The 144179-nt window shown below is 41.2% G+C and overlaps 6 protein-coding genes across 8 annotated transcripts; 3 read left to right on the top strand and 3 right to left on the bottom strand.

Annotated features, from left to right (window-relative positions):
- Nucleotides 1-11464: 11464 nt before the first annotated feature.
- On the top strand, nucleotides 11465-15210 carry LOC144705428 (AMP-dependent synthetase and ligase family protein). The gene is made up of 6 exons (XM_078578093.1): nucleotides 11465-12575; nucleotides 12648-12837; nucleotides 13866-14011; nucleotides 14088-14155; nucleotides 14598-14700; nucleotides 14876-15210. Exons 1-6 carry the CDS (start codon nucleotides 11583-11585, stop codon nucleotides 14999-15001), a joined length of 1626 nt encoding a protein of 541 aa, XP_078434219.1. The 5' UTR covers nucleotides 11465-11582; the 3' UTR covers nucleotides 15002-15210.
- A 40081-nt stretch (nucleotides 15211-55291) lies between these two features.
- Nucleotides 55292-78839, top strand: LOC144705465 (Rubisco methyltransferase family protein). 2 transcript variants are annotated; one of them, XM_078578158.1, is made up of 13 exons: nucleotides 55292-55716; nucleotides 55787-55862; nucleotides 56504-56709; nucleotides 57109-57195; nucleotides 57269-57361; nucleotides 76858-77012; nucleotides 77133-77217; nucleotides 77296-77382; nucleotides 77452-77571; nucleotides 77936-78037; nucleotides 78122-78291; nucleotides 78585-78654; nucleotides 78742-78839. In XM_078578158.1, exons 1-11 carry the CDS (start codon nucleotides 55366-55368, stop codon nucleotides 78287-78289), a joined length of 1530 nt encoding a protein of 509 aa, XP_078434284.1. In that variant the 5' UTR covers nucleotides 55292-55365; the 3' UTR covers nucleotides 78290-78291; nucleotides 78585-78654; nucleotides 78742-78839. The 2 variants fall into 2 exon arrangements, with proteins under 2 accessions (XP_078434284.1, XP_078434283.1); XM_078578157.1 differs by having other exon boundaries at nucleotides 78585-78663.
- LOC144705466 (Remorin family protein) lies at nucleotides 78779-82852 on the bottom strand. The gene is made up of 3 exons (XM_078578159.1): nucleotides 82350-82852; nucleotides 81458-81539; nucleotides 78779-79135 (listed from the first exon to the last, which is right to left on the bottom strand). The coding sequence occupies exons 1-3, from the start codon at nucleotides 82850-82852 to the stop codon at nucleotides 78929-78931; spliced, it is 792 nt and encodes a 263-aa protein (XP_078434285.1). The 3' UTR covers nucleotides 78779-78928.
- A 405-nt stretch (nucleotides 82853-83257) lies between these two features.
- Nucleotides 83258-88027, top strand: EMB2421 (FAD/NAD(P)-binding oxidoreductase family protein). Of its 2 annotated transcripts, none has more exons than XM_078578155.1 (11): nucleotides 83258-83411; nucleotides 84275-84357; nucleotides 84501-84636; nucleotides 84695-85194; nucleotides 85280-85327; nucleotides 85434-85608; nucleotides 85708-85820; nucleotides 85889-85985; nucleotides 86063-86282; nucleotides 86355-86499; nucleotides 87108-88027. In XM_078578155.1, the coding sequence occupies exons 1-11, from the start codon at nucleotides 83258-83260 to the stop codon at nucleotides 87489-87491; spliced, it is 2055 nt and encodes a 684-aa protein (XP_078434281.1). In that variant the 3' UTR covers nucleotides 87492-88027. The 2 variants fall into 2 exon arrangements, with proteins under 2 accessions (XP_078434281.1, XP_078434282.1); XM_078578156.1 differs by having other exon boundaries at nucleotides 83353-83411; nucleotides 84455-84636.
- LOC144705467 (uncharacterized) lies at nucleotides 87486-89874 on the bottom strand. The gene is made up of 5 exons (XM_078578160.1): nucleotides 89462-89874; nucleotides 89092-89248; nucleotides 88897-88947; nucleotides 88536-88628; nucleotides 87486-87631 (listed from the first exon to the last, which is right to left on the bottom strand). The coding sequence occupies exons 1-5, from the start codon at nucleotides 89857-89859 to the stop codon at nucleotides 87566-87568; spliced, it is 765 nt and encodes a 254-aa protein (XP_078434286.1). The 5' UTR covers nucleotides 89860-89874; the 3' UTR covers nucleotides 87486-87565.
- Nucleotides 89875-114322: 24448 nt separating this feature from the next.
- On the bottom strand, nucleotides 114323-130029 carry LOC144706121 (DEAD/DEAH box RNA helicase family protein). Its single transcript, XM_078579023.1, has 20 exons — nucleotides 128668-130029; nucleotides 128444-128563; nucleotides 128309-128362; nucleotides 127591-127703; nucleotides 127147-127359; nucleotides 127007-127085; nucleotides 116899-116952; nucleotides 116714-116788; nucleotides 116568-116621; nucleotides 116414-116458; nucleotides 116214-116308; nucleotides 116004-116133; nucleotides 115813-115911; nucleotides 115684-115739; nucleotides 115506-115608; nucleotides 115161-115289; nucleotides 114922-115100; nucleotides 114814-114844; nucleotides 114619-114734; nucleotides 114323-114532 (listed from the first exon to the last, which is right to left on the bottom strand). Exons 1-20 carry the CDS (start codon nucleotides 129727-129729, stop codon nucleotides 114445-114447), a joined length of 2895 nt encoding a protein of 964 aa, XP_078435149.1. The 5' UTR covers nucleotides 129730-130029; the 3' UTR covers nucleotides 114323-114444.
- Between the last annotated feature and the right edge of the window lie 14150 nt (nucleotides 130030-144179).

The raw sequence follows: 144179 nt of genomic DNA, 5'->3' as shown, positions 1-144179 counted from the left end.
GGCCATTGGATCATTTTCTCTCCATTGCACACGTCTAAAAAATGGCATTTTCTTATTGGCTGACCTTTTTTCCTTATTTTCTCTGCCCTCCGATCACATTCTGATACGTCGGTGCGCGCTTCCTTAGGCCACAATAATTGCATAATTAGTGCTGCATTTAAATGGATGAGAAAATGCCACATCGTCGTGTCGTGTTCGCTTGAATAAATAAACAAAAGAGGTAAGCTTACTGATATTCAACGCACATGTTTTTTTAGTTTCACTTAAAATAAAAATGTGCAGAATCGATTTCTGTGTGCAATCAATGCACACAGCTAATTGATTCCGCGTGTATTCATTACACAGAATATTCCCATTTGCATAAATGCATGTGGAGATCCATTCTCCGCGTGCATTTATTGCACGAAAAAACAAAAAATTACAAAGCATACCTTTTCCTTGTTGCCAGCGCCAGTTGTGCATTTCAAAGTAATGATTTGCTCATTATGGCATTGCACATTACGATGCCATAATGAGCCAATGATGCACTCGTTTAACGCATCTAATCATTCTCCCGAATTTCATGCAAATGACGTGGATGCCACCAAATTTGTACAACTATTATTTAAGATACTAAATAAATTATAAAAAATATTCTTAAATTCTAAAAATTATTTATTGGCTATATAATGGTCAGAAAATCATAAAAAAATGCGGAAAGATTGTAGAAAATTTACTAAAACTATTAACAACCTCTTGCCAACTGTTTTACGCTGTACGAAAATAATTCTTCAATGCATTGAGGTTAAATGTCATGAAAAAGTACTAAAAATGTAAAAAACTTTAAAATCATAATTCATGTCATTAATGTCCATTCGTGTATGATAACAGGCAAATATGGCTCATAAAACACATATATGTAATCTAATATTCATCAATTGAACACTATAATTTGGAAGTTATCAGGGACAAGAAAAAAAAGTAGTCGTGGGAATGTCGTTCAAGTGCGAGTGCAAAACGATGATCAATCCCTCCTTTTTTATTCAGCTTCTTCTTCTCGGCCAGACTTCTTCATCGGGCTTCTTCACTGATGATCTTTTTCTTTGGTTGTTTCAACGACGAACCTTCAGTCGTAATCACTCTATTTGGGGAAGATCTATGTGGGGACCCACTCAGTAGAAGAAGTAAAAGAAAGAAAACACAATAACTCAAATTTGACTTTTCCAAAGGACAATTTGTCCTCTCCATTAAGGCATACCCCCCTTTACATAGGTGGATGCCTTTATGGATTGTTAGGGGAATGATTCAAGTGACAGACCTGCCCCCAATGGGCCAATTTAAACAATTATGTCATAAAATAAAAAAGGCCTAACAGGTGGGCCCTTTAAAATTCCTTGCACATAAAGAAATGTCTAAAATAAACTACATAAGTTATCCGATCGATCGTCAAGCCTAGTACTTTAAGGTCATGTTCTTCGTGTTGGCTTGGGCGTCACATTGCAGTTGATGGCGGGTTTGAATACGAGCTTCTCGATGGTCCTTGATAACACCCTAAATTTGGTTTTTAGTTCAAGCAATTAGCACAATTTTATGCATTTAAAGAGTTATAATAAGGTTGTTATCATATATTACATGTTAAATAATTTTTCCCAGGGAATTCTGTTTTTTCCCTAATTTTAATGTAATTTTATGAATTTTATAGAATTCGTTTAAGCATGGAATAATTTTATTTTAACAAAGATGGCAGATTTAAAATTTAATTTTAATGTTAATTAATGGAAGGAAGAATTACTGATTTTTCTAGAATTTTCTAGGATTTTATTGGATCTTTTGGGAATTTATTCGACGAAGAAATGGATTTTTAAATGGGAAAAAGGTATATTTATAAGGAAAATATGAGTTCTAAAGCAAATTCTAAAATAAGAGGGGTTTTTCATACATTATTGTTGTAATAATGCCCTTAAAAAGAACTCTCGGTCGTTTGTGCAGGCATAAAGATACAATTAAAATAGTTTATGAAAAATAGCAATTAAGCAGGATTTTTTTAATGGTTTTCAGGAAAATTAGAGAAGAGAGAGAGAGCAAAAAGGATATATACATAAATATTTATGAGCCGTGTCAATTTGCTCTTGCGTATTTTAATAAGGGAAATTTTGCAAAATTCTAGGCCATTCTCTCTCTAGTAGGTTAGTTCACCTCCCGTGTTGCGCATATAAAGTGCACGCACAAGAGGTGACGTGGCACTTTGTGACTGGTTTGAAATATGAAGGCGCACAGTTAAGTGCAAATCGATGTATATTTTGTCTATTTTGTATTGTTCTTTCTTTATTTTTCTTCCAGGACCTGGGTTACTTGGCGCGCCAAGAATGAACCCGCCATTTTAAGTTCAAAATGCATCAACCAATCAAAAAATGACATGACATTGTGAGTAAAAGAAAATTTAAATTAAAATTGATCCGACGACTATGATTGGTCAATTTTCCTTTGTTATTAACTTTTGATCCTAAAGTCTGATTGATGTGATTGTTTATGGATTTGCTCATCTCAACCTCCTCTTTCCATCTGTACAGTTTGATTATTCAATCAAGCATACATTGATGGATGAAAATGAATTACTAAATGAGGGTAAAATGGTAAGTTTTACCATATAGCCTATGTAAAATGGAGGTGGCTCTATCACAGCTGCAAGACAGAGAACAGCTTCGTCTTGGATAAACTCTATTAGGTGCTTTCTATTTCATTGTATTTGATTTTTAGTGTGATCTGTATTGTTTGTTAGTAAATTTTGTGATTGTTCTTCTTGACATTGGTCTGCATTTCTAAATCGTTTGGCTGGAGCGGAATGTACAAGCCCATTCTAGGATTGAGAAATTATGAAATTGATCTAGCTATTCCATTTGCACATTAAGAAAAAAATATTAAAAGTTTAATTTCTAGGAGATATTAGATTGCCTTTATGATCTTATAGTTAGTAAATTTGAGTACCAAATCCCCCAAAAAACTAAATTCAAATAATATTTTTTTCTTATCCTCTCTAATTGACCCCTTTGATCCTTTTATTAGATCAAAGAAGTCAATCTAGAGTTCCTCACTTTTTCTATTCTTCCCATCTCTTCTATGCCCCTTTCTAATTATTCATCTAATTAGGGTGATTTGATCTTCATTGAAGATGAATTAACTCTAATTAGGGTCCAATTATTCAAGTAGATCACTAGTTGAATTCCTTACTAGCTTCCCTTGGACGATACCTATACTTATCACTATACATCTCAAGTTAGGGTTTTATAAATTTTATTGTATAAGCTAAAACTAACAATGACAAGGGATTAAAAAATTCTTAAATTCACCCCTATTTTTTGGATTATCAGTCCTCCATCATCCTCCTGGGGTGGGCAGAACTCGACTCCGATGAGTTAGAGCCGAAGATATCGTCCAATGCTTAGATGAACTCTGGTCGTAGTTGTTTAATATCTGCTTCTGAAATCCACGTTTGGTCTGACCATGGTCGACCTTGTCAACAAGCCAAGATCTTGCCTTCCCATCACTCCCCTGCAGCATTAATTACCTCCTACAGTACCGACTCAATATGCTCATGCCTCAAAGGGGTCAGGATAGGGGGAGATGTATTGTGTCGCTCATTCTCTTCACTACTAAGGCTCGAGGGGCTGTGAGGCTCGATGATAGGTGACATAGGTTGGTATTGGACTAGATCGTTAATGTTGAAGTTAAATAGATCCCCCATTAAGAGGGAATGCCCACGACGTAGGTGTTCATTCTCCAAAAGATAGTGCCAATAACTTACATATTGGATCTACCCTCTCAATCTACCATGCATCCAGTCTTCCATGCATCCCTACTTAAAAAAGCAGTTGGACCTCACCATCAGAATATTCAGCCCCTACCCTCTTGTCTAACTGATGAATATGAATGACAGGTGTATCCTGAAGACATCGTTAAAGTGTGTCGCACACCTTATGGAACAGAAGTCTTGTTCAAATAGACTAACCTTCTAGGCACTAAAGCCTCTTGGGAACAAATCCATCGTTTTTGCAAAACATATACAGAGGAAATGGCCGAGGAATGGAAAAATTAGATGAGGGTATTGATAACTTGCAAATTATAATGTTAAATTGATGTATATTACATTATATTTGTGTGTTTTAATGGCCATGTTTGCATGTTATCATATATAAATGGATATAAATGACTTATTATGGTTTCTATTTTAATATTTTTTACATGCTATTTAACCTCATTTCTTTGAAGATTTTTTTTTACAGGGCTTAAAATACTTGGCTAAAGGTTGGTAAGGGTTTTACTAATGTTTCAGAATTTTTCCATATTTTTTTTACAATTTTCTGACCAGTATTTAGCCAAGAAATTATTTTAAGAATTAAAAGAATATATTTTATTATTTATTCAATATTTTAAAATATGATATTTATTCAATTTATGGCTTCCACGTCATTCACCCAAAAATTTGGGTGAATGATTGGAAGTGCCATAATGAGCCAATGATTTTTGAAAGAAATACATGCAGGCTACGTGGCGTGGTCTGCGAGGAAAAAGGTATGTTTTTGTTTTTTTCTTATTAATTTTTTGTGTAATAAATGCGCGCGGAGAATAAATCTCTGTGTGTATTTATGACATCTGATTATTCCTTGTATGCTCAGTTTGGTAGCCACGTGCATTGATTGCACGAGACCACCGACACACGTGTATTAATAAAAAAGAAAGAAAAGGGCTTTCCGCTGTATTTAATACACGCTGCAATCAATTCGGCGCATGCATTGAATGCACGCAAAAATTGACTCTGTGTGTTATTAATTCTAATGAAAAAGTAGTTTTTGTCTTTTATGTTTTTCAAAAAAAACAGGGCGACGTGGCGTTTTCTTAACCATTCAAACGCAGCATTCATTTCGCAATAATTGAGAACTTTGAAAGCGCACAAAAATGTGGCAGCGCACAACCTGAGGGCAGAGAAAACAAGGAAAAAGTCCTCGACAAATTAGAAAATGCCATTTTTATCTACTTGGAGGAGAGATAAAATTAATGCAACGGCTAGGATTAATTCCCAATAAAATGACGATATCTTGAGATCTAGTCGTCTGATTGAGCTGAAATTTTGAGGTCACATTCGTCTTTTCTCCCTCTACGATCCATACGGTTGGATTTTTAAATAGAAGTCAGGAAGAAGGCAAAATTTACTTTTTGAAACTCTCCCCAAGGATTTGGCCAGATACTGATTCATCATTGAAAGTTGTAAGTTTTTAATTTGTATTTTGAACTTCTTCTTGAAATATTCTAAAACGCCATGGCATGGGCGAAATGTGCATGCCCTTTGAAGTTGATTTGAAATAAAATTAGCATTGCATTTTGATTTTGATTCGAGATCTGATTTTTAATCTTTAGTTCTACATTGATTTGGATCCATTCTGCATTTTTAGATCTTTAGCTTAGGGTCGAATTTCACTTTTTCCCATAATTCTTCTACTTTCTCTCTCTAGGTTAGATCTCCTATTTTCTCTCTCTAGATTTCAATATTGATTATTTATAAATTCAATTAAACATCTAAAGTACCTAAATCTAAAATTTCATTGAAAACATCGTCCATCTTCAAGTCCAATTTGAAAACCCCATTTTGTGCTTATTTATTCCTAATTTTAAATAAATAAAAATTGTCTTATAAAAATTATTTTGATTGGGAAATTGGTAATCCGAATTGAGCTGATAAAATAATCAATATTATCCTATCCAAAGTGTCTTGACTGAAAATAATAAAATCAAAATTAAGTTTCTATTTACTTTTGATTAATTATAAATATAATTAAACATAATTAAAGGTCTATTAAATGCAAAATTAATTCATTCTTGAACTAATTGATTTGAAATTGGATAAAAATTATTGCTTAGTGCCTCCTTGTGGTTCGACCCCTTCTTACTCTATATATATTATTTAGTGATTAAGGTTTATTATAAAATTTATTGCGTAAGTCTAAAAGCCCAAACAACAACATAATTACACATCAATTTTAGGCTTATCAGGTATAGTCGATTGCACTTCTGCTGTTGAAATATAGGAAATGTATGGATTCGTCTAGGCTAGGTAAAGCCTATGGATATGTAACCCATTTTTATCCAAGTCTTATCCCGAAATATCTTATCAAGCTCTCTAGGGCTCGTAGTCTTACTTGGGCCGTACCAAGGCTTTTATTTGTTTCATGGATTCCTACGGGGGTGTGTGCATTTGTCAAAGATAAAGAGAATTATAGCTTAAGTATTGTTCATTAGATCCAAATATTTGTCTATGCATCAAATGTGATCTATTTGCAATCTTTCTGCATTAAATTGCATTCTGGAATAAATTAATTGAAGCAGCAGGTGTGATGCATAAGGAGATGCTAGAGGTCTGTACACGATAGTGAGCGAAAAAAGGATGCATAAGGAGATTCTGTGTAATTGGTGTAGGAGATGTAGATGCAGCATACATTCTTCTCTTTAGCAGCACCAAATGATAACAGACTTAGTGACAGAGACACTTATCACGCACCAGTCAAATCAAAGATACAAGGCAAGCGAAGGATGGAGAAAAGATAGGAAAGAAAGGCACTAGTTAGGACTCAGAGAAGGAAAAACTCTCATAATGTCTTTTCAGGCATTACAACTCTACTTAACTTACATTATTGGGTCCTTTAGGAACCCAATCCAATACTACGACAATCAAAACAGTAATAAAAATTTTCATAATGGAACATGATAGAATGGAAATGCATAATGGAACATGATTCTCGACTCTTAACTAGCGTCCAATATAGTCCAATATAGTCCAATTTGAATGGTTCACTATTAACTTACATTATGGAATTATTTAACTGAAGCAGAAGGCGTGATGCATAAAGAGACGCTAGAGGGCTTTACATGCTTGTGAAAAAAATGTGGTCAGTGAAATGAAAAAATAATGTTTACATAGTAGACATTTATCTCCATTTATCAGCTCACTAATGTGTTTGCTTCTTATCTTAATATTTAAGACTCATCTATTTATGCATGTTAAAGTATGATTTATAACTTAGTTGTCTTGGACAACTCAAACATAAGCTTCCTAAGGCTTCCATTGGAGAAAATTCATAGGCTTGGGTTCCACAGATAAGTACATCTTTAGATTGGGAATTGTTCCATTTATATCCATTTGATTTTAAATTTCCAATTGCTTCTTTACTTTTCAATCAAATAACATTTTTCAATACATAATAATTAAATTTTCCCAATTATTAAGTAAAATACACCGATGATCTTATATATTTTAAGGTTTTTGTCCATTCCATTGCCCCAATCACTACTCATCAAATTCATTATAATATATTGTTTACATTATTGAACTTAGGATTCTTAGTTTTCTGATATACATTATAGAACTTAGCATGAAAAATTGAAGCTTTGTTTGGCTTGTGTCGACTATGCCAGAAACTATTTTTAAATTTTAAATTATTCCATCATTTACATTTAAAATTTTTACATTCCTTTGTTTAAAAATAAAATTATTCAGTTCACATTAATAGATATTATAATCATTGTTCCATGTGACTAGAATGACACATGTTATTTTTTGATTTGAAGTCCTCCATTGTAATTAAAAAGTGTTGATTGCTTTAGATCTCACATTTTAAATCTCGTATCTGATACTAGTCATGCCAAAGGAGGTGAATACAAAATTAATTTATATCTCATAATTAACTCCTATTAATGGGCAGCTTATTCAAAAATTTTATAGTCATCAGTCATTACGATGTGTTACTGTTGATAATATTAATCACACTTACATGATGATTCACAAATATTCTGGTTTAGATGTTAGCTACCTGGAAATAAACCTATCAAACCATTTGGTTTAGATATCGGTCACTTGGTATGTACAAGGTATGAATCTCTCATGAACTAATCTAGAGTTGGTCTCATCCTTGATGAGTCTCATATGTATTTTTTTGTGATTAAGAACATGATGTAACTGCTTACAAACCATAATTATGGATAACTTGTTATCACAATAAAAATGTCTTGTATAAGCCTTCATAAGTTTCATATCTTCCAAGACCCTTTTGATATTAGCATATCCCTAATATTAATATTGAATTTAGCTAAGGTTGTATGCTCATGTCAAGCTCCTTGAGAAACTAGTCCAGCCTCATGATCTCATTTTGACCTCAAAATAATTGATTTTCAGGATATGGAAAGGCTAAATAAGAGATTCAAAAAAATGACTCACTTTTACTAACCCTTTTGGAATCCGTTTCAACAATGTCAAGTTGCTGAATGCTCACTGTTACTTACCCTGTTGGAATTTATTTCAAGGATTTCAAGTTGCTGAATGGTCTAGTTGTGAGGAATATCAGTAGAGAGAGCAGGTAAATTATGGTGCACATGATAACTGGGGAATTTTTTGCTGAAATAAACATCAAGAATTTGATAAAAAGCATGGGTGAATGATCAGAATTTGTAGATGTCAAAAGACTACTGCGGTAAAATTTAATGAAAAATATACATTTCAATCTAGTTACCTTCTGGTTGATCAATAAGGGAGTAGGGTACACATGCCATAGTGAAGGACACCTGAGATCTCATCTTGCATAGCTTGGATCATCATGATGGATCAATGATTGTATGTGTAGGTGCCATAACAGTGGTATATGATCACTTTGCTCCTTGGATCATCCTTTGTGGAGGTGGAATGGCTCGAGAAAGACCAGCAGCTCTCCCTATGGCTCAAGGACCTGGACAACAAGGTAAGTAAGTGAAACGGGATACCAATAGCCCAAACGACATGGGATCATCATGAAAATAGAAAAGATTCTTTAATCCGAAGTCAGTGAAACTATTAATTATAGTAACAGGACTAGTATTAATGCAAGTGATTTTTTATGTAGTCAATTGTAATTATATATATATTTGAGGGATTTTGAAGGACAAAAAATTAATTAATAATAATTAGAACAACTGAGTTGCAGTCAACCCTGAAATCTCCCCAGTGTACTCTAGGTCATTGGAGTTAACCGGATTCCTGTAATGTGCGAGAAAAAATCACACAGTCGTATAGGATTCTGATTCAGACCGTTTGACACAAAAAAAATTCACATAAGATTTTTTTGGTGGGGGCATGCCACTAGAGGCTTTGACAACACAATTTTCTATGGCTTTGGGAGGATAAAAATGGAGCTAGGAGATGAATTTTTTTTATTGGTTAGTGGTGTTGTAAAGTTTGACGTCGAGTATATCTTCTGGAATGATAGTCTAACAAGTTGAGGAAATCATGGTTGAATCTTAAATATAAGGATCACACGAACCTATAGGTCTATACCTTAAAAGGTGATCGATGCTTTTCTCCTTGGTTTTTTACTAGCTTTCTAACAATCTTAAAATTTCACTCTCAATGTGCAAGAATGGATAAAGTGATAATTATTTGCTAAATCAATCTGTCAACATGGCTGGGAATTTTTTTCAAAGATGGGATAAAATACGGGGAAGAAAAACTTAAATAGGGTACCCTTGCTCCTAGTTTCGTTATCTTGCGTTGGAGGGCAAAGGTCGCTTCATATGCAGTCCAGATTCTCTTCTTACTTCATATGAATTTAATCAACGACTACCAATTCCAAATGTGAAGACACCTTCATAAATATCACCCTTTGACTTCATCGTTGGCTTTGGTCTATGGGCTTGGGCTGTTTCTTTCCTCCGCATGTGAATCCAGATTTAAATATTTAATTTACCAAAGTCTCATATCTTAACTAAACTCCAAGAAACTTTAAAAATTAACCTAATCGACCTAAAGGAGTCAAATAGGGTTAGTCTAGCAAATCAATAAATGTGAAAAATTGGGACTTGAGTAGATGTTTCATGATTGTCCTATCCTAACCATAAATGATGAATAACATGTATGCATAAAAAATATCACTGATTCAATCGAACCTAATAGAACACAATTATACATATTTATTTGATGTCAATAATTTCCATAAAATGGTTCCTCCTAGAATACACAGTGTGGCTCGTCAACTCACGAGTTAATGACTTGACCTGTTTATAAAATTAAATCAGTCTGTAATTAATCATCAACTATATTTTTGAGACTTTTCTCTTAGGTTTGACATCAAATTATTTTTCATCATTAGGGTTTTGACCAAAATTTTATAATCCCAATTGTAGCTTCTAGTAATAATCAACCATAACTGATGTTTCATTGTATGATTTTCCCTTGTTAGGCATAGTATGATTTTCAGAGAATAATAAAATTTCCATCTAACTGGCCATTGTAGAGATGACTAATGATAGTTTTCCATTTGGTAATATTTATACAAACAGATAAACAACATTGCAACAAATGAAGACCTACATTTGTTGAAATAAAGAAATAATAGATATCCCACTCTGAACCCGAAGTCGGCAGGAAATGTGATTTAAAATATAAAGGCATGCCAAATTTGACCAAACGGCATATTTTGACTGGGTGTGGAGTAGCTTTCAACGTATTTATTTGTGATGTGGAGTGGCTGTGGACAAAATTTTTTAATAAGCCATACTTTCCTATTTGACCACAATTCAATTGGGTGAGAAATTGCCAACTCATTAACAAAATAAATAAAAAACCCTTGAATTTTCAGTGAGTGGCGACATCTTCTGATTGGGCCCTGATGACATAGTGGATATAGAGCATCATCTGCACTATCCAGCAGTCGTCCATCTATCTCTTTATCTGTCTATCTATTCATCTACGTACATATCAAACTATCTTCTCCCTATAATCACTCACTCTCTACACTCTCACCTCTAACGTATATCACTCTCTCGTTCCAACTCTCTCCTCTATATCTGTCTCTCTCTCTCTCTATATATATATTTATATATGTATATATGTATATATGTATATATGTATATATGTATATGTATATATGTATATATGTATATATGTATATGTATATATGTATATATGTATATGTATATATGTACTCTCACCTCAAACGTACATCACTCCCCACAAAAAATCGATATCTCTCGTTCCAATTCTCTCTCTCTCTACTCTGACCAGTCACTTCTAACGTGACATCACTCTCCACAAATAATCGATCTCTCTCGTTCCAACTCTATCTCTCTATATACTCTCCCCTCTAACGTCGATCACTCTCTACATCATCCACATCTCTCTTTCCACCTCTATCTCTCTCTTTTTCCTTATCACCTCTGACGTCCATCTCTGTCTGTACACTATTTATATCTCTCGGTCCACCTCTATCTCTGTACACGATATTTACATATAGTGTTCCAACTCTCTCTCTCTCTACAATTATCGACAAAACCCGTCCCAAAACCCGTCCCATCCTCAGAAGTCCCGCGTGCGTTTGGACTGCATTTTTTCTTTTTGGATCTGAAAAGCCCCCCTCCCCCATCGTCAGAGTTACGTGAGCAATTGCGCCAGCGAAAAATCCGATTCCCAGACCAAGAAACTTCTCCCGTAAAGGGTCTACAAAGCCTGCAACCCGTATCTTCATTCTTCCTCGGGCATCGCGGGCGACCCACTTGCTCTCTTCTCCATTCCAAGGCGACAGAAGAGCTCCATGGCCCCCGTCGACCCGAAGAACGGCTTCTGCGCGGCCACCGGCGTCTTCCACAGCCTTCGTCCTCCCCTCGAGCTTCCTCCCTTAACCAAACCCCACTCCGTCACTTCCCACATCTTCTCCGCTCTCTCTTCCAACCCACCACCGCCGTCGAAGCCCGCGATAATCAACGCCTCCAAAGACAACGCCTCGATCTCCTACGGCGAGCTCTTCTCCTTCGTCGGCCGCCTCGCCGGCAACCTCCGCTCTCGCCTCGGCCTCTCCAAAGGCGACGTCGCCTTCATCCTCTCCCCACCATCTCTCGACGTCCCCGTCCTCTACCTCGCGCTTCTCTCCATCGGCGTTATCGTCACCCCCTCCAACCCCGCGTCCACGCCGGAGGAGATCGCTCGCCAGTTCGAGCTCGTCAGGCCCGCCATCGCCTTCACAACCGCGGAAGAAGCCCGCAAGCTCCCCCGAACCGCGGCCTACGTCCTCCTCGGCTCGACCCAGTTTCGATCCTTCCTCGAGACGAGCGTGGGAAGAGAACCCACGTCGTCCGACCCGGAGATTTACCCGTCCGACACCGCCGCGTCTCTCTTCACGTCGGGCACGACCGGCGGAGTCAAGGCCGCCGTCCTCTCTCACTTGAACTTCATCGCCATTCTCGCTTCGGACAACGACGGCGAGGTCGCCCCCTCGCACGTCTCCTTCTTCACCGTGCCGATCTTCCATGTCTTCGGGCTGACGATGCTTCTGAGAGTGATAGCGGCGGGCGACACGATGGTGTTTCTCGAGCGGCTGGACTTCGTCTCGATGCTCAGAGCTATTGAGAAGCACCGCGTGACGGGCATGCCCGTTTCTCCTCCGCTTATCGTGGCCATGCTCAAGTCCGAAGTCGCGGAAAGATTCGATCTTTCTTCTCTGGTGAAAGTGGGTTGTGGGGGCGCGCCCCTCGGCAAGGAAGTGGCCGAGAGATTCGCCAAGAGATACCCCCATGTACAGATTATTCAGGTAATCTGGGTTGATTAAGCTTAATTTGAGGTTGGTAAGCTTGCTTGATTATCTTTGAGTTTTTTTGGATAGGGGTATGGGTTGACAGAGTCGACGGGGCCTGCAGCGGCGACGTTGGGGCCGGAGGAGAGTCTGGTTTATGGGTCGACGGGGCGACTTGGATTTAGTTTGGAGGCTAGAATTGTTGATCCAGGCAGCGGCCAGTCTCTTCCTCCGGGTCAGAGAGGAGAGCTGTGGTTGCGTGGCCCGAGTATCATGTCAGGTTGGTTTTTTTTATCTTTCTCTCGTTTATTAAGTTGATATACTTCGTTCGGATCCATTACAATGAGACGGATTATAGAATCCACTTTGCAGTTCTTCAACTTAGTTTTATGAATGGTTATCTTTAGAATGGCCTCCGTGATTTGATGTATGAGATGGGTTCCTGGTTCATTTCCTGCTTCCTTTTTGTTTGAAAGGTGGGTTTTATCTTTTTATCCCTTATTAAGTAGATATACTTTATTAGGATCAATTACAATGAGATGGATTATAGACTTTGCAGTTTACCAACTTCGATTTGGCCGCCATGATTCGATGTATGGGATGTGTTCCTGCTTCATTTCCTCCTTTCTTTTGAAAGGTGGATTTTTTGAAAGGTGGCTTTTAGCTGTCCCTCGCTTACTAAGTAGATATACTTCAGTAGGATCATTCAAAAATAGATGGGCAATAGAATGCAGTTTGCAGTTCTTCAACTTTGATTTGGGTTCCTGGTTCCTTTCCTGCTTCCTTTTTTTAAAGGCAGTTCCTGCTTCATTCGGGCATTGAAGTCTTTTTTTGCTTAAAACGATATCTTTGGATTTTTAATTGATATGGGAGGTATCAGGGTTTTGATTATATGGCTCTCTTGTTCGACTCAAGTGAGGACAGGGCTTCTTTTGCCATTTTTATTTTTTATAAAAGAGTTTTTGCGTAATTAGTTTTGAAAAAAAAAACTTACAGCTGATTTGCAATTGGTGGAGTCGGTTTTACACGCCTAAGTTTTGTCAGTGGCGAGCGTTTAAGCCCTTGTTTTTAAATATCTTTGAAATTTTGAATGGATATGGAAGGTATCTGAGCTTCAATTATATTGTCTCTTGTTTGATATTTCTTCTCATTCTGACTTAAGATTGGGTTTCTTTTGCGTTTTTCTATTATTTTTCTTCTGAAAGAGATCTTGCATAATTAGCTTTTGGAAAAGAACAGCATTCAGCTGATTTGCAAATGGTGGACTATGGTTTACATGGCTAAGTTCTTCGCCTTCCTTTTCTGTAGGTTATCTTGGCGATGGCGAGGCCACTGCATCTACAATTACTTCAGAGGGTTGGTTGAAGACTGGGGATCTTTGCTACTTTGATGAAAATGGGTTTCTTTTTATTGTTGGTCGCTTAAAGGAGCTCATAAAATACAAGGCTTACCAGGTAATAAATTTTCTATTTTGTTAAATGATCATGTTCGTTTTCTATGTACAATTGTCCATCTGCGTCTGCCTTCCAGGTTCCTCCAGCTGAATTAGAACGCATACTTCTCTCGCATCCCCAGATAGCAGATGCAGCAGTGATTCCGTAAGTGTTTGCCCTTTCCATTTGGGCATACATGCAAGTAATCACATTTAACAAATCCCTGTATAGTTCTTTATATTGTAGGTTCTTCCTCCGTTTTATTCTTTTCATTAAGTACGACAAATGGGCACAATTCTTTGGTATTCCCCCCTGAAAATACTATTTATATTTGAAAATGGACCTTCTGCCAACGGTAAACGGAGGGACCAGGTTGGCACCACTCGTAATATATTTGAATGGGTTTTCTGAACGACAATCTTTCATCAAACCGAAAGAATTAGCTTCCAGTGAACTATTTTAAGCACATGGCTAATCTAAGAAGTTATTTAGTGAGTTGAAGTATGCATGTTGGTAAATGACATCATCGTACTTAAATTATCTCGCTTTCTGGAGGCAAGATTCTCGAAAGTGTGTTGTTTACTTCTATAAAAATGTGATATTACAGGTATCCTGATGAAGAAGCAGGTGAAATTCCAATGGCTTACATCGTCAGAAAACCTTCAGACAATATCAGCGCCGAAGAAGTCATGGATTTCGTAGCTAAAAAGGTAATTTTCTCTGAATCATTAATCATCTAACTTAGCGGTAACTAACCTTCTTTAATAATTGTGTAGTCTACTGATCACTGGTGTGTAATATAACCCCTGGATGTTGTCTTGATGTGCTGGGAATTTCAAGTCATATTTTCCAGCTAAGAGTGTGGCCATGTTCTTGTTAATGTAGGTGTCACCTTACAAGAAGATTAGACGTGTTGCATTCATCAAATCCATACCCAAGTCGGCGGCGGGGAAAATATTAAGGAGAGAGCTGATCGACCTTGCATGTTCAGCCCCCATTTCCAAGCTTTGAAGGCTAACATGGAATTGAAAAGCTTTTGCTGTCAGGCTGTCTCAGTCTCTCCCTCTTCCTCCCATTCATTGTTGGAACTCATGTCATGCCCAACAGTTTTACTTCCAACATCTCACACTAAGAGTGCAGATTTCAAACAATCCCTGCAAACTCCCATTTCATGTGCTGAAAGAGCCGTTCTTTTGTAGTTTTTCAACAACCACAGGAAATGGCCCAGCATTGGAAAAATGAGAGGAGGGTATAATTGATTGCACTTAACTTCTGCTGTTGAAATATAGGAAATGTATAGATTCATCTAGGCTATGTAAAGCTAATGGATATGTAAGTCGTTTTTATCCAAGTCTTCTCCTGGAATATCTTGTCAAGCTCTCAAGGGCTCGTAGTCTTACTAGGGCCGAACTAAGTCTATTGCATTTATTCTTACAGGGGTACATGCATTTGTCATATATAAAATAAATTATATTAAAGTCTATTTCATTACGTTTGATGCTCGAGGGCTTTACATGCTAGTCCACAAAAAAAATGATCCAAAAGGAGATTTTGAACAATTAGTGTAGCAGATGTAGACAGAAATGTAGACGCAGCAGACAGTCTTCTATCAAGCAACACCAAACAATAGCAGACTTAGTGCCAGACACACTTCTCAGACACCAGTCTATCAAAGATTCAGGGCAAGAGAAGGGTGGAGAAAAGAGAGGGAAGAAAGACACTGTTCAGGATTTACAAAAGGAAAGACTCACATAATGCCTTTTAGGGCATTACCTCTCTATTTAACTTACATAATTGGTTCATTTAGGCACATGACACAATATTACAAGAGTCAATGTGTAACTTTAATAAGAAAACAGTCATATGGGAGGGAATGGAATGGAAATGCATAATGGAGCATGATTCTTGACTCTTAACAAGGATCAATCGTTGTCCAATTTGAATGATTCAGTATTAACTTACATTCTGAAATTATTTAGCTGAACCAGCAGGTGTGATGCATAAGGAGATGCTAGAAGCTTTAAATGCTAGTGAACAAAAAATGGACACTGAAATGTAAATTAATAGTTACATAATAAATCTTGATCTCCATGAGTCAGCTCATTAATGTGTTTCCTTCTTATCTTAATATTTGTCATTTTCCTTTTAAAACTGGTCCTTTTTTCATGCATGTTGAAGTGTGATTTATGCCTCTGACAGTTTTATATCTTAGTTGTCTAGGACAACTCAAGCATAAGATTCCTGAGGCTTCCATTGGAGAAAATTGTAAGGTTTGGGTTCCACGAATAATTACATCATTACATCGGGAATTTTTTCAGTTGCATCCATTTTAATTTTCAGCATTCAATTACTTCTCTATTTTTTAATTAAAATGATCTATTGAAAAATGTTAAAACATTTTTCAATAAATAATAATTCAACTCGCCCAATTATTAAGTAAAACCTACAATAATCTTATATAGTTATGGTCATTTGTCCATTCCATTGCTCCAAGGACTACTCATAAATTTGTGATAATATATCATTTACACTATAAAACTCACTATTATTTGTTTCCTGATGTATATCTAGCATGAAAACTGAAGCTGTGTTTGGTTTGTGTTGACTACGCCAGCAACTATTTTTAAATTTATAATATGCCATCATTTACATTTAAAATGTTTACATTCCTTAGTTTAAAAATAAAATCGTTCAGTTCACATTTCTTGAGATTATAATCATTATTCCATCTGACTAGAATGACACATTATTTTTTGATGTGGAGTCCTTCATTGGAATTGAAAATAGTCGATTGCTTTAGATATCATATTTAAATCTCGTAACTGATGCTAATGGTGCCAAAAGTGGTGAATACACAATTAATTTATATCTCATAACTAAATTCTATTAATGGGCATCTTAATTAAAAATTTTATAGACATCAATCATTAAGATGAGTTACGATGATTCACAAATGTTCTGGTTTTGATGTTAACTCCATGGAGATAAACCTGCCGAATCCTTTGGTTTATATATCAGTCACTAGGTATGTACAAGGAATGAATCTCACATGAGCTAATCTAGAGTTGGTCTCATCCTTGATGAGTTTCATATGTTTTTTGTTATGATTATGAACATGATGAAAGTGATTACTAACCATATTTATGGATAACTTGTTATCACAATAAAATGTCTTATATAAACCTTCATAAGTTTCATATCTTCCAAAAGATTTTTGATCTCACCATATCCCTAATATTAATAGACTTTGATTTTAGCTAAGGACGTATGCCCATGTCGAGCTCCATGTGCAACTAGTCCAGCCACATGATCTCATTTGACCTCAAAATAATTGATTTTTAGGATATGGAAAAGCTAAATAAGAGATTCTAAAAAATGACTCACGGTTACAAACCCTGTTGGAATCTGTTTCAAAAATGTCAAGTTGCTGAATGCTTAATGTTAGTAACCCTGTTGGAATTTATTTCAATGATGTCAAGTTGCTGATTGGTCCGGCTGTGAGGAATATCAGTAGAGAGAACAGTTAAATCATGGTGCACTTGATAACTGGGGAATTTTTTGCTGAAATAAACATCAAGAATTTGATAAAAATCATGAGTAAATGCTCAGACTTTGTAGATGTCAAAAGACTGCTGGGGTAAAATTTAATGCAAAGTATACATTTAAATCTAGTTACCTTCTAGTAGATCAATAAGGGAGTAGGGTACACATGCCATAGTGAAGGACACCTGAGATCTCATCTTGCATAGCTTGGATCATCATGATGGATCGATGATTGTATGTGTAGGTGCCATAACAGTGGTATATGATCACTTTGCTCCTTGGATCATTCTCCGTGGAGGTGGAATGGCTCAAGAAAGACCAGCAGCTCTCTCTATGCCTCAAGGACCTGGACAACAAGGTAGGTAGTTCAAACGGGATACTGATAACCCAAACAACAGGGGATTGACAATAAATATTTTATTGAGAATTGACCATTAATCCCCTTAACATCAATAATCCCTAATGTGCACTTCTCAACAATGGAAATGATCATAATGCCCTTACCTAATGCTAGTCAACTAGTTCAACACTTAAACTCTTCAACTTGACCTGATTAAAATGCAATTATAGTGGATGTTGTAATCATAATTCAGGTACTATTATTGTACACATCATTTGATCATGACATCTTATGTACATATCAATTATAGCACTTCTAAATCTTCAATGTGCGACTCCTAACTATGCACCAAATACTCAATATATTCAATATATTATATGAACTCAAAATCCCAAGATAATATTTTGAGTTCCATTCCATCAATGTTTTTAATTCTAATTATTATGAGATACAAAGTGATATCACTTGAATATGTCAGTATGTATCTTAATTGATAATTCTAATGACTCAGGTCAGTGGAAATTTTTCAAAATCCATACTTAAGGCTAATGAATATTATGTGGTGCTCAAGTCACTCGCACTTCCATGTTATTTAAAGTTCACTGAAATAAATATTTATTTGTTAGTATTCTAGTGTGATGTTTGTAATGAAGTCCCTAAGAATGTGTAGTGAATTAATGAATTATTATGACGTCATACTATTGTGATATCTAGTTTCTAAACATATATTCTAAACATTCATATGGTATGGATATTTGAGATGGGCATCAAACCATGCAAAAATAATAACACCAATTGATCCTAGTTATACAATAAATATGGTTGATCCTATGGCCATTATTATAGAGACACAAAGGACAGTCTGTGGGTGATTCTTTAGGAATTGACTTCCCCAAATTACTCTGTAAAAACATCTCTATTGTATTATAGCTAAACACCAATCGGTTCTTTCATTTCACAATCCCATAACTGATCATATGACCTGACATACAGAAAGATGATTGAGTGATTGAGATGGGATTGCTCCCCCTTGGTATTTGTGGAGATTTCCAAGATGAAGAAGATGCATTAAATTCATGGCTAGGGCAGTGGAGAAAACTGAGGAATTCTCCAATGATCACACTTATGTATCAGTGCTAACTAGGATGATGGATTAGGGATTGGGAGATAACCATACCCTGATTCATCTGGAAGTTTCAAATTGATGGAGAATACATATATGGAAACCATGACATTAAAGGTTCCATGAAGATATTTCAATCACTACTTTATTACTTGTAGGACACAAGGTGTAGTATGGCACCCCACAGCCTGAAAATTAAAACTATGATTGGTTCAAATGAATCCTTAATAAGTAAAAATCTATGTTGATATGGCTAATTAAGAAGGTTAATCAATAAATGTTATTGGCCCATTAAAAAATTAAAGTTATTGATGGATATAGACATATGATTGATGCATGTTGCTAGATATACTTACGTTATAAGGATTTTTTCCAAAATGTTTTCAAAAAGTAAAAATAAGGGGGCACTCATTTTAGGTGTGTTAGAAAGTAGTTGTTATGGCATATTATAAGCCCACTAGCCCCTTAGACCACTAAGTGTTACCTCTCTTTCTCTTACTCCGACATGGTATAAGTCACCCATCCTCTCTCTCTCAGCTCTATATATGGGCATGTATCCCTTCCTTTCTAATTGATGTAATACAGCGGACGTCGGGATCGAACGGCTTGTGTTACACCACAGGGAGGGTGATGACAGACATGTCATGTAGTGGAGATGTGTGGACGTAATGCGATTGATGATGATGCAATGATGAAATCATTGCGAAGTACAAATCTGGCATCTACGGAAACCAACGACCCCTAGGCTGCAGTAAGTGCAACCTGGGAATGCCACTTGGCTCCCGATGATCCGTACGTCAGGTTGAAGGCCCAGGGTGCAAGCTCGGCTACTGGTGCTTTTGTGCACACCTTCGACGGTCTCAACCAAGTATGTACCGAATGAAATCCCAATCCTCAGAATGTGAATGCTATCTATCACTAATCTAACCTCAACAGTGGAGAAAATGTTCGAAGGTACTGAAATAAATAATATAACGCCGAGAGGGAATTGATGGGCGTACCAGAAATGGTAGGGCCGGGGGTGTCTGATTCGACAGTTGTGGAAGGCAAGCAACACGTAGGCACAATGACGGTGCATGTAGGTGTTGTGGCGCAAGTAGGCGCGGTGGTGCAAGTAGGCGTAGCGGCTCCAGTACGTGTGGCGGCTCAAGTAGGCGGCTATGCATGGATGATGGGGGACCATCTAGCCATCGACACGGATCACCAACCTCATCCAGCAGCACAAGCCGATGCCCGCGACCCATCCTTTAAGTATTCTGCTTAACGACACGTCAACGAGCATCTTTTATTTTCTCATTTATTTTGAATGTAATTTCTTTTCGAATTATGGACAGGCCTATCTGTGTTCTGGGTCTTGTCCTTTTGAACCGTTCATCATTTAGTTGTTTTGGGAAGGCCGCTCGCCAAGAGACAATTCCTTCCCGTTATGGCCGATTGGACATGCATTTGACCCTATATAAAAGTCGGCATGCCCAAGACGACACTTGGGAGTTGAATTTGAATTTTAAAGGTTTCTTCATTTTTGGCTCCACCTTTCCTCCCTTTGGGAGATTTTATCGCTTTCCTATAGTAGATCATGGAGTACGTCTGCTCCGCGTCCAAGTCACGTCAAATCTCCATGGAGGAATCATCGCCGACCCCCCCCCTGGACATTGTGGAAGCCGTTCTTCAAGAAACCCATTCTTGGGTTGTTTTGGGTTCAAGAAAGCTCCAAGAATCCTCTTCTTTGAGTCATTCCTGTGACTCAAGCGACACCGCTGCCGCCGCTGCCATTGACGTCACCACCGTCGCTGCTGCTGCCGTCGCTTTCTTGAAGCCGTTCTTCCAGAAACCCTCTTCTTGGGTTATTTGATTCCAAGAACATGCCAAGAAAGAAACTTCTTGGCCAGATCTTGTGAGTTTCGTTGCTGCCGCCGCCGCCACCACCATCGCCGCCGCTGTAGCCGTCACCGCCGCCGTCACCACTTTCTTGAAGCCAGTCTTCAAGAAACCCTCTTCTTGGGTTGTTTGAGTCCAAGAATGTGCCAAGAAAGCAACTTCTTGGCCAGATCTTGTGAGTTACCTCGTTGTCGCCACCACCACCGCTGCCATTATCGTCACCGTCGTCAACTCTCCGAACGGTGGTCTTCACCCCCAGGTTCTACCTCTTCCCCTACGTTCATAGTTCATTTACTTTTTACAGTATTGTTGAGGTGCTTTACTGTTGCCTATGTGAGAGATATTAGAAGATAGCCATCATTTGTGAGAGATATGATTTTCTTCTTGGTAAGTCGCTAGTCAACTACCGTGAAGGATTAGACGCCATTGGGTAATTAACTTTACCCCTCATTTTCGAGGCAACTAATTGGTCCAAAGGGACATTGAGAAGTCCAATTGTGATCCAATCAAACTTTGTCAACTTAATTGATCGTATGAACTGAACAGTCTTTTCTCATACTTGTCATTGAATTTAAAATATTGCATCACATTATTCTCGCATCATTATGGACACCCATTCACTCGTGTGTTGTAACACGAGCCGTCCGATCCCGACGTTCATCGTGTTACATCAATGGAGATGGGCATGGTGACGATGAGTTCGATGGCAGTAGTCGCGACTAGCATAGATCCAGATGGCCGAGAAATCTGCAGCCAGTTGTCGGCCAACAGCTGCGAAGGGCCGCTGTAGTGGTCGCTAGGGCTGGTGCGGCCGTAGCAGGCTACGGCGACCGCTAGAACTGCTTTGGAGGCCACACCGGGCTATGAGGGCCGCTAGGGTTGCGCCCACCACAAGCTGTTGCGGCGCTTGTGGGCTATTGCAACGGTCGTAGCTACGACGGCTTCGACGGTTTTGACGACCATAGGATGCTCTGGCGGTTGCAGGCTGCTGTATTGGTTGTGGACAGCTGCATCGGCTGCTGGTTGCTACGGCGACCACAGATAGCTACATTGGCTGAGGCAGCTGCGACGGCCGCGGGCGGCTTTGTTGGTCGCGGCGACTACGACGGCCGCGGGCAGGTGCTGCGACCGCTAGTTTTCAGGGTGGCTACGCGGCTGCTGGTTGTCGTGACAGCTGCGGCAGCCATGGGTTGCCACTACGGCCTACGGCGACGGGCAGCGGCTTGCGGCCATAGGCTGCGGCCGCGGGCGAGGCTTGCAATCGCGGGCTGCAACTACAATTGCAGCCGTGGTTGCGGCAGCGACGGTGGCTGCGGTAGGTGGCTCTAGCCGTTGTTGCGGTTGTGGCCGTGACTGTTGGCTAGATGGCCACGTTGGTTCAGCAGTCGTTCAGCGGCCCTCATGCCACCTCTCAACAGCGAGTTGGTGGCCATCCAACCACCCCTCGACGGCCATCAAGCTACCATCCAACCGCCTTTTGAAGGCAATCAAGTCACCCCTTGGCGGCCCTCCAACCACCGCTCTTCAGCGACCCTCTAGCCGCCGCTCTTTGATGGCACTCCAGCCGCCCCTCGCCGACCCTCAAGCCACCGCTCGGTGGTCCTCTAGCCACCTCTCAGCAGCCCTCATGCTACCCTTGGCAGACCTCTAGCCATCCATCATAATCTTTTCGGCCATCGTGCTCCGCACATCCTACATTGCCTACTACTACATCCCAATATGGGCGTGTGTGTCGTTCATATATGCTCCAGCTTGCACAGAAGTGTTAGAAAGTAGGTGGTATGGCCTATTATAGGCCCGCTAGTGATGGTGGACGTCATCGGGGTGTCATTCAGTCGGCACCAAATATGATGGTTCGGTACCAATATAGAATAATGGTATCCAACGTCGACAGTGTCGTCATCCAATGGATGTAACCCTAAGTGGGTTATGTAACTACGACGTGATGAATAGATGTTTTATGTGTCGTACATGCAGGATCCGACTTGAGGGAGGCACCGAGATCCGAATAGGGACCGAAATCAACGGGTGACGGCGACAGTGGCCTCTCGAATGATGGAGGACCATCGGGACGATGGCACGAAGGGACGCCAGTAACCACGTCGAGCGGCTCGAGTCGACGCGCGCCATCCGGGGTTCAAGTACCCCGCGTAAGAACTTCTATTTTTACTTATGTTCATTTCATGTTTGTTGTATTTTCAGTATTTTCGGATTTGTGGATTGGGCCAGTGTTGTTGGGCCCCGTCCTCATCGTTTTCCTTTTTTACTCTTTATGTTTGTCTTTTGAATTGTAAGGAAAGGCCGAACCACATCTCATGATGGTTCGTCCCCTCCCACGTTCACTTGGCACCCATCCTCACTATATAAGGGGATGGCATGCCCAAGGGACCTTTCGAGTCATTTGTTGAAAAGTTCAAACTTGTGTCTCCCCATAACATAGAGAGTAGTGTAGGAGGTCTGGCTAGCCTCACCCACGTCGAGATCACTCCGTGGTGTAGAGCCCGCATCCCCCACATCGAGATCACTCTGTGGGCGACGTGTCCAAGCGTTCCGTCGAGATCACTCCGGAACGATTAAAGAATTCCAAGAAGTCGCCGCCGTCAAGAGCTGAAGAATCCTTCGTCGAGATCACTCCGAAGGTGCCTGGGGTTCAAGAATCGTCGCCGACGCTCCTCCGACCTGGGATACTCCGTTTCACCGTAGGAACCCTACCAGAACTATCAAGAACTCCTCTTCTTGGAGGATTCTTGGCAGTTAAGGATCAAGAACCCTCATCTTGGTCCCAAGATCCACTCCTCCAGAGCTCACCTTCGCCCTACTTCCTGTACCTCCTTCTCCTTCGTCGCCCTCGCCCTTGCCGCCCCCGCCCATCCGTTCCCCTTGATTCCTCCCTATCGCCCTCATCCCTTCAACCTCCACCGTCTCTCCCTGCCGCCTGCGTCCCTTCCACCTCCACCGTCTCTCCCTACCGCCCGCATCCTTTCCACCTCCGCCGTTTCGCCCTGCCGCCCACGCCCTTCCGCCCATCGACTCCTCCTTGCCACCCACGCCCTCGCCGGCCACTCCTCCACGCCTACACTCTGCCGCCACCCTCGACCCACCGTGTCTGCACACCGGGTCCTTCCCTCGCGCCGCTGTGCCCTAGCGCCCAGCTGCGAGCGCTGTCTCTTTCCCGCGCCCCGTGCCCTTCGCACGATCATCTACGCACACCCGCGCTCGCGTGCCCGTGCTCCCGCGAGCCGTGACCGAGTGTCCCGCGCCCTCACGCCCTCGCCTGTGCACCCGGCGCTCGCGCGCCTGCACCCACGCAACCTGCGCCCGTGCGCGCACGGCCGCGCGCAGCCCTCACACACCTGCCAGCGTGCACACTTCACGCGTGCGGGCACCCGTCAGCATCGCACGCCTGCCTGCCTGCGCGCACTGAGCGCCCGCCTGCCGCGCGCATCATGTGCCCGCCTGCCTTCGCGCACCCCGCGCCCGTCGGTCTGCGCGCGCCGTATGCACCCCTGCCCGCCTTGTGCCGATGAACACGGGATCCGTCCCCGTCCGGGCTGTCTTCTTCAACGACGCCGAACCGGACCCGCCTTCCCTAGCCAGCTTACCCCATCTCAAGCAGGGCATAATCGATGCCGTGGACTATCGACCAATCACGTACCAGTCGTCTCCCCTCCATTTTTACCAGTATTATTACGTTCTGCAGTCCTGTCCTCCACTATCACGTCCGCTGCCACCTATTCGCTACTTAACGGATAGGTTAGCCACTGTGTCGAGTACAGGATTTCTTGTGGTTGATAGGGTAATCATTGTCGTGAACGCTGAACACCCCAGGGCCGTCAAAAGCCCCTCATCGCGTAGCCGTCTAGTCGGTCTCGCGGGTCATTGGGAGTTTGATCTTAGGATCATTCTCCTCTCACTGACCGGCGTGGCTTGCTCCCCTTATCCGTTGATACTTCCACTGCTCATTCACCATTTTCATTCATTAACTTGCATTTCCTCAAGACTGTTCATCATATCCTTGTGACGTAATACGAGCCGACCGATCCCGGCAGGTTGTATTACATCATCGAACCTCGTTGGAGCAACTTAGGCATCTACGGCCGAACGGAATCTATCCGTAGGGCTCTCACGTAATGGACAGTCTCATCTATAAAGGTAAGATACTCAAATGTTCTAGTTTCTCTCAATACCTCTCTCACCTACCTAGCCCGAGCGCAGTGGAGTCAACTCAAAATTATATTACGACAGATAAGTAAACGAGCGTCGGGAGGGGACATCGTACCTCGTCAACGGGCTCATGGTGCATAATTGGATGACAATAGGCGGCAGTCGAAGCGGGTGTGGCGGAGTGGAGCTGGAGAGCGAACGGCGGCTCAACAGGTGGTTATGATGCCGGAGAAATATTAAAGGTCAGAGGAACCCAGGAGATGAGCAACGCAATGATCACGGCTCCAGCCAGCCACCAGTCTTAGTGGCGCATCCAGAGGTAGCGCACTTTCAACGAAGATGGCAGATAAGGCGAGCGCTGGCAACAGGACGTTTCACCCTCGAGGCAGAACTCCCACTTGATGACGTGATGATTTCACACAGCACCCGGGAGCCTTAGACGCAAGGGGTAATGGTTTCCCATGATGTGCGAGTCGGGTGAACTGATGCCAGCCCCCTGTGGAATTAAGTCAAGAACCTAGCAGAACGAGGCCCACGTCAGGATCTCCTATGTCAAAGTGCTGCTCCACGTCCACTCCAGGGGCTGGGCGTGGGATGTTCCACTTGGGTGGCAAACAGCTGATTCTCGGTCAGTAGTGTGATCGAGAGGCCACACCGATGACTCCAACTACACCAAGGGGGAGATGAACTTGATATTTATATCCACCTTAACCCTATACGGGAAAGAGCATGAACAACAAGGGGTGGGAGGGAACATGTGGGATGTGGCGAGGTAGGGGAAACAATCGGGGAACGGTCAGTAGGATCAGAGTTCCCCTATTCCTTTCTCTCTTGGTCGTTATCAGAGTTCCCAATGCGTCCTGATACCCTCAATTCACGATCATCCTAACGGCCCATCGTCAAGGGAACAGGGGCCGCAATTCTCCGTGGGTTCCCTGTCCCAACAGCAGTGAGCTACTGATTTGGTGGTCGCACCCTCGTCAGCCCAGCTGGTTCTCCTTGATGCACACACGCAACAAGCCCGATTGGGCACCCCTTTCACAATCTCTGGCAAAGAATCATGTTCTTAGGATCTTCATCCAGAATTGAGGAATGGGAAGATCTCCGATCGTTCGGTGTGGACTATTGACGTCGTGAATGATCCTGGCCTATGTCGAATGGAAATTGCTCACCGAAATCGTAGTAACTACACGCCTGTGAACTAGAGAATTGACTCAATCTGGTGGCTGATGCGTCCCTACTTCCAATCCTCCTCGTTCTCCTTCAGCTCCCCTTCCTTTCTGCTTTCACTTCTCTGTAGAAGGGGGAGACCAGAAAAAAAATCAATGATTTTCTTTCTTCTTCGTGGTCTGCCTTGTTGACCCCCAAACGGGTCAACAAGGGGGGAGAATAGGTCAATTAGTGGGGGGGAGCCTTATATAAATGGGCTCCCCCATTACAAAATGAAAGGAAATGAAAACATAAAAAGGAAACGAGTGGGAGGTAAAGACTAGGGGCCCCTCCCCGTGACGGCGATGATAGACGTACAGGGCACGCCGCATACGTGACAAAAACACAGCGATGAGAATGGGAAAACACAAAACACAAGAGAAGAATGATGAAAAACAAAACATTATAATCAAGCATCTTTCACCCAGCTTTTGATGACAGTGGCCGGCGGCACGGACGACGTCATCGGTGATCCTTGATGGCGTGCACCATCAACTAGCCCCTTAGCCCACTAAGTTTTACCTCTCTTACTCTTAGTCCTGATGGAAATATATGTGGTGGGCAAACAAATCACATATTCCACATCTCGTTCTAAATTCATTAATACCATATATTCATTATAATGCACGTGTGATGCTTATAACGAAGTCCATGAATACATGATCGGACTTTGTGAATTATGATGAGATCGTGATACAGAGATCACTAATCTGTAAGCATGTGTTCTAAACATTCCTATTTGACGGATACACGAGAAGGACATCAAAGTATCCAGATAGAATAGCACTATCTAGCCTCACTCATATGATGAGTATGGCCGTTCCCGTAGCCATTAGTGTGGAGACACTAAGGATAGATATTGGGTGCTCTTTAGTGGAAAGAGTTCACTGAATTGATCCGTACGAATCCCTGAATGGTATTATACCAAACTATCAATCAGGTTGATTCACGTTACGGTTGTGTAAGTGGTCCTTAAACCTGAGACACCAAAGACGTTTTGTGGACGGATGATTTGATAAGCCTGAAATTGGTGTGTTAATTATGTCATTGTTTGGGGTTTTATACTTATGCAATAAAATTTATAATGACCCTCAATCACTAAATACTATGTAAAGAGCAAGCAAGGGGTCGAAGAACAAGGAGGCACTAAGCAATAATTATTATTTAAATTTAAATCAATTAATGCAAGAATGAATTAATTTTACACTTAATAAACCTTAATTATGTTTATAATTAATCAAAATTAAGTAGAAACTTGATAACATGCAAAAAAGAGCGAATTAAATGCGAGTTTCATCATATTTTTGGGCTTCCAATGCTTAAAGACATTAATTTTTAATGCATGTTATCATGATTTTTGATTGAAAGAATTATAATCGTAAATTTCAAGTAAACAACACTGTGCAATAATAATTCGGTCAATTTATACATTTTAAAATTTTTAAAATGATGTTATAATCAAATAAATGTTTTAATTGACCTATTTCTATAAATAAAAATAAATTAACCATAAAATTTAGTTTAGAAGTTAAGAAAAAAAATTTCCCCATTAATAATTTTTTTATAATTTTTCAATATTTTTTAGATTAAAAGTATTTTTTGTGCCATCGAATACCATTATAGGAGTGGCTCTGTAGGCGAGTCCCTTTGGGATTAAAACTCAACATAGCTTAGAGAATTTCAATGCTCACTTCTTCTTCCTTTTTTAGTCTGAAATTCTTTCTCCTATCCAATTGTTCTTCCTGCATGGGAGTAGCCTATAACCAATGGTGAAGGTTAAGGGTATTATCACTCCAATTCTATTTGTGACCATGTACAAGAACCAAAAAAAAAAGAGTGAAATAAGCTGCACTACGACATACTCAATAAGTGGCGTCAGCCGAAAATAAGTGCTCTGCACAAAAGTCGTTAGTAGTGAGAAATTAAGTACTTTGTACACAATAAGTGGCTTAAACCACATACGTCGATAAGCCCGATCTATTTTTACATAAGTCTTGCACACGGACACTAGATAGAAGGAGTCTAGTTTAAACCCTAAATACAAACACCAAAGGATAAGGGCGAAAAATCATGCAAAAAAGAAGAGTTGTTCTATTTTGTTTTACTCTTTACGCATGGAGATTCAATGACTATTAATGAGAAAAAAGAGGACCCTTTATGAGCTACTTAATCTTTTTCTTATAAGGTATGTTCTTTATAACAACAATTCACATGGCACTTGAAGGGGAAACTTAAACTACCCAATATTATGATACATCGAGGGAAATTTGGACTTATCTCACCATTGATACCTCAGTTATTGCTAAGGGACTAGCAATAGGTAAAGTGGTAAGCAATGATAACATTTACTTTTGGGCTTTAATGCTTAAAGACATTAATTTTTAATACATGTTATCATGATTTTTGGTTAATAGAATAATTTTCTTAAACTTCAAGTAAACAACACTGTGGACAAATAATTAGGTCAATTTATACATTTTAAACATTTTTAAAATGATGTCATAATAAAATAAAGGTTTTAATTCACCTATTTCTATAAATAAAAAGAAATTAACAATAAAATTTATTTTAGAAGTTAACAAAACATTTTTTCCCCATTAATATATGTTTTTTATGATTTGTTTCAATATTTTTTAGATTAATAGTAATTGTTTATTGAAACTGGCCCTTATTGGGCCAGTCTAAGCATTAATTGGGCGCCAAATGTGCAGGAAAAGCACCAAGATATGTTGGGCAGGAATTTTGCAGATATGTTGCCACATTGTTTCATCAAATTTAACCCAAATTTGTGGAAAATTGGGTGTTAGTTGTGCGGAATCAGCCCATATTGATTCTCTGATAATCCCCGGTACTTCTAGGCTTATTTTGAATGCATTTTCCAATTGAATTGGTGTTCAATTTTCCCAATTTCATAGTTTGTTCATGTTCGCCATTTTTTCCTAAATTCTGATTTTATGTTAATTCTTGAATTTCTATTACTTTCAAATTGTTTAAGCTTTAGTCGTCCTAATTAAATAGTTTTGAATCAAAATTGATCATGAATCCATTCATATTTGATTCAATTACCTCAATTGGCAAATCGTGTTCACAATTTGCCAATATATGGTAGCTTTTAAATTCAAAAACAAAAAAAACTTCTAAGTTTGATCCGTTGACTTGGGATTTACCCTGCTTAAGAACTAATTAGCGCGGGATTCTATAGCTGAATTGATCTTAACTGACCATTCCGTGTGACCTTTAGATCATTCCGAGTCAACAAGGCGTAGTTACTGATAACACCAAAAATTCGGTCTTTATTTCATGCTATTAGCACAATTTTATGCAGTTAATGAGCTTCAAATAGGGTTGTTATCGTAGATTTACATAAAAATACTATTTTCAAGTGATTTCTGATTTTCCCTAATTTTCTGTTAATTCTATGAATTTTAAGGGATTTATTTGAGCTTGAAATAATTACTTTTGAATGAAAATGGCAAGTTTAATATTTAATTTCAAGATTTATCAGTACGGGATGAATCAAGAAATTTTCTAGAATTTTTTAGGACTTTTAAGGATTTTTTAGGATTTTTCTGAGATTTATTTAAAGAAGAAATGCATTTTTTAAAAGAAAAAAAGATATATTTATAAGAAAAAAGAGTATTCACATTATTTTCAAACTTTGAAGGGCCTTTTTGTAAAGTTTTGTTGCAATGATACCCTCAAAACAGCTCTTGGTCGTGGTTGCAGGCGTAAAGATATGATTTAAAATGTTATAGGGTTTTATTGCAATTATTTAATATTTTTTAATGTTTTTAGGAGAAACCAGAGGAGAGAGAATGCGCAAGGGGCATATACACAATTACTTTTGGGTGGCGTCCAGCAGCAATTCCAGGCTTTTTAAGGAATTTCCTGCAAAAAGGAGAATTCAAAATGCTCCAGCCAATGAGAGAGCGACACGTCATGGTGTGTTAAAAAAAGAAAGAAATAAATAAATAAATTTAAATCCAATGGATTAAATTGGTTTAAAATTCATTTATTAATAACTTTTGATCCTGAAGTCCGATTGAGATGATTTTTTTTATGGATCTGTTCATCTTGATCCCCTCTTTCTATCTTTATGTTGGATCATTCAGATCCAGCCTTCATTGATAGATAAACTTTAATTACTAAACGGGGGTAAAATAGTGATTTTTACCATGTAACCTAAGTATAAAAGCTAAATTTCGAGAGGGGGAGCTCATTCTTGATGGTGCTCTATCATAGCTGCAAGACAGAGAGGAGCTCCAGCTTGGATCAACCTATTTGGTACTTTTTCCTTCATTTTATTTGAATTTTTTGGTGTATTTTGGATGTTGTTAGTTGAGTCTCGTAATCGTTCTTCTTAATTTCGGTCTGAACTTCTAAATCGCTTGGCTTGAGCGGCAAGTACAAGCCCTGACTAGGATTGAGAGGAGAAATTGAGGGATTTACCTGGCTATTCAAGTGCATTTCAAGAAAACTATAAAAAAACATAAAAGGGGCAACTTTCTAGGAGATTGAATTTCCCATTCCATTATTCAATAGAGTAGTTGTTCTTGAATTATCAAATCTACAGAATCAACCAAAACACATCGAAATATTCTTCTTAATCTCTCTAATTGACTTCTTTGATCCTTTCAATTGTATCAATTAATTCAATTTAGAGCCCCTTATTTCTTCTACTTCTCTCATCTATTCTACCCCCCTTTCCAAATTTCTCATCTAATTAGGGTGATTTGATCTCTGTTGAAGATTAAATTAACCCCAATTAGGTTCAAATTATTCAAGAAGAATATCAATTGGATTCCTTACTAGCTTCCCTTGGACGACACTCGTACTTATCACTACACATCTTTAGTAGAGTTTTTATAAATTTTATTGTATAAGCTAAAATTGACAACGGTTAAAAATTGCATAAAATTTACCCCTATTTTTGGCTTATCAGTTACAATTTGTGAGCTAGGGGCATTTTTACAAATTCAAAATTGCTTAGGATAAAACTGCAAAACGCATAAATCAATTTTTAGGATTCCTAATCCGTGAGAAACAGTTATCTATGTCAATGTCGGACGTCGTTGATGGCGTCGTTTGATGGGTAAATTTGCTAAGTGAATGTAACTATGTGATGCAATAAAACCTAGGAGAATGTACGTGCAGACCTCGACTTGTGGTGATTCACTGAACTCCAAACTGCGAAGCGGACGTTTGGTGACGATGAAGGTGACCTTCTGACTCTCGTCAAAACGGCGATGGCGAGTACGGCGTTGAATGGAATAATTCCTTAGGGGCTCGGATGTATCAGACAGGCTCAGCCCGTACCTAGAAAGATGCTCAACACATAGTTTTGTGATAATTTTCTCTCACCTTTTCTATCCCGAGCGCAGTGGAGTGCAGTCAAAAATATACTGAAAGACGTAACTAAATTAATGAGAAAGGAGAATGGCGTACCTCGTTGGTTATAGTGCTCTTTGTTGATGTCATTGTCGATGCACAGGCTGGCGCAGGCAGGTCGGTAGAGAAGGGCGGAGGGTACACAATAAAGCTCAACAGCAGGCGTCGTGAAGAGTTGCCAGAAATGAGTCCGACGTAGCTCGATATGCGGCAAAGCACTGCACTGGAGCAGAAGGGAGTGAAGAAGACCAGGTAAGGAGAGCAACGTCGCAAAGGCACGATATTGTTAGTAGGGAGGCGATGCTACTTGGCCGCGCGGTTGGTACGAATCATGGGGGATACCCCTGCACTATCAAGTGGTGCGACGTTGCATTCGGTAGCAAGATTGTGTGGTTCAGCAGTGCAATGGAGCAGCAAGGTGGTGCAGCTCGGTTATGTAACCAGCGTGGTGGGCTAAGCAGCTATTGGCGCAGCTGAGATGATTAGCGTGGCTGCTCGAATGGGTCATGCAGCTGCATGACTCAGTTGGGCGGTCAGCACGGTGGCGGCAAGCACGTCCGCCTGGTCGGGTTGTGCACTACAATGCTTGATTGGTGTGGTCGGGTAGTCGACAACGGGATTCGTGCAGTGAATCATCCGTAAAGAGCATGACCGGCACAGTTGCGATGGCCGCTAAGAATCATCTGTAGTTGGGCAACAGCATGCCCACAGAGTTGGTCGTTCATGACTAGATGATGGTGGAGTCTGTCCGTGATTCATTTATGAAAGAATGCCCAAAACGCGCATTAACCCTGGTGCATGTACTCCACAACGTCCAAAGTTTGAACAACACTATGCCGACATGCAAAGAGCGATTGAACCCAAGGGGAAGCGATGTCGTGGTAGTCAGGGGGGGGGGGGGGGGTTGTTCCACCAACCACTTCTTAATGCTCTCTGAACATCCTATGATAGGATCAGCTGGAAAACGACAATGGTTGTGGGGATTTTTGCGGTGACGAACCACTGGGCAAAATCGCCTGACACCCGTGCATCTGAGGTGGATGATAGGGTTGCACGGGATTGCAATGTCCATTCGATCTTCCCCTTTTGCCAAGTTCTTCTTCTCCCTCTCCTTCCTCTCTTCTTGAGACGAGACCTGGTTCTGGGAACAAGAAACCACAACAAACAACAACCAAATCTGGGGAACAACATGAGGCCATCATGGCCTTATATAGGGCCATGATGGGCCCCTTACAAAGGGTCCAACAAGGGGAGTCCAATAAGAGACCCCCTTCATAAAAAATAATTAAAGGACATAAGGAATGAAACGACGTGAAAGACAAAAATGAGGACAAAAACCAATACGGACAAAAACAAAAACACAATGATACGAACGCACACGTGCTCTACCCAGAGTATTGGAACCCAGGCGTCTTCACAGATGCTTTGGTGTGTTTGTCGGGCTGGACACGGACCATGCTGATGTTATGGAAGACGGCTTTGATGACGTGTTGTTGATGATGCTTGGGCGCACACCATCAATCCTCCCAGGATCGGAAGAACTCAGCTCTGACAAGTTGGTGGTGGCATAGGGCAATGGCTAAAGGAGATCCGGCCACAGGCTTCATAGATCGTCCTCCATGATTCAGGAGTCGTCTGCACTTGTGCATCCCTGCCAGCACACCAAAAACCTTCGTGATACCTCATCCCCTGCATAGCTAATTACCTTTGCAGTATATAATTGACTGACTCGTACTAATCAGGTGAAATAATCGGGGAAGTGGTCGCGACAAAGTCACTCACACTGAAGGGGTCTAGGAAGGCTGGGTCGGAGGGGGGAGAAGGGGCTCGGTACAGAGTCAAGTCTGCCACATTAAACATGGAGCTGATCCCCCATGTAGAAGGGATTTTGATGACGTAGGCGTTATCACCCACTCTTTGGAGGATCGAGAACGGGCCGGCGCTATGAGCATGTAGCTTAGTTGCCGTTTTGGGAGAATATCTCTCCGGTCTAAGTCTCACCATCACACGGTCTCCACATCGAACACTCGGGGTCGGCGATGCAAGTTGGCAGCCTGCTTGTACAATGCATTCTGACTCGTGATTCTATCATGAATATGCTTATGCAACGAAGAACATGCTGTGAGAATGCAAGACTGTCCTCAGAAACCCTAACATGAGGATCTACAAGTGCTAAGTCGAGGGGTAGACGAGGAGACTCGCCCTAAGCGATCTTGAAAGGACTCAACCCGGTGGTTCGATTCACCGAGGAGTTGTAAGCAAACTCAGCACGAGGAATGATCAAGTCCCACATCGTGAGGTGTTTGCCTACTAGGGACCGAGGTAGGTTACCCAAGCTACGATTGACTACCTCCATTTGACCATCAGTCTGAGGGCGGTAAGCGGTTGAGAACTTGAGTTTTGTCCCGAGGAGACTCCACAAGGTCTTCCAGAAGTAACTCGTGAAGCGAACATCTCGGTCGGAGACAATCAAAGTGGGCAATCCGTGTAGACGCACAATTTCTCGGAAGAATAATTATGCGACCTGAATTGCGTTGGATGTCTTTGCGCAAGGCACGAAGTGCACCATATTCGAGAACCTATCAATGATGACCATGATAGAGTCATGACGTCATATGGTTCGGGGAACCCTAGGACGAAGTCCTTACTGATGTTGTCCCACGGTCGCGTGGGCACCGATAGCCGGGTGTATAACTTGGTGCTCTTCTTGACCTGTTTGGCCAAGGCACATACGCGGCACTAGGCGACTATGTTGCCAACGTCGCGCTTCAAGCTCGGCCAGTAGAATTGATATTCTACTGCGGCTATGGTCTTGTAGCGGCCAAAATGGCCACTTAGACCTCAAGCGTGACATTCCCAAGTCAGGAAGTCACGTAGTGACGTGCGTGGTATGCACAACTTGCTTTGGTAGAACAGGTATCCGTTGATGATAACGTAGTCCCTGAGCTCACGGAACGGTCCTCGCTGGATCTGCGAGACGATAGGCCCAAAGTCAAGGCAGCTAGTATACCTATATCAAATCTGCTCAAATCCTATGACCTTTACCTTCATGACATTAAGCACATGTGCTCGTCGGCTGAGTGCGTCGGCGATGAAGTTATCTTTTCCTTTCTTGTGCTTGATGATGAAGGTAAAATCCTGTAAGTACTCGATCCACCTCACGTGGCGGTCACTCAAATTCTGCTGTGAATGAAGGTACTTGAATGCCTCGTGATCCGAGAAAAGTACAAACTCATTCGAGAGGAGATAGTGCCTCCAATGCTTCAATGCCTAAACGACGACGTAGAACTCCTTGTCGTAGGTTGAGTAGCAGAGTCTCGCGTCATTCAGCTTCTCAGTGAAGAATTCTACGGGGTGCCCTTCCTTGGTGGGCACACTGCCAATTCCGATGCCAAAAGCGTCACATGTGACCTCGAAGACTTTCCCAAAGTCAGGTAGGCAAAGGATGGGCACTTGAGTCATCATCAGCTTCACTCGCTGGAAAGCTTGGTCTTCTGCTTGTGTCCACGTGAACAGCTCTACCTTCAAGCAGTCAGTGATGGGAGCCGTGACAGAACTAAAGTTCAATATAAATCACCGGTAGAATGCGGCAAGTCCGATGAAACTGCATACGTCATGGAAGTTAGCTTGTGGAGGCCATGACGTGATGGCTCAGACCTTCTCTGGGTTGGCGCCAATGCCCCTAGGCTAATACGATAAATTCTAGGAACGTAACTTCTGGGGTAAGGAAGCTATATTTCTTTGGATGGGTGTATAATTGTTCTTGTTTGAGAACCATGCAGACCTGTCAAAGATGCTCGAGATGATCATCTCATGTGCAGCTATATATGAGGATATCGTCGAAGCAGATGGAAAAAAACTTGCCAATGAACGCGTAGAGTACTTCATTCATAAGCCGCCGGAAAGGTACTCGGCACATTGGAGAGGCCAAAGGGCATGACTCTCCACTCATACAACCCGTCTCTAATCTTAAAGGTGGTCAGCCATTTGTCTTCAAGATGAATCCAAACCTGATAGTATCCACTACGTAGATCTATCTTCGAGAAGATAGTGGATCTGACCATCATGTCGAAGAGGTCATGTAAGGGGGGAATGGGAAAACAATTTGTGACCGTTATCTTGTTGATGGCTTGACGGTCACAGCACATGTGCCACATGCCATCCTTCTTTAGGGCCAAAAGTGTGGCACCGCACACAGGCTGAGGCTCTCTTGGATGAGGCCTTTCCCGAGTAGTTCGTGGACCTGTCATAGTAGTTCTTCGTCCTTTTGTGGCTCCATTTGGTAATGGGGCAGATTCGGCAATGATGCTCCCGAAACAAGGTCAATCACGTGTTGTATGTGACGCATGGACAGTAATTTTCCGGGTAACTCATCCAGGCATATGTCATTAAACTCTGATATGAGGAACTCGACTTCAGGTGGTCGAAGAACTACGAGTGTATCTGAAGAAGCATCGAGAGTGATGATGAGGCACACTGGCGTGTCGTCAATCTCGCATCCCAAATTTTGGGCGAACAAGGTGCCGCGTACGACCACTAACCCTACTGGGTTGGTCGGGACCATCTTGTGTGCCGGCTTCATGGTATACGGGTACCATGTGACCCTCCATCCCTGGTACATGAACAAACACGTGTTCATCCTTTCGACTAGAGTGACGTCGTGGTAATATAGCCAAGGATGGCCTAAGATGATGCTTCCTACTTTCAACAAGTATGTCATAGAGGACGCTCTCATCGTCAAAGCTCACCTTCAATACGACGGACATTGACATTTCACCGGTAAGGATGAAACGTCAATCCACGACATGTCGTAGGGAGTCAGGTGGGGTATGGCCGCCAACCCTAGTCGGGCGACCATCGTATCAGAGATGGCGTTGGTGCAACTCCCACTATCTACGATCAACTTACATAACTTGTCATTGATCTTGACATAGGTATAGAAGATCGAAGTGTGAAGGGTCGCATCGGCCAACGGGTTTGACTGTTGCACTACAAGTGAAGGTCGAGTAAGTGGGGCGGCACGATGTGGTGGTCATGTTCCACTAGTGCCGAGGTGATCTATAGCGATATTGGCAACCTAACGGCCAGTGGGTTGGGGAGGCGGTGGTGGAGTCAGTCTTGGGTCGGTAAATCTGAATGTACCCAACTCGTCCATCAAGTTCTTCGTAGTCTTGTGCAAACTCCTCGTCTACACGATAGTCGTTATTGTGTAGGGCTCCATCTCGCCCATCTAGTTGGAGTCGACGACTCCAACGTCAATCAATAGTGTCGATGATGGGCACTGACTAGCTCGGCGCCCTCTCCCTTGGCACTTAATGCACGTGGTATGTGTTTGGCTCACTGAGTAGTACTACGGGCCATGGTATTGGTCGTGACTGCTCGAGCAGGTGGTGCTGATCCCACTAAAGTGACCGGGGTGTTTCCTTGCCCTCCAGAATTCAGTGAAGTTTGAGTAGACGCAGACGGAGAGGATCGGGTGGGTGTGGCCCACTGTGGTGCTGGAGTAGTGTTTTTAAAGGTCTCCTTGCTAGGATGCTCTAGGTGCCCCACGATATGATAGGCTTTGTCAACCCTAGCATGGTTGCACTTAAGCACCTCGTTGCGCAAGGTCAGATGAAGCCCGTGAGCAAACAGGCCAATGATGATTTGCAGGTCCTCCACAATCCGGCACCGCATCCGACACTCCTCGAAAGCTTCTATGTATTCCGTCACAGATTGTCGTCCGTGTTGTAGGTCGAGCCATGAAAGGAATAACATCATCTGGCACTGTCGTCGTACGTACTTGCTCCACAGCTTCAGTGCCATGAAAAGAATAACATCATTTGGCACTTCTTGCGGGTCCTTGTTGCTCAGCTACAACGAGCTTGTTCTCCTAGAAAATCTTGGCCTGTCCGCCAAGTCTCGTCTCTACATAATCGACGCACAAGCCGTCGTCCATGCGATACCATCAAAAATAGGAGTTCATACTCAACTCCCAGACGATGAACTCCTTTGGCTTCCTCGACCCTTCGAAGACGGTGATGTCAGCTCCTACGTTCTTCTAGATCCTGGATGGATGCTCCTCTTGTCGGTGCTCGTAGTCATCCGAGCATCGCTCGGGTACCGGGTATCCTCCATATCGCGGTTCAATGTGTCATCTGGGTGGGGTTAGGTAGCATTCGTGGTCAACCCATTGTCGTGGTTGACCATCGTACGGAGCGCGGTGATCAGGTATCACACGCAGTGATTATCGAGGAACCTCATCAAGTTCGCCGTACCATCGACCATAGGGTCAGATGTAATCGTCTTGGCGGGCCGGTAGATCAGCCTCGTACCCACGATGATAGTCGTCTCGTGGGTATCATCCATCTTGGACAAACGTCATGTGGGTCACGAGTAGTATATCGATCGAGACGTCCGTCCCAGCGCATCTCGTCCTGCCACCTATTGTTGGGGTACTCGTCATCTTCAACGGTCGCTCTAGCTGATGCGCGACCCTAGGTGGGTCACGGGCTTGTTCTGGCGCCACGGACGTGGGCATGATGACGGGTACCAGGGGCACCGCGGGTCGTGCTAGCAGTTGCTCCACGCGATCAACGACGGCCGTCAGGGTGCGGCAGTATGCTTCGCACTCCTCGTTCGGTTCCTCCTAGGGTCAAGATTGCTGATGCATCCTCCCTCGTCCACGTCCTGCTCCTCGGCCACGTGTGAAGGGAGCCCCGGGTGTAGGCTCGTCCACGAGATAGGATAATATTCCAAATCAATTGATTCAAGAATAAATTAATTTTGCATTAAATAGACCTTAATTATGTTTAATTATGTTTAATTATGTTTATAAATAATCAAAATTAAGTAGAAACTTAATTTTGATTTTAATATTTTCAATCAAGATTCTTTGGATAGGATATTATTGATTATTTTATCAGATCAATTCGGATTTCCAACTTTCAATTCAAGCTGATTTACCAAAACACCTTTTGTGCATTCAAATTTGGGAATTAACAAGCAGGAAAGGGAATTTTCAAATTGGACTTGAAGATGGACGATTTTTTTATGAAATTTTAGATTTACATATTTTAGATGTTTAATTGAATTTCCCAATAATCAGTTTTGAAATCTAGAGAGAGAAAATAGGTGATCTAACCAAGAGATAGAAAGTAGAAGAATTTGGGGAAAAAGTGAAATTCAATCCTAATCTAAAGAAATAAAAATGCAGAATGGATCCAAATCAATGTAGAACTAAATATTAAAAATCAGATATTGAGTCAAAATCAAAATACAATGCTAATTTCATTTCAAATACTCCTCAAGGGCATGTACATTTTTCACATGCCATGGCGTTTTAGAATCTTAAAGAAGTTCAAAAAGCAATTGGAAACTTACAACTTTCAATGATGAATCAGGATCCATTGACTTCCAAAGCAACTCCAGTGTCCTTCCTAGCCAAATCCTTGGGGAGAGCTTCAAAAAGTGAATTTTGCCTTCTTCCTGACCTCTATTTAAAAATCCAGCCATATGGATCCTAGAGGAAAAAGACAAACATGCACACAAAATTTCAGCTCAATCAGATGGCTAGATATCAAGATATCGTCCTTTTATGGGGATTAATCGTAGCTGTTGGATTAATTTTATCTCTCCTACAAGTAGATAGAAGTGGCATTTTCTGCTTCGTCGATGCCTTTTTCTTTGTTTTCTCTACCCTCGGGTCGTGCGCTGCCACATTTTTGTGCGCTTCCAAAGGTCGCAATCATTGGAGAATGACGCTGCATTTGAATGGAGGAGAATACGCCACGTCGGCCTATTTTTTTAAGTAATAAAAGACAAAAACTGCTTTTCGTAAGAATATTGCACGCAGTTTTTGATTGATGCATGCATTTAATGCACGCGGTGAATCAATTACTACGTATATTAAATATAACAAATTCTTTATACATGCACGTGCTGTCGGTGGCCGCGTGCATTAAATGCACCCGGCTAACTGACTCCACGTGCATTGAATATAAAGAATATTCTTATTTCATAAATGCACACAGAGATCAATTCTCTGCGTGCCTTTATTGCACAAAAAATTTAATTAAAAAAAACATAACGTACCTTTTTCCTCGCCGACCGTGCCACGTAGTCCGCGTGCATTTTCTTTGAAAATATGACTTGCTCATTATGGCTTCACACTTTGCAATGCCATAATGAGCCAATAAAGCACTCATAAAAGGCATCCAATCATTCACCCAAATTTTTGGGGGAATGACGTGGATGCCACAAAATTCAATAAAAATTCATTTAAAAAATCTTAAATAATTCTTAAAATATATTATTTTACTTCTAAAATTCATTTCTTGGCTAAGTAATGTTCAGAAAATTATAAAAAAATATGGAAAAAAATTCTAGAAAATTAGTAAAACCCTTGCCAACCTTTAGCCAAGTATTTTAATCCCTGTAAAAAATATTTCTTCAATGCAATGAGCTTAAATACCATAGAAAAATACTAAAAAATTAGAAACAATAATAAAATCAAAGTGTAAGTCATTTATATCCATTTATATATGATTAGATACAAATAAGGCCATTATAACACATAAATATAATGTAATATAAATCAATTTAACATTATAATTTGCAAGTTGTCACGGTTTTACTATGACTATGGCCAACGAGTCTCTAATCATGGGATTCTAGATGGTCTTAGTTCGGGTACATCAAGAAGTACACGAAGATGATTGAGTTGTCAAGATGGGATCGTCCACCCTCGGTATAAGAGGTGACCACTCAAGGAAGATGATGCAATGAAGTCCTTGGCCAAGGGAGTGAAATATCGGGAGAAGAGTTCTCGGATGATTTCCAAATGCATCAGTATTAGCTCGGATGACCAATTAGGGTTTGACAGTTGACCATACCCTAAGTCATCCAAGGAGCGTCAAGTGGATGTGGGATTATGCGTACATGGTAATCGATGACGAACAGTTTCCATGAGTGAATCAATACATACTCCTTTGTATCTTCTAGAACACGAGGTGTAGCTTGGCATCCCACATGTTGGAGACTCGACCTATCGATTGGGTTAAATAGATCCGACATTAATTAATATCTATGATGATATAGTTAATTAATTTAGAAGGCCAATAAAGGTTATTGGGTCACTAGAGTCGTTAACTAGACTGATATATGGGCCTATAGGGTCACACGCAAATGGTCTTTTGGACGACGTAACAATGACGGTGGAGGTAGAATGGGGCTCGTCAAGGAGAAGGAGGAGATTTGATGTGCCGAGGATTGCGTGGATACATCTAGAGGCTGCACACATGAGCAGCTCGACTCGTCTCACTCTGGGATCAAAGAAATCATGGATGCGATCCGTGCAAAGGTACACTTCGTTCATGTTTTTAATGATGCCATTTTGATTTTGTTCAATTCTTCCGCTGTGGAATGATTCCATTTATTCATCCTTGTCAAGGCCTCTATAATCCAACAAGTCCCACATGGGATAAATCACCCATCCTCTTTCTCTCAGCTCTATATATGGGCATGTATCCCTTCCTTTCTAAACAACCCAATATAATCCCGCTTCTCCTTTCCACAAGGTGCCCATGTCAGCTAGAACTAGGCATCATTTTTTATTCTTCTCAAAACACTCCATCTATTTAGTGAGAAGATACACTAGAACATCGAGGAGAGTTGAACTTCTAGAGGAGAGCCACATTGCATCGATGACATAGATACATCTAGAGCTCACACATGCGAACTGCTTGAATATATTCTCCCTAGGATCAAGTCAATAGTTGAAATTTTTTAAAATAAGGCGGTAAGATCACAATTCATGTTTTAGCTAAATTGTTTTTTATTTAAATTCATTTACTATATTTTCATATTTGAATGATCAATCAAGCCCTAGTAAAACCCAATAGTGGTGTTCGAGAAAGGTTCCCTAGGCCTCTAATTGAAATCAAAACTAAAAGAGCTCAAAATTTTATTTTGGGCATCTTTTGGACATTTACTGGCATTAGAGGCAGCTTACGGCAAACATAGCACTGGAACTAGTGCTCATAATTGCCCCTTTCACAAGCATATTGTGATTCCCTAAGAGCATATTCTGATTCCATGGTGTGCAACTACGTACAGCTATAGGATGGTTCATGGCAGTTGTGTGTTTGGCAAGCTATTGAGCATGTGCAAGGCACATGCGCATGCACTAGTGACTTCTAAGTGTCCATGAATTAGGTCAAACCTAGTCTAGATTCATTGGCTACCTGTCATGCCTGAGTATTGGCTAGGTGTTGGGCCCCTAACTAGGCGGCATTCCCTGCCCAAAGGCCTGCGTGCTTATTGGGAGGGCGTGTTCGCCCTAGACTCACAATCTGTAATGATTGGGTCCTATTTAGTGCTACGACGCACTAAGGGTGGTGACGCCCAACCTGATCTTTGAGGCCATCTCACGAGGAGATTAAGGCAGTGGTGCATAGTGATTGCCAAGGCGGCATGGGGGCATGGCATCCCTAGGGATAGTGTCAAGCGCATTGCCGCCTACTTGAGGCGCCGAATGGGGCGGCATTGCATAGTCTACATGCGTTAGGCGTCAGCGCTAATGCTGGTCGCGTGTGTGATTGATAACACCCTAAATTCGGTCTTTATTTCATGCTATTATCCTAATTTTATGCATTTAAAGAGTTTAAAATAAGGTCGGTATCATATATTTACATATATTTAATGTTTCCAAGTGATTTCTGATTTTTCCCTAATTTTCTGTTAATGTTATGAATTTTCTAGGATTTATTTATGCTTGAAATAATAATTTTTAAATGAAAATGGCATGTTTAAAATTTAATTTTGATGTTAATTAATGTGGGGACAAATAACTGAATCTTCTAGAATTTTTTGGAATTTTATTAGAATTGTAGGGAATTTTCTAGGAAGAAAAGAATTTTTAACTAGGAAAATTATATATTTATTTGGAAAATAGGAGTATTTAAGCAATCTCAAAAGTAAAAGGAGTTTTTCATAATGTTTCGTTGCAATTATGCCCTTAAAACAGTTCTGGGTCGTGGCTGTAAGCAGTTAAAATAGTTACAAGGTTTTATTGCAATTAATCAGTAATTTTTTAATGGTTTTTATGAGAAAAAGGAGGAGAGAGAAAGCAAAAAGGATATATACACAAATATTTTTTGAACGGAGTACATTTGTATTTTACCATTTTATCAGGGACTTTATTGCAAAAATCCAGGCCACTTTCTCTCTAGGAGGTAAGCTCACCCCACGTGTTGTGCATGCAAAGTGTATGCAGAGGAGGTGGTGTGGCGTCGTTTGAATGGTTTAAATTATGAAGCGCGTACGAGTACGTGCAAATCGCCTCGTATCATGTTGTTTTTATTGTTTTTTTCTTTATTTTTTATTCTAGGATCATGGGTATGTGACGCTCAGATATTTTACCTGAAAAAAGGATTCAAATTGCACCAATGAATCCGCATTCGACACATCATGGCGTGTGGAAGAATTAAATTAAATCCAATGGCTAAAATTGATTTAAATTCATTTATTAATAACTTTGGATCCTGAAGTCCGATTGAGATGATTTGTTTATGTATTTGCTCATCTTCACCTCCTCTTTCTATCTGTACGGTTGGATGATTCGGATCATGCCTACATTGATAGATAAAAATTAATTACTAAATGGGGGTAAAATGGAAATTTCACCAGGTAACCTAAGTATAAAAGCTGAATTTCGAGAGGGGGAGCTCATTCTTGATGGTGCTCTATCACAAATGCAAGACAAAGAGGAGCTCCAGCTTGGATCAACCTGTTTGGTGCCTTTTTCTTCTTTGTGTTTGAATTTTTGGTGTATTTGGATGATATTTTAGTTAAATTCCTTCATCGTTCTTCTTGAACTTGGTTTGAACTTCTAAACCGCTAGGCTTGAGCAAAATGTACAAGCCCTTACTAAGATTGAGAGGAGAGATTGAGAGATTTACCAAGCTATTCCAACTACACATTAGAAAAAACTATTGAAAAATATTTAATTTTTAGAAGATGACATTATTTCCTTTTACTATCTACTAGTATAGTTATTTCTGAATTATCAAACCTTCAAAACCAAACAAATCACAATCAAATTTCCTTCTGAATCCCTCTAATTGACTACTTTGATCCTTTAAATTGGATCAAATCAATTTAGAGCCCATATTTCTTCTATTCCTCTTATCTCTCCTACCTCCTTTTCTACATTCACCATTTAATTAGGGTGATTTGATCTTCATTGAATATCAAATTAACTTTAATTAGTATCAAATTATTCAAGTAGACCATCAATTGAATTAACTTACTTGCTTCCCTTGGAAGATACTTATCACTACACATCTTAAGTAGGGTTTTTATAAATTTTATTGTATAAGCTAAAATTGACAATGATAAGGGATTATAAAATTGTAAAATTTACCCCTATTTTTGGCTTATCAGTGATTTTTAAGGCAGGGGTGGCGTGTGTGATTGCCACATCCATGGGCGCGTAGTGCCCGGCCCGGGGGCACATGTGTAGCGGCAGGGCTGGCACGCTGCCGCGCGGAGCGGTAGGTCTTGAGGTGCAGAGGCAACACTACCTTGGTGCAAGGCATCTCGTTTCATTACTTTGGTATCATCCCTGGTTTTACCCCATGTAATGATCACGACTACGATGTAACCTTTCATGATATCAATGTAATGACCCTATTCCTCAATGGGGATGCGTCCCCTCCCTTTCCTCTAACCCCTTCTATGCAATCTTAAGTTATTGCAAACGACTTCCTCTCTAGGAGGCTGCTCAGTGTTCTGCTCCAAGCACTAAGGTCAGCACGCGCCATATTTGAGCGATTGACATAGCTCAGGATTTGAATGCGTGACACTAGGCTATAGATGGGTAAAACTGTTCTTCTTTGAGCAGGTTGGTTGACCAGTTGGGTTGAGTGATTAGATTGTGTCCATCCAAAACAACTCTATCGACCATATATGTATCTGATCGAATCAATTAATATGATCAGGTTTGATATGATCAGATAGGATCAATAAATAGACACACATGGGAAAAATGTTATAACTCCTATGTTATTGAAGTTATTAAAAGAAAATACAAAAATGTATTGGGTATTGTGCGAGATTTTTAAAATATAGGAAAGAAGTATTACTCAAGTAATATCTCCAAAGGATTTGCAAATGAATCTACAAGTCACCAATCATTGAGGGTTTTAGGACCTTGATTAAAATAAAAAACTTAAAATGATTTGTAGAGAAAGACTTGAACATAATTAAAATGACATCAACAAAATAATAAATTGAATCAATTGGGCACAAATTACATCATTGGTTTTTTGTATCCTCAAGGGAGATATGTTGATCTGCTCGTGTGTGTAGCATCTAGATGTATCCACACAATCCTTGGCATGGCAAATCTTTTCCTTTACTTTGATGAGCTCCGTTCATGCTCTATCATTGTTACATCACAATCCTCGACATTGAGAATGTCGAGGAGCTATGCAGAGAACAGAGAAGAAGGGGAAGAGCCCTAAAAAATTCTACCTTGGGTGAATTTTTTTCAGGGACTTGACCCATTTTATATTAAGTGCATATTTTTTCATAAAAACCCCAAAATACTATTTGTGTGTGACCCTCTAGGCCCATGTATCAATTTATTGGCCCAGTTAGCTTATTGATATTCTAAATTAGTTAAATATATCATCATTTAGATTAATTAATTTTGAATCCATTTAACTCAATTGATAGGACGAGTCTCCTGATTGAGGGTCCCCAAGCGGCACCTTGTGCTCTAGAAGATACAAAGCAGTGTATCCACTCACTCATGGAACCTTTCTGTCATCAATTATGATGACATTATAGTTGCTCATCCACTTGAAACTCTTATGAAGTTTTAGGGTATGGTCAACCATGAAACCCCAATAGGTCATCTAAGTTAGTATTTATGCTTTTGAAAATCATTAGAGAACTCTTCTCTAATGTTTCATTGTCTTGGCTAAGGACTTCATCAGACCCTCTCCCTTGAGTTGTGTCATCAGATACTGAGGGCAGATGATCCCATCTTGATCACTCAATCCTCTTCTTGAACTTATTGTTACACCCAAACTTATACTGTTTAGAATTCCATTATTAAAAATTCATAGATCATAGTCAAAGTAATAATTTTTCCACAAGACATCTTTGGTGTCTTAGGTTTACAAACCCACTTACATTCATGGGATTGAAGGTTTGGCATAATACCATTCAAGGATTCTTATGGATCATTTTAGTGAACTCATTCCACCAGATAGCATCCACTATATATTTTCAATGTATCCACACTAATAGCCATGGACCAACCATACTCATCATATGTTTGAAAGTAGATACTGTTATTATATCTGAACACTTTAGTTTCCTTCTTGAGTATCTTTAAAATATGAATATTTAGAACACATGCTTACAGATTTGTGATCTCTGTATTATGAGCTCATATTAATTCACTAAGTACAATCATGTATTTTTAGACTTAATTATGAGCATCACACATGGACTAAAAAGAATGCATTCTATAATGAATATGGAATGAGATATGGAATGTGTTATTGGCTTGACAACCATAAATATTCCATCACTTAGCCTAGGTTACATGAAATAGTACACAAAATAACTACCATAAGAAATATAAAATCCTTTGACCATGGGGGTTCTCTATAATTTACGTCCCATCCCTTTAGCTGATTTAGTTCTTAATTCAAGATCCTTTTAGTAAGGTTTCTTTGCTACTGGGATAACTATATTATAAAGGACATATTCCATGAATGAACCAGACATGAGATTTCTTTGTCATCCATCTTGACTTACGAATAAGTGTCTAAATAGAGAATCAAACCCAAATCCTAGACTTAAAAATCAATCAGAGCATCCTCTATGTCACATGATTCTTCTTAATATCTATGTATTTATAGCTTTTTGATATACCTCATCATATTACGTATCTAATTATACAAATTATAAATAATTATTTCAAGGCAAAGAAATAGTATAAGATTCTGAATAACTTGGAAAAATATATTAATTTATTGAGTTAAATAAATTAAACCAAATTTTATTTGAGGTTAATAAAATATTAAAAATTAATTACGGACTTAATATAATAATTTAAATTTTATATTATTTTAATATTCAATAAAATATAATAAAGAATTTCTTTTTTCTTGAAATTTTATGCAGGATTATCATGCTTTATTTAGCAAGAAATTTTTAGATTTATATATTATGCATCATATTACATTTGTTAATTGTTTTCAAATAAGTAATGTGATTGTATGATGTACATGTGTCACTTGTGGGACCAAATGTAAGTGTGACTAAGTTTAGGCAACTAATATAAGTGTGACTAAGTTTTGATTAGATCGTGTGTTGACTATATGAGATAATTAACCATACACATACAAAAACATATACTACACACGTGCATATTTTGATGTCTTTGTTTAAGGGTTATATTAATATATGAGATTATACCATGTGTACCTTGGATACCATAGTATAATCTGTCTCGTAGTGCCAAACTGACAAACTCGAGCATGGTCTTCCTTAGTTATATTCTTAGGATCCAGATATCTTTAAGTTTGGTTAGTGGAGTCTACTCCACGCCAACTTATTCACAAGGAGCATCAAAGAACTAGTATATGCGACATGATTGGGATACAGGACAGTGCAGTTTGGTAGATGTATACTATATGATTACACACAAATCGATTTATGTCCCACATCAAAGGTAATGCCCAGACCAAAAACAGTGGTCTGCGGGAATGTATTCCAGACCATATGAGTGTTTGAGATGGAAAATGGATTAGATATTGCAATGGAATTCAAGTCCCTTGAAATGGATGCTCAACAATGTGTATTATTATTGGGTGGAGGGTTATACTCCATATTGTAGTTCCTATGATTAGATATTGCAATGTGAGTATGGGTTTTACTGACTGATAAATTTTAGTGGGAGAAAAGTTTTTGATGAACGTAGGAGATGCTAGAATTTTGTATTCATAAGAAATATCCATTTAGTATTCATAAAGAATATCCCATGAAGCTAAATATGTCTTCAAGCAACCTGATAAGTGGCATAGTAGATGCCAACCATTTGAACAACATGAGTGATTTTAGTGGGGAAGTTACATTGATTGTATTTTATTTTTTAATTCATGGAATCCACATTTATTCCTGTTCCCTTCAAGGAATCAAATAAAAATAAAAAAATTATGTATTCTCTACAGAACTTTATTACTCAATAATATTGTCATTTTAGTTATTTTTCCAGGCGTAGATCCAATCGCCTCATATTTTTCACTAGTTTTACATTCTTAATTATCCAATTATATCATATTTTCATGATTATATGCATAATATTTATGTTATGGGTATAAGTTTTCTCCACATTGTATAAAATTAGGAAAACACTTACCTAGTATGCAATTCATATGTTCCCTAGTTCATCATATTAATTTTAAGGTTCTGACTTGTCTTTCTTTATAAATGAATATAGTAAAAGTTAACTTCAACATTTTCATCGGTCACTATGAGTATACAAAAATAATTTTTCTAATGAATTAATTATGACGACATTTATTAAGATGAAAGAAGAGTCATTATAAATCATCAATAATAATATAGAGAATGAATTTTGAAGCTCATAAGTCTATCCTTAGATTAAATATGAATGGAGTAGGATAAAAATGTGTTTGGAAATATAATTTTTAAGGTTTAATATTAGCCATTATGATATAAAATGAATAAGGTAATTTCTAAGATAGTGAACGAGTTTTCTAAGGCCATAACACATCATAAGGTTAAATGAATCATAATAATATTTTATAATTTTAAGAAAATTATCCTGTATATTGAAATAGTGGATATAATGTAGAATATTTCTAAATTAAAAATAGTTATCATAGGAAGAGACGTAAAATTTCACATTAGATCAGACATGGAACAACTAAATGACTTATTCATTTTCATGTGAGATAAATCACCTCAATAAAAAAGCAGATGAAAAAGGATCCATTTTTTGGAAATAGTATTTTTAAATTTTGAATCATATTTTAGATAAACTAAATGATACAATATATTTCAGATAAAATATGAAATGGGTGTCATGTTTTTCATGTCATGTATTATGGATGTAGTGAAAATATAATGCCTAAATTTCTTTAATTAAAAAGATCAGAGATAAAGCCTAATTTCCAAATTAAAATGGTCAGCTCTCAAAAAAATATTTTCAGATCCTCTAACCAGCTACGTGAAGAACCAAATAATGGATTTTAACACTTATAAAGATGATGCCGAAGATGCAATCGATGCGGATGTGGTTGCTCAAGGTTACTAATTTTCCACAAATGCAGACATCATGCTAGGTAATGTTGTGGCCTGTGCTAAAGTCCTTGTGACAGCAATCCATGTGTCAAACCAACACCAATGAGATTATTTGATGATTTTTATGTACTCAACATGGTAAAATTCTTTGCAATTTTCCTACTAGATGTGTTGGAACAACATTTGCAATTTGTTGCAAGCTGTGAGTAAAAAAAATGCACCTGACCTAGTGAAAATAAATATCTTCGTAAAAAAATGAAAACTAAATTAAGGGTTTCATGGGATGAGTGGGAACTAATTGAGGACTTCTTCTGAATCCAAAATTTATATTATAGTGCAGCACATGTTATGTATTTGAAAGATATTACCATAAAAACCATTACCATCTTGGTTCTAGGGTTGATCAGGCACCAAGATTGCATATTCGCATGAATGAATGGGTGAACTATTTTCTCAGCTATAAGAAAATTTACATCTACACAAATTCTATCCATTTGGAATACATATTGATAATATGAAGATGAAAATTGACACGTACACAAAAATTCCTGTTTCCCTTAGAGAATGAGGCAGTAATTATTGATGTCACAGGGGGGAATCTCTTCATTCAAGTGTCAAAAATGATGTTATGGCTTTTCTCATACATCTACTCCGAAGTATTGTGAATGACAAAGAATAGTTTTTGTACTTATGAAAAATGATGAGATCGATGATTGGGCTAATTAATTTCTAGAGGAAGGTGTGTCTAGTTCTTTCTCTTCATTTTTATTTTTATTTTCCTTTATTTTCTCATTGAAGTAAGGAAAAGCATTGGGGCTGCTGCATACAATTCTCATACAATGTGGGCTACATCTTTGATGAATTAAAATTGATGCATGAAATCCTAACATTTAAGCTAATTTTTGGCATCATATTGTTGATGTTATCATCATTTTAAGGTGAACTTATAATTCACGCATTAATTGGACCATTTTTAAAAAAACTACACCTTTTATTATGATTCTTGCATTATTTAGAGGCTCAATAATTCTCATTCAAAATATATTTTAACATTATCATATTTAATGGGTTTCATTCTTCTCTCTAGTTGGTTATTGTATATTTTTCAAGTCTGGAGTCAAATTGAAATAACAAAATAAAAGAGAGAAGAATACGGAAAAAAGGTGGTTCTTGCAAAAGCATCAGCATCTAGGCCAGCTGGGAGCAATAGTGCCCAAGTCAGTCATAGGCCTTTGAGCATAGTGCACTCAAGGCTGCCTATAATTTTGAAATGTCGGTGTGCAAGTAACAGAGGCGTGCAAGGCAGGATCAACAGTAGAAGGGGCCCATCAAGCCCCAGATAAACCCACATAGAAGTCCCACACAACAGAGGGCCCAATCAAGAGATCTCATCCACGCATGTGTGTAAGGGAGATAGTAATTTAATTCAAAGTGCATTATTGAATGGTATGTATATAGCATAATTTGTTTCTGATTTTTCCAATATGGAATTGTTAACTAATGTTGTCTTTACGCTCCATGTCAGGTCAGGCTGAAAAGTGGAGAGAAGGATCACAGCACAACAAGATGTGGTCTCAACCAAAAAAAGGAAGAAAGTAATGACGGGCTGTGAGCTGACTCAACCAGAAGTCCAGATCATAATGGATGAAATTATATATTGTGATTTCATATTGACCCTCTGATCTTCATAAGGATGGTCTGATTTATATCTGATATTTATTTTATATTATTTCTTCTTGTAAGCTATTTATTGTTTGCAGCATCTGATGAGGACAATGTGGTTCCATGATGAATGAATCCATTGGAAGGGTGGTTGAGGGGGCTGTTGATGTGACCCAGGGGTTAGCCAAAACTCGGTGAGGTCCATGGATGTGACTTAATTACAACCGTTGGATCTTTTGTGAAGGATATCAAATGGCTAGGGGTAAATCTGATATTATACACCTTATCTGGTTCAGGGCTGGTAGACGCAATCCAAATGCCACAGAGACCCCAAAGCTGAAACCCCTCCATTTAAATTAGCCATATTCTATCACTATAATCAACCACTAACCATATTATAATATAAATAATAATCCCTTAATTATTCCTATTAGCCCTTACCATATTATAATATAAATACTGATCCCTTAATTACTCCTATTAACCCTTACCATATTATAATATACATATTGATCCTTTAATTACTCCTATTAGCCCTTACCATATTATAATATAAATACTCATCCCTTAATCTTCTCTTATCCTCTTTGTAAATGTCTAATAAATTAAACATTTTAAAAAAAATTTAACTATATTCTCTCCTTTGTAATTCTTATGCTCCTATCATAGATCTATAATATACCTCACCCAATTACTTTATAATTAATTTATCTCTTTCTTACTATGATTAGTATTATTATCATTTCTTAATATGACTATTATTATTATAATTAAATAATCCCCAGAAACGGCGCCAGTTTATAATTCCAAATTTACGGGTTTTTTGTTGTTATGATTCAGACTTAACCAAAAATGTTTATGAAAATGTTCCACTTAAATACTCTACAAGTAAGGGGTTGATCCACAGAGAGGCAGAAATTTAATTTCAGAATTTTTCTCAAGCTTGGAGTGAAGGATGAGAGTTTAAAAGTGAGAAATATAATTTCTGAGATTTTTTATAGATTTTTAGTCAATTTATATAAATTCCTATGATCTAGATTGAATAAATACAAAGAAAAATACTAAAAATATATTAGACTGATTTTTATAATTTAATTAACATTATAAATGAAAAATATACATTTTTTGAATTTTCTTGAATTTAATAAACACAAAAAAACTAGAACTATCAAAACCGAGAGGTAAATATTTTTTAAAATTTTTGTAAATGTTAAAAACACTAAAATTTGATTATATTAATTTTAGTGATTTTTTAATTTTTTTTGGAATTTTAAAATACAGAAAATAAGGAAAATACCTTTTTTGGCGATCGCCGGCAGTGGTGGCGGAGGAGCAACGGCAATTGCGGCACAACAGCGGCGGCGGCGGACCAGATGAGCAGGCGGTCCTTTTGTGGCCCCTGTAGGGATGGCCTTTGTGGGTCAACCCGCTATGGTTCAGCCCAATTCGGCTAAGTTGAGACTTAGCCGAATGGGCGAAGCCCTATTGGACTTGACCCAATATGGTTAGGACTTAGTCAATTTGACTAAGTCCTCCACTCTCCACTTTTTTTGCTCTAAATGATGGAATTTAAACACAATTGTTTTCTGAAATTTGAAAGTAAGAATGAAGGAGGATCTAGAGAGATACTGGAATATATTTTAGAGGGAGAAAGAAAAAGTTTTAGAGAGATAAAATGACTGAAATGAAGAGATATAGAGAGAAAATGAAGAGAGAGTGTAGAAGAAGTTTGAGATGGAATTGGAAGGTGAAAATGAAGGATAATTTTCGTGAAATTTCAAGAGGATGAACTAGGGATATGTATTAAGATATAGAGAGAGAATGAAAATTTTTTAGAAAGAGAAATTAGGGAAAATTGAATGTTTAGAGGGAGAAAATGATGGATTTTAAGGGTAAATGGATGATAATATGAAAATGGAAATCTATGTTTCTAGAACCTCAATGCAACCCTGGTGAGCCCTCAATGCTTCCTCTCAAGTCTGGATCCTTATATTTCACCAGGATCAGGCATTTTTCAGAGCAAACAAGAGATGAGATTGAATGACAACTTCAACAAACTTACATTAAGCAAGTTAAACAACCTGGATCCTGAAATATGTCTTTTACTTCTGGCCAGCCACTTGCTAGAGCATGTCCAAAATGAGGGGAAATGAGGGAGGAAAAGAGTATTTATACATTTTAAGAATTACTAAAATACCCCTATTGGCATTTTCTATTATCTTTTCTTGCCATTTCACCTCTTTTTCTCCATTGATTGAGAGCTTTGCCTTCTAACTTCCAGCTTGTTTCTTTTTAAGGTGTTTGAAGGCCCAATAGGTAGGTCAGATTGTGGCCCAACCCCTCTGATCTCTCTTTTAAAAGCCCACAACACCATTTCATCATTTCAGCCCATTTTTATAATCACTAAGCTCCCAAAAATTCTCCAATTTCCTAAGAACTGTATCTTCTAATTCCTGTAAATTTCTGCACATTTGGAAATATAAAATACTCATTAGTAATTAAACTGATCGACTTCATAGATGTCAATGAATTTAGTGGAAAAATAATTATAATGTGCAAATGTTGGAATTTCTAGCTAATGCATAAATTTTGATTAATTCAAATAATAAAATGATAAATTATAAATTAACAATACCAAAAACATCTAAAATGTATGGAAATATATGTGCATTTATCACGTTATCATATATCTATGCTATACCTCACCCAATAAATTTATAATTAAATAATCTCTATCTTACTTTGATTAGTAGTATTATCATTTCTTCTTCTCCATCCTTCCTCTTATCTTCCACATAAAATAGATACACCATCCACAAACTTCCGAAGTTTGAATATTCAGTTGGTCACTATATTTATCCCTTCTGTCTTAAATATAACCTACTATTAATTAAAATAAATAATCACATCAAAAACATCTTCTACTAAGAATAGTATCTTAACTAATATCAATTTAGATTATTACTCATATTTATTAATTATGAAAAAAAAATCATCTTATTACTCATCTTATCATCTTATTTTCCCTAAACCTAACTCAGTGAATATATCATTTTTTAAAGGCCAGTCCCTGTGAAGATAACCTCACTCCTACAATACATTATTTGGGTAAATTTCTCTATGTGAAATTTTATTTGATTTAGGTGAATTAAATTTACAATGACATTAAAAGTAACACCCTAGTTTGACTCTGTCAATCTAGTAGAGGAATTGGGCATGTACATTTGTGACACGTTTCAGGACAACACACAATATACTTGGTGGAGATGAGTCTGTGCACATAAGTTCCCTTATATCGCATCAGTTGCACAAGAGATTCTTGGTGGTCTGAGAGCAGAGTGACCAATTTGAGTATTTATTTTCTGCAAGATGTGGAGCTACCACATTCAAATTAGTGCAAGTCACTACAAGTAGCATTGTTATTTTGGTCACCATGAAAATATATCTATGAGGCATCAAGTATGATTATGTGGAAGAGGAATCAAATGGAGACACATGGATCAGTAATCAAATTCTAGTAACGTACATATTATTTTGCTCATACACTGTGTGGAGATTCTTCTTCTATTGCATCACGTTTAATGAACAATCGCTTGTGAAGAATAAGCACTTGAGGAAAATTGAAGGTCAATAAACACACTAGTAGTAAAATTAATGAACTTGTGGTTGTTTTAGGTCATCAAAATATTATGAAAACATTAATTGAATGAACTGTCTCATAACTTTATGATCAAATGTACATACTTTTAAAATCTATTTTAGACTCATAGAGCACTATAATTATCACTCTTTCCTAATCACATGTATCCTAAAAATCTATAAGAAACAACCAAATATAAATATTCCAAACATTGAAATACAATTCATAGGGTTCAACATTTTTCTCCAAATTCCCATGATATTGTGAATAAAAGCATGGCATTTTTAAATGACGTCACTAATTCGTCATCCATCAACACGGAGATGTCCATGAGTTAGCAATCTACGTCTTTAGACAACATTTTACAGGGCATTAACCACTGCCATCATCATAATCATCATCATCATCGTCATCATCACTGTCATAGGCCGAAGACGTCAATGGATGAAGGCTGTCCATGAGCCCATCCCTTACTTGAGTTAGCAATCTACGTCTTTAGACAACATTGTACATGGCATTAAGCACTGCTATCACCATCATCATCATCATCATCATCATTGTTGTTGTCATTGGCCGACGACGTCAACGGATGAAGGCTGCCCATGAGTCGATCCCTAACTTGAGTTAGAAATCTAGTCTTTAGAAGACATTGTACAAGGCATTAAATACATCCATCATCATCATCATCATCGCTGTCATATGCCGACGACGTCAACGGATGAAGGCTGCCCATGAGCCCATCCCTAACTTAAGTTAGCAATCTACGTATTTAGACAACATTGTACAAGGCATTAATCACTTACATCATCATCATCATCGTCACTATCATATGCCAACGATGTCAACGGATGAAGGCTGTCCATGAGCCCATCTCTAACTTGTTCATAGTAGATTAGATTTTTCCATCAAGAACAACTAGGCATCCCATAAAAATGGAGGACATGCCACGTGGACAGGAGTGGGCCCACCACCCGGATTCGTTTTGGGCCTTCTTATCTTTGCCGTTGCTCCTCTCCGCTCGCATTCTAAAGGAAAACGACTGCGCTTAGATACTCTTCCCGCTGAACTGCGCTCCGATTTCGCTCTCCGCTGCTTCGACAATGGAAATTACTGCAATTCATCGCCCCATTCCCTCCCCTTCGCATCGAATTCTCGCTCCCTTCTCCTCTCTCGCCTCAGTTTCCAGCCTCAGAATCCCAACAAGGCCTTCCCGAAGAAGTTTGCGAAGTTTCCGGCCCTCTTGCGGTGGAGCGGAGACTTTGGTTTCTGGGGATCAGAGAGAGGAGAAGAAATCGTCTTCTAGCGCCAAGAAGAAGGACGAAGGGGTCGATTTGAAGTCTTGGCTGGACAGCCAGGGATTGCCCCCTTGCAAGATTGTGCTCAATGAAAGGGCTTCCAGAGATGGCAAGCACCGCTCCATCCATTACGTTGCCGCGAGCGAAGATCTTCAGGTGGGTGAACTCGACCCGCGGTCTTGTTGTTTAAAGTTTTATCTGGGTAATTGAAACAGCCGTCTTTCAGCCTGGCGATGTGGCTTTCTCTGTGCCGAGTTCTTTGGTGGTTACATTGGAGAGAGTTCTCGGGGATGAGACTGTGGGTAAGGCCACTATGTGCATCTCGTGACCTATTTATTGTCCGAAAATTTATATTTTACGTATGAATATTTCATTGGAGTGCCGATCAAAATGTGCGTGCTTTAGACAATTTGATCCCGGTTTTTCAATTATCTGATTATTTCAAGAAGCTTACTGCGCATTCGCTGTTCTTTTTGGGTGACTTGAAAACTTGTTTATTTTCATGCGTTTGCCTCGCCATGCTCTCATGTATTGGATCCGTGGTCAAAGAATGTACCATACCGCACGCGTAAAATTTGTTCTTAAAGCTGTTCTTAATCCATTAACATCCTCTTTTGAATGACTCTGGCATGGGATCTGGGCCTGAAATGGGTCTAGGCTCTTTTAACACTGTCTTACTTCTATTGGAAGTTTACATTCCAAATGATTTTAAATAAATCCTACACCACAAGCACAACAGTTTGAGTATGACGCTTTTTCTTTGCCGTTTTAGTATAGATGATGAATTTCTAGTTTTGCGTTTTTTTTCTTAGATAGAGCAGGTAAAGGCTTGTCTACGTTTCTTCTCTTTGTCGACCACAATTAGGTTGCATTTTACACCTTTGTTCATCATTTTTATTTTCTTCGATATTTGACATCAGAAATGCTATTTTTATTTACACAGCGGAACTACTGACGACAAACAAGCTGTCAGAATTAGCCTGCCTAGCATTGTATCTCATGTATGAAAAAAAGCAAGGAAAGAAATCTTTTTGGTACCCATTTATTAGAGAACTTGATCGTCAACGAGGACGGGGTCAACTTGCCGTAGAATCGCCTCTTATATGGACAGAGAGCGAACTTTCTTACCTGACTGGGAGTCCTACAAAGGTAGCCGCGCAAAATAAACCAGTCTATTTCAGTGATGATATAAACTATAACGAACCATTTTTCTCGTTTATTGGCATATTTAAACATTTGTTTACAATAAGCGCTCCAGCGTAATGTGCTTTGTAATCTTGGGTTCGTCTTATAGAAATGATGAGATTTCTGAGTTATTAAGGAAATATAATTATGGACTTTGAATGTAATTTCTTTTTTAATTGAAGAAAATTTTGAATGCAATTTCTAGTCGCAAATTCTTGAATACAGGTTATAACAGTGTTGGATTTCGAGTCACACATATTCTTACCCACTTTTCTTATTTGTTTGCTTTTGAACCCTGTTCTTGTAGCATATTTGGAGTTTCTAAGAGTCTTTGATGTTGTCATTTTTGTGTAAATACTTCAGGCTGAAGTTCTTGCTAGAGAAGAAGGAATAAAGAGGGAGTATAATGAGCTTGATACCGTGTGGTTCATGGCTGGATCCTTGTTTCAGGTCATCTTTCACTCTTGGAGGAAGAGCAACGCAAAATATTTGTTCTTACTAATCCTGATCTTTTGCTTTTCAGCAATACCCTTTCGACATCCCTACTGAGGCCTTCACGTTTGAGATTTTCAAGCAGGCCTTTGTTGCAGTGCAATCTTGTGTTGTTCATCTCCAGGTAAGCCCTTGATATTTTTCTTATTTTTATGTGGTTAACATTGAAATAATTTGCTCTAGGCTTGAGTAGAAATAATAGACATCCTCATTGCCTACATAAACAGCGAGATAGAGAGGGAGAGCCCAATGAGTGCACAGGTCATAAGTTCCGAGCTTGTAACATAAGGATGCATCTGTGTACTAGGCAGCGCTTTTGTCAACTGATCCGCCAGTTAATTTGTTAATAGATTTGCTTTGTGCGGGATCAGCTGTATGTGAATTTTCTCACACATGAAGTGACTATCCACCACTGTGTGCTTTCTTTGATTGTGAAAGATTGTCTTATCGGGGATAGGAATGGCTGCCTGATTATCACGTAAAGAGATATTGGGTTTCAGGATGAAAGCAAAGCTCAAGAAGGAAGTGTCGAAACCATGTAAGCTCACTTGTAGTGTTACCCATAGAACCTCAGTCCAATTCTGCACCTGAATCGACTGACGAATTATTGTTTGTTGGTCTTCTATGAGATAATTCCTGCCAAGGAGAAAATAATATCCACATAGACTCTGCCCATCAGCATTGATTGTGTAGGATCTGCTTCCCTCCAGTGTCTCTTTTGGATTAAGGTATATGAAAAAGAAGTCACGCTTTGATTCCCTTAAGTGACTTGTTTAAAGACCAGTCTTATATCTAGTGGACAAATGACCTATTTAAGTTTCTGTTATGATAGCAAAGAGGTCATACCAAACAAATAAAGTTATGAAATAGAAAGAAAGAGATAGCGGCCATTGCAGATGAAGGGTAGTGGCATGTGACAATTAAAGAAATGAGTAACTAACTTCCTGACACGAAGGATAACTAAAGAGGCAGAGAGTAGGAATAAGGCATCGGGGAAATTGGGCTTTCATGAGGACACTGTCGGGGAGAAAGGCTACATTCAGAAAGGCCTTTGTGAACGGCAAACCTGTAAGTGGACAGATCTACAGTGATTGAGGAAGCTAGAATGTATTCGTTGACCTTGGTGGGCGTCATCAATTATGCAAGCAATAAATTCGTACTTCAAGCATTTTCTTGATTTCGGGAGCATACCAATTTCTTATTCCAATATGGGCCACTTTTAACATGTGGATCACGTACAAATAAAGGACATAAACAAGAAATAAAGAGGGAATCCACGCTGAACTAAAAATATGAGGCCTCTCGTACAAAGAGGAAAAATGGAAGGAGTTGGATTAATATATAGCCTTGGATCTTGATACGATCCCTGTCATATCCCTGGTCAAACATTATATCATGTTCTTGGTACGCCAGATAAATATCATAACTCCAAGTGAGTTGAGGAAGTATAAAAAGTCTGTTTCTTGGGCTTTGCTTCAAAATATCAGAAAATGCACTTTCTGGTTGTCTGTATGAGATGTGCGGGGAGCAGGTGGGAGCTGACTGACCAGACTTGTGGCAAACACGATGTTTGATTGGGAGAGCATCAAATAATTGTTTTCGCCCACTTATTTGTTTGTCCAATGGCCAGCATCTAACAAACCAGCATTCTTCAATAGATCTAAGTCATACTACTTTTGGTGGACCGAGAATCTTAATGCACAGAAAATACCACAGATGACCAAGGTCCTCTTTGGCCATCTTTTTTCCAGTGAAAGGCCTTCAACAGAGAAAAACCACTCTTATCATCAGTTGTCAATGTTAGACAGCCTTTATTTTTCTTCTTTTCTTTTCTTTTGTTTTTCTCTTCTTAATGTATTAATGGGCCACATGATATAAGTGGCCCATTTCGTTTAAGTGATGTGGGGCCCACCTTCTCACTCTGTATGGCCTTTTAAAGGCCAATCCCGTTCAATAGAATTAAGTGTGTTTTTGGCCAAAACCCTAGCCGACAGAGCTTCAGGGCAGAGAGCAGCTGGAGAGGAGAGAGGGCTGATGCAAGTTTGACATGGTATCAGAGCAAGCCTGGTGAGCACATTGCGCCTCCCTTCTCTCCAGTAGAAACCTTCCTCTCTGTTCCACTTTCTCTCTCTTGCTAGAGGATTCACTGTTTGTGAAGAGGCATTTCGAAATCTGGAATGGAAGACCAGAACAAGATCTCTACCACTGTGGCCATCACAGATCGAGACAGGGTCACGATTGTGCTCCCTGATATCAATATAAAGTTCAATGGGCTTAATGCATATCAATGGCGTAAGCTGGTGGAGTTATCTTTGGAGGCTAGGTTCCTTGGAGACCTCCTTGTGGAGGATCCAATAACCCCTGGAGATCCAAGGTATAAAGTGTGGAAGTCAGAGGAGTCCCTTATCCATCAATGGCTTCTTGGAACTATAGCCTCTGATATGGTAGACGATTATCTTTATGTGGAATCTGTTAAGCAGATGTGGGAAGAAATTATCAAGAGCTGTCCTAAGCAGCGGATGGATTGGAGACTTTATGAACTCAATGCACAGGCCATTCATGCAAAGCAAGGGGAAGCAACCATCATGGCTTATGCTAGCAGATTGAAGGGAATTTGGAGAGAAATCGACCACTATTGGCCAGTTGAGAATCCCCAGTCCAAGGAAAGAAAATACACCCTCAAGCAGAGACTCTTTACCTTTCTCATGGGTCTTAATAAAGAATATGAAAGTGTCCGAAGTCAGATCCTTCATCGTGAACAGCTTCCAGACCTTGATGAGGCAGTCGGAATGCTTTTAGACGAAGAGAAGAGACTGAAGCTTACTCCAGATGCACCTTGGGCAGGTGGCACATCTGGAGCATTCTCCACTGAGAAGCATGATTCCAGGGCTATCCATGGTGAACCAACTGGAATATCTCAGTATGCTGGAAACTCAGTCCAGAAACAGATGCAAAAGGGAGACACCGGGGACACTCTTTTTTGTGTTTATTGCAAGAAGCAAAATCACACTAAAAAGACTTGCTGGAAATTAGCCAACAAGGACCATCAGCAGCAGCAGCAGCCTCAACAGTACAGGAAAGCATATGTAACGACCTCAGACACTCAAGAAATGGGAGAGATCCCCTTGGGAAAGAATCAAGTGGATGAAGCACAATAAGACACAGGGGAAAGTGTTCGTGCACCGAAGGCTGAGGTGAATCGCCTTAAGGGATTATTGGGCTCTACATCCTTGGCTCATTCAGGTAAAACTTTGGCATTGTTGGGATTGACTTCTTTCCTAAATCCTAGTGAAAGCACCTGGGTTCTAGATACTGGGGCAACTGATCATATGACCCCAGATCGGAATCAGTTTGCTTCGTACCTACCAGTCAATGAGCCCCACATGGTAATAACAGCTGGTGGAGGAATTTTGACTGTTGCTGGGATTGGAAGTATAAACCTCAATATTGGTGTACTCAAGAGGGTGTTACACGTACCTGGCCTCAGGGCGAGACTGATTTCATTGCAGAAGTTAGTTGATGACAGTGGATGGAGGTTTGTTCTTGATAATAATGGGTGTTTTCTCTGTGACAAGGTAACCGGGAGGAGGACTTCATCGTGTAGAAGGGAAGATGGCTTGCTGCTCCTCGAGGGCTCCCCCGTCACCTGTCTCACCTCCATTAAGCTTCCTCAGGCTGTGGATCGGGTCCTACTGCTGCATAAGCGAATGGGCCATCCCTCTTTTGAGTTACTAAAACTATGTTTGCCCTCTGTTTTTGAAGGAGTTGATATTAGTACTCTGTTTTGTGATGTTTGCCAACTGGCTAAGCACCGAAGGATATCTTACAAAAGTTTAAATGAAAGGAGTTCAACTCCATTTGATTGCATTCACAGCGACGTGTGGGGCCCATGCCCAGTAACCAGTCTCTCTGGGCATAAATGGTTTGTGATTTTTGTGGATGACTACTCCAGGTTAACCTGGCTATATTTGTTGAAGTCGAAGGCAGAAGTATCGTCTGTGATTGTTCAATTTTGTGAACTAATTAATAATCAATTCAGTGCGATGATTAAACGACTCCGATCGGATAATGCTAGGGAGTACTTCAATGTGACAGTTAATACCTACTGTGACCAGAGAGGTATTCTTCATGAATCTTCATGTGTCAACACCCTGCAACAGAATGGGCTAGCCGAAAGGAGAATCGGACATATACTTGCAACAGCTAGGTCTCTACTCTTTCAGGCAAATATGCCCAAGTCATACTGGGGAGAGGGAGTATCAACTGCAATCTATCTCATTAATAGAACTCCGACAAAGGTAATTGGATACAAGAGCCCTATTGACCTTATGTTCTCAATCTATCCACACGTGACATTGAGGGCTGGGTTGATGTCCAGGATATTTGGGTGTGTTGTGTATGTTCACATGTATGCAGGAAAGCTTGATCCGAGGGCGACCAAGTGTGTGTTTATTGGGCACTCTAATACTCAAAAGGATTATAGGTGCTATCACCCTGGGTCCAGAAGATTTTTTGTTACAGCAGATCTGACATTTAATGAAAAGCAGATGTTCTTTGCCCATGAGAAGGACACAGGAGAAACTTCTGTGATAATGCAGCAAGACTTCCAGTTCCTAACTCTACCGACGGGAATTCTAAGTGTGGGAGAGGCCATTCCACATGAAATTGGTCAACCGGAGTCAGAGGGTCCAAGATGTGATGAAATGTTGCCACTGGCCTCTGAACAGATGATGGAGATTCAGGAGACATTCAAAGAACCGATTGTGCCCAGTGAAGGAGAAGCCAACGATGTTCCAGTAGGTGATGAAGAACAACGTATTGAACAACCTAAGGAGATTTCTGGAACTGATCCAGTTATTGATCAGGAAGAGGAAGACCTGGGATGGTCAATTGCATTGAGAAAGGGTACGAGGAGCTGTTGAAACAAACCCAGATATCCATTGGAGAATTATGTCTCTTACGCCAGACTGAGCCCACAATACCAAGCATTCTTATGTGCTCTCAGAGGAATATCTGTTCCCAGAAATGTTGAAGAGGCTCTAAAAAGTAGAGTGGAAGACTGCCATGGATGAGGAGATGGAGGCATTAAAGAAAAATCATACTTGGGACTTAACTTTCTTACCTCCAGGAAGAAAAGTTATTGGGTGTAGGTGGATATATACACCAAAGTTCAATGCTGATGGGACTCTAGAGAGATACAAGGCAAGGTTGGTTGCCAAGGGTTATACTCAATCATATGGCATCGATTACTTCGAAACTTTTGCACCTGTAGCCAAGTTCAATACTGTCAGAATCTTGATTGCTCTAGCTGCAAAGTTGGGATGGAATTTGCTCCAGTTTGATGTTAAAAATGCTTTTCTGCAAGGTGATTTAGAGGAGGAAGTGTATATGACTACTCCTGGATACCAACTAGCAGATAGACCAAATGTGGTGTGTAAATTGCGGAAGGCACTTTATGGCGTGAAACAGTCGCCAAGGGCCTGGTTTGGAAAATTCTCCACAGTCATGAGAAGTTTGGGATATCAGCAGAGTAACGGTGATCATACATTGTTTATCAAGCACAATCCCTCTGGCTCTATGGCAATTCTTAGTGTCTATGTGGATGATATAATCTTCACAGGAAACAATGAGGAATAAATTCAACAACTTAGCCAGCAACTTTCTGAGAAGTTTGATATTAAAGCATTGGGGGCCTTGACATATTTCCTGGGTATTGAGGTTGCATACTCAAAAAGAGGAATTTTCATTTCACAGCATAAGTACATTCTGGGTCTACTCCATGAGACAGGAAAACTTGACAGCAGACTGCTGGGAACACCAGTTGACATCAATGTTAAACTGGGTAAGGAGAACGATAGTCCTTCAGTGAATAAAGACTCGTTTCAGAGGTTGATCGGGAAACTCATCTATCTAAATCATACCCGGCCAGATATTTCGTATGCTGTTAGTACTTTGAGCCAGTTTATGAATAATCCATGTGAAGCTCACCTCCAGGCAGCAAACAGAGTATTGCAGTACCTTAAAACTACAGTGGGACTAGGTATATTGTTCACAAGAGATGAAGATGTGTCAGTAAAGATTTATTCTGATGCTGACTTTGCTGGTTCAATAACAGACGGAAGATCCACCTCTGGCTATTGTACTTTTATTGGGAACAGTTTGGTGACATGGCGAAGTAAGAAGCAGAAGGTAGTTGCTCTCTCAAGTGCAGAAGCAGAGTTCAGAGCCTTAGCACATGGTGTACGTGAAGCACTTTGGATCAAAGGCATCATGGAAGACCTTAGTTTATTCTCCCAAGGGGATATTAAACTGTGCTGTGATAATCAATCAGCCATTGCAATTGCTCAGAATCCAGTTCAGCATGATAGGACGAAGCACATTGAGATTGATCGGCATTTCATTAAAGGAAAAATTGATGGAGGAGTTATCACACTCCAGTATGTGAGGTCATTGGAGCAAGTTGCTGACATCTTCCCCAAAGGCCTTCCTGGTCCCCAATTCCAGAGACTCATCTCCAAGTTGGGCATGATCAACATTCACGCCCAACTTGCGGGGGGGTGTTAGACAGCCTTTATTTTTCTTCTTTTCTTTTCTTTTGTTTTTCTCTTCTTAATGTACTAATGGGCCACATGATATAAGTGGCCCATTTCGTTTAAGTGATGTGGGGCCACCTTCTCACTCTGTATGGCCTTTTAAAGGCCAATCCCGTTCAATAGAATTAAGTGTGTTTTTGGCCAAAACCCTAGCCGACAGAGCTTCAGGGCAGAGAGCAGCTGGAGAGGAGCGCTGATGCAAGTTTGACAGTCAAGACTATATTATCAACGTAAAGAGCCACAATAATATATCAAAATGATGCATGCGTGTAGAATACTGAATAATTTGAAGTGCGAAGAAGAAACTTGAATTCAAGACTAATACTAACTCAGGGCGATGATACGTTCCCGCGTCGGGGATGGATTGATAGTCAATTTTACTGCCAAAAGCTGAATGAAATATGAGAGATATTCCAAGTAGCAGTAACACGAGTAGGGGAAGAGGAACAAGGGTAGAGAGAGAGAGAAGAGGTAGAGGAGTTCCCAGGGTTTAGAGAGGAGAGAAACGAGAATGATCGCCGGAGAGTACTCGAGGCTCAGCCGGAGTGAGAGGGCGTCAACCTATGAACAACAGAGAAGAGGGTCACGACCAAGAAGATAGGAAGGGAGGATGAGATGGGAGAGAGAGGAAGCTTACTGTGTGATTTCCTGCCTTGGTTGCCTCGGACGAGGCCCTTAAACAGGAGTTGATATGGGTTGGGCCTGATCTTGCATAATGGGCTTGGCTCGGGCCTTCCTCTGAACGTAATCCCGCTGCTGGATCATATCAATACTCCCTCCTATCTTGACCAGCTTGTCCTCAAGCTGGAAGAAAGGAAACTGAGCATGAAGGGCGGAGGCAAGATCCCATGATGTTTCCGAGGCAGGCAATCCCTCCCAATGGGTAAGTACTTGGCAGCCCTCCGCGTAGGGACGGAAGGCAGTAATCTTGGAGGGAACAACATGCCATGTGTGGTCTTCGGTGAGATGGGGAGGAAGAGGTTGAGAAGGTATGTTGTTGGGGGCGGCTCGCTTGAGGTGGGACACATGGAAGACAGGGTGAATCCGGGCATCCGTTAGGAGGTCGAGGTGGTTGGCGTCAGAAATGAGGCGCTTGAGGATGGGGTAGGGCCCAAAGTAGCGTGGAGAGAGCTTTTCAAAAGGCCGCTTGGCCAGTGACTGGAGGCGGAGGGCCGAAGTTTGAAATAGACAAGATCGCCAATCTGGTATTCCACGGGGCCGCGGTGCTTGTCGGCTTGGGCTGTCATGGTGGCCTTGGTGCGATCCAAGTGCTGACGAATGAGGTCCAAGTGGGCGTCTGGGATGCGGAGGAGGTGATCTACCTCATCCAGCGAGGAAGGCGACGAACCGTAGTGGAGGAGGGTAGGGGTTGGCCTCCTATAGACAGCTTCAAAAGGAGTCACTTTGATAGTAGAATGGTGCGAGGTGTTGTAGCTGAACGTGGCCAATGTAAACAATGACTCCAGCGGCGTGGTTGATCCCTTCCAAAACAGCAGAGGTAATTCTCAAGGCTGCAGTTGACAACTTCCGTTTGGCCTTCTGTCTCGAGGTGGTAGGCAGAGCTGTGGCAGAGTTGGGTGCCTTGGAGGGCGTGTAACTCCTGTCAGAATCCGCTCATGAAGACACTGCCGCAATCAGAAATAATGGTGGTAGGGGTTCCATGCAGCTTGATGACCTCCCGAGTGAATCTGTCGGCCACCTCCTTGGCCGAAATGGGATGACGAAGGCTGAGGAAGTGGACGTACTTGCTGAGTTGATCCACCACCACCAAGATTGTGTCGAAGCCGTTGAACTTGGGGAGACCTTAGACAAAATCCATAGAAATATTTTTCCAAATACGCACCGGCGTGGGAAGAGGTTGTAGAAGCCCTGCAGGAGCAAGATGGGATGCCCTGCTCTGTTGGCAAATGTGACATCCATTGACATTTTTTGGTGTCGTGTTTCAAGGCCTGCCAAAAAAATTGCTGGAGGATGCGCTTGTAAGTCTTGAGGAAGCCGTCGCGTCTGCCCACTGGCGTGGTGTGGAATTCTTGCAGGATGAGCGGAACAAAAGCGGAGGACTTGGGGACCACCCTGCCATCGTATAAGCAATGTATCATTAGAGATGGAGAAGTGAGGCGGGGATGCCTGGCCTGCTTTGATGGTGCTGAGAATGGCTGAGAGCTTGGGGTCCTTGGACACTTCGCGACAAATTGCTGGCAGGTCACCCCAATGAGACCACGAAATAGCCCCGAGTGCAAAGTCGTCGTGTGGGGGAACACAGGAAAGAGCGTCCACGGCCACATTTGAGTGACCAGCCTTGTACTGGATGGAGAACCGGTAGGTCAAGAGCTTCGAGAGCCACTTGTTGTTCTAAGAGATGCTTGAGGCTCTATTGATCAGTGCGGATGACGAAAGGCTGAAAGAGCAAGTAGTCGCCATTTGCGGATGGCGAGGATGATGGCCATAAGCTCCTGCTCGTAGGCTGATTGAGCATGAGCGGTGGGGGGAAAGGCTTGACTGAAGTAAGCGACGGGCCGGTTGTGCTGCATTAACACGGTGCCCATGCTTGTACCCGATGCATCTGTTTCCAACACAAACTCAGTTGAAAAGTCAAGTAGAATAAGAACCGGAGCAGTGGAGAGAGCTTGCTTCAGGTGCTCGAAGGCAGTTTGAGCATTGGAAGAGCACGCGAACATGCCTTCCTTGAGGAGGCACATCAGGGGCCAAGCAATTGAGGCAAACCCGGCCACCAATTGCTGTAGTACCCGGCCAGCCCAAGGAAACCACGAATGTCCCATAAGATAAGTGGTGTCGACTTCTCTTAGATCCCTGTCCGTGGCAACGCCCGCAGCAGAAACCCAATTCCCCAAGTACTCGAGTTGTGGTTGGAGGAAGAAACACTTCTTTGCATTGACGTAGAGGGCATGAGCCTCTAAAAGATGCATGACTTGTGAAAGATGGTCCGCGTGCTCGTCCCGGCTGCGGCTGTAGATCAAAATGTCATAAAAGAAAACCTGGACAAACCTCCGGAGCAACGGCTGGAAGACAAGGTTCATCGATGCTTGGTAAGTGGCTGGGGCTTTGGAGAGCTCAAGTGTCATGACCACGTATTCATAGTGCCCAAGTGTCATGACCACGTATTCATAGTGCCCAAGATGCGTTCTGAAGGCGGTCTTGTCGATGTCGGGTCATGCATTCGAATCTGGTGATACATGGATTTGAGGTCCAACTTGGAAAAATGAGACATACTATGCAATTCCTCGAGTAGCTCATCGACCACCGGAATGGGAAATCTGTTGGGGACAGTGATCTTATTCAGAGTGCGATAATCAATGCAGAATCGCCAGCCATTGTCCTTCTTAGGAACCAAGAGCGCCGGGCTCGAATAGGAGCTGTGCGAAGCCCGGATAAGACCCGCCTCAAGCTGCTCCCGAACCAGCCTCTCCAGCTCGTTTTTCTGACAATGAGACTAGCAGTAAGGACGAGAATTGACCGATCCCGTAACTGGCAGGAGAGTGATTTGGTGATCCAGTGTGCGTCGTGGAGGGAGCCCCCGGGGATGGTGGAAAACCGGAGGGAAGCGTTGCTCCATGAGTGCATGCACGTCGGTCGACGCGGGAGAGGACAGCGCAGAGCTTGAGGGCAAGATGTACATGATGTTCAATGTGCTTGGAGCTCAGTCAGTCCGGTGGCGTGCTCCATGGGAGCGACTCTTGTCGCGGTCGCCAACCAAGGTGTGCCATACCCCGTCGACCTGAACTTTTAGGAGGACGAGGTCCCAGTGCGCTTGGGTCCAACCCAGGGTGCAACCAGGGATACCCGAGGATGGCATTGGTACTGAGGTCGGCCACTGGCAGGAGGGTGACGACTGCCGTGTACCCTTGGAGATCCACCGGGGCGTCAGCGACCTGGGCATCCCTGTGTGTGTTGTTGCCATACCAGACCTGATAGGGCGGCGCTCTAATAAAGGTGAACCCTAGCTGGTGCGCGAGATGCTGGCAAATAAAATTGGCTGTTGCGCCCATGTCGATGAAGACCCGCACTTTCTGCCTTCGGATGGCCCCCTGGATCTAAAGGGCATGGGGCGAGGAGAGCCCTAAGGCGGCCAATGACTCCACTTGCACTGTATTGAGCTGGGCGTCTTCGGCCGGTTCGGCATCCTCGGGGTACGACCCACCAAGATCGGCGAGAGGAACTCAGGGTCCTCTGGGTGATACATGACAATGTGGATGCGGAGGTCCTTGCGGCAGCCGTGGTCCGGGGTGAACTGCTCGTTGCATTGGAAACAGAGGCCCTACGCTCGATGGCGAAGGAATTCCTCCTCTGTGATGTTCAAGCGACGTGCCGGAGGTGGGGTCTCACCCGCCGTCGGGACCTCGGGCGCGGCACCGGGTTGTTGAGGAGGCTCTCCCTCTGGGGCCCGTAAAGGCCTCGCTGCTTGGCGGTTCCCTTGATCTTGCAACTTGGCGAGGGTCGACTCTGCTTCGAACGCACAATCTATCAGCTCGTCAGTAGTGCGGGGTCGGAGACGATTCACCGTGGCTCGGAGAGCAGGGCAAAGGACGGCGTGGAGAGCGTGCATTACCATGTGGTCGGCGAGGGTTGATAAGTATCCCACCAACTCCATGAAGGAGGCCACCAACTCGTCCACTGTTCCAGACTGTTGCAGGCGGATGAGGCAACGTGAGGGTTGATGCTGAAACGACGGTTGAGCTGCTGTTTGAAATCAAGCCAGTCTTGGAATCCTGCGCAATTGTCGATGTAGCATAACCACGCCGACGCCTTCTCGTCTAAGTGTGATGACGCTATGTGTAGGCGTTCCGCGTCGTCCGCTGGTACTGAGCGGAAGTATTGCTTGAGATGCCGCAGCCAGCTGTCTGGGTCCCCCTCGGAGAATATGAGAGGTTTTTCTTTACATAGTAGAGGGCGACCCCTGTGGGGATGGCCATCAAGGACGACAGAATGAGCGCGCAGGGAAGGTCGCGGTGGAGGCCGCCAAGAAACGTCAGACGCTGCATCAATCTCGCCCCCATCGTCGCCCACCCAAGCTTGTCCTCTTAATCGTGCCGCGGAAGCACAGGCGGCAGTCGGAGAGGCACATCAACCAAGGGCACGAAGAATCCGGTGGGCGCGTTCATGGTGCCGTGGGCGCTGGGGTTACCAAGGGTTGCCCCAAGGATCGAACCTGGCAGGAGCATCTCCCTTATCTTCCTCATTCCAGGGAAGAGACCCCCGTTCAGGCCTGGGCTGGGGCAAGGCTGGTTGACCCGGCCCGTCCGGATAGGGTTCGGACCTGCCCCAACGCGTGTTGGGCCCGCCTGGAAATGGGTTGGCCTCCCCCAAGTAAGGGAAGCCCAACTCCCTGGCCCGTGACGGCTGCCCGGGGTCGCAGGGCCCCTTTCCCCGCGTCGGCGACCCGCTAGGGTTTGCGGGCACAGGGAGGGCGACCAGCCCGCACAAGCCCAGTTGGGCGATGGCATAGGGAGGGAGCAGAGCCTGCAAGGCGCCAGACGCTGGCGCAGCTCCTAGGCCGGTGGACCCCCGATTGTGGCTGAGGAACCCACACCTGCAGGGTGTAGTCAGCGTCGGCCGAGGGGCAAGGCAGCAGCAGCAGCAGTCCGCCCCCCTCGCCGTCTTCATCAGAGAGGGAGTCGGCCACGACCTGGTCCCCCGTGGTGGGAGACGGTTGAGATGCGCCGCCTCCAGCTGCTGGTGCACAGGCGATGACCGCCATGCCAGAGGGATCGATGGCTGCCTGGGCCACCGGTGTCAGCTCAAGTTGTCGCTGGTGCGTCGACAGGAGCATCTGCATCTGCTCCATGAAGGCCGTGAAATGACACACGAAGGCGTCAACAATGGTCTTCGCCACCACGTCGTCGACGCTGGTGGAGGACCCTTGTTCCGATTTGGGTTCCATGACGATGACGCCGGAGGCAGGGAGGGCTTGGCTCTGATACCAAATTGATACGTTCCTGTGTTGGAGACGGATCAATAGTCAATTGAACTACCAAAAGCTCAATGAAATATCAGAGAGTTCCAAGTAGCAGTAACACAAGCAGGGGAAGAGGAACAAGGATAGAGAGAGAGAAAGAAGAGGTAGAGGTGTTCCCGGGGTGGAGAGAGGGAGAAACGGGACTGATCGCCGGAGAGTAGTCGAGGCTCGGCCGGAGTGAGAGGGGGTCAACCTACGAACTATAGAGAAGAGGGTCACAACCAAGAAGATAGGAAGGGAGGACAAGATGGGAGAGAGGGGAAGCCTTAAAATCTCAGGTAGTTATTCTAATTGTATGTTTGGATGAACCCACGAGCAACAGGACAAGCCTTAAATTGATCCTCTGACCTGTCGGCCCCTTTTTTGACAGTGAACACATTTAGGGTCAGGTCTTTGATAATTCAGATTAGGGTAGGTCTTTGATAGAATACATATCGTATATGGGGCCATTTTTGTCATTTTTCCCATTACGGTAATTCATTCATTTTACCTGCTATGGGTATTTTTCTTATTTTCCTTTTAAATAGATGTAGCCTCCCCTAGGGAAGGTCAGAGAATGAGTTAATCAAAGCTGTGTCATCTGTCTTTCTCCATGTGATCTCCATTGCGCCAGTATCCTTTCCTGAGCCATGTCCTATTGGCAAAGTTCTTATCGCCTTTCTCTCCCTCTTTTCCTGTAGTCTTTCCAATAAGAATTCCCAGGTTCTTACTGGCTGTCAAGTTTGATTTAGGTGAAGAGCAGCATTTCTTTCGTAGCTACTCGCTATCCTGGATGACCCAAGGCCTGGGACGGACTAGTAACTGTTTTCCATTCCTCATTGCTTTATAACCTTGCTCTTTATTTTCTATTTGCTTATATTGTTGAACTGGAACTACCATATCTCTCTCTCTCTCTCTCTCTCTCTCTCTCTTATCCTTGGAACTCCATTGTGAGTGGGTCACACCTTATAAGTGGCCCACATGGGAGCCTCTGATATTCTAAAAATCGTCACTTACAGGGTTCCCACGTGTGATCTCCCTCTTAATGGTCACACGTGGGACCCACCCTCTTATGAACCTCCCACGTGAGAGCCTTCTTAAGTAGCTCACACGTGGGAGCAATATGTAGGGGCCCTTTAAAGGGCGCCAAACAACCCTAGCCGAAAACTAGCTAATGAAGTCTCTGTTTTTCCTTGTCCTCTCTAAGGCTCCGCCCCTGGCTGGAGCTTCTTGTCCTATCTAACATGGTATCAGAGCTCTGATCCTCTGATTACTCTCTCAGTGAGACCTTTGGATCTTCCTTATCAAGGTCTCTCTGTCTTCAAGCCTTTCTCAGGGATCTGAATCTTCATTTCAGTTAGCTCCTAGCTGCGGTTTAGGCACTTGTGGTGTCTACTTATACAATGGCAAGTCGAGGAGATGACAATGTGGCTCTTGAAGATGAAAGTGCGGTCCAGAGTAGCTCTTCGACCCAAGTACAGGAGCTAGGGAGACCAGCTGTGGTGTTTCCCCCTTCAGAAGTGAAGTTTGATGGGGGAAACATGTTTGAATGGTCCAAGATGGTTACCCTAACCGTCTATGGATGTTTGCTGGGAGACCATTTGACTGATCTGCCTAGGACTGCGGCAGATTCAGACTTTAAGAAGTGGAAGGCAGAAGAATCTCTCATCCTGAGCTGGATGTTGAGGTCAATGACGCCAGAGATGCGCCGAGACTTTCTTTACTGCGATACTGTCAAGGAGTTGTGGGACGAGATCCAGCGATACACTGCAGAACAGTCCCACGACTGGCGCATTTACGAATTGAAAGTGCAGGAGTCTACGGCTCGTCAAGGGGCAGAGAATAGCCGTCAATACTCTTCACGTCTGAAGGCAATCTGGAGGGAGATCGATCACCTATGGCCTACACAAAATCCGCTGTCTGTGGAGCGCCAGTATATTCTGAAGCAGCGGATCTTTACCTTCTTAATGGGACTTAACCAAGTATATGAGTCAGTGAGGAGCCAGCTCCTCCACCGGGAAAAACTACCTACCCTGGAGGAAGCTATAAGTGCTGTACTGCAGGCCGAGAGCAGATTTGGGGTGACATCCGACTCTCAGGGACAAAATTCCGCTGCGCTGCTCACCAGGAAACCTGAGAGTCAGGCGAACCCAACGGGGAACTGGACAGCACGACAGACACAACCAATCCCAGCAGCTAGTGGCGAAAGAGAGGACGGCCGTGATGCACTTTTCTGCAATTCTTGCAAGAAGCGCCGTCACACCAAGGAGAACTGCTGGAAGTTGGCTTGGAAGAATCAGAACTCCACCTCGGGGAAGAAAGCTATGGTGGTGGCGTCACAGCCGCAAAACTCAAGTGCTGCTGTCCCAAGCCCAGAAGTCGATGAAGTCCAGGAACGCCTGAGCTCCACAGCCCTTGTGAAGTCAGGTAATTCTTCTCCTCCTGAATGGGTAGCTGATACCGGGGCAACAGATCATATGTCCCCAGAGGGGTCGTTGTTTCAAACCTATGTTCAAGCTGGGACCCCTCACAAAGTTCAGACTGCGGGTGGAGGTTCCTTGTTGGTCAAGGGAGTGGGGGACATCTCAGTAGACAACCTTGGGATTCTCAAGAGGGTATTACACGTCCAAGATCTCAGGGCCAATCTAATTTCTATTCAAAGAATAGTAGATGATTATGGATGGCGGTTTATTCTCGACAGTGACAGCTGCTTTCTCTGTGACAAGGTCTCCGGGAAGAAGATTTCATCCTTTAGACGTGAAGGCGGACTTCTCCTCGATCTGCCTCTGCAACAGTGCTTGGTGACGCAGCGAAATCGGACCGGGGAGGAGCGGGTGATACACCTACATCGGCAAATGGGGCACCCACCTTTTGACTTGATGAAAAACTGTTATCCTACTCTATTTCGTGGTGTTTTGGATGATAAGTTGTTTTGTGAGGCCTGTCACTTGGCCAAACATCGTCGGTCAAGTTTTAAATCGGTTGATGAACGCTGTCTCACACCGTTTGAGTGCATCCATAGTGATGTATGGGGACCTTGTCCCACGATGAGCCTTACAGGGTGCCGGTATTTTGTGGTGTTCATTGATGATTGTACAAGGACAATGTGGACATATCTGCTTAGGTCGAAGGCAGAGGTTCCGCAGGTTATGATTCAATTCTGCGAGTTGATTTCCACACAGTTTGGAAGGACTGTGAAGAAGTTCAGAACAGACAACGGCTCTGAATTTTTTAACGGGGCTACTAAGACCTACCTCTCAGACCGGGGAATTCTGCATGAATCCTCGTGTATCAATACTCCTCAACAGAATGGTTTGGCAGAACGTCGCCTCGGGTACACTCTGGCTATGACTCGCTCGTTACTGTTCCAAACTAATCTGCCGAAGCACTACTGGGGTGAGGCAGTCCTTACGTCTACCTATTTGATTAATCGGACACCGATGAGAGTATTGGGATATCAGTCACCTCTGGGCCTGCTAAGTGCTGAGTTCCCCCGTCTGAAATTGTTCTCCGGGTTGCCTGCGCGCATTTTTGGATGCACTGTGTACGTGCATCAAAGTGGGGGAAAACTTCATCCCCGGGCACTGAAGTGTGTCTTCGTGGGATACTCGGGTACTCAAAAAGGATATCGATGTTACCACCCCACATCCCGGAAGTTCTTCGTTTCTGCAGATGTGGTTTTTCATGAATCTGAACCGTTCTATGCGTCTGCAGAGCCGCCCAGATCCATGGCAGAAGTGGCAGAAGTTGATGCAAGTGGACTGGAGTTTCTGTCCATCCCAGCAGTGAGATCCGATGTATCGACCAGTGGTGAACAGTCAGATGAGAGTGCCAGTCCCAGTGAACTGAATGAAGAGAATTGTGGAACCGAGGAACCTGAGATTGTGATAGAAGAGCAGGCTGATGATGAAATTCAGACCTCGAGTCCACCTGAGGAAAATGTTGAAGAAGTCCCGTCGGAACCAGTGGAGGTTAGTCCACCACCTGAACTGGTCCAGGATGATTTGGGATGGCCGATTGCGTTAAGGAAGGGTGTACGATCCTGCCGATCAACTGTCAAGTATCCTATTGGCCAGTACGTGCGGTATGAAAAACTGGGAGAAAGTTATAAGAGTTTCTTAACAGCTCTAGGAGATATCGTCATTCCCACCCGGGTCGAGGAGGCTCTCCAACATCCGGCCTGGAGAGCTGCAATGGACGAAGAGATGTCTGCCCTAGAAAGAAATGACACTTGGGACATTGTTCCACTCCCCAATGGGAAGCGAACAGTGGGCTGCAAGTGGGTATTTACCCCAAAGTTTCACTGCAGCGGGGCACTTGAGAGGTTGAAGGCCCGACTTGTGGCGAAGGGATATACTCAGATGCAAGGTATTGACTATGGCGAGACATTTGCTCCTGTCGCGAAGTTCAATACAGTACGAGTACTGATTGCTATAGCTGCGAAGAGTGACTGGGAAATTCTTCAATTTGACGTCAAGAATGCGTTCCTCCATGGGGAACTGGAAGAGGAAGTTTACATGCAATATCCACCGGGATACCAACCACCGGGTTCGGGGAATCTCGTATGTAAATTGAAAAAGGCGCTCTATGGACTCAAGCAGTCCCCTAGAGCATGGTTTGGGAGATTCACAAAGACAATGCTGAACTTAGGCTATCATCAAGCAAGAGGAGACCACACACTGTTTATCAAACACGGAAAAGACGGGACAGTCTCCCTACTTATCGTCTATGTAGACGACATTCTCATCACCGGCAGCGATGTAGTTGAGTGAAGCTCTAGCAAGACAATTTGACCTAAAGAAGTTGGGCCTGTTGAAGTATTTTTTGGGCATCGAAGTTGCCCATTCCCGGGATGGCATTTCACTGAGCCAACACAAGTATACGCTGGACCTATTGAAGGAAACTGGACAGTTGGGGTGCAAGCCTGCCGCAACTCCACTCGACCCGAACGTCAAAATTGGGACAGGGGATGATGGAGCTGCGATGGACAAGAGTTTCTATCAGAGACTGGTTGGGAAGTTGATCTACCTAAACCATACAAGACCTGATATTGCGTTTGCTGTGTCTCTACTCAGCCAGTTCATGAGCACTCCACATGAAATCCATCTACAGGCGGCCTTCCGAATCTTGGCTTACCTAAAGTATACTGTTGGACAGGGCCTTCTCTTTACTCGGGAAGGGGGACTCGCACTAGAAGCGTATACCGACTCAGATTGGGCAGGATCCATAGTTGACCGGAGATCAACATCAGGCTACTGCACGTTCTTGGGTGGAAGTCTGATTACGTGGCGGAGCAAGAAACATAAAGAAGTGTCGCTGTCCAGTGCTGAGGCAGAGCTCCGTGCCTTGAAGAGAGGTGTGTCAGAGTGTCGGTGGTTGAAGCACTTACTTGAAGATTTGTGTCTCTATGGAGATCAGAGCATCCGGCTGTATTGCGACAACCAATCGGCATTGGCAATCGTCAAGAATCCGGTTCAGCACGACAGGACGAAGCATATGGCCTTGAATCGGCACTACCTAGCTGAGAACATCGACAGAGGGGTTATTCAACCCGTGTTTGTGCCATCGATCGACCAGAAAGCTGATATCTTCACGAAGGCGCTTCCAACATCGCGATTCCAGTCATTGGTGTCCAAGCTAGGCATGGACAACATCCACACCTAGCTTGCGGGGGGGTGTTGAACTGGAACTACCATATCTCTCTCTCTCTCTCTCTCTCTCTCTCTTATCCTTGGAACTCCATTGTGAGTGGGTCACACCTTATAAGTGGCCCACATGGGAGCCTCTGATATTCTAAAAATCGTCACTTACAGGGTTCCCACGTGTGATCTCCCTCTTAATGGTCACACGTGGGACCCACCCTCTTATGAACCTCCCACGTGAGAGCCTTCTTAAGTAGCTCACACATGGGAGCAATATGTAGGGGCCCTTTAAAGGGCGCCAAACAACCCTAGCCGAAAACTAGCTAATGAAGTCTCTGTTTTTCCTTGTCCTCTCTAAGGCTCCGCCCCTGGCTGGAGCTTCTTGTCCTATCTAACATATATACCAATGTAACATAAGTAATATGACTGTTGTAAAAAAATAGACTGGGATCTTAGGTTCCAAACACAATATGTACTATAAATGGGGCACTTGCCCTAATGAATAGAGTTCATGCTGCTTGGTCCTTGTCTCGCCTTCTGCTGGAAGAATCTCCCTTGCACCTCAATCTTCAGCTGCTGCTGATTGGTCGCAGGGATTCCATCTGTAACGAAGTGGGATCTTTAATGAGGATTAATCCCATGTTATGTGAATTGGTTTTATGTACAAACCTCCCAAAAAACTTCTTGAGAAAGAGTGAGAAGAGGCCCTTTGAATGGGATTACTCCCAAGATTGAGTTTTGTTTACGCCTTAGGATGGAGGCACGTGCTACACAAGATCCCTTTTGAATGGGATGTTTAGCTGGAAAGGAAACTCTGTAAATAAGACCTTTCCCCAGCAAGACAAGCAAGAAGAATCTTGCTTTGAATCGCTATGGCAAGTGGCTGGTTGGGAGATGCTCCAGATCCAGCGTAGGTGCCTGACCGATGCAGCCTAGCTCTCCACCCTGTGTCTCCCTTTCCTTATTTTTCTCACCCTTCACTCCCTCATCTCTCTCTCTACTCTCCAATCCCTCTTTTTCGATCTCTGTTCTTGCCAAGATTACCTTCTGACATAGCAATATCTTGACAGTTACGACCGGAGTTGTATCAAGAGCACAATGATGTGGATAATGGTGAAAAATTCGTTGTTTCTCCATGTTAGAAAGCAGTCGTAGAGACTCTTTTGTTGCAGGAGTCCTCCTGAGGTGCTTCTTACTCTCTCTCCAGTAGTGTCTTGGGAGGTTCATATCACTTTACTTAATGGGCGGGCTGTTCCTTATTTCTTTACAGATTATTAAATTGTCGTAACAGGTTATTTTTTCCCGTTTGTTCTGAATCATCTTTTGAATTATAAATTATGCAAATTTTAGTTTACATGATTCAAGTTAATCGTAGTACTTTGGTCAAATACTATGAATAATGCATTTAATAGTTCACTTTTTTTATGTTCAGAAAGTAAGTCTGGCTCGGAGATTTGCACTAGTTCCTTTGGGTCCACCTCTCTTAGCCTACAAGAGCAACTGCAAGGCAATGCTGACTGCATCTGGAGATCATGTTCAGTTGGTCGTTGACCGTCCTTACAAGGCTGGGGAGTCAATTGCCGTTTGGTATGCATCTTTTTCTTTCTTTTTTTACTTTTCACCATAAATCTCGGATGGTTATGACGCCAAACCTTAGTCAATTCTGATTTCATTCATTCCTTGGGGAATGGACATTTTACTATGCAGGTGTGGACCACAACCAAACTCTAGATTGCTGCTGAATTATGGCTTTGTCGATGAGGATAATCCTTATGACCGTCTAACTGTTGAGGTATTATCTAAGATTAAACAGCTATTTAAGGTGAAGATAAAATCAAAACTACTTTGTATTTAATGCGATCTTTTGTAGGCATCTCTGAACGTGGAGGACCCGCAGTATCAGGATAAGAGACTTGTTGCCCAGAGACATGGCAAGTTAGCCGTCCAAGTCTTTCAAGTACGCGCGCTCTTATTCTTTTGAATTCTCACTTATCACAGAAATGAGATGAGGTTAAAATGCTTTCAGGTGCAAGTCGGCCGAGAAAAGGAGGCGATCTTGGACATGCTTCCTTATCTCCGATTAGGTTATGTTACTGACCCATCCGAAATGCAGTCAGTGATTTCTTCCCAAGGACCAGTTTGCCCTGTAAGTACAAATTTCCACTTGGTCCTTAGAAATTTGAATAATTACCAAATCTGGGTTTTGTCGTTAACTTCAAGAGAATGGTTGCTGTTCATGTTCTTGATGAAAAATGTAGGAGTAAAGGGTTTATATGTAACTCCACTAAAGGTTTCCTACTCCCATATAAGGATGTGGAACATCAGTGTAGTATTTAAGTTTAGCATTACATCCTTCACCTTTGCCCAACCCCCAATCTCTCTTCTATTCTCATCCTCGGTTATTGCTTCCGCTTCTTTTTCATCTTGGAGTAGATTTCTTATCCGCCTTCGACAAGATAACATTTCTTCTTGTGAAGTTGCTCAAATTTTGTGGATGAATGGTTGTGCAGGTCAGTCCATGCATGGAGAGAGCTGTTCTTAACCAGATTTCCGACTATTTCAAGTCTCGCTTGGCACACTACCCCACAACCTTGAGTGAAGATGAAATCTTGGTATTCTTTTACTGATTTCTGGCTGCTTCTTTGATTAACATGCATTGAACGACAGTTCCTCTTACATACGTCAACATGAACTAGTTGGAGGACGAAAACTTGGATCCCAAGAGAAGAGTTGCAACCCAATTGGTGAGGCTGGAAAAGAAGATGCTTAACTCCTGCATCAAGGCCGCTACAGATCTTATAAGCGAGCTGCCAGATGACGCTGTCTCTCCCTGCCCTGCTCCTTTTGCACCAGTGCTGAAATGAAGGTAACAAACTTCCCATGAGATCCATAGTGAAGATGATGTTAAACCCTAACCCATATACCCTAAACCACGCCATTGGGCTGCACTCTGTGGAGGGACATTAGAGATGAGAGAAAAAAACTTTTTTTGTGGAGGGTTGAACTGTTTTCTTTTGAAACATAAATCATTCTTTGAGAAATGATCACCCGTGTCAGACCCAAGAGGATTTGATCAATTATTTGTTCTGTTTTTTAGGAGGATGACTGACTCAAGAGTTTTCTAAAAAAAGTTGTTTTTTTCTTTCCTCTCTGAATCAGTGTCTGTTATCCTGCAAATTGAGGAGCTCATCCTTGGAAGCTTCCCAGACATGCCTCTAAAAATGCAATGGTAATCACGGTAAGCTGCTCAAATTTTAGTTTTCTTTTTCTCATGGGGTAAAAATTAGTTGACCCCTTGAAGTCTATTTCTTCTCAGGCATGGGACTCCCGCTCGACCCCTGCAACTGTATCAATGTATGAAAGAACAGCTTCCATTTGGAAGGGGAAGAAATATAAAAATATTGCATGCGCCAATATCTCCAAAGTTCTGGGGAGAACCATGGGAATATTATTAAGTTGGCGAAAATGAGCTTGTTACGTGGGTGGGCAGGTTCTCATTGGGGTCAGCGGCCAAGGCAGGGAAGGCGGAAGAAGGAAGAAGGGAGGTGGCCCGTCCTGCGGATGTAGTCGGCCCGTTCAGCGGTGCGGGCGGCCCGCTCGTTGAGCTTGGCCTCCGCACTAGCTCGCTTCTCCTCGGCCACTCGCCGTGCCGCCGTTAGCTTGTGCGACAGCCTCTCCTGCGCCCGGGCTCTCAGCCGCTCGGCTTTTGCCTGGATTTCATCATCTCATGGATGAGGGATAGATAACATCTATGCCTGGATGGGTGAATAATCATAGATTGGTGAGGGATAGATAGATTGGTGGGATGGATTGGATGGATGGATGGATGGATTAGTGGATAGATGAATGTAGATGGATGGAAAGATGGATTAGTGGATGGATTGATGGATGGATGTATAAATGGATGGATGGGTAGATGGATAGATAGATGGATTGGTGGATGGATGGATGGATGGGATAGATAGAAAATTTGGTGAGGAATTGACGGATGATGGGAGAGAGATGTTTGCAAATCGGTATGGGTTTGTGGAGATTGATAGAGGAAGAGAGATAGATGGGAAGGTGGATGCTTTTTTTTGGATTGATGGTTTTACAGGTAGATAGACATATGTAGATACAAATATGGATAGGTAGATTGTTCAGAAAGAGATTGGGTGGATGGAGGGATAAAGAGATGGATGCAAAGAGGTATGGTTATGTGTAAGGGAGATGTGGATAAAAAGTCAACAAGAAGATGCGGAGAAGGTTTTGAAAGTGTAAGAAAGATTAATGAAGGAGTATATCAAAAGATAAATAAATAATAAGTTTGCAGATGAATAGACAGACTCATCGAGAGGATAGATTAGAGAGATTAATAAGTATATCAACAAAAAAAAGATGGGACTCACGAGATAGGAATAGGAATTATTTAAATAGTCAATGAAAAGATAGCTTGATAGACATTGTTCGTTTGAAACTTTCGATTGAACACGAACAAGTTCAAACAAATGGCAACCAAACACGAACGAAGGAAATTGTTCGTTTGAAACTTTCGATCGAACACGAACAAAGGGTCTGTTCAATCGAAAGATTCGAACAGATTGTTCGAATAGGAATTTGCTATTTCGATCAAGATTCGAACGATCCGATCCGATCCCCGATGCCTAAGAGAGAGAGGAGGGAGAAAGACCAAGAGGAGAGAGAATAGTGAGAGAGAGGAGGGAGAAAGACCAAGATGAGAGAGAATAGTGAGAGAGAGGAGGAAGAAAGACCAAGAGGAGAGAGAATAGAGAGAGAGAGAGAGGAGGGAGAAAGACCAAGAGGAGAGAGAATAGAGGAGACAGAAGAAAGAGAGAGGAGGGAGAAAGAACAAGAGGAGATAGGCATCGGGGATCGGATCAGATCGTTCGAATCTTGATCAACAGATTCGAACGAACAAGAGCCGATTCGAACGATTTATTCGAATCTTTCGATCGAACAGACCCTTCGTTCGTGTTCGATCGAAAGTTTCAAACGAACAATTTGGTTCGTTCGTGTTCGATTGCCATTTGTTCGTCCTTGTTCGAACAATTTTGAACAAATGGCCAGCAGCTGCCAGCGACTCTCTCTGGCGGCCGCTGGCACCGCTGGATGGTGCTGGGCGGCCGCTGGCCGGGCTGGCCGCCGCTGGCGCCTTTGGATTCGAACATTCGATTCGATCCGATTCGAGCAACATGTTCGAATCGGATCTTATTCGAACATTCGATCCGAACAGCCACCTTGTTCGGACAATCCGATCCGAACAGATGCTCATTTCGGGTTCGGATCGGATTTGAACGGGGCAGATCGATGTTCGGATTCGATCGTTCGAATGACCTATCCGATCGAACGATCTGTTCGAATCCCCGAAGCCTCAGAGGAGAGATGAAAGAGAGAGGAGGGAGAAAGAACAAGAGGAGAGATGAAAGAGAGAGGAGGGAGAAAGAACAAGAGGAGAGATGAAAGAGAGAGGAGGGAGAAAGAACAAAAGGAGAGATGAAAGAGAAAGGATGGAGACAGAACAAGAGGAGAGAGAGAGAGAGGAGGGAGAAAGAACAAGAGGAGAGAGAGAGAGAGGCGGGAGAAAGAACAAGAGGAGAGAGAGAAAGAGAGGAGGGAGAAAGAACAAGAGGAGAGAGAGAGAGAGGAGGGAGACAGAACAAGAGGAGAGAGAGAGAGAGGAGGGAGAAAGAACAGGAGGAGAGATGAAAGAGAGAGGAGGGGGAAAGAACAAGAGAAGAGAGAGAGAGAGAGAGATAGGAGGGAGAAAGAACAGGAGAGCGACAGAACGAGAGAGAGAGAGCGAGAAAGAGAATGAGAGAGAGAGAGAGAACGCGACGAGAGAGAGAAAGAGAATAGAGAGAGAGAGGAGGGAGAAAGAACAAGAGGAGAGAGACAGAACGAGAGAGAAAGAGAGCGAGAAAGAGAACGAGAGAGAGAGAACGCGACGAGAGAGAGAAAGAGAATAGAGAGAGAGAGAGCCAGAAAGAGAACGAGAGAGAGAAAGAGAATAGAGAGAGAGAGAGAGACGTCACCTCAATTCGCTTCATCTCCATCTCCGCCTTTCTCTTCTCGCGGTTTTCCCACGCTTGAATCTTCACCTCCTCCCGCTTAAACCTTTCCAAATTCCCAATCAACCAATCAAATCACTCCCATCGCATCAATCCATCAAATCATAACCCAAAAAACCAAGATCCAAACCCTAATATACATCAAATCAAGCCCAAAAATCAAGATCAAAATCCTAAAATCCATCAAATCAAACCAAACCAAGATCCAACCCTAAAATCCATCAAGTCAAACCTAGAAATCAAGATCAAAATTCAATAACCCACCAAATCAAACCAAAAAACCAAGATCATATTCTAAAACCCTAAAAAATCAAACCAAAAAACCAAGATCAAATTCTAAAACCACCAAAATCAAACCAAAAGACCAAGACCAAATTCCAAAATCCATCAAACTAATCCAAAAACCCAAAGATCAATTTCCAAAATACATCACGCCAAGACAAAAAACCAAAAATCAAATTCCAAAAACCCACCAAAAATCAAACCAAAAAAACCAATATCAAATTCCGAAATCCATCCTAGTCAAACCCAAAAACCAATATCAAACTGCGAAATCCATCCTAGTCAAACCCAAAAACCAATATCAAACTCCGAAATCCATCCTAGTCAAACCAAAAAATCAAGATAAAATTCCAAATTTCGTCAAAATCAAACCAAAATACCAAAGATCAGAATTCCAAAACCCACCAAAATCAACCCAAAAAACCCAAGATCAAAATTCCAAAACCCACCAAAAATCAACCCAAAATACCAAAGATCAGAATTCCAAAACCCCCCAAAACCAAACCAAAAAACCCAAGATCAAATCCCAAACTCCGTCAAACCAAGATCAAACTCCCGAATCCCAATCGCCCACCTGGCCATGTCCTTGGCGCGCTCGGCCTCGTCCCAAGCCATGGCCCGACCCTCGAGCGAGTCGCGGCGAGGCGGGCCCACCGGCTCGCCGCACCCACCCACCGAGCTAGCCGGGCTGGTCGGCCGCTCGGGCGACGCGCCCTTGGAAGAGACCGGGCTGGTCGGCACTGGCGTGCCGGCCCCGACCGGCGTGGCGGCCTTGGACGGCCCCTGGCTCGCCGCCGGCGTCATCTCCGTCCCCACGTCCCGCACGCAGACCGCCCGTCCCGTCATCGCCAAGTCCGTCCCCACGTCCCGCACGCAGACCGCCCGTCCCGTCATCGCCAAGTCCGTCCCGCTGCTCGACAACCTCGGCTTCGCCTCCAGCCACTTCTGCGCGTCGTCCCACTTGGACGGCGTCGGCTTCCCGCTCGCCATCTTCCTCGCCGCGATCCCCCTGTGAAACTCGAAGTTCGACGAATTCGACGACGAACTGTTGCTCTGGTTGTCCTCCCCCCCTCTCATTCCCCCGAGAAACCCACCAAATCCCCCAATTTTCACCCAATTTTCTTCCGATTTGGTCGATTCCTGCAGCTCGCTGCGCCAATTTTCCTCCGATTTGCTCGATTCCTGCGGCAATCTTGAGGAAGATGAAGGAATCGAATCTCGCGGCCGGTGAAGTCCAGCTCAGGATCACGTGGAGTTCGTGGGTTCGGCTAGAATGGCGGCCCGTTATGAAGGAATTTTGGCCCGATCCGAGGCTTTGATTTGGGTATTTATTGCCGGGAATTGAAAGAGACGTGTTTCGCGCGCCGCTGGAACCGCTCCGGGCAGGGCTCGACTGGGGAGCGAATGTCTGATCGGGATCTGTTTTGATGCGAAGTTTGTTCGATCGTCGGCGCTGATCTGTGGTTCTTGGATTTGAAAGCCATGGCTGGCGGATTGTTGTTCTTCTCTGTGCGGATTGCTTGCGGTCGTCGGTTCTCTTCGGGAGTTTCTCCTCCCGCGGTGGAGCGCGTGCCTGTTCTGATCGTTGGCGCTGGCCCTGTTGGGCTTGCCTTGTCGTTTTTCCTCGCCAAATTAGGTAATCGCTTCCCCGTCTGGCTTCGTCAAGCTCCTGAAATTGATACAATGAAGTAATCGACGTCTTGCGTTGAAAAAAACTGAACGAAACTTGTAATGTGAATTGGTTGATCTTGCTCGCGAACGATCTGCCGAACTTGTTTTGCTCTTGGTGATTTTTACCTGAAAAAAACTTGTGATGTAAATTGGTCGATCTTGTTCGTGAACAATCTGCCGAACTTGTCTTACTCTTGGTGATTTTAACCTGAAAGAAATTTGTAATGTAAATCGGTTGATCTTGGTCGTGAACGATCTGGCGAACTTGTCTTGCTCTTGGTGATTTTAACCTGAAAGAAATTTGTAATGTAAATCGGTTGATCTTGGTCGTGAACGATCTGGCGAACTTGTCTTGCTCTCGGTGATTTTCACCTGAAAGAAACTTGTAATGTAAATCGGTTGATCTTGCTCGTGAATGATCTGGCGAACTTGTCTTACTCTTGGGGATTTTCACCTGAAAGAAACTTGTAATGTAAATCGGTTGATCTTGCTCGTGAACGATGTGGCGAACTTGTCTTACTCTTCTTCTCAGGAACTGGGATAACATAGTGGAAACTCGAGGCATTCCTTGTGCTTGAAATTCGGTACCCAGTTTTAGAGATGGCTGCCTTATCCCGATCTTAGCAGCAAGTTTTATCAGATAATCTTTTGTTGATCATACGCCAGTTTATTCACATCAACACTGATTCATTGAATTGAACACCTGAAATCCTCTGTTTTTCATGACAGCTAGAATTCTCTCATTTCTCTTCCGAGAAACTTTTATCATTTTTTTCTTGGGTCGAGACATGGACAATGAATCTGACCTACGTGCTTACCGTTCTTCAGGCATCAAGAGTGCTGTTCTGGAGAAAAGCCTCACATTTTCTCAGCATCCTCAAGCTCACTTCATCAATAATCGCTCCATGGAGGTTCAACTCCCAACATTTTCTTCAATTTCTTCCTTCTTTTCGGGCATCTCTTTCATGATATTATCATACTTCACTAAAAAATGACATTAAATTTCAGTGTAATAGAACGTGCTTACCTGTTGATGACCAGCGGCTCCTTTCAGCTGTTCCGCAAACTAGACGGGTTGGCCGAAGATATTGAGAGACTGCAGCCTCCACTGGACCATTGGAGAAAATTCATCTACTGCACTTCCTTATCTGGGACTGTTCTTGGATCTGTAGACCACATTAAACCCCAAGGTAACGCTTAACCCTCATCCTCCTCCTTCCCTTTTTGAGCCTTGTGTTTTCTGATCAGACTTCGAGAGAACGACGAGCCCGACTTTTGTTGCTCACTTGTCTCAATACAAATTGACAAGGCTTCTTCTGAAAAAGCTGGAAAATAATGGATTTTGCGTTACTGAGAATGAAGAATTGAGCCGGAATGAAGGCTCTGGGGGACTCGAGAAGAGGATTTTAATGGGGCAAGAATGTGTCTCGGTTCGTTCTCTTCCTGCCGGTGTCGAGGTGGGGATGCTTTCCCGGGACGGCGGCTTCGGCAAAGAGATGCAAAGAAAGATCCATTGTGAAATCCTTGTTGGAGCAGATGGGGCGAGGAGTAGTGTCAGGAGATTAGTGGGCATCAAGATGGAAGGCGAAAGAGATCTACAGAAACTGGTCAGCGTTCATTTCCTTAGTAGAGATCTTGGAAGGTATCTCCTCGAGGAAAGGCCGGGTATGCTCTTCTTCATCTTTAATTCTAACGGTATTGGGGTCCTCGTTGCCCACGATCTCAGCCAAGGGGAGTTTGTGCTCCAGGTGGGCAATCTCATCTTAAGAATCTCGAGGAACAGCCTTTCTTTCATTCAATATTTACAAAATCTAGATGTTAAATTTCTTTTAGGTGCCATTCTATCCTCCTCAGCAAGGGTTGGAGGATTTCAGCCCTCGGGTAATTACCAACCCGAAATCCTAAACCCTAAACCCTGAACCCTAAATCCTAAACCCTGAATCCTGAAGCCTAAATCCTAAACCCTGAATCCTGGACTCTTTCCCAGGTGTGTGAGGGAATAATAGACAAGCTGGTCGGCTGGAAGGTTGAGGATGTGGAGATTGTGGACATAAAGCCTTGGGTGATGCACGCGGAAGTTGCCAAGAGATTTAGTGCATGCAATGGTCGGGTTGTTATTGCAGGCGATGCTGCGCACCGTTTCCCTCCCGCCGGTGGCTTTGGTTGGTCCTCTATCCTTGAAATGCCAAAAAAAATAAAAAATAAAAACTATCCTTGAAATGCCTCAAAAAGAGCCCACTCGGCTAACATGGTCGTGGCAGGGATGAATACCGGCATCCAGGATGCTCATAATTTGGCCTGGAAAATTGCTGCCTTCCTTGGTGGCCTTTCTCCACTCTCTATCCTTGAAACTTATGAGACCGAGCGCCGTCCGGTAGGATGTATACCCTTGCCATTTTCACCTGTTTGCTGGTTATTAATTGACTGACTTGCTGCGGCCAGATCGCGCTGTTCAATACAAAACTCAGCGTCCAGAACTTCAGAGCAGCAATGTCCATTCCGGCTGCGCTCGGCCTCGATCCGGCCATTGCAAACACAGGTTAGTGAGTCAAGAAAAAAAACTTGGGATTAAAACTTTCCCATAAAACTTGATGCACATTTTTCGTATGTGAACAGTCCATTCGGCCCTCAACAGCGGGGTTGGCTCCCTTCTACCCTCAGCCATGCAGAAAACAATTTTAGAAGGAATTTTCGCCATCGGCCGCGTCCAGGTCTCTGATTTTCTTTTGAAGGGAAAGAACCCGCTGGTGTCCTCCAGGCTGGCAAAACTTCGATCTATTCTGGATGAAGGAAAGAGCCTTCAGCTCCAGTTCCCTGCCGAAGACATTGGATTCAGGTATATCTAAATAACAAGGCAAATCTTGACTCGACACTGGGCTTGGGCATTAATCTGTAATCTTCTTTCCAGGTACAAGGAAGGAGCTCTGGCCAATGACGGCGACTTGGAAAAGACACTGGAGAACAGGGAAGAACACAGGAGAGACTATGTTCCTTCCTCAGAGCCTGGGTCACGCATGCCTCATATGCCCCTTCGATTGCTTAACTGCAGTAAGGTATGCCTCACATATGCAATAAGGTTTGAGGGCGGATGACAAACGAAATAGAAAAAATCCTATCTGTTATCAGTCATCCGTCCCATTCAGCCTAGGGTTGGGAAAAAAAGTTTCGTTCGTTCGCGAACATGCGAACGAACACGAACACAAACACGAACGGTCCAAATCGGACACGAACATGTTCGCGAACTGACGAACCGTTCGCGAACAAGTTCCCATCTCTCTCTCTCCCCCCCCCCCCTTTTCCTCTCCCTCTCCCCCCCTCTCTCTCTCCCCCTTTTTCTCTCCCTCTCCCCCTCTCTCTCTCCCTCTCTCTCTCTCCCTCTCCCTCTCCCTCTCCCTCTCTCTCTCTCTCCCCCAAAGAGTGCCCCCCCATTTTCTTTATTAAATTTTCATCCTGTTCATGTTCGTTCGCGAACGAACACGAACGAACCGAACATGAACACGAACACGAACAGGATTTTCGGCTGTTCGTTCGTCAACGAACAGTGTTCCTTCGTTGATGAAACACGAACTTCCCTACCCTAATTCAGCCCCTCGCCCGTCTGAACAATCTCTCACTAATTTCTTAATCTGAAATGGTCAGCATTTGATTTCCTTGTTCGCAGGGCGACATCATCTCTACCTTGGATCTCATTCCAGTGGATAAGCTAGAGTTCGTCCTCATCATAGCCCCAGTGAAGGGATCCTACATTCTTGCCGAGACTGCTCGTACAGTCGCCCAGGAGTTTGGAGCTATTCTTAGTGTAAGCGTCATCTGGCCCCCGGGTTGTTTCTTCGATATGTCGAAGCCAAGAGATGGGTACTTAGATTTGGAGCAAGTCATGCCTTCACTGTCATGGTGGGAGACCTGCGGCATCTCCCAAGATGGGGCCATCATGGTTAGACCTGATGACCATGTTGCTTGGAGGACTACCTGTGCCCTTGGCGACGATGCTGCTGACCAGATAAGACGTGCCTTCTCTAAAATTCTTGGAATTACACGATTTTAAAATGAATGATTGGCATTCTTTCCAAGCATAAGTTTCAAGCCATACATAGGAGTTACAACGAATGAGGTATGAGCTCAGGCGATGTGGATGGCATAGGATATGACGGCAGTCGACAGTCCCAGGACACCACCGGCAATGACCTGGTGAGAGGTGAAAGGTGTTTGTTGGTCACAAATTTGATGAGAGAGCAGGTACGGTACATGGCCTCGGAAGGGATGGTTTTGTTCCATCCCGGGACGAAAAAACCATCATGTCCGGGGCCCGAGACATCAGAGTATAGAGCAAGGATGCATACATGACAGTTTTTTCATCCCAGGGGGGAAAAACCATTCTGTTCAGGGACTTGGACATTGGACGAGACAGAAATTCATCCCCCGGATTAAGGATGGGACAGCTTTTTGTTTCGAGACGAAAAAATTTTTGCACATGCAGGACAAATGTGCTAAAATTTTATTTTATGAGTTTATTAAATTATAAAACTTCTTTTTTCTTTGAAATTATGAACTGCGATCACATGCCCATGCTGTGGTCACCAACGAGGACTTCACAGGCGGTCACCCATCCTGGTACTGCTCATGCCCAAGCATGCTTAACTTCGGAGTTCTAATGGGATCTGGTACACTAGTGTGCTGATACTAGTGCAAATTATAGAACTTCTATGAATTACAATGTCTGTTATTTTCAATTTGATGGGACAGGACATTTCTTTTTAGGACGACCCAAAAAGAAAAATGTGACGTGGGATGGGACGAATACAGTCCTGAACCGTCCAGAGTCCCCATCCTGATGATCATACACTATACATCAGGATGGAACTTGTCTGCCTGACGATGGACGAGATGGTTTTTTCATCCCATGACGAAAAAACTGTCCTAAAAGTCCCTTTTTATCTTGAATTTTATAACTTCTACGATTCATAACTTCTATTGTTTTCCGTCCCTGATACCAGACGGTAACGGGATGCAGGACGATTAGAAAATCATCCCGAACCGTCGCACCATTCCGTCCTGGACTATTGTAATCCTTAAGAGAAGGTGAATAAACCTGAAGGGGAGTGTGGCCCAGGAGTTCTCGCAGAGGCCTTGTTTCTGCTAGAGGGTGTTCGGGAGGAAGTTCATAAACGATCTGATTCAACACCTGCAGAAAATATCGAGAAGGTATCATCTCTTAGTGTATGAAAAAAATATAATGAACAATCAAAGAGGATTAAGTTTCACAGCAAGCATCAGGACAGTGGTTTCTTTATAAAAAAGGATGAACACTATTTTAGAGAAATTTCAAGTATATCACTACTACGGGCTAAAATAGCAGGTTTGTCAGTTTTTAATCTTAGCCAAGCGAGAAACACTGCCAAGAAAAATGGGAAAGTAAAGGGAAAATTCCTAGGAAGGCCGAATATTAATACCTCTGCTTGTTTTCCAGCGTGTAATCTTACGCCAAAAGCATCATGCATAACCTGCCAGATGATTAAAGTTAAAATCTCCCAGAAAATATCATTCTAATTTGGAAAAAGACGGCAAAGATTAAAGAAATTTGGTCGAACATGAAGGGGAAGAAATTTTATGAGATAGAACTCAAGAAAATGGGGCATCAGACTTACAACACAAGCAAAAACTGCAGCGACGGCAAAAATCGGCCCTCCAAAGCCATCTTGGAATCCGACGGAGAAAGCGAGAGCAGTAACAGTGGCTGAATGCGACGATGGCATTCCCCCAGACGCAATCAGTTGCCTGGCATCCCAGCGACCCTCTTTACACCTGAAACCAGAGAAATCATCAATCTGTTCCGGCAAAATGAAGAAATTCAATCGTTGATAACAGTCAATCCGATCTCAAATTCAATCATCGGTACACCGAATTCGTAAAAAACGAAAGATTTGAGGGCGTAGCCAAACCGGCAAGGAGATCAGCGTGTATCTTGAACCAGTGAAACCCTTGGCGGGGGGAAAAGGAGATGAACGAGGTGTGTACCGAGTGGTGAAGATCTTGGCGGTCTGCGCGATGGCGAAGGCGGCCATCGCCGCGAACAGGGGGTAGTTTTGGAAGAAGTTTGATTCCGACGGGTCGGTTTCCATCAAATTCCTTTCGATTACAGCCGCTCCAGCGCTTGTTCTTGAGCAGTAATCGAATCTGGAAAGAAAACTACAAAGAAACGGTGATCGATGCCTCTTCCACGGCAACTTGCTTCTTCTAATTTGTACGAAGCGGCCGAGTCGGTCGGGCGGAGGAAGAGAATATGCTACGGGCCTCAAAAGGTAGCGGAATCTCGATTCCCCTTCTGGTTGGCCCCATGGAAAGCAGCTCACGTCATGGCCACAGCACCCCAAATCGGCCACAAACTTAGAAATTTGAATGGGTGGGTTCACCATTCCCAAAAACTCATCCCTAATCAAATATAAAAATTTCAAGTTATATAGTAGTAGATTTACAAGGTGGAGGAGCTGACCAGTAGGGAACTGCACGTCCGGGATGTGACGGCCCGGACGTGACGGGATGGATGACGAACGGTGACGAACGGGGACATGACGAGTATTTTGTCCCGTCCGCGTCGCGTTGCACGTCCTTGGTTTTTGGAAAAATCCGTTACATTCCTGTCACTCATCACTAGGGATCGCCCGTGCTGATACCGACATCGGTTACGGTATTGGGGCGGATGCTGTACCGGATACCAGAAATCAAATTTCTGGTATCTGTTTTTACGGGTATCCATATATAGGATAACAATATCGTATATCGGTTGCTACAGTACCGATATCCGATATCGTGATCTGTCTCAATGTCGTCATCCGCCTCCGTCTCTCGGGGAGGATGACGATATCGGATGTCAGAGTTGGATATCGGATTTCGATATCCAACATAGAAGGGTTATAAAAATATATTTTAATCGTCAGAGTTTTCTAAGTTATTTCCTGGCTTGTTTATTATATACAGCTCAAACTTTTTTGTTTTCTTCCATATGGGATAACAGGATTCGGAGTTTAACATTAAACTCCGAATCCTATTATCCCATATGGACGGGAAAAAAATTGAGTTGTATATATTAAACGAGGAATTATATAGTAGATAAATATTTAATAAATTATTATTATATTACTACTTTGTTTAATACAAAATATATTCATAGAACACACTTATTATCTGTTCTCATAATTTTTTACCCTATATTTGATATCTAATAAGTGTATTTTTGTTCTTACACAACTGTTCTTACCTACCTATGATACGTGGGGGTATCTGGCTTATAACACACTTATTATCTGTTCTCATAATTTTTTAACCTATATTTGATATCTAATAAGTGTATTTTTTAAATTATTTAGCCCTTAAACTTCGAATCCTATTATCCCATATGGACGAAACAAAAATATTGAGTTGTATATATTAAACGAGGTATTAATATAGTAGATAAATATTTAATAAATATATTTAGTATTAAATGAAGAAATAATATAGTAATTATTTATTTAATAAATTATTTAGTCGTTTAATACATATCCTAGCTTGTTTAATATATACAACTCAAATTTTCTGTTTCCTTCCATATGGGACAATAGGATTTGGCAAACTCCGAATCCTATTGTCCTATATGGAAGAAAACAAAATTATTAAGCTGTATATATTAAACGAGGTAGGATATACATTAAAAACACCCGGTGTTGTTAACATAAGTCATCTGAAATGATGATCAATACTGACTTTTCTCTTGATAACGGTTATCGATATCCGGTATCCGATATCCACCTCGATATCCATCTCCATTTGATATCCATCCCCAATATTCGTTTACACTTGCCAGACAAAATCCGTCTGATATCTGATATCCAATATCAGACACTGTCCCAATTTTTTCTGGATACTGGATATCGAATGTCCAATAGCAGATATCATATGGATATCGGACGAAAATTCCCTACGCGTCACCGCAAGTGTCATCCTGTCACCGTTCTGTCACCGGACAGTGTCACCGTCACAAGTGACGAAAATTCAAAGCTCAGTTCTCTCTCTCTCTCTCTCTCTTAAGGAGATAGTTTTTAAAGGTTTTTTTTTCCAATTTATCAATGTTTTTACAAATCCATCATCGATGTCATTCGTGACATCTTTCCCGTCATGTCACCCATCCGAGGACCTCAGTCACCGTCGCGGATATTTCATCACCATCACCATCACGGACCAAGAATTTGTCACTGTCACCGTCACGTCATCCATCACAGTGCCGTCACTGTGACGTGTGACATGATGGATGACCTCTGTCATTGCCTACTGAACAGTTAGACTGCTCCTTTGTCATTCTGGTTTAGGGTCGTCATCCGTCATGTCTTCCATCATGTGATCAAAGACGAAGACTGTGAGGGATTACGGAGGGTTCAGATGGGTGATGTGATGGGTTGGCAAGTCCAGATGGCAGGGGTCATGGGTTTTGAAATAAAAAATAGAAGTTCTCTTCATTTCTCTCTTCCTCTCCTTCTCTCCCTCCCTTTCTTTCATGGGTTCTGGCTCTCCCTCTCTTATTCTCACTCCCCCCTTTGATAATCCAGAAATCTGGGTTAATTATGTCATTTAAGGTTTCTAATTCATGCAACTGTTTTTATAATTTTACTTACGAGAATTGAGTAAGGCCTAAATGCATAGGGAATTATTGAATAAGTGAATGTTAAATTTATTTTATTTTTTGGATTTTATATTTATTTAAGAAATTAAACATAACTTAATGAAAGAAAACCTGTAAAAATTAATTCAAAATAATCTAAAGAGTAGTGAAAATATCTGTCCTGATTAACCTAATTTATCCAAAATTTAGGGATTTTCTGGAAACTTCTAGTGAGAAATTTAAATGAATTCTATTTAAATATCATAATTGGCGCTTTGGCAAAGCTAGGTGGCGATTGATAGCAATGGTGTGACTGAAGTGAGCGAGTTTCACCATCACGAAATGTGGACGATAGGCTTGTAGATACATGCTGGCAAGATATAAAGATGGTCAAATGCTACGGATATACCATTGCCAGTGGCAACGGAGATGGAAGTACGAAAATGACAACAAGCGAGGGATGGATTCAGTTGTGCCATGCATGATAGTGAAAACTTAGGCTATATTCCACAACAACCTGAGAAAAAGGACGAAGCAATGAATCCAAAAAATAAGAAGATCACACTAACTTTATAGTCATGTGCCCAATGGGCTGTCTAGTGCTTTATATTCAGGATTCTTGATCAAAAAGATACTCACTCAATCTTTCTCTCTTCATAATTGCATACCCAAACAAGATTTTGAATGACCAAATCATTTCTCTGATTGTAATTAGAAACAAAATCAAAGGTTGTGTATCATACAAAGTTTGAGGGTTTCTATTTTTATATCTGAGGCCATGGATGGATAGGGAGAACAAAGATAAAGCTAACCTCAAATTTGAAGTTGAATCATTCTCAACCATCTGATTTTATTTCTCCCACTCGATCAGTCTGATGGATTGGTTGCATGGGACAGGTTTTTGGAAGACTAGAAAAATTAAACTTTTCCAAAGAAATTTAAATAAATTTAACATAAAATTTCCTAACTTGTAATTTTTTCCTTTTGAATTTTTCTTGAAAATTCAATAAAACTAATGAAAAATCAGGAATATAAATAATTTCATTCTAAAAATAAAAGAAATTTCTAAGAATATTTAAATAAATCCAACTATATAATTTATTAATTATAAATTATTTTCTTTGTGAAATCAATGTAAAAAGTTATGTTAAAATATAATTAAAGATAAAAAAATAAGAGTTTCATTTTAAAAAATAATAAATGCCCAAAACTATTTGGCTAAATTAAGATATAAATATTTTAAATATATAATTATTTTATTCATAAAACTAATGTAAAAATATGTTAAAATACCATAAAATCAAGATAAATCACAAGTTCATTCCAAAATCGTACTAAGTCATTTAACCCTTAATAACATATATTTATTTTCATTTTAATGAAGATAAACGTATAAAAAATAAAATTACTATAAAATTTGACATCTTATTTGTGATTATTATCCCACACCATCATTATCTCTCGCCCTCTCCCTTGTTCTCTCTCCCCTTCTCCCTCTACTTGTCTTTATCCCCTTATATCTCTCTCCATACACCTCACCCCCTCTCCTTTGGTCTCTCTCCTACTCCCTATTTCTCTCGCTGTATCCCTCGTTTTCTCCATCTACCTTTCCCTCTCTTCCTCGATCTCTCCTTATCCATATATCTCTCTTACTCTCTCTCTCTCCATCCACCTCGCCCCCTCTCCTTTGGTCTCTCTCCTACTCCCTATTTCTCTCGCTGTATCCCTCGTTTTCTCCATCTACCTTTCCCTCTCTTCCTCGATCTCTCCTTATCCATATATCTCTCTTACACTCTCTCTCTCCATCCACCTCGCCCCCTCTCCTTTGGTCTCTCTCCTACTCCCTATTTCTCTCGCTGTATCCCTCATTTTCTCCATCTACCTTTCCCTCTCTTCCTCGATCTCTCCTTATCCATATATCTCTCTTACACTCTCTCTCTCCATCCACCTCGCCCCCTCTCCTTTGGTCTCTCTCCTACTCCCTATTTCTCTCGCTCTCTCTCCCCTCTCTCTCTCTCTCTGTATCTTGCTTACCGTAGCTGAGTTCACAGTATGTTTTATCAGCATTATGGGGCTCTTATACTTCATTCCCTCCAAAAGGAAAATGCCACTAGGGCTTCCATCATTAACTTTGAGTTATTTACTTGGTCATCCATGTCCCTAAACTATAGATGGAGCTATCGATCTTGCTAGAACTGTTTGACTGCCACAAAGGATGATCCAAGGAACAAGGTGACCATATTCTAATGTCACACACAACGCCTTCATGTGTGCTCCTTGATCCATCAAATGGTATTAATGACACATTTACCTTTAGGAGCATTTTTAATTCTTCTTGTAAGTTGTTGTTATCATTCTGAAAATTTCTGTTTATTATCCATTATGGTTACATTATCCATCACCATTCCAAGTCTTAAACCTATTCTGAGTCTTGTTATCCGATATTGTGACTGGATATCGGATAACAATAACCATATGCCTATTGGGGCAATACTACCTTTTATGAAATATTCTGAGTGTTGATGATATATGTTGGTTTACGTTGCCAAAATATCACCTTAGATGAGTTGAACGAGGTTCTTTGAAATTTTAATAATTGTAATGAATGCAATTAATTTATGTACGGTAATCCAATGTATGGAGTGAGGTAGAGGATAAGGTGTTCTTGGTTATTTATCTATGGGTTAGCCTGGTTCCCAATCCTGTTGTTGGGATTTCCATGTTCGGAAACCACATAGTAACATGATTCTTTAACGCAACTTTAAATAGAATAAAAATTTTATATAGCTTTGACTTTCTCTTTGGGAGCAGATGAGGTCAAAATTAACATAGTCAAAAAAATTAGTCAATGATACATCATATGAACTAAAATCGAAAACATGTTGACAATCTTATCATGTTGCACTGATTCAAATCCCCAATTGTTGGAATTTAGTCCCTTTGAGCTATTCAAATGTTTGATTTTATGCATATCCATGTGGTCATAAGTATTTTGAACCTCCTTAGGATCTTCGTAATTGTTGAACCTCCTCGGGATCTTCACGAATGTTGAACCTCCATGGTATCTTCACAAATTCTAACTTGCATGGATATCTCTCATGCACATTTCCTCATAATATATATATATATATAGTTGAGTTTTTTTCATGATCAATAAATATTATATTCCTTTAAGATAAAATATATAGTCATATAAGGTAATATTTTTAAGATAATTTATTTTAGATAACATGTCCATTCACATGCCTTACTGCTTTAGATCCCCTTAATTCAACTTAAAACACTATAAGACCTCATTTCTTTTAATATTTTATGAAAAAGAGAATCATCTCTTCACTAATATAAGTTAGTGTTCTCCTGAATTGAGCTGTAATATTCTGGAAGAAACTTTTTGACATGTTGTAAGTTAATAATACGACAGTTATCTATGAGTTCTTCATACTTTGTTTCCATTTAGTTTACTCCTACTTTCCTCTTTGTTTCCTTATTTGTCTCAAATGATTTTCTCTCATAATTTGGATTTTCTAACATTATTTGTCCTCTGTGTCTCCTCATACTTTGTTTCCATTTTATGTTAATAGTGCTCCTTCAACTTCATCTTCTTATGCTTTAATTTTTAATGGATAATTTATTTTTTCAATATTTTATATAGTTATTTTTTGAACAATCCATACGTTTCATATATAACTTAATCTTCACCCAACCAGCTGCCATGTCAATGATGGAGAGCGCTTTACACCAAGTAGATGAGGAGTTGGATTTTGAGCAATTACTTGTAGAACATATTTCTTATGCGTCAGATCTTCGTGGCTGAGCAAAACGATCCCCCATACTAAAATACTTTACACTTGTTGGGGATTCCACATATGAGTGTGGAACTCTTTGCACAAAGAATGTGACAAAGGCCGTGCAACTGAAGCGTTGATAAATCCAAAATGATAGTAATATATATGTGCAATTCTAGCTAATTTATCTACTTCTTTATCTTTATCTGAATATATTATCAACATTTATGTTAAGTTGTGAAAAATCATGAAATAAAATCACCTTTTTCTAATTTGGAGTTAATTATTATCATTTGTGGGACTAACCCCACTTAACTCAATGAGTTAAGTGGAATGAATCTCACTCTCTTCTTAGTTGATGTGGAAGATACAGGAATTAGGTGAAACTATCATGAATAAAGGGGATATTTAAATGAAGAGGAAGCTATTTGGAACAGAGGAGCAGGCTCAGCCACAACCCTGGGCCAAGAAAAAAGGCCCAAAGCAAGACAGTTGGCTCTAGTCTAAAGGCCCATTAAGGAAGCTCCACCAAACCCACTATGAGAGGCATGTTGGGCCAAAGAAAGGAGGGCAAGGGGAAGGTCCAGTCATGATTATTTATGGACATTTCAGGGGCTTAAATGCTGATTGGAGAACAACCTTGGACGTGGATCCAAGCCAGAGAAAAAGATCCAGCCATTCAATCCACAAAACATCCAAGTGTGGAGACTTAAAGATAGCACCTTTAATGCTAATTAAGGAAAGAAACCTTGAACATTCAGGGGTATTTCAAAGGCCTCAGTGCTTATTGGAGGACCATAATGGACGTGGATCATGACCCTGAAAAGAAGATCTGGCCATCCATTGTATTAAAAATCCAATGGCTCTCATTTGCTCTCTCTCCCTATATAAACCCCTTCACCCTATTGTAATATTCATCTTGTGATTCAATCTAAAGTAATGTTTGGTGGCCTAAGTGCAATTGAGTCATAGATCCATTCACCTCAGTGAGTGCCAGGCTGAGCAGGAAGCATCCAGGGCTGAAGAAGCTGGTGGAAAGGAGAAGAAGAAGTCCCTTGGACCTTGGCAAGTGTGACAAAGAGGTTACCTTCTTATTTATCATTTTTCACTCTTTTCTTTTCATCTTTTTTTGATTAGTCTTGGATCAGCTAGCCAATATCCAGACGGTTCCAATGCATCCAACCACGCTCTAAAATTCATTCTAGAACTCATTCTATTGTGAATTTAGTGCAGTCCATTTTTTCTCTCTCCTCCACCAAGCCACTTTCCCCATTTGGCATCCGACTTAGCCAATTTTTGACCAAGTCCAGAGCGCCAACCTGTTCCATTTCCTATTTTGTTTTGGCTTTAAAACACTCCTACAAAATCCTAAAAATATATTTTCTGCCTACTAATATTATTATAATATTATAATTATATTTTAACTTTCCTTGTTTTATATTTTTATTTAATTAGTTATTTATCTTCATATGTAGCAAACCTACTTCTAAAATTATTAAAAAATAATAACTAAACCACAAATTCTTAAGGAAAATCCCTTGCTCCCTATGGATCGAACCTTACTCTCCCAGCGCTAGTAAGGTTATTATAAATTTTTGTTGTTTTAATTCGGATAAACCAACGACACTAATTAGTGAAGTTAGCTCATCTTCTAATTACCCCAAAATCTGAATTATCAAGCGTAAAACAGACAATAGTACAAGCATATTTTGGTGCTATTTCAGATTTGTTCATTCAAAATAACATTATGGGTTTAAGGGCATCACTAGTACACACAGCTGTAAAGACGAATTATCATACGATGGGACATCAAGTCTCTTCGGCAGAATGTGACCCATAAAGGGTCAAACGCCATAAGAGACCAAGGACATCATTAGTCAGCTAGTATGTCACGCTGGCCTGCCATGGCATCGGATCAATACTTATGTGTGGAAGGAGACATGGCGCTATGTGACACATACCTAGTTGCCTTCTCCTAGTGTATGAGTCATCAAAGCATGGACAATGAAGTTGTGTGAGAGGTAGAAGGTGGAGATCGTGCGCTCGTTATCAGATGATGACCATGTGTCAGTGATAGCCAATGGATGACAGAAAATGGTTGCGGACTTTTGGGGCGTAATAATTCATTGGATCGATGTTCGTTGGACATATCGTGAATGTGTCCTCGCTGTTCGTGAGCTATGTGGGAAGCATGACAGAGAGTTTATGGTGGAAATTCTTGTAGGGATGCTTGAAGAATTTGGATTCAAAGGTGAGTAATGTTAAGAGTATTGCTCTATAATGTAATTGTTGAATGTATGATAAAATATTTAATATACTTTCCATTGCAGTTATGCATGGTGATCACTGATAATACATCAAATATCAAAAGTATGATGGCCATATTAGGAATAAAATTACATGATCAGAGCAGGGAGTTGAGCGCTAGATGACACATTTCATGCGTTGCACATATAGTGTGTTGGGTTCTGTGCCTTGATTCATCCATGGAAAACATGATTCCATGGATGAGGAAGCGTGTTAATTGATTCATAATTCATCTTTAAAACATACATTAAATGTACCTTATCGGGAACTTGTTCCACTCTTGAATTTGTCGCTCTGAGATCGTTCTGAAGTGCTTCATGTGCCCCGTCTCTAGACGTATTCACACGATCACTTGATGCTTGGATCTACTCGTCATGTTCTTCAACTCTTCTTGAAAATCTTGAACATCTTCTCACCATGAAGACACTCTCCTTGGTTGAGTGGAGAAGAGAGTGGATAAAAGGGGGCTCTCAAATCTGGCTGACCTGGGTGCTTAAAATGAATGTCCATTCTCTATTCATATTATACTTAAGTTTTTCTCAAAAATCCTACGAAGTGAAATATATCCACCAATGCCCTTATGACCTTATACGTGTGACCGTCTAGGCCCATGTATCATTCTAGTTAATAACTTTAGTGGCCCAATAACAGTTATTGGTCAACCTTATTAATTAACCATATCAACATATAGATTAATTAACTAAGGATTGATTTAACCCAATCAATAGGTTATGTTTTCAGCCCGTGGGGTGCCAAGCTACACCTCGTGGTCTAGAAGATACCAAGTAGTGTTTGAGCTCTCTCATGAAACATTTACAGTCATCGGTTACCATATATGTATAATACATCATCCGTGCGAGACTCCCGAATGACTTAAGGTATGGTTTATCATCAAACCCTAACCCGTGATTAAACTTGTACTAATGCGTAATGAGGATCATTGGAGAACTCCTTCTCCAATATCCTCACTACCTTGGCTAGGGATTGGCTGCATCATCTTCCTTGAGTCAATGCCCTCTTACACCAAAGGCAGATGATCCCGTCTTGATCGCTCAATCATCTCTATGAGCTTCTTACTACATCCAAGCTATGAATTTTTTGAATCCCATGATTAGAGGCTCATAAGTCATAGTCAGAATGCACTCGTCCATTCACAAGATATCCTTGGTGTCTCAAATCAGTGGATCACTTATACGATCGTGACATGAATTAACCTGATTGACGTTTAGGGATAATACCATCCAGGGATTCATACGGATCAATTCAGTGAACTCTTTCTCCAAGGAGCACCCACTATTTATCCTTAGTGTCGCCACACTAATAGCCACAAGATTAGCTATACTTATGATATAAGTAGGATCAATTAATGTTATTCTATCCACATAATTTGATGTCCATCTCAACTATCCATTGAATAGGCATATCTAGAATACATTTTTAAAGACTAGTGATAACTGTATTATGATATCATCATAATTCACTATGGCATTGCACAGATTTGTGGACTTCATTATAATCATCACACTAGAATAATAATGAAGATAATAGTTTATTCGATGAACTTAAATAAACATGGTGGTGTGATTGGCTTGATGGCCACATAATATCTATCATAGTGAACATTGTCATTTAAGCTACTTTGAAGATTTTTTCTATTCCTACAATGAGAACCACAGTTGAGGAGGAGATTGATGTCAGCATGAGTGATGACCTGTATGACAATGAATCAAAATTGGAGGAGGAAGAGGACAGCTCATTGCATCGGTACATATTTTGACTCGAGGGTGTAGTTACTAACATGAAGACAATAGTTTGAGCTGTTCGTCAAACAACAAAGCGACAAATATATTATATTGATCTCTATAGGACACATAAATTGAAGCCAAGGTTGCCCTCACTTGATTGCCCAACACGGTGGAGTAGCACTGCATGAGATGCTAAAAGAAGCTAATGTGAAGAGATGTGATTGATGTTGGGGCTGCATTTTCCATTGCAAGAGGGAGCCAGACAAAGATCTCATGTGAAGAATGGCAGCTGCTGAAGAAGTTTGCCTTCATATTGGAACAATTTGCATACACAAAGCAAAGGTGTCCACTATTGAACATGTCCTCATCTTGGTGGGGGCATTATCACGACACATGGAGGACGTCATCAAGCGTGCTATTGAATCCATGTTGTTCATTGGCAAAAGACTACCTCAAGATGAGCGAACATCATTAATCACCGCATGTATTGCCATGTAGACAAAACTAGCTGACTATGGGAAGTTGTTGTGGAACATTCTTTTTGTCCTTAATGCCGCACTACTTAACCCATTTTGCAAGGGGTCAATATATGATGAGGCATCCTATTTGAAGGTTGTCCTATGTTCGAGGAATTCTCCCTACTACACATGCATTCATACATGGCAAATGCAGCACAACCATGCCCATCAACAACAACCATCAAAGGCTCGGGTCAGTCAGACCCTTAGCAACAAACCCTCCGTAACAACAACATCACCAACCCCCTTCTGGAGGAATTTGAGATCTTGCTACATACATCTCACCAAGGAGGGGGAGATACTTCACGTGCCTAGTGTGTTATTGTCTATCCAACTTTAGCAACAATTGCACAGAATTTCTATCAGTGTCTAAAACAAGTGCTCCATCAGAACGATTATTGTCTAGTTGTCGAGCAGTTGTCACTTATGAGCGATCACGTTTGGAGGCACTTGTTTGTGTAAAGTGTTGGTCTCAAGGGGGAATAAAATGGTATAACATTTGTCTTGATAGTGAAATTGATGTTGAACCAGAAAATTCTGGTATGATTCAAATCCGATATTGATACTAATCTAGCATTATCTGGAACCATTATGCATTCAGCAATACATAACGATATTCGTTACCAATATTCAAATCGAATATTGTCCATGTCCGTAATTTTTTTAAGCATGGATACCGCGATATCTTATTATTGATATTGCATACGGATACTGATGGTAGCACCCTATCCCTTAGGGCAAGTGCTTGAGTGTGGACCAAGCCCAGGTCGTTGGAATTATATGTGGCCCACAAGCTAATCACACATACCACATCACATGAATATTCATTTGTAATATATATTTATTATAATGCACATCTGATGTTATTAATTGAAGTTAATGAACATATTCAATGATTAGCACGATGCGGTCCCACTAATAGGCTATGGCCAATCTCATAGCCATTAGTGTGGACACACTAAGGACATTAGAGAATGACTCCTCTAAATCTATCCAAATAAATTTCTGAGGTGTATAACACCCAAGATCAATCAAGTTGATTCATGAAATGGTTGTGTAAGCAATTCTCAGACCTGAGGCACCAAAGAAACGTTATGACTAGAAGGTTGTGACTTCAATATGTCCTACGATGATTAGATTACAAACCTTCATTGCTCAAATTCAGCAACATGCCCTTGGTATTATAGGATATAGTCTCAAGGAAGCAAATACAATTAAATCCCAAGCTAGGGTTAGTGGAAAAATCAGAGATGATGCTCTCTGATTGACTTTTCCATGCATCTATACTCAGTAGAATGACCTATTCATATGATGATTAACCATACTTTAGTTTATCTGGGACTGTCACGTAGATGAAGGATTATATGTACATAGTAACTGATGGCGGTAAATGTTATATGAGAGAGTTAACATCAATCAAATTTAATATGTCGTTTGTATTTTCTAGATCATGAGATGTAGTATAGGACACCATACACTAGCTATTTAGCAATTGATCGGGCTAAATCAATCCTAAATTAATTAATACCAATCTGATATACTTAATTATTAAGTTTGACCAGTAAATTTTATTGCATCATCTAAGTCATTTACTAGATTGATACATGGGCCTAGAGGGTCACACACAAAGGTTTTGGAAATAGGTAAATATATTCTAAGTTTAGGGACTCTCATTAAATGTTCCTAGAGAGGAGGATTTTATGAAAATTATGAAAAATTATCGATAAAAGGGGCAACCTCTACTGACAACCACAATAGCCCTTTTGAGTGCTTCTGTTTCCTCAATTCCTCTTCCCAAATGCTGCTTCTAGTGAGACTAGATGGAGTATAGTTCATATTTCCAGCTGCAAAGTTTGATGGAAATAAGATGAGATCGAGGGCTAAAAAATTGTGTGGATATGTTTAAAGATCAAACATTTGAACAACCAATAGGGGTTGCGCTTGAAGAACCAAGAAATCACAAGTTTGATCCATACAAAGGTGATTTTTTGGTTTTTCTATGTTTTTGGTTTCTCATATCCATCTTTGGTTTGATTCTTTGTCATTTACTCAAGTTAGGACTCAGTTGGTCGAGATCACGAGTCTTGGCACATGTGCATTTGAGCTCACTTTGAGTTTAATTATGTTCTATATGTGGTATGTAACACTTTTTTTTATCTAATATAATTGAAATCAATCTCCATTGCTTTGCCAAAAAATATTTCACACTTTTTAAGTGGGATAAAAACATAACCAGATTATATAGTCCCTTATTCATGGACAACTGAAAGCCAAACAAGGTAAATACTCAGAGGAAGAAAAATGGAAATAAAAATAAATTAAGAAGAAAATAAGAAAAAAAAACTAAAGGGGAATAATAAGAAGAATAAAATGGAGTAAAAAACGAGCTTGATAAGAAAACAAGAAAAGAAGAATAAGAAAATAAAAAAGGGGAAGTATAGATGAAAAAAGAGGAATAATAAAATAAATACAGATGGACAAAGAAGAGATGAGGAGGAATTAAGGGAAAAAATAAAAAACAATAAAATATAAAACATACTCAAATTTACAAGAAAATAAGAAGAAATGAACAAAATGCAAAAAACTAAAATATAATAAGAAGAAAGGGAAGAAAATTCAAGGAATAATAGAGAGAGAAAAGGGGAGAGAAGACAAAAAAATGGGAAAAAATAGGATCAAGACAAGAACAAAAAGGAATAAAAGGGGAAGAAAAGAATAAGAATAAAGGGGGAAAAGAAGAACAAAAAGAGAGAAAGAAGGAAGATAAGACAAATGAAAATAAAAAGTAAAGAATAGGGATAAATAGGATGAAAACAACAAGAAAAAGAGAGTGGGGAAAAGAAAAGAAGAGAAATAGTGCGTAATTATAAGGAAAAGGGGATAAAGAAGAGCAATACGAAAAATGCTCATGAAGAAAAGAAGAAGTAAAGAAGCGGGAGAAAAGAGGAGCAAAATATGATGAAACGAAGAAGACAACAAGGACAAATTGGGCAGAAAAGGGCAAAAAGATGATACAATGGGGAAGAGAACAAAACAAAAGGAAGTATGAAAAGCAAGGAAAAGGAATAAAAGATGAAGAAAATAAAAGAATGAAGAATACAAAAAAACAAGAGATAAAAAGCATAGAAAAAAGAAGGATGAGGAAGAAACAAGCCGTAGAAGAAAAGAAGAAGAAACGGGGAAGCCAAAAAGAAGATAACAGGAATAAGGAGAAAATAACAAGAGAAAAAGGAGAAAAGAATGAAGATAATGAGAAGAAAAAATATGATAAGAGGAAAGAAAACAAGAAGATAAGAATAATAAGACAAGAACAGAAGAGTGAGAAAAAGGGAGTAGAAGAAATGAAGATACTAAGAAGAATACAAGACAAAAATTGGAACAAAAAGAGGAGGAAAGGAGCGTGAAGAGAGAGAAGAGAAAAATTAAATAGAAAATAAAATATAACAAAAAAGAGAAGGATAAAAGTGAAGAAAAAAAGGAACATCCAAGCAAGATAAAAGAACCCTGAACTAAAGAAGAAGTAAATGCCAATAGAAGATTAAAATATGAGAGAATAAATGAAGAAACGAAGGAAAAAATAAAAATGAAACAAAACAAGATGAAAATAAGGAAAATAAAATCAGCGGAAATGACCCAGAATTGAATAATGAAAAAGGAAAAACCAAGACAAAAGTAGGAATGAAATAGTTACAGAAAAGAAAGAAGGGAAGAAATGAACAAAAAATAAAAAATAAAAGTAAACAACGCTAAATAGAAGGAGAAATGAGCAAGAAAGTAAGATAACAGTAGGGGTACAAGAATAATAAAAGAAAGATAAAATGGGAAAAATAAGAAAAGAAGAAAGGAAGGAAGCAAAAAAATAAAAGATACAAAATAAGAAAAGGAAAACAAATAAAAGAAAATCACAAAAAACAAAAAATAAGAAATAAAAAATAAACAACAAGAAAAATAATAAAAAGAAGAAAAGTAAGAAGAAGAAAAGTAAGAATAAGAAGATAAGGATGAAAAATGAAAATAAGAAAAAAAGGAAAAGAAGGAAAATAGGGAAAATAAGAAAAATAAGAAAATAGGAAAAATAGGAAAAATAGGAAAAAAGAAGTAGGAGAAAAATAAGAAAAATAGGAAAAATAGGAAAAAAGGAAGAAAATAAGTAGGAGAAAAATAAGAAAAATAGGAAACAAGGAAGAAAATAAGTAGGAGAAAAATAGGAAAAAAGGAAGAAAATAAGTAGGAGAAAAATAAGAAAAATAGGGAAAAAAAATAAAAAATAGGAAGAAAAAAGAAAAAATAGGAAGAAAATAAGTTGGAGAAAAATAAGAAAAATAGGGAAAAAAAGAAAAAATAGGAAGAAAAAAGAAAAAATAGGAAGAAAATAAGTTGGAGAAAAATAAGAAAAATAGGAAAAAAATAAAAAAAAAACAGGAAGAAAATAAGTAGGAAAAAATAGGGAAATAGGAAGTAAATAAGTAGGATAAAAATAATAAAAATAGGAAATAAATATGAAAAGTTATGAAAAAATGAGAACGTATGATACATTATTAAAGAAAAAAGAGGAATAGAAGAAGAGATGAAAAAGAGGGATAGAAGAAATGAGGGAGAAAAGAGAAACATGAATCCACATACGATCAACTGTTGATTATCTTTACCAATCAACATATAAATTATTAATCAATCTACTCAATATTCATTCATCAATTTGAACAATGAAAATATTGGTGGATCAGTATATGGGGAAACATGCGGACAAGACAAATACAAAGCGAAAACAGGTACCAGAAGAAATACATGAAGAAAAAGATGACTGACACATTGATCATTTGTGTGATGGTAAGTGTGTGATTCCACTTTAAACCTATTCTCAAGTCATTGTTATTACATTTTACTCCTGGGCAGTTGTTGCAAATTTCATGTGATGCTAAAGACAAATTTTCAAGGCCATGTATGATCCATGTTATATGAAAGATATAGAGCAAGTGCCGAACAAGGGGTGATTTTTCATTTTATGCCTCTGATAACACACAAAATATAGGGTTATTTCTATGAAATATTCGTATTTTTTTGCATTAAGATGAGAATACATATGTTTATGCTTTTTAAGCTTGATAACCCCCAAAATGTGTTTGTTATCTTACTTAAAATGATTAATTCTATTTTTTGAGTGATATTCTGATTCTTGTGGATTTAATGGTAGTTTTAAGGAATTTTCTGACATCATATTCTTAAATAAATTAATTTTCCAGGTACATGTATATTTATTATATTTTATGACTTAGTATTGATTTTAAAATGAACTAATAATATTTTTCTGCTAAAACTGTGTCCCCCCACGTGTCACCATTTGATTTGATCGAATGGTGACCAATTAATGGCTTCGGTAATGATTAGCTATGATAATCATTAAAAAAGTGCAATTATGGCATCACAAATCGTCATGCCATACTGGCCCAATCATTCACTAACATTTCCTTTGTTTTATTTGTAGGGGTGACGTGGACCAACAGAAAAAGGATTTAAATCACAACATATGTGATGCAGTAATCGAGGGAGAATAGAAAAAATATGCAAGTAAAATTCAATATTTGTGGTGTTACACGTGGTGCGCACTTGTAACGTCATGATAACATGAAAATAATAATGATAATTCATGTTTTTTTCATGCATTTTAGAGCATAATTAAGCTACTTTTATGCATGTTATCATGAATTTTATGTAATTTTCACCAAAAATACATATGTCCACTAAATAATTACTCTTGCATTAAAGTCAGTATAGTTTGACGTTTTAATGATTTAAATGGATAGTATATCTAGAAAGAATTAGGTTGGTAAAAATTTCATCCAAAAGGACTTTTAGATGAAAATATATTTAATTTTGAATTTTAGAGAATTTTATGGATTATATTTGATATTTTCCAAGTATTTTTTTAGGTTAAAAAATGGCAAAATGGAGGCCCACTAAGGAGGGATGATGTGAAACAATTGATGGCTCTCTTTTCTTGTGGAACAAGTCAATTTTGTGCCTTACAAGGAGGGATGATGTGGAACAACCGGTGTTGGGTTCGATGCCTTGGTTCATCCATGGAAAACATGTTTCCATGGATACAGAAGCGTGTACATTGATTCACAATCGATCTTTAAAATTGACATTAAACATACCTTTTTGGGGAACTTACTCCGCCCTTGACATCCTCACTTTGAGATCGTTCCGAAGCCATTCATGTGTCCAACCTCTAGAAGTATCCACGCGATCACTCGGCGCTTGGATCTCCACCTCTTCATCTTCCACTCTTCTTGGAGACTCTCTCCTTGGTTGATGTAGAGAATGAAGAAAGGGACAGCTCTCAAGTCAGGCTTGCATGGGTGCTTAAAATGAGACCCCTTTCCCTCTTTATATTTCACTTAAGGTTTTTCTCAAAAACCCAATAAAGTAAAATATATCCAACAATGCCCGTGTATCATTCTAGTTAATAACTTTAGTGGCCCAATTGTATTTATTGGCCAACCTTATTAATTAACTATATCAACATATATATTAATTAAGGATTGATTTAACCTAATCGATAGGTTAAGTTTATATCCCGTGGGGTGACAAGCTACATCTTGTGCTCTAGAAGATACTGAGTAGTCTCGAAATCTCTCATGGAACTTCTACAATCATCGGTTACCGTATATGTATCAACCATCATCCGCGAGAGAATCTTGAATGACTTAGGGTATGGTTTATCGTCAAACCCTAATCCATCATTCAATTAGTACTAATGCATAACGGGGATCATTGGAGCATGCCTTCTCTAATATCCTCACTACCCTGGCCAGAGATTTTTTTCCATCGTCTTTTTTGAGTCAGTCTCCTCTTATACTGAGGGCGGATGATCCCGTCTTGACCACTCGATCATCTCCATAAGCTTCTTACTACATCTGATCTATAATCTATTTGAATCCCATGATTAGAGGCTCTTAAGTCATATTCAAAACATGTCCTTGGTGTCTCAGGTCAATGGATCACTTATACAAAATGAGGCTCTTCTTGGACTTCATATTGCCTTTCTCCACCTGGGAGACCTTGTGAAACAAAGGTGTATGAGTGCCAATTTATTGTTTTTACTCTTCAAACAGTGAGTTCCTTCCCTTTCTTGATCTATCTTTGTGTCTATTGCAACACACCAAGACACCAAGAGCAATATACAGATCCATGAAGGGAGATTAATGCTTGGGAGCATCAACAGAGGAAGAGGTAAGTCCTAAACATTTAATTAGGATTTTTATTCCATTTCCCCCATATTTCTGTCCATTCCACATTCTCATATCGATTACTCTTTGTTATATGTTATTAAACCCTATGATTAGGGATTAATGGCTTATACCAGCCATTCCTAATTAGGGTTTCTTCATCACATTCAATTCATTCCTCTCATTCTATCCTCACTCCACAATTTTAATACTATCCTAATCTCTTTTATAATTTCATAATTCTTATGAGTAAGATTTAAGAACTTATACATATAAATTAATTTAATTAAAATCACAATAGATATCTATTATCTCTTCTTTCCACGTTCTCTCATCTTAAAACTTTCTTAATCAAACTTTGATCTAAATATCAATCTTAACCACAAAGCCTTCTCTATGGTTCGACCCCATACTCAGAAATTTACATAGGTAATAAGTGAATAAGGGTTTATTTATAACTATTATTGCATAAGTCTCAAAATTACACATCGACTATGTTAAACACCTAAATTTTGACTTATCACGCCACCATTGGTTTAAAGTACATGTGATGCTGACATGGCAGGTGGAAATGCATTGCCACACCACACAATCGGAGGATTGTTTTGTATTTTCTGACTCGAATGAAATGTGCGAGTGTGTCATTGAAATGTAGAAAAATAAAGGAGAGAAAAGACACGTGATGTGGCTCACTGTGACGTGCTGCCATGTCACACAATGATTGATTAATAAAAAAGTGTTTTTTTTGTCTTTTTCCCTGCGTAGGGGCACGTGGAATTCTCAGAGAGGGTGATCATGGAAGACAAAGTGATCATGAAAATCATTAAATGACTGATGATTGGACATATCAACCAACAGAAGAAAATTGACTAGGAAGCATCAACATCCATGACTAGAAGAGAGAAAATTCATGTCTAGGAGAGATTTTGTCTTCCATGACTAGGAGAGAGAAAATGGGATAACTAGAATTTATCCAACTTCAGGGCTTGATATCTGATGATATACAAGTCTGATTGAGCTCAAATTTTGAGTGATTTTTTCTTGAACCCCTCTTTTCATCCATATCCTCTTACCTACAAATAGAGGCATGGATCCTTGTCAAACTCAACCTTAAACTTGCTTCCTATAATCATGTGCGCTGGTTGAATGCTTGTGAGTTTTTGAGATCCAGTGTGTGAAAAGAGGCAACAGAGAAGAGGGGGAGCTCACCTACACTCGTAAATTGTCGTGATCCTAGTGGAATATAAAGATTTTTAATAAATATTCTCACCTTAAGTTGTTTCTTCTCGACATCATTGTTAACTTAGATTGATTTCACCATCACATCACACCATCATATAATGTTCATACACTCTCTAATCACATCTTATCACCTTCACCTCACTGTCTTGTCACTGTCCTTCTTATCATTCCCCTTATACGACTTGATCTTTACATCGCTTCCATGCATTCTTCTCGTTATCTTCACTTCATCCTCACTCTTGCTCGATCTTCTCAAATCTTTCATTATTATTATATACTATCTACTATCATTATCTTAATTGCATAATGAATTATAAATATCTCTCATCGCATTTTCTCTTCACTCAACTCTGTGCTTTATATGTATGCCATCTCATCAGACTACTCTCTATTTTAAAAATATTAAATCCTTGATAAGCATTCCCAGTGGAGATGATGTGTGCACATCACTAGCTAAACTTTATGAATGAATACTTGTTTATATTTTTATTGATGAATCTCAAATATAGCAACAACGAATTAAAAGCCAACTTTTGAGATTATCAACCTCATGTTTTAACCATAACAATAAAAAAATAAAAGGGAGAAAATTATTTCAAGATAGCAAGCTTCTTTACTCAATACTGCTCCAATATAATGGATGATAGTTGGCATGCCCAACTAAATGGTAAGATCAATGGATGTTGGATAGTACCAAAGGAAAAGAGCAAACATGGATGTTTCTTAGTGTATTGGGTAAGTTGGATAGGACTTAACTATTAATTAACCCAAATGACTTGAGTGATTAATGGATGTTGAGAAAATTCACCAACCTAACCCTTACCTCCAAGGTACTGAACCACTTGACAGAGAAATGAACCTAAAATTCACTCCACATTGGTGTAAGGAAATTTGTGGATTATTCATGCATCATCGCTAAAGGACTAACAATGTTTAAGCAGGGGGTGAATCGTTTGGACAACTAAATTCAAGCATGAAATTTGGTAGATGTTATGTGGCTTCAAGAAGACCACACTTATATGCCATATTTAAATTTATAAAATAAATGTTCATGCATTTTCATGTATTGTTATTCTTGTATAATGTTTATAATGAAGTCCTTCAATGAATGCACTGTCTTACTGAATTGTGCTGAGATAATACTATAGTAATCACTAGTCTTGATAAATATTCATTTTCAAAGGATACTTATGAAATATATACAGATATATAAAACTAATAGCACTCTCAAATATTACTTATATAAGTATGGTTGATTATGTAGCCATTAATGCAAATGGACGTGTAAATGGTTTTAACACCGGAGACATCAAAGACATCATGTACCTAATATAGAATTCAAATCAGTTTTAGCTCCAATATAGCTAGAAGTACACTGAGTTAATAAAATGGTGACGATGGGATTGTTCCCCCTCCAAGTAAAAACATGCATTGAATTATCTAGTAATTAACAAAAATGTGGGGTTAACATTTTTGTTCAAGGTTTCTATATCATGTATTCATTATTTCCTTAAGAGCATAGAGCAAAAAAAGGTGAATTGATAAGGACCAAGTACTGAAATTTAGTAAATTTTAAATTAGAATCTTATTATTTAAAGCATTAATATAATTAAATGAAATCAAGCTGCCGAAAATTAATTCAAAATATTTTTTTTAAGGTGAGAAAAATATTAATCTAATTTTACAGAGTTAATCCAAATTTAATAGGATAATTTATGAAATATTTGTGGGATTTCTACCGAAGTAATAGTTAATTATAATAAAAATACCTTAACCAGCGAATTGATAACAATGGGTGACTGGGAAATTTGGCTTGTAGGGTGACTAGGCTTACGGTCATGGAATACGACTAAGATTTTGCTGAACATGCATTGATGAGCGGTGGAGTGGGAAAGTTATACTGGATTAATGCAACTGTTAGGCTTGTGAAAACCTACCCTATCCTCAATGATGATAATCTAGGAAAAATAAATGAACATGAATATCCTCAACAATGATAATCTACCATATCAAATATTACAGTAACCTCATTGTTAAGTGCCTAGTGGCTAAGGTAGTGCTTTCTCTTAACATCTTTGTTAGATCATTAATCCTCTAATCTTTTGTTCACAAAACTCAAGAAGGGACTCGGGCAAGATTTAAAATGGGCAAATCACTCTATCATTAGGAAAAAATCAAAGGTGCATTTTTTACATTAATGGGAAGAGGTCAGTTTATAGATCTGAGACTCCAGATGGATAGAGAATTTAAATACAAAAATATCCTTAAATATTCTTCCCAGATATTTTTAACGATAGTTAGATATTTAATTTTGGGTTGAAGCAATCATTGCTGGGGTTTTGATCTTTCTCCTCATCATATATCACCAACCTAGCGGAAAATCTTCAGATTTCCCAAAGAGTCTACATGGTTATCCACATTTTAAAAAACTCTTCAGTAATGCATTGACACATGCACTCATTTTTTGTATCGCGCCAAACATTTGTACCTTTTCTCTGCAATTCCAGCATGTCATAATAATCAGGTGCTGCCAATGAGTGGCGGACACCAATCATTGATTACAATCCAAACAAATAATTTTGTTTGGATTATTCACGCGTAACAGAGCAGACTAACTCAAATAATTTTTTAAAACCTTAAAAATGTTTAAATACTGTAGATATTAGATAACAAATTGCCTTAAATGATGTTTATAATCCATCCACACTACTTTGAATCAAGGATTAATGTTTGACAGTTACACATTTTCCAAGCCATTCAAGAGTCCATGATTATTCACAATTGTATTCCTATCAAGTATTATAATATGGGAACATAAGTGCAATGTATAGTCTAATAAGTTAAAAGATCTACGACATTGGCATAAAATACTGTATTATGATAGCCATAAGCCAAATATGATCAAGCGCATCAAAAGGTTGAAAATGTTGAGAATTGAACTCTTGATTGAGATGAACACATACTTCACTCTACAATCGTTATATGGTTCATTCTCTTTGTTGCTAACTTTTTAATATGCTTATACTTCTGGCCACATTACCCCAAGCTACTAAACATGTTTACCACTACAGTACTATACATTAGGAGACAAAAGAGCGCAAAGATAATGTTTGACTCGAAGAGGGTATATGGAAAGAGACATGCAAAAGCAAAACTCCAATGAACGATGGCAACAAAAGATGCACATCTTCCACTACAAGACAATGGGTCACTAAAAGAGGAATTAGAAGTACCTTAACAAAATAACTAATAAGAAAAATGGTGATGTCACTGGTTTGTATGTGATAGGTTGTACTTATTTTATAGATATTCTACCTGAGTATTGGATGTTTGATGTACATATCATATCTACAATTACTCATATATATCAACAAGGATGAGAAAGTTGGGCAATGAAAGAGGAACTGAGGGTGGAAAATGACATAAGAGTTGTTCTCATCATTAATGGAACAATAAACCTCAAACTTCCGTCCATATATTTATTATCTTTAAAATACTATCATTTTCTTCCCCCATAATAAAAAGAAACATCCTTTCATTTCTTCTTTAGATAAACTCAAGTTTATCCTGACCTTCATGAAGAAACAATTCAATTTACTTTCATTAGAAATGGTTACTTTAACAATGTTGGACACTAGTTTAACAATTGATCTTCTTAGCAGAGCATAGTGTAACAATTGACGCACACGTTAAAGAGCAAGACATCATTCTCTCTCTCTTCCTCTCTCCCTCTTCTCCCTTCTCTCTCTGCCAGCATTGCGCCTACACAACGTTGACTTCCTCACAATGTTAATAATTTGGCTAGACCTAGAATCAATGGGTGGTTTGGAGGGGGGGGGCTGAACCTAGAAGCTCACATATGACATATATATGGAACCATTCAATAATGGTTGTGGAAGTCGTGGAAAGATACGATCGCTCCATTAGCCGATGTTCATGTCGTTGATGACCGAGATGTGTGGATCTCTGATGGGGTTAATTCTCGCCACTAAGTGTCACATGCTTTCCTGGATCAAGGTGACTTGCTGCCAAGATCATGGAAGCTCAATACCCCATACATCCTTCACTGAGTTCTGGTCACTCAGAGTTATGGTCTTCTTGTGATTCAGGTAGGTGACCTTTGTCTTAATCATAAACTAAGTTTGAGCTGATGATCATAACATTAGAGTCTCCGCGTTGCTAGACCAGGCACTATAGGAGGAACCAAACGCTCTGCAAAAGGACTATGGTCGCTGAATTGGAGTGGGGCCTCAACGTCTTCAGGTAGCTTCAGAATGACATGTTTTGATCGTGTATCGGTTGTTTCAGGTAGAGGTGAGACTGTGCACTGGAGGAGAGATGGGATATGAAGGCAGGCTTCAGTATGCTCTATGGTACTGATACAATATTTGCTAGAAAATGTATCAATCAACAACAAAACGCACCTCTCCGGCTTAGTCAAGAACCAATGCTGATCTGGGATAGAAATGTATCGATGCCGGCGTAACCACCCAGCAGGAAGCTTCAAGATGTGGCGCTCTGCCACTCCCTTCCGCCTGGTCGAATGCAACCCGGAGCCCAGGGAGCCAGACTGTGCAACAACTTCTTGATTTCTTCTTCCCGTCAGGGGATCCCCTCTAATCCCCCCTTTCTCCTTTTACACTTATTCTTCCCCCCTTTATTCAATAGTGGGCCTGATTTATTTCTTCAACTAATGGGCCTGATGTAGCCAGTTTATTGCAACATCGTCATGTGCCATCCACATGACACCTTTTTCACACTTCTATGCAGTTGACTATGGGTCAGCCCTTGGTTGACCCTAATCTATATGTTCTTTCTTGGGTCTTCTCTTGTAAGATATGTCTTAATCATAATCTAAGTTTGAGCTGATGATCATAACATTAGAGTCTCCGGGTTGCTAGGCCAGGCAATATAGGAGGAACCAAACGCTCTGCAAAGGAATGTGATTGCTGAATTGGAGTGGGGCCTCAACGTCTTCAGGTAGCTCCAGCATGACATGTTTTGATCGTGTATCCGTTGTTTCGGGTAGAGGTGAGACTATGCCCAGGAGGAGAGATGGGATACGAAGGCAGGCTTCGGTATGCTCTATGGTACCTGGAAGATACTCATCCGATAAGTGGTTGGCCAGAGTTAAGATATTAGTTAGCAAAAACCAGTGAATATCCACTGGTTTCTGTTAAATTCCTTTCCATTAGACTCGGGCCGGCTCTCTACTTCGGCTGTAATCAAAGCCGGAAAGAAACAAAAAGACAATGAAAACTCCTCTTCCACGGCACTGAAACTTAGCTTGAGCGTCAACCTGTTTCTACTCTTTTGAACCAGGCGGCCGAGTCAGTTGTGTGGAGCAAGAGGAAACAAAATCTCTCTTCCCCTCCTGGTGGGCCCCATGGAAAGTAGTTCACATGAGGCCCAATATCCCCCAATTTGTACAATCTTTGCTCGAATCGTTAAATTATTCCCTTACCAATACTTGTTTCCAATCAGATATTTAACTTATAAAGCAGTAAAATTACAAAGTTGGAGATGGAAGAACTGACCGGTTAGATTGTTCCTCTTCCAGTCAGGTTCATGAGTTCCAAGGTGGCGGCTTGCATAACGACTGGGAAATCAACCCGTGAATGCCTCCCCCTAAGGACAGATAGGTAGCCATCATGGTGACTTTTCAAAATTAAAGTTTTTATTAAATTAACATATAATGAAAACTATAGAATTACCAGAAGTGGGTCTTTGCCCATGTGGAATAAGGGTAAGCAGGGCTGGGGATGCCGTGCATAATCCTTGCCACCGCCCTCGGTGTGAACTTGATGTTGGTGTTACTCTGAAGAAATACCTACAGTGGCAGTCGGTCTCAAATCCTTGCACTTTTTTTTTGCAAATGAGACGTATACTCGCAGAGGGTCTGTATTTACCTTAATATCTGCTCGAAGAAATGGATTTCCGCTGCAGCCGTGACGAGGCAATAAAGAAAAATCTTCAGAGTTGTTTCATGGGAAATCATTAATCAACTAAATTATGACCTGGAGTTTGCTTCTTTGGTAGGAGGCTGAGTCGGTGAATCGCCTGGAGTCAGGTTGAAGTACTCAATTATTCTTTTCCGCATGCATTGTGAGTGCAGAGAAGAGGAGCAGCCTTCAGTTCTTATGCACTTCTTGGTAGCAAAAACAGCTGCGCTGTACATTGCATCCAGCTTGCGGATCTGTATGGACAGCTGGTGAGAAGAGAAAATGGCAGGAAAAAGGGGAAATCACACACATGCCTTGCACTGTTCTACTTGGCGAAGCCATTTTGTCAGTTCAGTGGCGAGAGAGACAACATCCTCTGGCGTTTGAGTGATTGTGTAGCAAAATGCGGGGTCCTTGGTTTCATATGTGATCTCCCCCGAGTACTGACCATTTATTGGCAAGAGGAAGTTTGTGGGTTAATGGGAAATCAGCAAAGAGCAGAGTAACATTTATTTAATTCAATTCGTAGGGAAAATAGAAATCCATTGTTTATGGTCATAGAAGAACAGCATGAAATGAAATTCTATAAACGAGCATCAATGGATGAAAATGTTTAATTTGAAAATACAAAGAAATGGCAGACAAGTAATTATGAGCACCTTGAGGTTTTGAAGCTGGTCCAGCAATTCAATGGGTGTTGTTCTGAGACTATTCGCCACAGTAGGTATATCAAAAATATACTGTCCATGTTTCTGCTCGACCCTGAAATAGAGAGAGAGAGAAATCAGAAAGTATTAACGTTTAGCTTTCAAATAATTTGTACTGGAGAACCCCCACTGGCTCAAAATTGCCGCAATGACGATGCTCTTGTCTGAGAGAATATATGGATCCCTCTGCAGATAAAAGAGAATAAAAAATGGTTATCTTGGCCAGTCTTGAGAAGGACTTAGGATGTAGCTTACCAACCTTGTGAAAGTGCAGTGTACATGTGATATTAGTTGCTGGAAGTAGACGTAAATACTGAACCTCACCTAATTCCAGCTGCGTTAGCACAGTTAACAACACCTGCAAGCAGAAAAATCACACCTGCCGAATATTCAGTTTTGGGATATCAATTCGTGGATTATGAAGACGTACACTGCTGAAGACGAATTGACCTCTTCTTTCATATCAAAGGCCACGCATGTAGATTCTTTCACCAAAGAGAAAGTCTCTCCGGGAGAATTTGACTTGCGATAAAGAATATGGCAGAGAAAACTTTTCATGGTATATTCATCGGTACCATCACTGCGCAAGATAAATGGCAAATATTAATAATCAGCAAACCTTGCGATTGAAAATGATGATGATGGAGAACATGTTGCCACCTATGTAGAAGACTGCGCAGCTTGTAATATGTGTTATCGTCATGGAAGAGATGGCAAAAAGAAAGCCTGCCGTCTCTTCCGGCACGTCCAGTTTCCTATTGAATGGAAGAAACTAACTGATTTCTGCCTCCAATTTTACTTGGCAAAAAAAGAATTTTATTTCACTTTTTTTGTATCAGAAGCTCAACATTGAAGGGTACCTGCACATACTCCTCAAGACTTTCTGGAAGGCTATAATGAATTACCTGAAAATGAAAGCCACAGAGCACAAGAAAATTATTTATTTGCGAAGAAAACGAAGGAAAATGAAGACTCCTTGCAAAATTGAGCAAAAAAGTTTAAGTGCCGATATACCGCTCCCACATCACGTTTATCGAGGCCCATTCCAAATGCCACAGTGGCCACAACCTATAGAAGGCCGATAAGAAGGTAAGTTACAATTTATTTCCACTGAACGTGAATCATTAAGCTGTGTAGTGGCATTGAGAAAGATCCCTGACCACTCTTATTTTATTTAAACAGAACAGGTCCTGCGTGCGGCTTCTATTCTTAGCAGGAATGCCACTGTGGTAACTCTGTAAAGTAAAGGTTCTGAATTAACCTGGAGAACGACAGATCAAACTGGGTGCGAGCTGAACTCTGTGGCACATGAAAGTATCGGAAAATGACTGTGGATGGGGCTCACCTTTGCAGAAATGCCATTATCACAAAGGAAGCTGCAAACTGTGTCAGTCTCAGCCTGTCACCAATAGCACAGAAAAATGCATATAATAAATGCAACAAGAATAAAGGAACATTTCTCACAGCTAAAAATTAACGAATGGAGTATTTAAGCATAAAACTAGAGTAAGGTATGGAATGACTGGGGTCGAATAGTTGAGAAAATGTTAGGGAAAATATGATGATGAATCTCAAGACATCTTATGATTTAAAAGCTGACTATCCATGAATAAAATGTTTTCTTTAAAAGACTTGAATCAATTAGTGGTTTGGCACATAAAGAGCCTCAGTATCAAAGTTCAAAGCATATGATAGGTGAGAATTTATGAGCAGAAGAGAGTTGGGGCACTAACACAGAGATACTTGCAGATTTGACTTAGGCATCGCACCCTGATACTGTCAGTGCTAACGGCGTAGACCAGGCATGAGACAGCCCCGGCTGGAACTATTTCAATGGCACTGAAGAAGGCAGCTGGGGAACAAGGGAGGCATCTTCAGATCATATGTGTAAGAGAGCAGTTGATAGCTCTTCATCAACCCCTTGCATGGCGACTGCTATGCAGAGGCATCCAAAGACAGCCCCAACCTAATGTCTTCATCTCTCTCTCCCTCTATACTCTGCATGCTATACCCCTATTTTGCAGAACAGCTTTGTGGGTACTGTCTCCATTTTAGTCAATTTACACCTTTGATCTTATCACTTGGTATCATGGAAGCAAGTTATGGATGCCTCTATGGGAAAGTCCAAAGAAGATACACAGGAACAATCCTAAAGTGAACGAGAAGTAATTGGAAGTGCCTGCATCAATTGCCAGTCCGAAAAGATGGTTTTCCAGACTACTGAGAAGAACATGGTGCAAAAGCATATGATAGAAATGTGATAGGGACCTTGGTCGAGGTCCGTATCTGAAGGTGGAAGAAGGTGAGACGAGAAGGGAATTCCCGGGGTTGCGAGGTGAAACGGGAAGGGTTGGAGAGGAGGCCGAGCTGAGGAGATAGGGATTGGCCGAGGAAGAGCCGCCTGGAGATGCAGTGAGGAGGAGATGGTCGCGGGGACGGGGACCGTGGAGGGAGAAGACGCGTGGATGTAGGAGAGACGAGAGGAGGAGAGAAACCACTACTTCTTAATAACCAAATGCCGGTCTGCCCTCCTCCAAGGAGGGCTGTGCTATTTAAAGTTAACATAAAGAGAGAGAAAGCATAATAAAGTGACGAGAATGCCCCCACGTGGAGCTTGGTATCCTATCAAAATGTTGACTCTAAATGTCTCGATGTTGATCTGTTATGGGCTTCTTACCCAGCACGTGGGGCCCACGAGCCGGGTAAGAAGCCCATAACATGATCAGTCAAAGGGCCCAACACCATGATTGGTATCACATAAACAGACAAATGGGTCTGAAGAATAGGAAATCAAACTTTCACAGAGATGATCCAGTAGGACGCCTCTACTAGGCCGAGCTATTTTTAAAGATCCAAGTGACATCTGACAATCATACATTGAAGATTGGCAGCATCAGTATGAAGGCACTGATTTGGTACTGGACCCATAACAATCTGATTTCAAGGATTTTCCAGGAGTTCCAATCTCATCTGCACCAGCGTTTTGAAGATGATCCGACAACAGGTCCCTTGAAGCTATTCCTGGAGTAGTGCCAAAACATGATTGTCGCTCCTTGATGGATGGATTTAGAGTTGTTATCTTCAGCAATTGAAGGTGCATCGATGACTACGCTGGAAGGGGCCTTTCTTCAGGTTTCACCTCTGAGATCAAGGCAGAGCTCAACATCCATAAGCCATTGGCTCTCTTGAAGATCATGGAACTTGTGCAAGCCATTGATGAGCACTTCACTGAATGCTCGAGCTATCAGAGCTTCTGCAATAGGGATACAGGAATGCCGGCTGAAAGTAAGCTAGCAATAGAGTGCACAGAGGATCTACAAACAAAGGTAACAAGAATCGTGAAAGTTTCTTACTCTGATTCCATAATGTTCATATTAATTACCAACAGGATTCTCATCTTTCACTAGAAAATTACCTACAGGATTCTCTTTCTCAACAAAGAATCTCAAACTTTACACTCTTGAAAGAAAAATATCTCCTTACCAATTCACTGGGAAATAAATTACTTCTCTCATAGTTCTACCTCGCACTTTATAGATGAACAAATTAGAAATCTTAGGATTAAACTAGTCCCTTCTTTGTCTGTCACTATTATAAAGGGCTTATTTTGAAAGAAAATCGAGCCAGAAAACTCTAATTTGATATACAATTCTCGTATCAAAATTTCAAATAGAATATTTGTCAAAAATATCCTGATTAAACAATACACTTGAAACCAAATTATTCAGGAACTGAGTCTAATTGCTGGTCTGTGATTCGTAGGTGTTAGTGAGATAGTCAGCCTTATGGGCTAATGGGCCCTATTCTATAAGCCCATTAGCCCTCTTATCATTCTCTCCCTCCTAGGGTATATGTATACCCAGCCATGTACTCTATTGAGTTATGTCATTATCTTCTTCCTTCCTCTCTTGACATGGTATCAGAGCTCCAGAGCTCTTCCATCTAGGGTTTGACATCACCCTCTCGCTGTCTAGCGAACCCGGAGCGTGACCGACGGATCAGCCACAGTGCGAGCTGTAGCCAGCCCGCGGAGCTTCCGGAGAACCAGCCGAAGCCAAAACCCTAGCCGCAGCCGCAGCCGCAGCCCTAGCCGGAACTACAACCGAGTGCCAGCCGCAGCCGCGCACAGCCGCAGTCGCAGCCGCTCGCCAGCTGCAGCCACGCACAGCCGCAGCCGCGCGCCAGCCACAGCCGCGCACAGCCGCAGCCGCAACCGCGCACAGCCGCAGCCGCGCACAGCCGCAGCCGCGCACAGCCGCAGCCGCTTGCTAGCTGCAGCCGCGCAGAGCCGCAGCCACAGCCGCGCAGAGCCGCAGCCGCAGCCGCGCACAGCCGCAGCCGCAGCCGCGCGCCAGCCGAAGCCGCGCGCAGCCGCAGCCAGCTGCCTCAGCCACCGCCGAAGCAGCAGCAGAAGCCGCAGCAGCCGCCGCAGCCGCCGCTGAAGCAGCAGCCACAGCCAACAGCCGCAGCCGCCGCCGAAGCAGCAGCCGCAGCTACTGCCAGCAACCGCAGCCGCCGCCGCAGCCGCAGCTTGCAGCTGCAGCCGCAGCACGGGCCGCAACCTCAGTCACAACAGCCGTCTCCGTAGAGACCACGGCTCTGATGTCGGAGGAACTTTACTCCACGGGCCAGACGCGTCAACCGGCCTTCCCAGATGATGGCTTCACCAATGCAGACTTTCAACGAGAACCCTTGTCACACAAGGTTACTCATTCTCTGCCGGCGGTTCCCAACACGACGTGTCTCCAGGGCCCGAATTTGTTACAGTGGCGTCACTTTGTTGAGACTACTCTCAAGGCTCGCCAACTGTTCAAGCATTGCACACAAGCCCCGCTTCCATCGACCCATCCACACTATGCGGCGTGGGAAGCCGAGGAACACTTCGTCCTTGGATGGCTCTACACGACCTCCCTGGCACCCTCGTTCCGTGAAAGGTTCCCTCGCTGCTCCACCGTGAAGGGTTTTTGGGACCAGGCCAACAAATTTAGCGGCCGCGAAGGGGACAACTGGCGCCTCTTTATGCTCGTTGCTAAAGCCAGCAACTTTCGCCAAGGCGCACTGTCCATCTCGGACTATGCGCTGGAACACAAGAAGCTGTGGGACGAGGTGGACTACTACTTGCCGACGGATGATCCGACGTGCAAGTCATTCCAGAACACTCTTCGCCTACGCCTCCTGGGGTTTCTTTATGGCCTAAACAAGGAGTATGACGACACTCGGCGCCGTGCCCTCCATCGCAAGGAAGGCCTTCCTTCCATTGATGACTTGGTGAAGGAACTCCAGGAAGAGGAGAGTCATTTTCATGTCATTGGCACTCTCTCCTCGGAGGCAGCTCGTGACTCGACTACCCTCCTCGCCCGGCATCCCTCGCCCGCTCCTGCTCCCCCCGCGGAGACGGCCCCCTCCGGGCTGATTTGCTCCTACTGCAGCAAGCCTGGACATCTCCGCAAGTGGTGCAAGAAGCGTCAGTACGACAACCGGAAAAAGAAGGAGGCTACTGAAGGGAAAGCTATGGTTGCCTCCTCCTCTACCTCTTCTACCAGCCCGGCAACTATTGAGCAGCTCCAAGCCGACTTGGCCCGTCTCCGTGACCAAGTGGCTACTATGCAGACTCCGACTCAGTCGACGGCACATTTTGGTGGATTTGGTGCGTTCTCTCTCCCTCAGTCTGAACAGTGGTATTGTGGTACGGCTTCTTACTCGCCTCCCGTATCGGATACGAGCTGGGGTCTTGATTCGGGGGCAACCGAACACATGACCCCGTTCAATGACCGGTTTGTATCCTACGAAAGGCATAGTGGGGACCGTACAGTTCTTACAGCCGGTGGTGGACGGTTGCGTGTTGCTGGAATTGGGGCAGTGTTTGTAGACGGCCTCGGAGTGGTCAGCAATGTTCTTCATGTCCCCGCCCTGCGAGCTATACTTATGTCTCCTCAGCGTTTGGTTGACAGTTTGTCCTGTTCTTTTCACCTCCAGCCTGACGGGATGTTTCTATCTGACAAGGTGGGTCGGACTACACCGATTAGGCGGGAGAACGGGTTGCTGTTGTTGGACGATGGGGGGCGCTCTCGGTGCTTCCTGCTTCACCGCCAACTCCGACCGGCGGATGTGCAGCGTATGGGACGTCTCCAGTTGGCTCACCAACGGCTGGGTCACCCGCCATTTTCAGTTTTACAGCGTCTCTTTCCTTCGATGTGTACTGGATTGGACCTTCAGACTATCGTGTGTGATGCCTGTCAACTGGCGAAGCACCGTCGTTCATCTTTCTCTCCGTCCACCTCGCACTTCTCCACTCCATTATTTCGCATCCATAGTGATGTTTGGGGACCCGCCCCGCAGGCTAGCCTAAAGGGCCACCGATACTTTCAGATCTTTGTTGACGAGGCCACCCACTACACATGGGTCTACTTGTTGACCGCCAAATCTGAGGTTGCTCCGACGGTCCGTCACTTCCGCACCATGGTTTGTACTCAGTTTGGCCGAGGTATTCAGCGCTTCCGCTCCGATAACGCCCGGGACTTCGTCAACACCGAGCTGGCCACGTACTTTGCTGACCATGGGATTCTCCACGAGTCCTCTTGTGTGGCCACCCCAGAACAGAACGGTATGGCAGAACGTCGGATCGGGTATGTCACGTCAACCGCCCGTACCCTTCTGCTGAACTATTCTGTTCCGTGGGCGTATTGGGGTGAGGCGGTCTTAACAAGTACCCATCTCGTAAACCGTCTCCCCTCCCAGCCCCTCGGGTTTGTCAGCCCACTGGATCGTCTCTCCACGGCGTTCCCCCATCTCTCACTGCGGACTGGACTCCTCCTCGCATCTTCGGTGCACGCGACGCCCACGATACGGCTCCCACTCGCACGAAGCTCGATGCTCGAGCTCTCCGGTGCGTCTTCGTCGGGTACGCTTCTCTCCAGAAAGGTTACCGTTGCTATCACCCTCCGTCTCGGAGATTTTTCATCTCGGCAAACGTCACCTTTGCCGAGCATGAGTCTTACTTCGGTGATTCTACCTCGCCACGCCTTCCGCTGGTTGAGGCGTCTTCGACTCCTTCCTTGGAACCCTTTCCGTTTGTGGGACCCATTCATCCACCGTCGCCGTTCCCAGCCACCTTCTCTCCCTTGCCTCCTACCGTCTCACCTCCCGGTGCACCGTATCCTCCCCCTAGTGCACCTCCTAACCCCGGGAAGTCCATCTCTCACCCCGGGGAGCTACCTCCTACTCTTGGTGCACCGTATCCTTCTCCTAGTGCACCATCTTCCCCCGGGGAGCCTCCCCTTACCCCCGGGGAGCCTCCCCCTACCCCCGGGGAGCTATCTTCTTCTCCCTCCTTTGCTTCCGCTCCTCCGTCGGACGATGCGTCACCCTCTTCTACTGATGATGATGCTCAGTTGGGATGGCCTATCGCCCTTTGGAAAGGGGTTCGTCAGTGCACTCGCACACCTCTCTATCCCTTATCTCACTATCTCTCTTTTGATTGGCTAAGCCCTTCCTACCGGTCCTTTCTTTCTCACATCGAGTCGCATCCCCTCCCTCGTCACCTATCCGATGCTCTTGCTTCTCCTCATTGGAAAGCGGCGATAGATGAGGAGATGCAGTCCTTGCTCAAGAACCACACTTGGGAAGTCGTCCCACTTCCTCCTGGCAAGAGGGCGGTGGATTGCAAGTGGATTCATGCCACCTCCCGGGTATACCCTTGGCCCCCCGGGCACCGTTTGCCGGCTGCGGAAGTCTCTCTATGGACTGAAACAGTCACCGCGGATGTGGTTCGGTCGGTTCTCTTCGGTCATGAAGACCGAGGGCTACACTCAGAGCAATGGGGATGCCTCCCTATTCTTCCGTCACAGTTCCGCGGGTGTCTCCATCTTGGCCGTGTACGTCGACGACATCCTCATCACGGGGTCCGATTCTGCAGAGGCCGGCCGCCTCAGCTCTGCGTTGGCCAAGGAGTTCGAAATCAAAGCCCTCGGGCCTCTTCGCTACTTCCTCGGCCTTGAGGTGGCCTACTCCCCCCGGGGGATCTTTGTGTCATAGCAGAAGTATGCCGTTGACCTACTGGCCTTGACCGGAATGACTGAGTGTGCACCGGTTACTACTCCCATCGACCCTAACGTCAAGTTGGGTAAGGGGGAGGACTCAGCACCGGTGAACGCATATCAGTACCAGCAGGTGGTGGGGAAACTCCTGTACTTGACCCACACTCGCCCCGACATCACTTTCGCCGTCAACCTCCTCAGTCAGTTCATGCACTCTCCGCGGGAGATCCATCGTCAGGCGGCCAACCGGGTACTTGCGTACCTAAAGGGCTGCCCCAGGAAGGGCTTGTTCTTTCCTCGGAGTATGGAGCGGACCGTGAAGGTGTACACTGATGCGGACTTTGCCGGCTCAGTTGTGGACTGTCGTTCCACCACGGGGTAGTGCACTTTTGTCTTCGACAGTCTTGTCAGTTGGAAGAGCAACAAGCAGGACAAAGTGTCCCGCTCCAGTGCTGAAGCCGAATACCGGGCACTTGCCGATGGGGCCTCTGAAGGCCAATGGATATACGGAATTCTCCATGACCTTCGTGTGGAGTATTCCAGCCCGATCCACTTCTACTGCGACAACAAGTCGGCAATCGCCTTGGCAAAGAACCCTGGCCAACAGGGATGGATCAAGCATATGGAACTCCACCGCTACTTCTTCAAGGAGCGCGTGGACGAGGGCATCTTTGACTTGGAATTTGTTCCATCCGCTGATCAAGCTGCTGATGTCCTTACCAAAGGACTATCTCGACCTCTCCTGCAACGTGCAGTGTCCAAGCTCGGCATGGATGACATCCATACTTCGCTTGCGGGGGGGTGTTAGTGAGATAGTCAGCCTTATGGGCTAATGGGCCCTATTCTATAAGCCCATTAGCCCTCTTATCATTTTCTCCCTCCTAGGGTATATGTATACCCAGCCATGTACTCTATTGAATTATGTCATTATCTTCTTCCTTCCTCTCTTGACAGTAGGAAATAAGATATGATAGAAAGATGCCAGAGAGGGTGGTCTGCCGTTTCCCCTTTGGCCGAAAATGATCCCATTGCTCCAGCCTCAGGTCCTCTGACTGCGGTCTCTGATTTCAAGATTTTGACTCAATGACTCAAAGCTATACCTTCCCGTGCAGGTGGTCTCTTGAAGAGCTTCACACATGCCTCTAAGAGACGACACCACATGCGCCTCCAGCAGTGCCCTCCTCTTGAGTTTGTATCTATATGTGCGTGTACATAATGTATCATAATCCTTCCTTCCCTCCTCCCCTCACCAAAGTTGCCCAGGTGCTCATTTTGTGAAGCCCATTAACAAATGGTTGGCCATGTGAAGAATCTTCTAGAAGCTGAAACGTCTGCAGAAAATCACTTGGAGATGCACAAAATCCTTTAATAGATTCCAAACTCCTAGAATACAAAGAATATCTCTCTTGTACCTCTTGAGAGCTGGGAATCTACAATTTTTAATTCTCAGAAACTTCTAGAATCGCACAATATCTTCTGACAGATTCAACAGGTTCCAATATATGCATAATATCTCTGATCAAGCCTGTCAGATTTTGGATCTTCTGTTATGTATTGTCTGTGTTGTTTTTCCTGAAATTTTAAGTCATCTTCTTAAGTGTACTGTCACTTTGGACTACCCTCTGCCTTTAGTAGTCTATAGAAAGCCTCATTGTAATCTAGAAAAACAAATTCTTTAAGTATTCCTTTTTCTAAGGATCCTGATTCTCCCCTTTATTTGTTCTCTTTGTTAGAAAGTGTTTCAGTGTTTGCAGATATGAGCGTAACTCCCTTGTGGACTCAAGGGTTAAAGAGGCTAGTTATGTGGATACAAAACTTGGTTATCTCTTGTAGAGCAACGCTTGTGGTCTCAAGTTATTTTACACTGTTTCTGCGCTAAGGCTGCGCCACTCCTCAGCCCTAAGGCAGTAACAAACTCCGATATATAGCAAAGACAACTTTTAAGACCCAGGAGAGTCAGCATGGATTTCAGATAATGCTATTTGGGTTAAAATGTTCTTAAACTCGAGTGCCAGGGAAGACTTTTCTCATCTCCTATTTGCATTCAGTTTGCCCAGATAATATGGGCACCACAGCAGATCCCAAGGGTGGATGTTTCAGTTAGCTGTCGTCCTTATTTCTTTTTATCTCTTGTTTCATGTTTACTTAGTCCGTTATATTTGTATGTGGGCCACGTGCTAGAAGAGAACCTACGTGAAAGGCTTATTGGGTCAAAGAACCTACGTGCTAGAAGAGAACCTCTCATGTGAGAGAATAAGTAACTTCAGATAGATGGGCCCAACCCACTTAACTATACTGGCTGGTATTTAAATCGGCTGTAATGGTTGGTGGCCATTGCGTGCATTGTCCGTTCATCCATTTTGATAGCATCAGATCAATCCTCCGAAGTTGTAATACAATTGTGAGGATTTCAGCCGTGTCTGGCTAATCTAGAATCACTCCCTTTCCTCCATCACCCATTTCTTACATGCTTTCAAATACTGAAATTTTCTGAAACAATGCTGACTTACGTAAGTGCCTGGATGAGGAATTGATGCTTTGCAAAAATGCTGACGACACTTTAAAGAGTTTGAATTGATATCATTGGCTAGGAGCCTTATTCATAATCATCTTGATTGTTGGTGAAGAATATTAGTTAATTACTGGTCCACAATGCGATGGTAGAGGATCAACGCTTCTCGGATACCAATTGATACCATCTTCTGTATCAGCGTGTAAATTCCGGTAGGAATGCTTTCTTGAACACTCTTTCCAAATTTGGCAATTCCAGAAGAATCAGTGAAAACCAAATATTCAGATGTATAATGTTCCTTCAGATCAAGTAGGAGATCCGAATTTGGTAGCTTGCAGGGAATAGGAAGAGCAAACGAAGATAGGGAGAAAGTGATTGGAGCTGCAGTGAGAGGATGACGCTGCAGTCCTTCTAGTCTTCATCCGGAGCTGCCCAACCTAGTGACCCTTTCTTGAAAAATGAGAACCATCCCCTCCTTGTCACACGCTCCCTTTATTTATATCTTCCCGTCGCCGCGCCCATGTGTGACTCAACTAACCTGACTACCGGCATCTCTTGTGGACATGTTGGTGGTACGTACTCGAAAAGAATGTATCAGGCTGATCTTCCTTTTTAAAAAAAAGGAAGTGCTTAAGACCTTCATCTAAGGACAAGGTGAATATGCAGAAATGGTGTACTGATATGAAACCAGCTACCACTTTTGAGCCAAAAGCATATTGAGCCATCCGATGAAACAAGACGCATTGCCTATAAATTTTTTGCTGCTGCCTCCAGCCGTAATTAATAGGGCAGCGGGTAGATTTACACAATGCCAGACTAACAAATAAAAAATATTATATCTGTTTTGAAAAATAAAAAATTTATTTTTAAAACTATTGTTATACTAAAATAAGGAGACAACACACCTGAAATTTACAATAGATAATGATACTTTGCACTTCACTGAATGGGGAAGACTTTAGCAGCATCAACAAACCCTTCACCCTAAGAAGATTTTGAAAGATGAGCGTCATAAAATAATTTAAATTGAAAAAAGAATACACACTTGTTTTCACTCTCTGTCACATAGAGCTCCAAGTTATCCCTCATACTGCCTCCTTGAATAAGATTGTCAGACTTGATATCTAGAGACTGCATTATGTCCTCCAAAGTTTGAGTTGTAGCTGTTGCAGTCATTGCAAGGACACAATTGACGGAGAGTTTCTTCCTAAATAGAGATGATCTGAGTCTGAAATATGATGGACGGAAATTGTGGGACCTGTAATGTAGTTACCTGAGTGAGATTTCCAGTTATGGCATAAATCTCACTAAATTTAAAGATAGATAGCTGAAAAAATACGTGAAAAATATTTCAGCTTAGACGAAAGAGTCTACATCAATGGACAAATAATTTTGAGAACATTTTGATAATTCTAGATAATCTGATAAAAGTGATGCAAGTATCCGTTCAGTTACAGTTTCTTGAATATGATTTGAAGGATCGACTGACCACTCAGAGAGGCAGTGAGCTTCGTCTACTACTATGAGTGAGATTTCCGGACCATCCTCAAAGATTCTCAAGAACTTGGGATCTGTAAATCTTTCTGGAGAAATTAAAAGGACCTGCATGTTTAAATTCCCAGCAAAATCTTTTTAAGTTACCACAGGCATCCATCAGGATAAAGATGAAGACAAATTGAATTATAAAGAAGGATAAAGGAACAATGAAAGATAAATTACACATTCAAAATTTGTATACATCAATTTTAAGATTAAATTGCCATAATTAGGTTTAGCCTTGAAGGGAGAGCCAAGTGATGCCAATGACAGAGTTTCTGAAAGAAGTGAGTGAAAATACATGAGGAGAATGCCACACCAAAACAAGGAGTAACTGACGGGAGATAGAGATAGTTAAGTAGAATATGGAAACCGGGACGGATGATGTTGACATCAGAAGTCATAAAACATGAACCCAAAAGATAATAACTTGTATTGAACCTGAAAATACTCTAAATATGATGTAAAAAATATAATGGGTAGTCGAGACTCCAAAAGAGGATAAATGGGATATGGGAGCACACCTTCTAGAATAAAATACCTCAAAATCTCTAAACGGCATACAACGAGTGAAAGATGAAGAACAAGATGACCTCAACAAGAAGATAGTATCTACTAGATGGAACACAATTCAATTTGAGATAAACAAAAAATTAATTGTGAAGTTTTACCTTTAATCTTCCATGAAGGATTCTATCCAGGGTTTCCTTGTATTCTTCAAGGTTCTATGCGATAAACATGAGCAATAAGCAGAAAAGAATAAAGACAAAAATCCTTCAACTGAAACAGATGAGAAAGAAAGTTACCTGGTTGCTGCAGAAGAGACCGCCAGAAAGTAACGGAGGAAGCTGCCTAATTTGATCCATCATCAGTGAAATCAGAGGACTGATAACTAAGGTTAAACCAGATAACACCAAAGCAGGAAGCTGGCAAAGATTCCAGTCAGAAAAACGATTTAAATGAAGAAAAAAGATTGTCGTGACTTCACGCGAATTTAATTTATACTAATAACCAGGACATTGAGGCACACCTGATAGCACAATGTCTTCCCTGCACCGGTTGGTAGAACCAATATCGTCGATTTTCCGCCAAGAATCTGCTTAATGGCTTTAAGCTGCCCTTCACGAAATGAATCATAACCGTGTGAAAGCTTCAAAAGTTTCTGCAGATTTATGTCCGAGCAATCCTCTCGGACCGCAAGGATAGCTTCCGCCATTGCGCCTCCGTCCTGTTTTGTGCTTTCATCGAATGTTGAACTCGTTCCGGAACCAAAGAAATCGATTTCTGAATCTAGTTTAGAAGCCGCTCCGCGATTCTTATCCAGTACTCTCCGACGGAATTTCGCATTCCGCGAAGAAGCGAACTGTTTGTTTCCATTTCGAAATTTGAATTTCTTCCGCCCATAAGCATTCAGGTTTAGTTTCACGAAATTGCCATCATTGGAGGATTTGAAGGGTTTGGGCGCCTCCTTCATGGTCATTCCCGAAGGTCCACTAATCCAATTAGTTTGCGCTCTGGAAACTCTTTTACCTTTCCTGATCTGCGACAACGGATGATGAGCCACTCTAGAGCCTTCTTCCGACTGATTTTCCGGCGCAATCGCACCACCTCTACTTCTAAAATCTGAATCACTTCTATCAGTACTGAATAATCTAGGAAAAGTCTCACAAGCCGAATGACTTAGGAAGCCGTTAACTTCCCCAACATCCTCATTCCTAATCTTCTCAGGATCAACGCAAGACTCCACGGCGATCTCCACCAGCTCAAAAGTTCCCAAATCTGAAGCAACCTTCCGAGACATGAAGGAGCTCGAGAGCGAGGCGGCAGGGTTATTCCAACCAGGAATCTTCAGAGATCGAAAAGGAAGACAAGAACAATCAGGAGAAAGGAGAGAAGAAGCGATTTCTGGCTGTTCCATCGGTTTCTCGATCTTCTTGCTCCTGCACGGCGCTGCATCAACCTTGGAAAGCAACTTGCGCTTGACCGGCGCGGCCGACGAAGAGGAGAGCTTCGGCGGAGCTGTTAATGGCGGCGATCTTCTCGGCGGCGTGGCGGAGACGTGGGAACCGCCCGAGTCAGAATCCGTCTCCATTCCGGCCTCCCTCTGAACCTCCACCGGTTAGGTACTTGTAGTTTGATTTTCCCGCCAAAACATGTCCGGTCACCGCTGTGCATCCCATCACCTCCCAACAAACTCACACGTACAGTGCAGGGACGCCGACGGGACGGTTTTTTGGTCCTATGACGAAAAATCGTCCCGTTCGCGAGGTTGGACGAAAATCAGGACGAGAAAAGCTCCCCGTCGGCGCACCGATTCCGGACGTCGGACGGGAGGTTTTCCTCCCGTCCCATCCATTGTCCACGTCCCGGATGGTCAGGAACTATACTAGTGCAGGGATGCGGACGGGACATTTGTTTCATCCCAGGACGAAAAAATCGTCCCGTCCGCGAGGTTGGACAAAAATCGAGACTGAAATTTGTTCTGAGACCTCCGGACGGGATGGTTTTCATCCACACATATGAAAAAACCGTTCCGTCCAGAGGTCTCAGACAAAAAAGCGTCCAGTCCGCGTCCCTGTGCTGATTCCAGAAGTCAAACAGGACGATCTTCGTCCCGTCCCATCCATCTTCCACGTCCCGGACGATCCAAAACTATACTAGTGAAGGGACGCGGACGGGATGGTTATTTCCTCCTAGGACGAAAAAATCATCCCGTCAGCGAGGTTGGATGAAAATCGGGACGGAAATTCGTCCCGAGACCTTCAGACGGGACGGTTTTTGTCCACTCGGCCAAAAAAACCGTTGTGTCCAGAGGTCAAGGACGAAAAAATCGTCCCGTCCGCGTCCCTGCACTGATTCTGGACGTCGGATGGGACAATCTTCGTCCCGTCCTGTCCATCATCCACGTCCCGGACGATCCGGACTTATACTCGCACGACTGGACGAGACACGGATGAGGCTTTCGGACGGACGGACCCAATGGATTTCCTTTTGTCTAAAGTCATTTGTCCATGTTTTGTCATCAGTCCCGTTACATTGTTCGTCCTTTATTAAAAACGGAGTGGATGGATGACAAAATAAACAATATTCAAAGAGACGGCCAGGGTGAGAGAGGGAGAGCATGAGAGAGCTGTACGATAAGTATTATCATTATTCATATATTATAAGTCTGTGTGTAAGATTTAGATGGCTTAGAATTTTGTGGTTTCCGCATCGTGCTCAAACCCATAGACAATTATTTAATTCAATGTACAGATTCCCTATCAGAGTTTTAATAAATAATGTTGATGTTTTGGCCTTACTTTGAAGGTTCTTTGTCGGCTCTCATTTTTCCATGAAAGGCATACTTTTGTGATAGCAAAACACCAGGCCTGAGTGGAATATACAGGCTCTAGGAAGGTTTTCTTGAAGAAGAACATGAATTGAAAAAATATTTGACTTAACAAGAACATTAATGAAAAAAATATTGCAGAATAATAAGTAGCTCTCATATATGGTTCCAACTGCATAAAGTGATAACTTTCATTTAGAATTGAATTAACCAATCAACTTGCAGTAAGTATTGAATTAACCATTTAGTATCAAACATTTTCTTATTCAGAAAAATAATATTCCAAAAAAAATTGATATATTTTTCCTTATCATCATTATGCAAATAAATCCTATCGCTCCTGACACTGCAGTTTCACAATTGGAAGGAAAAAACCTAGGGTGCATTGCCCAACTTATTGGCCCAATACTGGACGTTGTTTTTTTCCTGACTAAAATGCCTAATATGTATAATGCCTAGGTAGTTCAAGGTCAAGATGCGGATGGTCTGGGAATTAAAATTACTTGTGAGGTACTTCAATTATTAGGAAATAATCAAATTCGATCTTAGCTATGAGTGCTACAGATGTTCTAACGAGAGGAATGGACATGATTGATACATTAGCTTCTCTAACCATTCCTGTCAGTGGACCACTCTGTGATGAATTTTCAATGTTCTTGGTGAGCTTGTTGATAATTTAGGTCATTTGGTCACTCTCACACCATCTCCTATTCATATATACACACTTTTTTTTCCAGTTAGATATCAAATTAATTATCTTTGAAACTGGGGTTAAAGGAGTGGATCTTCTAGCCCCTTATCGCTGTGGAGGAAAAAAATAACTATTTGGGGAGTGGGAGATGGAGAGGTAAAACAGTACTAATTATGAAACTGATCAACAATATTGCTAAAGCTCATGGAGGTGTATCCATATTTGGTTGAGCAGGCAAATATACTCATGAAGCAAATGACCTTTACATGGAAATGAAAGAATCTAAAGTGATGAATGAAAACAATGTTGTAGAATCAAAAGTAGCTCTCATATATGGTCAGATGAACGAATTATTAAATTAAATGATCAACTTGTCAAGCCTAGTCTCGATTCATTTTCTCCATTCAAAGTGCACATAGGAATTTTCTTGACAGAATAGAGAAGAATCAAGGGAAAAAGTTGAGGACAAATTAATATTCTTTGGGATGAAAAAATGAGATGAAAAGTTTATTTTTGATGCAGTAAATTTACATGCCATAGTTTTTATTTGATGTATTAAATTTAATATTTATATTTATCTTAACACATTTGATGAATTATGTTAAAGAAACAGAATGAAGGTCGTTATTACTATGACTACAAACATCTATTTGTGTCAAAACTGTGCAAATACTCATTAGAAACTCTTTAACAAGTGGTTGAGGTCATGGACATACAAATAAACCTTTAACCTAAAAAACTGCAACACCGTTTCGCATAATTATCATAATTTATGGATACTTTTGGACATTGATAATTTATTATTATTATAAATTATACTCATTAATTTTGAAGGCTTTTATAATTTTCATTATTTGAATGGGTTTCAGAATGTTATCTGGGTTCAGGTGTGTAATGGGATGACTAAGATAAAGGTGAAGAGATCAAAACTAATGATGAATGGATGAGCTATTGGATGGTTAGAAAACTCTCCATGGAATCAATGGTGTATATGGGAATGGGGTGGATATGATTATAAACTTGAGGCATTATTTTAGGAGGAAGAAAATTTCTTGAGCACAGGTTTGGCAAATGCTTGACAAGTTTCCACGTTAGTAGCGCATAACCATGTATGTGCCCGTCACTCCGTCAGGTCAATCAAGGGATCGTTGCCTCGGTGCCACAAGACGGGAGAGAGGGGGAGACACAACTTTCGGTCAAGGAGCCCCGCTCAAGACAAGCCCTGGTCAAGAGGGCCCTCGACCAAGGATCCCGGTTGATTGTACCACGACCATGGCGGGCCCTCTCGTTAAAAGGGGTTCACGGCCGAGGGACCCAATCGGTGAACTCTTCGTCTAGTCATTAGTAGTATGTTCGCAATGTGTGTATTTATTAAGTTTGTTAATCTTGATTGAATTAAATCTGAAACTGACATCGGAACTACACGATTTCACTGGGATGGAGCACGGTCTGCAAAAATCAACATACATAGGTGCCATTGATGGAACATTATAAGTCCCACAAGTGCATCTATCAGACAGCTGTGATGATTCCTAAGGAGTTGCATTTCATGAAATCTTACCTTCTGAAACTTATGAAGGAAAGGCACGGATAAGGTTGCTTTTAAGTTCTCCAATGATATAACTTTCAATTTATTAATACCATAAAATGCCCATGAATCTATTAGATCTGGTTATGTATCTGTCGCATGAAGCTTTGCAATTGTTCTTGGTGTAAAACTTGAACCTCCCAATTTCCATTATAAGCTTCAAGTCACTCCCTTGAATTTAAGGAAAGATGCTGATTTGTATGCCTATCCAGAAAAACCTTATAGAATAAATCAACTCTAGGCCTTGTTTCTTTATGCATCTCTTGATTCATGGTAAAATAAGATATGCGGTATTTTATGCTACATTGGATGAGCCATTCACAAAAAAATGTTTAAACCCTATTCTCTTACTTTCTTATCTTCCCCCTAAAATAATATCTAGTTGCCTTATTTTTCTTGAACCAATACTTTATCCATTTTTCGTCTAAATCAATTTAGACAACATTAAAACTAAAAGTATTAGAATCTCAGCCCCTATATATAGCCCAGTTTACTCCTCTTATGCCCAATTTAATCTCAAAAAAATTATTATATGAAATCAGCTAGATAAATACAAATGCTTATTCCTAACTTGATTTTTAGCAGTGAAATAACTGGAATAATCAACATTTGAATAAAATCAAATAAAAATTAATCCTTAACATTTTCCCAACTGTCCCACATTTGGTCTAATGTTTTTCTATGCCAACGTCTAGAAGATGGGAGTAAATATAATGCTTTTTCCCACATTTGTGTTCCAAAGAACAGTGCCTTTCTATGATTAGGGATTTACAATAGAGGAATCCTGAATTTATTTGCTGGAATCCCATCTCTATGCTTTTGGTATGTCTAAATGTGCCACCATTATCTCTTTGAAAAAACTGCAACATCTTTGAAAAGAAAAACCCTTTTTAAGTCAATAATATATAATGTGAATTTTAGAGATTATTGGAGAAATAGCTTACATCATTCAACTATTTCGAAGCTGTATAGCTTAAACACATCCAAATGGCTTTTGGAACAATTGACATAAACGAGAAAAAAATTACATATAAATATAACAGGTAAATATGATGATTATGACGTTGTATTTTCCTTGTCATCATCATTCGAACAGTTTTGGACAGCTTTATCTTATGTCTTCAACCAAATACCTATTAGCTTTTTAGTATTGATTGTAGTATATTTCTTCTCCGACATGTGGTAAACTAGTTTTTGTTGTGGCATTGTAGGCAGAGACTCTTTGGTTTCATTATACAATTCTCATTAATCCAAAAGACATCAATCTATTGAACAATTTTTTAACTTCTTATCATGTTCCTCTCTTCAGATTTGGATATCTGATACCTAAGGCACGCACCATGAAAGCTCAAACTAGGGATTGGAAGCAAGTTATATTCAAATTAAGCCCAAAGAAGGATTAGTCCATAATCATCATTTATAGATATAAAAAGTGTATGAATGTGATATAAAACTTCCAAGATTGCACAAAAATAAAATCAATAAATACCCCACATAGAAAATTTAGTGACCCATAGAGCCCTTAGAAAGGGGTTGGTTTTGGCAAGGCTAGAGGGTGATGTTGCCCGGAGGCCATTTCTTGAGGTCCATTTCTTGAGGTTCATTCTAGAAGCTGAAAATATCTTCATAAAAGTACATAGAGACCCACAAAATCCTCCAACAGTTTTTATCTGATTGAATCCCCCGACATATTATTCTTCTGTCAAAATCTGTAGAATAACTCTGCTATAGCTTTTTAGACGTGTAAACTTTCTATTTTGTATCATTAAAATCTTCTCGTTCCATATAATATATTTTGACAGATTCTGTATGCCCCAAAATCTGCATAATATTTCTCCTCAGGCCTGAAATGCTCCTAATCTGCTATTTAATCTTGTCAAAGTTGTTTATTTCCAATGTTTTAAGTTGTCTTTTGAATGATTTCATCATTATTGATGACCCTACACCTTTAGTAGCCTACTTAAGGCCCCATGTAACCTCAAATAATCATTATTAAAATATATTTTCTTTTAAGAAGCTTATTTCTCCTCCTTTGGCTATTCTATTTTTTAGAGAGTGCTCAGGTGTTTGTAGACTCAAGTACTTCTTGTGGGCTCACGAGTTGGGGAAACTAGTTTTGTGGACTCATAAGTTGACTGCTTAAAGTAGGTCAAGGCTTATGGATTCAAGTCACTTTCCTATGATGTTTGTATGCTAAGGCTAATCATCACATGAGCAAATTAGGACCTAAGAATAACGCTTATATCAAACATGTGCCAGCCTCAATGCTTAGGCAGAAATGTTGAGCAACATTCATTTGTGTAGTGGAAGTCTCTTTGGAACGCCTAAGATTGCTTGGAGGTTTAGGAGAAAAGGTAGGCCTAGGCCCTTAGCAAAATATCAAGACATTTCATTATAATAAGCAAAATTACATCAGATGTAGTAGCCATTACAAACGGAAGGCCTAAGGCCAAAACAAAAGTAACAAGCTGGGGTGTAGCTCATGTCGTTGGGTAGTGGCATTCCAATGCCTTGAGGCCTGCAATCTCCTCGCGCGCACCTACGAGCACCACAGCTACAAATGTGCGCCCGACCCAGGCATTGCGTGCCAGTGGCCCATGGCACTCAACACATCTGTTGGTCAGTCATACCACACGCCCTTACATCCACTCGCAACACCCCTGAGCTCGGTGTCCAGCCTTAATTCTCCACACGCCACCAAAACTCGTGGTGACACCTCCACTGATTTGTTACACATTAGTGTCGATGTGCTTCACCCCAAGCCTTGGTGCTTGCACATTGCAACACTTCCAATAGGGACACACCTAGTGCCCCACAGTTGTCTCGGTGCTCTACATGCCATGCCTTAATCTCCATAGGTAGTACTTTTGAACTAGACCACATGCATTGATGGCTTGCGCCACCTATGTGCGCATAGTGCAGACCGCATGCTTGAGCGTGTCCTTGGTGGCTTGCACTTGCAACTTGTGCATGCGGCCTGCCCTGATGATGGAGTACCACCTCGTCGAACCCACCCCAGCTTGTCATCAGCCACATCACGGAGCCCGAGCCGACGTGAAGAATCCAAACTTCCACTACCAGATTTAAATCGTCGCCATGCCATGTTGTTTCTTTCGTTATTCATGCCATTTTATCATCTTTACGGGGTTTTTGTCTTCATATCGCATCGTCGTTTTCATCTCATTACCATGAATTGTAGGGAGGCCTCCGCCCGCATGTGTACGACCTCCCCCTTCTTCCCCTTTTCTTTTTGGATTTCCGTCATTATTTGGAGTTTGTCCACCCACTAGAGGGGAAGGGAAGCCCACCAGGATATCCTCTTCCCCCTTCTCTTCCATCGCTCTCTCCTCCCCCTCTTCCATCATTCTTCAATAGCCATTCCACTGTGTCATATCATGCCGAGCTCAGTTTCCCGTCGTGCAACCTTCTCCGACAGACGGGCCCGAGACATGGTGGTCCTATGCCATAACTCAACTCTAGCCAGTCATGCCCCAACCAGCGAGCTTATCGCCAGGATCACCATCTTTGTTTTCTTTTGCACCACATCGTCGACGGTCCCCACTTGATCCAGACACGCTGGTGAGGATAAGAAGGACAAGAACAGGTCAGTGACTTACCTACGGCTGAGTCGCTGGGTTTAGTGACCACGGGGTCGACCGAGGACGAGGCGGTTAACAGGTATTCCTCAATGGGCGTCGGGGCTTTTCCCTCTGCCGTCACTGGTCCTTGAAGTGACAATAATGACCTCTGCCCCTCTGCCAAGTTTGGTCAACATTCGGTCTCCCTCAAGTTCACCAGCATGCACTGGCGGGCGCTTCAGTCCACTTCTCCTGACCGCCCAGTGCACTATACCGTGAACCAACCTCCATACCTCAGCAATGTGAACGTGCAATTATAGCGCGTTCACACCCCCGCTTATCTCTTCTCTCACTCCAGACGCTTGCTCTTCACCGTTATTGAATCTGCCAAGCGATGTGGTTCTATCTCTGTTTGGGATCAATATCCAACGATGGCAGATTCCGTAGGAGCGGACTAGCGCGGGAGCTTCCTCTCAACGTGCACGGTCAACCCTCAGCTCGAACAATCGCCTGATACCTTGTGGTGCCAGTTTTGTTTCCACCCCCATTTCCTCAACGGGTGCCCCCTCGTCAATCAAGCACAGAGTTTCTATCTCATAGGGATCCCCCACTCAACCTGAGCCCGTTTGTGCAGAGTCATTCCCCCACTTGGACAATCGCCTGATGTTGTGTGGTGTCAATATCTCTTTCACCTCACTTCCTCTACGGGTGCTTCCTCCTCCACCGAGCACGGAGCTTCTACCTCACATGTTCACTCCTAACTCCTCTTATTTTGCAGTATCATTACTTTTCAACACTGATTGCCGACGGCTCCTCTGCTCGAGTGATCCGAATATATTATTATAGGTTAGCCATCTCTTACGATAGGACTTCCATTGACGGTGTTAGGTTGGTTCGCTTGCAACAACAGTGGACACCCGATAGGACTTCATTGGCGCTCGAGCTGAACATACTAGTTCTTGGGAGCCTAACCAGGGCTCGTCACTGCCCATGTCGTTCCCTGGCTTACGCCCCGGGTCACGTGAATATCGACTTGCTTCTCGTTGTATTTTGAAGTATACATTCACTTGTCTTAGACCGTAGTTCCATCATCTTTACGACATTCCCATGTGATATATCACGAGTCGGTCGCCCCAGTGTCGTGTTACATCACCTGATATGTCACGCTTGCGTGCTAGTAAGTACGAGCACCATGTGGGTCTTAACTTTAGTGATCACAGATAAGTGTCACCACACATGATGCGGGTGGTGTCCACGCTACGAACTCGGCTTCTTATCTCGAGTCCAAGTATGCAGACATACCCTACACAATTAGCACATAGTCCTCTATGTAGGAATGCCACCTACTTTGGGAACCATATAAATAAGAATGCGACCATTCAAAAATGGGATTTGATTATTACCAAAAGTCTTTGACGTACAATATGATGAAAATATATGCAGCTAGCAAGCCAATCACATATTCCAAATCTCATTCCATATTCATTGATAGAACATACCAGTTTTAGTGCACATGTGATGCTTATAATGAAGTCCATGAATACATTATTAAGCTTAGTGAATTATGATGAGATCGTAATAGGGTGATCACAAGTTTTTAAGCATTTATTCTAAATATTCCAATTCAAAGGATACTCGAGAAGGACATCTAAGTACTCAGATAGAATAACACTATTTATGTCACGATTGTGTAAGTGATCCTTAGACTTGAGACACTAAAGACGTCTTGTGGATGGACCTATGAGTCTCTAATCATGGGATTCTAGATAGTCTTAATTCGAATGCATCAAGAAGTTCACAAAGACAATTGAGTGGTCAATATGGGATCATCCACCCTTAGTACAAGAGGTTCCAGCTCAAGGAAGACGATGTGATGAAGTCCTTGGCCACTGTAATGAAATATTAGAGAAGAGTTTTCCAATGATTTCTGAATGCCTCACTACTAACTTGGATGTCCGGTAAGGGTTTGACAGTTTACCATACCCTAAGTCATCCTAAGAGCATCATGTGGATACACACACGATAACGGATAATGAAATTTTTTTATGAATGAGTTGATACAAACTCCTTTGTATCTTCTAGAGCACGAGGTATAACTTGGCACCCCACGTCTTGGACAGTCAACCTATCGATTGACCTAAATTAATACAATATTAATTAATCTATATGATGATATATTTAATTAATTTGGAAGGCTAATAAAGGTTATTTGGCCATTGGAGTTCTTAACTAGACTGATACATGGGCCTTGAGGGTCACACACAAATGGTCTTATGTACAGCGGAAGGTATACTTAAGTCTTTGGTGTTTTATGAAAAATATCCACTTAGTATATGAACATTAAGCTTTAAGAGCAGTTTTAGCATAAAGCTTTAATGTGTGTTTTGCTGAATGTTCAAAGTGATGCATGCTTTAGGAAGGGTTGTGATCAAAGCACAATAGGCCCTCAGTCAAGTAGTTGACTGATTTATGTGAAGATAAAATAGTAGCCTTAGATATATTAAAAAGGCTACATAGTTTGACCATATGCTGAACAAGTCAAATCATGTATATAGGACTTTTATTTTTTATGACATGAAGATAAACATAGTTTTTAAAAATTTCAGGTAGTTGTGTGAATTTGTCTTCATTTAATTTGTCAAATAACTTATTCAAATCCTATTTACTACCTTCGAGTATTTAAGGCTAAATTTACTGATGATTTAATGAAAATGAATTACCTGAGATACTAGTATCTAATGGTGATATCTTTATTCAAATGATGTGGTAAACTTACCTAAAAGTTTAATATTATTTTAAAACTCAAATCATTGGCATAATGACTAGTTTTTGCTCCTTAGTCTTACAAGGTTTTCGAATTGATGACAAAATTATAAATTTAAAAAATAAAGTTAAAATGATTATTATTTTCTATTGCTTAATCATAATCAATGCATATGACCGCTAGTGTTTTGACATATTACCATTATGCCCCTTTGGATTTCTAAGCCCCTTTTGACATATATACAATTTTTTAGCCCTACTTTCAAACTTCCTTCCCCTTGCCCTTTGAAAATCTCAGTCCAAAAGCAAGAGAGATCTCTCAATTCTTAGAGCAATTTTCAAGCAGTTTTTGAGCATTCTTTGAAGAGATAATTTGTTTCTAACGTCAATCCAAGTCCATATAATTTGGAAGAGTGGTTTTTGGTGCAGAATATTTCAATATTCGAAGAAAAGAAGGTTGGGATATGAACTTCCCACATCCTCGACCTTGTGATAAGTTTATAATATTTAGCATAACTTTTATATTGATTTTGAGATTTTGTTCAACATATGAATTGTTGCTAACATCCATATGAAACCAAATAATTGAGAATCACAATAATTTGGTTGATTTTGGAAAGAGTTATAGGGGTTTAAAGTTGGTTAGGGAGGAATCAGATGGTAAACTAAGGATGTGGAAAGATTTATGTCTAGAGATTTATCTGATTTGGTTTTGAACACTTTGTGTGAGATAACACTTGTGCAAAATTGTGTTAAAATTTTTTCTAGGTGTAATTATCACATTTGGCATAGGATTTAAAAAGACATTTGAGCTTTAAGCAACAAAGGTCAAATGCGAATCAAGAATTTCATCCAAAGAAAAATGTGGAGGAGAAGAGGACTGAAGAAAGAACAACCATAAACAAGGAAGTATTACTAAAGGGAAGTCATAGTTATATTTATGAATCTTTATATCTGAACTACTAAAATTTTGACATAAAAGTATTCTTATTTAAATACATAAAATTGATCTTAGTCTTGAATACTATTTTTAAGTATCTATCATACTAATTGTTGTCGAGGAGAAGACATTATTCAGAAATATACTTTTCTTGCTAGATATTTTCTATCACTCAGGTTAAGGCTTTGGGGGTCATAAGAAGAAGGCTTTTGGGGGCCAGCTTGAAGTAGATCAAGCAACATCAATTTCGTAGATGACTTTGAGGATTGAGATGACAAAGCTTCGTCGACTTTCTCTTTTTCTTGATATCCTTTTTCAGCTCGATTTCCAAGTGATTTGCTTGGGGGGCATTCACACAAACTCGGTTAGGGCAGATCATCACCTTGGAACGTATACCCCGAATAGCAAGGATTAGCCTAAGCTATCTAAAAAAATAATTGTGTCTCCCATTTCCTTTACCTCATTTATTAGGCAGAAATCCTAGGCTCTTTAAAAATAAAAAAATATAATATAAATAGAGAACCTAATTCACCTCCACTGAGGTTATTCCATGGCCAACTAAACTAACAAGTGGTATTAGAGCTTACCTAGACCTAGAACCGTAATTTGTGTCTAAGAGTAGATCCTATGGCTTGGAATAGTGACTTTAGACCTCCCTTGTTTGATGGAACAAACTTCTCTTATTGGAAGAATATGATGATAACGTTTCTTATGGGGATTAGTGTTGCACTATGGAAAATAGTGTGTGATGGGTTAGGAGGAGACCTTGATAAGGTTGATGAAATGGAGTTATCTCTTCACTCTATAGCCATGAATATTACCTTATGTTGCATAGACCCATCTGAACATGAGAAGATCTAATCTCTTACCACAGTTAAGCAGATGTGGGATAAATTGTGTATTATCCATGAAGGTACATCAAGGGTAGAACAAACAAGTTTGTCTATTTTAATCACTGAGTTTGGGTTTTTCAGGATGAATGCAGGGGAGACGATTAAGAAGATGATAGGGCGCCTAGACAAGCTCCTAAACTCCATGAGATAACTGGGTAAGACATTTACGGATTTTGATATTAACCAAAAAATCTTGAGTTCTCTTTCAGATGAATGGAACATGAAGGGGACCGCAAATTGAAGAATCAAAGAACTTGGAGCCGTCGATGAGCTAGCGGGTCTCTTATCACACATGAGATGAACAAACAAAGAAATAAGGAATTAAAGGCATGTGACCAAGCTACTCCAAGTAAGACACAGGAGGAGAAGACAAAGGACATAGCTTTGAAGAGCAATGAACACTCCACCGATGAAGAAGAGAAGATTGCGTTGCTTTCTCACAAGCTAGGACGTCTCCTCAAGAAGGGAGGTAATTGGTCAGCTTTTGAAAAAGTAAAAATGTGTTTTAACTTCAAGAAAAAGGGACACTTCATATCTGAATGCCCTAATATAGAGAAGAAAGAAGAAAGGTGAGGCAAAGACAAAGGATGGAAGTGACCAACGAAGAAGATTTGAAGATAAGGAGAAGAAGAGAGCCTTTCGAGCAACATGGAGCAAAGAAGATAAAGAACATGCATAAAATGGGAAGGAGTCAGGATCTGAGAGTGAAGATGTTGATCACTGTCACATGGAAAAATCGGCCTCAGGTGATTTTACTTATGAATCATCTTCTAAGTCTGATTTAATGAATGATGAAGAATTGAAGACATATATATAGATGATGTTTCAAGAAAATGCGTGGCTAAGAAAAAGGGTAAAGTGGAAAGAAAAGAAAAGATGGAAATTATTGAATCATTTACAAATGAGGTAGCTAGTTTAGAAAAAGAAAAATACTAGATTAAGAGAAGAACTTGATACATGTCTATCCCCTAAAGTAGTTGATAGCAAAGTTGATCGCAACACAAAAAATGTTGAACTAGAATTATAAAATAGTAGACTATTGAAGGAGAATGATAAATTAGGAAAAAAAATAAGTTGTCTCAATGAAGAAATCAATAAGCTGAATGAAGAACTAGAAGAACTTAGGATTTCCCTGAGAAAGGAAAAAACTGAGAGAGATGACTCATGCAAGAAATTAGAGAAATATGCAGATAGCTCAAAGATCCTCAACATCATGGTGGGATCTCAAATACCATCCTTCATCAAGGAAGGCTACGATACGACCCTTCCTATAAGGGTAAGATGTATAAGACAATGACAGGCGTGAAGGTGGAGGAGGAAATAATAGCAACTCCCACTCCAAAGAAGAAGATAACATCAACATCAATATTGATGGACGAGAAGAAGAAGAAGCCATTGGAGAATAAAGACCCAACGTTCAAGAAGATCCTAGCTCAAGAGAGAAGGCCTAGCAGGTCCTATCCCATTCATGAAAGTGAATGGATAGAGAACAAAATGGATATGTCTATTATCCATTTGAGACCATTCATCCATATCTGCCAACACATGTTCTGAGAAATATGATGCCATTTGGAGAGTCAACGTGTCGAGGATTATGTGGATACATCTAGAGGCTGCACACATGAGCAGCTTGAGATGTCTCGCTCGAGGATCCAAGGAATCACAAGTGTTATCTATGCACGGTGAAGCGGTTGAATATTTTTGTTGATGTCATTATGATTCGTTGCATGGAATCCTAATGTTCATCCAGATCAAGGCCTCCATCACTCAACACAAAAGCTTGGGTAGGAGATTCTCCATTCAAAGGAGAGACAACATGGTGTTGTTAAATGTTCTTTTACTTGTCAGTGTTTCTACTAATTTTTCCTCCTCATTCCAATATTCTACATTTCATTATTCATTGTCTTTTCATCTCTAGTTGTCTTGATCATCAGTATCATATTGACCATTACTGATCCAGCTTTATGTCATGCACATATTGACCAGTGTCATAAGATAATAGCCCTAGATGCATAGACATGATATATATGCCAAAGGGAATATGTTAAGTTGACCAGTGTTTCACTGAATCACCATAAAACATTGAGATTCCATTGTGTCCTGATTGTCATAATATGAGATAAGAGGAATCTAAATCAAAATATGAGATAAGTAATTATGTTCTGATCAATTCAGTACATTATCATCATTAAGAATTATATATTAATGAAACCTAGTTTTTAATAAAATAAATAAATAATTCATCGAAGAGAGAGAAAAACAATTTACAACTATAAATCATTGTGCTTGTTGGTGCCCCTTCCACTCCTCAACTAGCACAAATGATGTGCATCTAGTGACCCAATTAGAACATGTTCCTATTGATGTAAATATATGTGGCCGGAAAGCCAATCACACATTCCACATCTCATTCCATGTTCATTAATAGAACACATTCATTATAGTGCATGTGTGATGCTTATAATGAAGTCCATGAATACATGGTCGGGCTTAGTGAATTATGATGAGATCGTAATACGGAGATCACTTGTCTTTAAGCATGTGTTCTAAACATTCCTATTTGAAGGATACACGAGAAGGACATCGAAGTATCTGGATAGAATAACACTATCTAGCCTCACTCACATGATGAGTATGGCCGGTCTCGTAGCGATTAGTGTGATGACACTAAGGATAGATAGTGGATGCACTTTAGTGGAAAGATTTCACTGAATTGACCCGCACGAATTCCTGAATAGTATTATACCGAACTATCCAT

Source organism: Wolffia australiana, chromosome 7, assembly GCF_029677425.1.
Source record: "Wolffia australiana isolate 7733 chromosome 7, ASM2967742v1".
Classification (NCBI taxonomy): Eukaryota; Viridiplantae; Streptophyta; class Magnoliopsida; order Alismatales; family Araceae; genus Wolffia; species Wolffia australiana.
Note: the sequence above shows the minus strand (reverse complement) of the source record. Positions and strands in the feature narration are given on the sequence as shown.

Excerpts from the sequence above, each read along its gene's own strand:
- LOC144705428 (XM_078578093.1), top strand. The coding sequence starts at position 11,583 with ATGGCCCCCGTCGACCCGAAGAACGGCTTCTGCGCGGCCACCGGCGTC. Across the intron at positions 12,838-13,865 it reads TGGCCCGAGTATCATGTCAG|GTTATCTTGGCGATGGCGAG; the intron begins GTTGGTTTTTTT and ends CCTTTTCTGTAG. Across the intron at positions 14,156-14,597 it reads GCAGATGCAGCAGTGATTCC|GTATCCTGATGAAGAAGCAG; the intron begins GTAAGTGTTTGC and ends GTGATATTACAG.
- LOC144705465 (XM_078578158.1), top strand. The coding sequence starts at position 55,366 with ATGGAAATTACTGCAATTCATCGCCCCATTCCCTCCCCTTCGCATCGA. Across the intron at positions 77,218-77,295 it reads ATGACCGTCTAACTGTTGAG|GCATCTCTGAACGTGGAGGA; the intron begins GTATTATCTAAG and ends GATCTTTTGTAG. Across the intron at positions 77,383-77,451 it reads TAGCCGTCCAAGTCTTTCAA|GTGCAAGTCGGCCGAGAAAA; the intron begins GTACGCGCGCTC and ends AAATGCTTTCAG.
- LOC144705466 (XM_078578159.1), bottom strand. The coding sequence starts at position 82,852 with ATGAGAGGGGGGGAGGACAACCAGAGCAACAGTTCGTCGTCGAATTCG. Across the intron at positions 81,540-82,349 it reads CGCGCCAAGGACATGGCCAG|GTTTAAGCGGGAGGAGGTGA; the intron begins GTGGGCGATTGG and ends GAATTTGGAAAG. Across the intron at positions 79,136-81,457 it reads TGGAGATGAAGCGAATTGAG|GCAAAAGCCGAGCGGCTGAG; the intron begins GTGACGTCTCTC and ends GATGAAATCCAG.
- EMB2421 (XM_078578155.1), top strand. The coding sequence starts at position 83,258 with ATGGCTGGCGGATTGTTGTTCTTCTCTGTGCGGATTGCTTGCGGTCGT. Across the intron at positions 85,609-85,707 it reads CCCTCCCGCCGGTGGCTTTG|GGATGAATACCGGCATCCAG; the intron begins GTTGGTCCTCTA and ends TGGTCGTGGCAG. Across the intron at positions 85,986-86,062 it reads TCCGGCCATTGCAAACACAG|TCCATTCGGCCCTCAACAGC; the intron begins GTTAGTGAGTCA and ends GTATGTGAACAG.
- LOC144705467 (XM_078578160.1), bottom strand. The coding sequence starts at position 89,859 with ATGGTGAACCCACCCATTCAAATTTCTAAGTTTGTGGCCGATTTGGGG. Across the intron at positions 89,249-89,461 it reads GCCAAGATCTTCACCACTCG|GTGTAAAGAGGGTCGCTGGG; the intron begins GTACACACCTCG and ends CTCTGGTTTCAG. Across the intron at positions 88,948-89,091 it reads CTGCAGTTTTTGCTTGTGTT|GTTATGCATGATGCTTTTGG; the intron begins GTAAGTCTGATG and ends ATCATCTGGCAG.
- LOC144706121 (XM_078579023.1), bottom strand. The coding sequence starts at position 129,729 with ATGGAGACGGATTCTGACTCGGGCGGTTCCCACGTCTCCGCCACGCCG. Across the intron at positions 127,360-127,590 it reads GCTCACTGCCTCTCTGAGTG|GTCCCACAATTTCCGTCCAT; the intron begins GTCAGTCGATCC and ends ACTACATTACAG. Across the intron at positions 116,309-116,413 it reads GTCTTGAGGAGTATGTGCAG|GAAACTGGACGTGCCGGAAG; the intron begins GTACCCTTCAAT and ends TCCATTCAATAG.